Below are 136,742 nucleotides of genomic sequence, written 5' to 3' on the forward strand. Positions count from 1 at the left end.
ATCATTTTCATTTATTGTATTTAATATATATTCATGCTCTGTTTTATTTTGTTCGTATTTGTTGTGTGTGTGAACACGTTGAGACTCAATTGTATGAAATGTTCTGCATAAAAAAACTTGACTTGATCTGTTGAAGAGATTGAGATTGATTAATTTCAAATAATTTTGCTCCAAAAAATATCCCAACATTCCATTTTCCAGGTTGATGGCTCACTTTCAACCAATGATAATGTCCTGAAATAAAGTTAAAAGTTCACTTCAGTGAAGCTGAACAGCTTTACTTGCTTCAGGAACTTTCTAGAAGTTATGACTTAGTGTGTAGAAATGAGGTACTTACAATATCCATCCATCCATTATCTATACCGCTTATCCCTTTCGGGGTTGCGGGGGGCTGGAGCCTATCCCAGCTACAATGGGCGAGAGGCGGGGTACACCCTGAACCGGTCGCCAGCCGATTGCAGGGCCACATACAAGGACAAACAAACATTCACGCTCACACTCACACCTACGGACAATTTAGAGTCATCAATTAACCTAATGAGCATGTTTTTGGTCTGTGGGAGGAAGCCGGAGTACCCGGAGAGAACCCATGCATGCACGGGAAGAACATGCAAACTTCACACAGAAAGGCCCCCGCCTGACCCGGGGATCGAACCGGCAACCTTCTTGCTGTGAGGCACCCGCACTACCTGCTGCGCCACCGTGCAGCCCGTACTTACAATATACACATGTGAAATGATCTAATCCCTTACCATACTGTTTCAGTATTTTCAATACATCACAATTTGAAGAGTCATGACTTGACAAAATGTATGGTTACTGTTCACAGTGTGAGGAAACATGACTGCAAACATACAGTGCATCAGAAGTCAGCTTCACTCCTTTCTGCAGGCATTAATCTTACCCCATGAATTTGGCATTATGGGCATTAAAATTGCAGAAGAATGAGACGGCTGAAACAGAAGAGATGGATGTAGAGAAGAGCAGGAGAGACAACCCACGTGAGAAGTTCTCTAAAGATTTCTACCCTTTCCTGCTGACTGTCTCCAGCTTTGTTTGTTCCACTTTGAAGACTCTGGTGGACATGATACACACTGAGAGGTGTTTAATCAAGTATGGCGCTGGTTTGAAGTGGGACTGGAGATGTCAGGAGATCAGAGGGGGATAACAGAGAAATAGTTTCATTAAACTCCTCTGCAGGGGGTCTGAGGTTGCCAAGGAGGCTTGGCAGACGCCTCATCTCAAGGAAATATTAGTGTTTCCTGGAATTTACCTCACAGATCTACAAGGGAGGAGGTGAGGAGGTTTGGATCGGCTTGATGGAGTAACACATAGTGAGGAAGAGTTAACATGGAGCAGATATGAACTTGAATGCTAAAAGAACAAAAGATGAGTATAGTGCAGAAACTGGGAAGGAGATATCACACTTTTTTTTTTTGCTCAGATCCTTACTTCTTTACTGCTGCTCTGACTCCAAGAATGATTACCCGCTTCAATCACTGTCCAACTCATGCTCTCTAAAAGCTGCATTTCATTTGTTTGGCTGTCTTTCCCAGCCTGTTTGCCTCATCAGTCAAAGTTCTATTTCATGTGCCTGATGAGATCTTCTCACCTCCAAAAAGGACAGTCTTGCATTCACCATTTACATTACATTTCTGACATTATCCAGTTGCTTTTAAAGGTTTTCATGAGCGTAAGTGATCACCAAATGCTCTCAGCATATAGAGAAGTAAGGAATCTTAAACCGAATCATCATAATGTGGTTTGAACATGACAGTGTACTGCTCTCCTCTTCACATTAGTGCAACTAGCCTGTTTAGCATTTTGATTGTTGTAATAATTCTGTAGCCTAACAATCAGTTGTACATCACGGTACAAGACCCAGGAGGCTGTGCATTACAAACACCTGGCAAAGATGAGTAAAGTCTTGTAAGAAATCTATTCCAGGCCCAGCACTCAGAGATTAACCCTTGGCTTGGGATAATTACGTCAGATCCCTTTAATCCCAAACAATTTAGCAGCGGCAGTGACTCAACTACAAGTTGCCTTACTGATGAAATGCATGCTGGTCCAGGTATCAGGAGAGGTGTAATTCCATATTTGCTTTACATGTTGAAATGAGTGCTTGTAATTTTACTCATCGTAGTGTAACTAAAACATTTCATTTCTGTGAGTAATAATGATGATTATAAAGTTATAAAGGTTGAAAAGCTTACAAAGGCAGCACTGGTGGTGATAGTGGCTGTAACCTGGCGGTAGCACGTGTTCTAACAGTAGAAAAAAGAGAAGGCTGCCTCCTATTTTTATTGTTAGCTCTTTGACGACCTCTAGTGGTCATGGCAGGTACTCCCACTACTCTGCTGAAGGTCAGTATTTCAGCCAGCAGAGGGCTCCTGCACTCCCTGCACACTTGGTCCATTGTCTCTGTCGCTCTCTTTTTGAATGATAGTATGGAAAAACTGAACATGTGATGAGATAAGGCAACATTAATCTGCTGGTCTGGGTATTGTGGTTTTTCTTTATGAAGCAACGCTTAAATGCACAAGACCCAGAGACATTGAAGCGAGAGACTGCTGCAAAAATAAAGATTTAATTCCAGTGAATTTAAACAAACTTTCAGTTTTGATTAAAGTGAAAAGGCCTTATGGAGTGACATAATGAACAATTACAAATATCCATCCATCCATCATCTATACCGCCTATCCCTTTCGGGGTTGCGGGGGGCTGGAGCCTATCCCAGCTACAATGGGCGAGAGGCGGGGTACACCCTGAACCGGTTGCCAGCCGATTGCAGGGCCACATGTAAGGACAAACAAACATTCACACTCACACTCACACCTACGGACAATTTAGAGTCATCAATTAACCTAATGAGCATGTTTTTGGTCTGTGGGAGGAAGCCGGAGTACCCGGAGAGAACCCACGCATGCACGGGAAGAACATGCAAACTTCACACAGAAAGGCCCCGCCTGACCCGGGGATCGAACCGGCAACCTTCTTGCTGTGAGGCACGCGCACTACCTGCTGCGCCACCGTGCAGCCAGCAATTACAAATATCAATGAAATGAATTAATCAGCAACAAATAAACGGTTTAGGGCGGTCAGGGACGTTAGATGTCAGAGATATGCAGATTTCTGGAATCTGCAACTAAATCAGTAAAGGGCCACAATTTTACTAATGTTGTTTTTATTTTTTTTGTTTGTTTGTTTCTCTACAACAGGTTTTCTTGAAAATCATGGCCATTTACCAGGCCGGGGAAGTCTAACGAACAGTGCTTTTGGTTGCATTATGGGAAATGTAGGATCTACAGTTTGGGAGCTGCAAGTTGCTTTGTGCAACAGAGTAGAAAACTGACCAAAAGCTAACAAATGAAAGAAAAATCAACTCAACCGTATTTTATTTCCATTGGATGCAAAGTGCATAATAACAGCTGAACACATATAATAACAAGCTCAAGAGAACAGGGACAGTGTTACACCGGACACGCATCCGCTCCTTCTGTAACTTCCTGTTGCCTGATCCACCCCCAAACACTGGCTCCCAAGGAGGGGGAGGATACATGACACCAGGAAGCAGACAAGGAAGCATTCATGGGAAAAAATGCCACCAGAGCATTTGTTCCCATACTCCTGTCACACATCACATTTACTGTACTGAACTGACTGTACTGACTTTTTATGGATTAATTGAAGAAATATTCTATAATCTGAATATATCTGTAAAAGTTTCTGAACTAGGAAGTTTGTCTTTGGTGCTCCCTGTTTTGGAGAGCTTGAATCAAACTCACACAGGCGTACCAGGAAGTCTCAGGCAGAAAGCACATCAGTTTGCCTCTCTAGACTCTCTGATGTGTTCATGGGACTGGTTACAAAAATCATATCTCAGCAGATTTAGCAGTATAAATCTGGCAGTTATGAAAATAAGCAACTTTCATAACTGCCAAGTTCCCCACATTTCTGTACATGCTTAGTCTGGTCAAACCACCTCTGTGAGGCAGTCAGCCCTATTTGTTATGAAACTGAGGTATCAGACATGTAGCTTTAGGCTATGCTTTTATCAGATGGAGAACATCGTATCAAAGAACATCTTGTTGTCTCCTGCAGTTTACTGTACATTGTACTGGTAACAGGGCTGTGCAGCTAACATAATGTCACCTGATTATCCAACAGAGGTCTCTTTTTAAAGGGGTACTCCATCAATTTTACAAATAAAGGTTAGCTTACTCATTGGGGTGAGTGTTATTCATCCTTTGGAAACAGTCTCTGTGGCTCTGGAGGAGTTTCTAAAGTCAGAGAAAATAACCCTGATCCATCATTAGGGTCAAACTGAATGCCAAGCATTTTTCATGACCTAGACAGTTTGTTTTGTCTAGTAGATCAGATCAGATCAGATCAGATCAGATCAGATCAGATCAGATCAGATCAGATCAGATCAGATCAGATCAGAAGTGAAGCCATCATAAGTACAGGAATTTAGAAGCATGAATAGTGGTTTCTATATGAAGACACCACCATAGTCTGGCTATATGGCATGTAATTACTAAGAATTCATGTCCCAAAAAGAAATCATTAAAATAGTAATACTGTAGCTTTTTTCATTGGAAGGGCTGAGAAAATACTGATGTCTGTCTGAGATACTAAAGGGTGAACTATCATGTGTTTCTGTGCAACCATATAAGTGAGTAATGAGAAGTAACTTTATTAGGGTTTAATGTGTGGTAGGTATCCTGTTCCAACTGCTACAATTTCAGGCTTTAGGACCTGGAGGGGGAGGATTCTTCCCCCACTGCCCCTGGATACCATGGGCGGGACTGGCCTGGAAATAAGATTCCAGTGCAGAGATTTTCAAACTCTGTCAGCTAGGCATGTCAACTCCTGCCACAGGCCTCATAGAACTCTTTTTCCGAGCATTAAATACATTAACGTTACACAGAGCACATCAGTGCTGCGGAATATATATTCACGCAATTTGAGGACAACCTGCTGAACTACTGAAAGAGCCAAATAAGGTAAGATAAAAGTAGTGAGAGTAAGGGGGGGAGGGAGAATATCCAGGCAGTGTTCAATGGGTGGGAAATGCCCAGGCATGTGAAAAGAGGCCACAAAGTCAGATCTGTGACATGCAGTGGAAGATTCCATTGCAGATTTAATCAGTGTGTTTCAAGTTGCTGGGTAGGTTTTAAGAAACAAGAAAAAAGTAGAAGAAAATGTAAAAGCGTTGCACAAAATAAGAAATTGGTTGAAACTTTTGACCAGATTTCATCTGTGCTATGGAACATTTCTCTTTCCTTTGTCTACATATTAATCTGCTAATTAAACAATGCTTTCCAAAACACATTCATTTCATTGAGCATACATACCTTAACAGTGTCTCTTGTGCATTAAAACTGCAAAAGAGAATTTCTCTCCATTCATTCTCAGTCTCGAGTTAAATGAACCATTCGTAGGTGACAGAGTCAAGTGGACTCATTCATAGAGAATTCTGGGAGCCTCAGATCTTTTGTGTTGCCAAGACATGAATGATTCACATATAGCTGGCCAGTATTTTGGCTTAGGGATATCCTGCAGCTGCTTACGTGGCTGTTAAGTCTGGCCTTGAGATACTGGGGGAGATGTGATTTGAGTGCCATGGGCTCCCCCTGCTACTCTCCTTAAAACTGCAGAAACCCTGAACATTTGGAAAAGAAGGTGAACAAGCTATTTCAAGCTGAAACCAAGCAAACATTAATGCAGAGAAGATTTTGTCTCTCTTCTTAGGTCAGTAGATCACATTAATGGCTGATGTCTGTCTTCATGTCTGCTCACAGGTTTTCACTGATCAGCATTGCACCATGTGGGTAACAAACTTTCTAGCCCTGGTCCTCCTGGCCACTTCAGCTTCAGCTGCCACCTCGGCTTCAGCAGACAAGGTCCTGAGTAACCATGCCACCATCCTGGCTGACAATAGTGCAAAATTGGCTTTCAGTCTCTACCAAAACATGGCGAAGGAAAAAGATGCAGAAAACATTCTCATTTCCCCCGTGGTAGTGGCCTCCTCGCTGGGTCTGGTAGCTCTTGGAGGCAAAGCCACCACTGCCTCTCAGGTGAAAACCATTCTGAATGTGGCTAAAGTTAAAGACGAGCAGCTGCACTCGGGTCTAGCTGAGCTCTTGACAGAGGTGAGCGACCAAAAGACCCGTAATGTCACCTGGAAGATTAGCAACCGTCTGTACGGACCCAGCTCTGTCACCTTTGTTGATGATTTTGTCAAGAGCAGCAAAAAGCACTATAACTGTGACCACTCCAAGATAAACTTCAGAGACAAGAAGAGTGCTGTGAACTCAATCAACGAGTGGGCGGCCAAGTCTACTGATGGCAAACTGCCTGAGGTCACCAAGGATGTAGAAAAGACTGATGGGGCAATGATCATCAACGCTATGTTTTTCAAACGTGAGTGTGTGTAGAACCTGTATATGTGCAGTTTTATTCCTTTAAATAATGTCAAAAGTAATTGATTTTTTTCCTCACAGCTCACTGGAATGAGCAGTTCCATCATAAGATGGTGGACAACCGTGGATTTATGGTGTCCCGTAGCTACACCATTTCAGTACAGATGATGCACCGCACAGGTAGGTAGAGACAGTCCTGGTAGCATGTTAAGAGGCAAAATAGACAAACTAGTTCCCTGGAAGAGCTCCCTCATAACAGCTTTGCATTTGCACTTACTCACACTCTGTGTTTCATGTAGGTTTTTATGCAATGCTAAATATTACTATAACATAGCAATGCAATAAACCTACCTGCTGTATAGCAGAAGGAGAAACCCCGTGTTTGTTTTATTAAATGATTTATAACAGATAAAATGGTTCACAGCATAAAGCTGAAGACGTTCCTTGATGTGAGTTCATTTGTTTGCTCAGGTGTCTATGACTTCTATGATGACAAAACCAATGAGCTGATCATCTTGAGCATGCCTTTGGCTCATAAGAAGTCCACTGTGGTGTTCATCATGCCCCACCAAGTGGAAACTCTGGCAAGACTGGAGAAGATGCTGACCAAGAAGCAGCTGGATACATGGATGGGCAAGCTGCAGCAGACAGCAGTAGCCGTGTCTCTGCCCAAAGTCAGCATGGAAGTCAGTCACAACCTGCAGGTAACAGATGAAAGAGACTGAACACGTCTACACCCTCTTAACCTCTGCATCAACCCCTTCTTTTAACTGAATTCCACTATTTTCTGCTGCCTTTTAGAAAAACCTCGGGGAGTTGGGCCTGACAGAGGCTGTGGACAAATCCAAAGCTGACTTGTCCAACATCTCTGGGAAGAAGGACCTCTACCTGTCCAGTGTGTTCCATGCCTCTGCATTGGAATGGGACACTGATGGAAATGAAATTGACACCAGCATCTTTGGCACAGACAAGCTGAAAAACCCTAAACTGTTCTATGCTGACCACCCTTTCATCTTCCTGGTGAAGGACCAGAAGACAAACTCTATCCTGTTCATTGGCAGGATGGTCAGGCCAAAGGGTGAAAAGATGAGAGATGAATTGTAACAGTGTGTTGACCTGTGCACCTCAAGATAAATACCTGGCTGCGTGTGTGTATATTTTCTCTTGCAATATGCTGAGAGAAGTGGAAAACGAAATGCACATTTGATATTGCACATCACATGCAAACAGCATTCCACAATACACGACTGAAGAGATGTGTTTAAGCATTTGGTCCTGTGTTTTAGAGAGCAAACATTGTGCACACCCTTCTTTTTTGTCTCGAAGACTATGTGATATCACTGTGGCTTTTTCGTTATGTATTAGCACATTATATTATGGACTGAACACTTACATTAAGTATGATTTCCCATGACTGATTCTTAAAATGTAAATGCACATAGTTTAATGGAGGAGGGAGAATACCTGTGAAACATTATCATGTGCCATGATTTCTGTTGTCAAGTCTTAGCAATCTTTGTAAAAGGTGTTCAACAGTCTTACTTTTGGAAAGACTATATGGTGCTTGTTGTTTAAGTTAAGAATGCATTTTTTCTTCCACTTCACAGCCTATGGTGGCTAATTACAACAGATAATTAAATAAGATGACACTGGCCTGATGTGTTGGAAACAGAGAGCGGTTCAAATCAACTGATGTGTACCAGGAAAACCAAACAAATAAGAATAAAACCCACTGAAGCCCCTGTTTATATATCAATATATAGAAATAAATGCTATGTTACCCAATGCTTGTGTGTGTGTATTTATAATTCCTCACTTTTACAAGTACCAAGCAGACCTCAGTGATGATTCAAGTGTCAGCAAATCCAAAGCTTTTACAGTTAATGGAGTTTTATGTCCTCCTTCACAAGCCACAACACAGACGTCAAAAAATGTGTCTGTTTTAGCTGTTTTTATGAGTAAGTGATCTTCATAACATTGTCCTTAAATACTATTCTAAATATAAATGACTCCTATAGTTTAATAATGCTTGGACAATTATCGTTCTCGTCAGTGTTTTATCATCTGAAGCCTCTTCCTATACGGGGCTGTGGACTCCCCTGCAGGCCCTGTGAGGTGGCGTTTACTTTGTGTCTCTGTGATTGTGCTAAAGCTGGTCCTCATTTTGCTGATCATCTGGAGAAAACCACAAAGTGCAACCAATGCTGCTTTCATGGAATGCCTCATTTAAAAGAGGGAGTGGAGATTTTTTGAAGTGAGGTTGTATGAGGTACTTATTTATAGTCAGTTTATTACCTACGGCAGATGCGGTCAGCAGGCCCCCAGTTTGGAGAAGCAGCAGGAGTAGCAGCACGCTAGTGAATGTACTGCTGTGGACAAAAAAAATCAAAATAAGTTTTGGTGTTTGTTATATTTGGAATATTTTCTCTGCTTTACCTTGCTGTCAGATGACCCTTTCTGATGGGAAACTGAAGCCATTACATCCATCTATGCTGTCTTGAAAGCCACCACACTCCTTTGACAAAATCAGTCATTTTACCTTGCAGAGGACAGGAGTTGCTGTTCTGCTGCCTCGATCAGTTAGTTTATTTGTGTTATTGTGTGACTTTTAAAGGGTTATTTCACATTCACCAAATTTTACACAGTAACACAAACTAGGTGATCAAGGCAGCAGTAGAACAGCAACTCCATGTTCAACAAAGTGAAATTACAGTTTTTGTCAATGTGTGTGGTGTGATAACCCACCTCACTTCTGGTACACCATCCACACACATTTTAACCAGACAAGAGACAAACCTATCAAGCAACTGTGTTTCATGTCAGTTGATTTCATTTCACTTTAATGCTTCTGCTGGTAAAATGAATTCTCTTCTCCTAACTCAGCCCCGTGTTCAACAGTGCACTCATGATCTGGCCAAAGCTGCAGTTTTGTACCATACCATCCAGTGCAAGATTGGCCTGCTGATGAATAAAGGCATTTGGTGTTTGTGCCAGTTTCAGCAGCAGAGCTCAGTCTGTTCCTTCTACCTCCGGGTCCATGGCCTTCTGGAGGTGAACATATAGTTCAGCGCAAGTTTTTCCACTGTATAGAAAGAATGAACATCAGTCAAGACTGCAGCATGCGCATTCATGGACATGTCAGCAAATGAAAGTTAGGTCTTGGAATGGTGCTGTGCAGGAGCTTGCATGGTTTTCAAGCTCTCGACTTTTTTCAACCTGTATGTTTATATGACAAGAACGAATTAACTGCACTGTACAACACTTCAGGAACAGCAAAAACATCCCAAACTTCCCCACAGGTTAAACTACTACTGCAAATGTCAAATTACAAGTCGTCTGAGGACAGCAGCTTTAAGCTGAGAGACAGGCCCTTCACAGGCCTGGCCAATGGCTACAGCTCAGCCTTGTTAGGACTTGCAGTCTGGATGCTGCAGTCTCTCACTGTCCTCTTGCCTGGAAAACCACAAAATAATCTTTGGTCAGCTTTATTTCATTCAAAACATTCTTAGTATAGCCACTAACTCAACAAAAAACTATAAGAAACACATGAATGAAAGTCCACAGCTTCAGGGTGGCTATAGATGAACTTACCTGCTCCACTGACCGCCCCAGCTCGAGTTCCTCCTCTTTTTGTTGGAGGAACTGTCGGAGGTGTTGTGGCCAAAGGCGTCACCGCAGTGTGTCTCTTTGCAGCCACTGGGGGTTGAGGGACGAAGTCGAGCTGGAATCGCTGTAGCCTTTCAATAGCCTTTCACAGCCTCGACTTGATTTGCTATTTCTCCTCTGGAAAGGTGGTGGTTGAGGTGAAGGCAGGGCGACAGGCTGAACGGGGATCCTCAGTCTCCCCAGAACAGCATCCTCTCAGGCTTTCTTCGCAGCACACAGCCTTTCCTCCTGTTGAACCAACGCAGCCCTCTCAGCCCTCTGTTGGCTAGGGTCCTGGACTCACTGGTGAAGCCATCAGGGTTCTCCTGCTTACACTGGCTCCCAGTTTGCTATGGGAATAAAGCACAAAAAAGGTCACAGAGTAACTCATAATACCAAACATGTTTCTGACATGCCAGTTTTTAGAGCAATCTGTGCATCTAGTGCATCTGTGAAAGACCTTCAGGCATGAACAGAAACAAGGTCAGAGATGAGTAGAGTCGGTGACTTACATTGTCACACATCCTGTTGGTCCACCTCTAAAATTGTTGGAAGAAAGTTTTTCAACCATCCATGACTAAAGAGAGAAAAATGTAACTAAATTGCCCACAAATAGAAGCAAGTGTTGTTACTCACTTTCTCTCATCACTCTGAACTCTGACTGAGCGACAGGTTCTGAGGAGGGCTGCTGTTAGAACACAATGTTCTCCGGAATGTGACATAACAAGGCAACATTCTCCTCTATTCTGTGTATGTGTGTGTGTGTGTGTGTGTGTGTGCTACATGCACATAATGTATGCAACAAACATCAATATTATATTTTCATTATCTGTATTGGCAGCATGGTGGCGCAGCAGGTAGTGCGCGTGCCTCACAGCAAGAAGGTTGTCGATTCAATCCCTGGGCGGAGCCTTTCTGTGTGAAGTTTGCATGTTCTTCCCGTGCATGCGTGGGTTCTCTCTGGGTACTCCGGCTTCCTCCCACAGACCAAAAACATGCTCATTAGGCTAATTGGTGACTCTAAAATTGCCCCTAGGTGTGAGTGTGCGTGTGAATGGTGGTTTGTCTTGTGTGTTGCCCTGCGATCGACTGGCGACCGGTCCAGGGTGTACCCCGCCTCTCGCCCGCTGACAGCTGGGATAGGCTCCAGCCCCCCGCAACCCCGAAAGGGACAGGCGGTATAGAAAATGGATGGATGGATTATCTGTATTATATCGTATCTCTAAAAGTGGTTCAAATTGAGGAACAAGAACAAATCCTGATCCAGTCTCATGTGCACACCCACACTCATCTTAACATATATTCAGCTCATACATAACATAATTTCAACTCTCTCTTCAGCTGATCCATTTGTAAAACTTTGAATTTGTCATCCCTAGTCTTGATTTCAGTGACTCTTTACTGTAACCAAACTTCAGTAGTTTGAATTAGACATTTACTGGAAAACATTATTGTCTGTGAGAAAGCGAGAGAAGGTGTTCTTATATGTCACATGAACTCGTTCTCTGTAATGGGACCTTAAATCTGCCCAGTGGTTATGTAAGTGCTTCCTGGTTTGATTTAGGATGACCCCAATTTGCCGGGTTACACAATTATTCGGGCTGACAGAGACATTAAATCGTCACAGAAATCTATGGGCGGTGGTTTGTGCGTCTATGTGGATACACGCTGGGCTTCCCAGTACACCGTCCGGGAGCGTGCTTGCACACATGATTGTGAAATCCTGGTGATCTCAATTCGCCCCTTCTACCTCCTGAGAGAGCTTGGCCAGATCACAATCATATTGGCCTACGTACCCGGACCGGACTTTGCTGGAGCTGCAGCCAGGATTGCTGAAAGCTAAAACACCGCCCTGTCCCGTTCTGCTAATCAACCTGTCCTGCTGCTCGGGGACTTTTGTGACCTATAAATCCATCTGCAGGCCTGCTTTGGGGAAGTCTGACCATAATGTCGTACATCTACTCCATGCTACAGGGCAAAGCTGAGACGGGAAAAGACAGTGACAAAGGAAATAAAGACTTGGGCAGAGGACTGGACAGAGGAGATGAAATGCGAGTTGGAAACCACCAACTGGCTATTTCTTAATTCATGTGACTCTCCCCACGAACGAATTGACACTTTTACATCCTATTTGTTGTTTAATGAGAGTAAAATCATCCGAACTAAAACTGTCAGAATATTCCCTAATAATCATGTTTGGATGTCCAGTGATCTTAAAGAATTAATTAATGAGAAAAAACGTGCTTTTAAAAATGGCAACATTGAGTAACTTAAAGAAAAAAGATGTGAACTAAGATCTACACTAAGCAAAGCAAAAATGGAATACAAGGATAGAGTTGAACATCACTATTTCTCAGGAAATGCTAAGAAAGCATGGAAAGGTTTAAATGAGATGATGGTAGGGAAACTAAGAAAAAGCGTACCTCCCTGTCACATCCCTCTCCATCTTTTGCAAAAGACCTAAATGTCTTTTTTAGCCGCTTTGACAAGAATGATTTCAGTGCTGAACTTGATAGCGTGTGTAGAGCTGTTCCAGAATATGCCCCTATTTCACTTAGCGAACATGAGATTGTTGCCACCCTGTCCAAAATTAAGCCCAACTCGGCCCCTGGGCCTGATGGTCTCAGAGGTAGAATCTTTAAAGAAAATGTTCATGAACTTAAAGGTATTGTGTTGGAATTATTTCAGTTTCTGTTCAACTCTCTGACAATGGCCAAATCATGGAAAATGTCTCATATCGTGCCTCTCCCCAAAAAGTCTAGAGCTATCAAACTAAAAGATTTCAGGCCCATTGCTCTGGCCTCTATTTTGGGAAAATGCTTTGAGAGTGTCATAAGCAAACAAATCACAGCTTCAGTGTCGAATAGCTTAGATTTTCTCCAATTTGCTTATAAAAGTCAGAGGGGAACTGATGATGCAACTGTCAGCATGCTCCATACCCTGTCACTGCACCTTCAAGTCCCCTCGCACATTGCGAGGGCCCTGTTCATCGACTTTACCTCTGCCTTTAACAGCATGCAAAATCACATTCTGCTTCAGAGATTAATTGATATAGGAGTAAACGGCGGTATTATCCATCTTGTTAGGGACTTCCTCTCTGACCGCCCTCAACAGGTTCTTGTTAATAATACAAATTCAAATATTTGGGTACATATATCGATTGTAACCTAAATTTTTGTGAAAACACTGATTATATTTTTAAGACCTGTAATCAACGCATCCACCTACTGCAAAAGCTCAACTCATTTGAAGTGAGCAAGCACATTATGGAAACTTGATTGAGAGAATTTTAACTTTAAACATGGTGATGTGGTATGGTAACTTAAATATGAAAGGGAGAAGCAAACTACAGAGAATTGTGAATCTGGCCTCTAAAATCATAGGAAAGAAACAGAAACAGCTAAGCTGCATCTATAGGGACATGGTCAGGAAAAAAGCGTAAAAGACTGCGAATGATCAGTCTCATCCGCTCAACAGGGAGTTTGAACTTCTCCCCTCCGGAAATAGATTCAGGGTACCTATGGCAAAACGTAATATTTTTAAAAACTCTTTCATACCTAATGCCATTGCAAGCCTTAACTCCATGCCTTGTTGACTTTAAAAAATGTGATTGCTATTGCCTTGTTTCGCTTCAAAGATGTTTTGTGAGTGAGTGTTGTTGACGTTGTTGTTGTCTTGTTTTGTCTTGCATGTTTTAATGAGGCCGTAGGCTAATTTCCACACTGTGGACAATAAATTATCTATCTATCTATCTATCTATCTATCTATCTATCTATCTATCTATCTATCTATCTATCTATCTATCTATCTATCTATCTATCTATCTATCTATCTATCTATCTATCTATCTATCTGATCCATATAAAATGGTGCATAATGCAAGGACGAGTAGGCAGTGGGAGTAAGGAGGATTTCAGAAACTTCAGCCAACAGACTTCAGTTTGGTCCATGGGTTTGTGCTGCACACCTGCAGGGGTGGATTGTTATGGACAGTGTGATTCACAGATCCTCCAGTGGGGGTTCACAGTTTGTAAATGCAAAGTGTGCATGCTCTTCCAATGTCTTTGACACACAGGAAACAAAATCAACACACAGAAAGTTTTAAATGCTGCACCAGCTGGAGTTCATGCTGACTAACAACAGCCTTAGTTTGTTGGAATATATGGGTGATGACCAAATTTGATGAAGCAGATAACAAAATCAATAAGTTTAACTTGCAGAACACAGGAGTTGCTGGTCTTGTAGTTGACTTGGTAGTTTATTTGTGTTATTAACGCCAACACTGGTACTGCATTTGAGTGCACCGTCACTCTATACCAAGGGTTCTCAAACTTGTTAATCAAAAGTCTGCATCTGATTTTTATTCAAGGTCAGTGGTGCAGAACGATTAGCAATAACAAAATAATAATTAATCAATTAATTAACATCACATCTCTTCTGACTGGTCCAGCAAGTTAGTCTATATTTGACTGAAAATGGGTGCTATGCTACAACAATAAACCTGTATGACACAGTATACCTGTAAACATAAATGTCGACAAAACTGGGTTAAAGGTTTTCATCCTGCCAACCAACAACAACAAGATCTGCATTCTTCTGTTTGTTTGGTGACAGTGACCACAACATTTCCAAATTTTTCAAACAATGCACACAGCCACTCGTGCATGTTCAAACAGTCGCTTCCGTTAACATTATGGACGCATGCACTCAACTCACACTGAAACAGGTTTTGATTAATTTTCAGGTTTGCTGATAAGAAAGAGAATGAGCATTAACTGTCTTTCTGAAGTTAACTTAAGGTGTGAAACATCTTACACTAACGCTGAGTTTGCATGTGTTTCATGGAGCTGGATGTTTGCCTCAGCAACATGTCTAAAAGTTGCCATTGTTCAGAACATGTTTTAGCTCCTCATGGTTCAACCTTAATATTAAGTCCAAGGATCTTCACTATTTTCTGCCCATCCTTTGCACTGCCTTCCAACACAAGCACATTTGTTTTTAACCAAAGGGCTACTGCTGGTCTTTTTTTTCTCCTTTTGTTTTATGGTATTGATCTACTCTGAATCCACTGGTCTAGACTGGCAAGCAAACCAAATGATGGCTGATTTAAAAAGAGCTATTGTTATAACAATGCATGCACACATGGTTTGAAAATTGTGTCATCTTAATGTAAAATATTTGTTGCTGGCATGTTCCTTTGGCTACCACAAAACTCTGGCTTATTCAGTCAGCTTGGTTCTTGACTTGTCTGTTTAAAAGTCTGCAATAGCAGTTCAGCCTTGGGCATGTCTGTTGAAGTATTGCCTCCAGTGGCATTTTCCAGCTGAATAACATGAGAAAATTCCAGTGAGGGTGATTGTGTGACCTCCTGGACAGCTCTACTTCAGCAAGGTATGTGATAGTGTTGCGATGGTATACGCTATATGGTAAACATGGTCTCTCAATTATTTAGACCACAACAAAATATTTGGATATATCCAGATGTGTTCTGCAGCTGCTGCAGTGGGCAAAAGGATTGCTCAACAACATGTCATCCACCTCACAAGTCAACGTTTGCACTAGGTTCAATGAAACCTAGTGCAAACAAAGCAAATGAGCAAATGATTCAATATTTGATGAAAAGCATTTCAATCCTACAACAGAACAACAGAATTTACTCATTCAAAGAGAGGATTAGAATAGGAGATTTGCAAATAAGTTACCATGAGAGTGTTTTGTATTGTCATTGTTCCAGTGTATGCGTACCACCTAGCGGACATCTGATGTATGACAGGACAATGACTTTTTCATGTAGCAAACAAGCTGCATAATTTATACAATAATCTATTATAAGATTTGTGAGCCACTGTTGACATGAGTACGAAATGCAAAGATAAGCTTTTATTGTGTTTCAAAAATACCATTCAGGGCTCTAAAATCTTGACCCATAATTCATCAAAGAGCATACCTAACCTCCTTAAAATGAGGCCTATGGGGCTCCTGCACCTGCAGACACCTTTCAGAGACAGCAAAAGCCATCCTTTATTTTAGAATTTATCAAGCTGACTTTTTTTTTCTTGAATTATTACAGGATATACATCCTGTTCTGCTTGTGTAGTCATCTTGAATGTACTGTGGTGCTGTATGCTTGTTGCCCTGTGTTTCCTCCAAGCTGCATGCAAATATCTCTCAAGTGATTGTTGATGTGGCAAAAAAACAAAACAAAACAAAAAACAAACAAAAACAAAAACAAAAAAACAATACAAAGTACAAAACTGAAACTATTTCAGTCATTGGTTGCAATGATTTGCCAAATCACATACTGTAACGAATGCCAGCCCAGTACATTAATCAGTTCAGGACATTCTAGACATCTTCAAGTTCTAACCACTAAACATGTGATAAGTAAAACATATGTGTGTATGTGTGTTGTGTCCGACGTGAGGATAATATTGCAGACATCGTAAATAAGGAGTAGAGGTGCCATGGACATCTTGTTTGCCACTACTGATTGTCTCTGGGGATATGAAATTTATGACTCAGGGCTAAGAGTCAGGCCCTCTTATCACAGTGACAAGATGTTGTCGTATGCCAGAGTACAAAACAAGATGTTAGAGTGTTCAAACAAGATGTTATCCGCAACAGAAGTGTAAGTCAAATAAAACATGAAAGGGTGTTTGAAATGACATATGTTTAATTCGGTGTTCTTAAAAAAATCTATTATACACAGTCAGTGCACATGGTTTATTTGAAGAGGTAATCAATTGAAACCCTCGAAATTGATCCAGAGTTACACTCCACTCATATGGAGCAAATGCCTTTTGTTCACATGGCGCGCGCAGTCGTAGGTTCCTGTAGTTTACTGTGCTGAACTTTGTTCCGTGGCTCGCGCGATGAGGAGGGCTAGAGCCGAGCTCGTGCTGTGATGGGACTATAAACCCGTTAGCACCCACAGCCTCCTCCTCTTCCATCATGGCTCCCACGATAGACAAGCAGGGATACTGGGGGCGGCCGACCTCAACACTGGACTGGTGTGAAGAAAACTATGTCGTCTCTTCTTACATCGCGGAATTTTGTGAGTAAAATTTAACTGCATGGTTTATGCTAACGGTGAGTCTGTGGTTCGTTTTTGGACTCCTTAGGAGGACAGTCATTCTGTGTACGTACAGTCGTCCCTCAATAACGTAAACACGAAGTACGACTAGCTGCTGTAATAACAATTTAATTGGGTTTCTGTTATCGTGTTAGCTCAGCTTGAATTCTCGGTCGCGTAGTAGAAGCTAAATGTTAGCTCATACGGCATTAAAGTAGCTGGAGCTGTAATGAGGAAAAAGATACGCTGTCCGCCGACACGGCGAGTCAACCTGCTGTGAGTCGAGCTGTTTTTCATAGAGCTTCACTGTAGGCTCTTATTCTCAGCCTGCAGCAGCACACTGTTAGCTTACGTTATTACAACGATCACTCATTTGACGTCGTCACTGGAACTTGAACGTTTACCCGGGGTGCATTAGTCCGTCACAGCCAGCGTTTAAAACTTGATAAAACATTTCTTCCATACTATCGGGGCGCCTCATTGTTTTGTCTATCGATAAAAACTGGTTTCTCAGGAACCATTATCTCAGATATGAACGTTGTTGGTGGCAAACTGTGCAAAAAGCATCTCCACTACTGATACAGAAATGACAGAAGGCAGCGTTGATGCAGTGAGACATGCTTCCTTGAAATTGTTTTGTCAAACTACATTCGACAAACACTCCCATTGAAAATAATATTTTAAAGTTAGTCATTATTGTTATTCATTACTCATTATTAATTTAAGCTCTCAGATGTGGACTAGGCTATGTATACAAAAAACATCTGTCCTCGCAGTCCTGTTTAAGCTGCCATTCATACAGTATAACATACACATTCCTTTTAGATTCATCATAGAATTGAAGATAGACTCTTTACAAATTTCAGTGTTGGGACCCTCTGTCTGTTGTCAGTGGTGGTGTTGTCAGTGGTGCTCAGTATGAAGTTATGCAACAGTCAGTCCAAGGTATACTCAAGCCCAGCAGGTCAGAGTTTAGTTAGATTACTGCCTTAGTAGTGATATACTCTTCATTTTATAAGTCCTAGGCTACTCCAAGAATTAGTTGTGGAGTGCATGTTTTAGGCCTATCTGGATTCAGCATACTGTATCCATTCATTTCATTCAAATGTTTCTGAACACTGGCACTGGTGTGAATGCATCATATCAAGGGTACTGATGGTTGAAGCTCTTGTTGCACAAATGACACACGCTGGCCGAGCAAGATAGTTGTTTTCAGCTGCAGAAGAATTGTTTGGCATTGAAATGGTGATTCAGGTTACAATGGGTGGAATGTGTAACAACTCTGGAGAAACTGGGACTCAGATGCAGAGAAACAAAAAGAACTCTGGAGACAGTGGGGTTGAACAAAAATCACTGTCTTTATGTGAATCCAAAATAAGGCAAGAGGAAAACCAGGAATCCCCCAAAAAAGGCTAACAAAAACAGACAGGGAAAAAGCCAATCCTTGAAATAAGAAAATGAACAGGCAAGGTTAGATAACACTAGGAAGCGCACAGCTAATGCTAGATCTTAGGTCATAGAGAACAAAGACAATCTGGCAAAGCCATGAGGAGCTGGTGGACATATATACACAGGGAAGGTAATAATCAGGGGCAGGTGAGTGAGTGGCCGCAGGTGTGGATGATGAAAGGTGGGAAAACACAGGAAACTGAAATGACACAAGAGGTTAACATTACAAAATAAAACAGGAAACAACATGACACAAATCCAGAATGTTACAGTACCCCCCCCTTTAACGGACGACTCCAGACGTCCCAGACTGGTCTGTAAGACGCTGATAAAAATCCCTTATGAGGGATTTATCCAGGATGTCCCTTGAGGGAACCCAGGACCTCTCCTCAGGACCATATCCCTCCCAATCCATCAGGTATTGGCGTCCTCTACCTCTGCGTCGGACAGTCAGCAGGCGCTTCACAGTAAAGGCAGGCCCTCCATCGATGACCCGGGCGGGTGGAGGGGGCTTGGAGGCGGGAACCAATGGACTCATCTTCACCGGTTTGATCTTGGAGATGTGAAAGGTGGGATGAACCTTCATGGTCCTGGGAAGACGTAATTGCACAGCCACAGGATTAATGGATTTTGGAGATGGGGAAGGGTCCAACAAACCTGGGAGCCATCTTCCGACTCTCCACACGGAGAGGCAGATCCTGAGTAGAAAACCAAACCTTCTGTCCCACACGGTAACGAGGCGCTGGAGTGCGTCGCTCCCTCTTGCAGCGTCGGGAGGCCCAAAGAAGGGCTGCCCGAGCCCTTCTCCAGGTGACCTGACAACGACGAACCAGGGCCTGAGCAGATGGCACAGCAACCTCACCTTCTTGGTCAGGAAACAGTGGTGGCTGGTACCCATAAACACAATGAAAGGGAGACAGACCAGTGGCAGAGACGGGAAGTGAGTTGTGTACATATTCAATCCATACCAACTGTTCATTCCACCGGGATGGATTCTGGGCGACTAGGCATCTTAGACCTGTCTCCAGTTCCTGATTATAACGTTCTGTCCACTGGGGGTGGAAGCCAGAGGAGAGGCTGACAGAGGCACCAATCAATCGGCAGAACTCCTTCCAGAACCGGGAAACAAACTGAGGCCCCCTATCAGAAACGACATCCTGTGGCAGGCCATGCAGACGAAAAACATGAGACAACATGGCCTCTGCCATCTCCTTGGCAGAGGGAAGTTTGGCCAAAGGAACAAAGCGTGCCATCTTAGAAAAGCGGTCGATAATGGTGAGTATAACAGTGTTACCTTCAGAAGAGGGTAACCCCGTGACAAAGTCCACAGATATGTGGGACCAGGGTCGTCGTGGTACAGGGAGAGGATGAAGCAGGCCCTGCGGTCGTTGTCGAGATGTCTTATTCTGAGCACAAACAGGACAGGCAGACACAAATTCCCCCACATCTTCCGCTAAAGAAGGCCACCAAAACCGCTGCTTCAGCAAACTCACTGTCCGCCTTACTCCTGGATGGCAGCTCACCCTGGAGGTATGACCCCACTGCAGCACCCGTGGACGAAGCGGGATCGGGACGAAGAGAAGGTTCTGAGGACACCCATCGGGCATTTGATCCCCCCCCCAGTGCTTGTCTCACCTCACTCTCAATGTCCCAAGTCACAGCTCCAATCACACGAGCAGCAGGCAAGATTGTTGAGGGGGCTCTCAGAAAGTCATCGGGTTCAAACTGGCGGGAGAGTGCATCTGGTTTGGTGTTCCTGGAGCCAGGGCGATAAGACAGGGTGAAGTTGAAACGGTTAAAAAAAAGAGAGCCCACCTGGCTTGACGTGAGTTCAACCTCCTGGCTGTTCTGATGTATTCTAGATTTTTATGGTCCGTCCACACTAGGAATGGCAGTTCAGCCCCTTCCAGCCAGTGTCTCCACTCCTCCAAAGCCAGCTTAACAGCCAACAACTCCCGGTTACCCACATCATAGTTTCTCTCTGCTTTGGACAACTTTCTGGAAAAGAAAGCACATGGGTGAACCTTATTGTCTTTGAGAGAGCGTTGAGAAAGCACTGCCCCCACCCCCACATCTGAGGCATCAACCTCAATGATGAATTGAAGTTTGGGGTCTGGCATGGAGAGGATGGGTGAGGAGGTGAACCGGTGCTTCAGGGTACTGAAGGCCTCCTCTGCTTGAGTGTTCCACAGAAACTTAGAACCAGGAGAAGTGAGAGCATGTAAGGGGGCTGCTATGGAGCTATAGTTCCTGATAAAACTTCTGTAAAAGTTAGCGAACCCCAAAAATCTCTGCAACTGCTTGCGGTCAGAGGGTATTGGCCAGTCAATTCAATTCAATTCAATTTTATTTGTATAGCGCCAAATCACAACAGAAGTTGTCTCAGGACACTTTCCATATAGAGCTGGTACGGACCAAGCTCTTTTATCTACAAAGAAACCAACAATTCCCCCATGAGCAAGCACTTGGCGACAGTGGCGAGGAAAAACTTCCTTTTAACAGGCAGAAACCTCGAGCAGAACCAGACTCTGGGTGGGCGGCCATCTGCCTCGACCGGTTGGGTGAGAGAGGAAGAGCAAGAGAGGGAGAGTGAGACACAGACAGACAGACAGAAATGCAGTCAGAGAGAGAGAGAGAGAGAGAGAGAGAGACAGAGAGACAGACATGCAGTCACAGTAACAGTGACAGTGGATGTAATAACAGCAGTAGCAGTTGCAGTGGATGTCAGGCAGGGCCAAGGCAGGAGATGCAGCTGAAATCCACAATCCAGATTCAGCCACTGTCCATGGGAACCTGCAAGACGACAAAGCACAGAGACTCCGGGGAAGGAGCTAAGTTAGTAACACGTCGTGGTAGGACATGAGAGCGTGCGGATGGAGAGGGACAGAAGGACAGAGGAGCTCGGTGTATCTTTGGATGTCCCCCGACAGTCTAATCCTATAGCAGCATAACTAGGGGCTGGTCCAGGAAAAGCCTGAGCCAGCCCTAACTATAAGCTTTATCAAAAAGGAAAGTTTTAAGCCTACTCTTAAATGTAGAGACAGTGTCTGCCTCCCGGACAAAGACTGGAAGATGGTTCCACAGGAGAGGAGCTTGATAGCTAAATGCTCTGACTCCTGTTCTGCTTTTTGAGACTTTAGGAACCATAAGTAGACCTGCATTCTGGGAACGCAGTGTTCGAGTAGGGCAATAAGGTACTATGAGCTCTTTAAGATAAGAAGGTGCCTGGCCATTTATGGCTTTGTAAGTAAGGAGGAGAATTTTAAACTCTATTCTAAACTTTACAGGGAGCCAGTACAAAGTGGCGAGTATTGGAGAAATATGATCTCGCTTCCTGGTTTTTGTCAGAACATGTGCTGCAGCGTTCTGGAGCAACTGGAGAATATTCAGCAACGAATTTGGGCAGCCTGATAGTAAAGAATTGCAATAATCCAGCCTGGAAGTTACGAATGCATGGACTAGTTTTTCTGCATCATTTTGAGACAAAATATGCCTGATTTTTGTGATATTACGAAGGTGAAAAAAGGCAGTCCTTGAAATTTGTTTTACATGGGAGTGAAAGGACATGTCTTGGTCAAAGATGACTCCCAGATTCTTTACAGTGGTGCTGGAGGCCAGCACAATGCCATCCATAGCTGCTATGTCATCAGAAAGTGACTTTCTAAGATGTTTAGGGCCTACTACTATAACTTCAGTTTTGTCCGAGTTTAGCATCAGAAAATTGCAGGTCATCCAGGTCTTTATGTCATGAAGACTTGCTTGTAGTCTAGTTAACTGACTGGTTTCTTCCGGTTTCATTGATAAATATAGCTGGGTATCATCTGCATAGCAATGAAAATTTATTGAGTGCTTCCTGATAATCTTACCTAAAGGAAGCATATATAAGGTGAATAGAATTGGTCCAAGCACAGAACCCTGCGGAACTCCATAGCTGACTTTAGTGAGCACAGAGGAGTCGTCATTAACGCGTACAAACTGAGAGCGATCTGACAGGTAGGATTTAAACCAGCTTAGCGCAGTTCCCTTAATGCCAATGAAATGTTCCAGTGTCTGCAATAGGATGCCATGGTCAATGGTGTCAAATGCAGCACTAAGATCCAATAAGACTAGTACAGAGACAAATCCTTTATCAGATGCAATTAGAAGGTCATTTGTAACTTTAACCAGTGCTGTCTCTGTGCTATGATGCACTCTAAATCCTGACTGGAAATCCTCGAATAAACTATTATTGTTTAGAAAGTCGCACAGCTGATTGGCAACTGCTTTCTCAAGAGTTTTTGAGAGAAAGGGAAGGTTGGATATTGGTCTATAGTTGGCTAAAACCCCTGGATCAAGAGTAGGCTTTTTCAGTAGCGGTTTTATCACAGCTACTTTAAAGGACTGTGGTACGTAGCCTGTTGATAAAGAGAGATTGATCATGTCTAAAACTGAAGAGTCAATTAGAGGTAATACTTCTTTAAACAGCTTAGTCGGGATAGGATCTAAAATACAGGTAGATGATTTTGATGATGAAATTATTGAAATTAGTTGGTGAAGGTCAACAGGAGTAAAACAGTCTAAAACTGCGACAGACTGAGTAACAGTTTCTACGATTTCTGCATTTGAAGACAAAACAGTACCTGTTAACAGCAGGAGTCGATGAATTCTGTCTCTAATAGTTAGAATTTTATCATTAAAGAAGCTCATGAAGTCATTACTGTTCAGAGCTAAAGGAATACATGGTTCAATAGAATTATGGCTCTCTGTCAGCCTGGCTACAGTGCTGAAGAGAAACCTGGGATTGTTCTTATTTTCCTCTATTAGTGCAGAGTAATAGGCTGCCCTGGCACTGCGGAGGGCTTTCCTGTATATTTTAAGACTGTCTTGCCAGGCGGACCAAAATTCTTCCAAATTGGTAGAACACCATTTCCTTTCTATTTTCCGTGAAGTTTGCTTTAATTTGCGGGTTTGAGGAGTATACCATGGAGCTAACCTCCTCTGTTTAATTTTCTTCTTTTTTAGGGGAGCAACAGAGTCAAGTGTCATACGCAACGATCCTGTAGCACTATCAACCAGGAAGTCAATCTGGGAGGGACTAACGTTAGCATAAGACTCCTCTGTTGTATTGAGACATGGCATTGAATTAAATACTGATGGGATCATATCCTTAAATTTAGCTACAGCACTATCAGACAGGAGTCTGGTATAAGAATTTTTGCCTACTGGCTGGTAGTCTGGTAATATGAATTCGAAAGTTATTAAATGATGGTCTGATAAAAGAGGATTCTGTGAGGAGACTATTAAGTCTTCGATTTCAGTGCCATATGTCAGAACAAGGTCGAGGGTGTGGTTAAAACAGTGAGTCGGTTCATGTACATTCTGGCAGAAGCCAACTGAGTCTAATACTGAGATAAACGCAGTGCTAAGGCTGTCATTATCAGCGTCGACATGTACATTAAAGTCACCTACAATAATTACTTTATCTGCTTCAAGAACTAAACTTGATAGAAACTCCGAGAACTCAGCTATAAATTCGGAGTAAGGACCAGGAGAGCGGTATACTACAACAAATAAAAGTGGCTGTACTGTTTTCCATTTCTCATGAGAAAGAGTGAGAACAAGGCTTTCAAATGAGTTATAGTCGAGTTTAGGTTTAGGGTTGATCAAAAGGCTTGAGTCAAAAATGGCTGCAACTCCACCTCCTCTGCCGCTGCCTCGAGGAATGTGGGTATTAATATGGCTCGGAGGAGTAGCTTCATTTAGGCTCACATACTCTTCAGGACACAGCCAGGTTTCAGTCAGACAAAATAAATCAACATTATGGTCTGATATTAACTCATTTACTAGAACAGCTTTAGAGGACAGAGATCTGATGTTAAGGAGTCCACATTTAATTCTCCTATCTTGTTGTACTATTGCAGAGGTTGTTCTAATTTTGATTAGATTCTTATGTTTAACTCCTCTTCTCTGTACTTTTGGTTTACTTAGTTTACATGGTCGGGGGGCAGACACAGTCTCTATGGAGTGTTGGCTGGGTAACTGCTCTAATGGAGGCGCAGAGAAGCGTGTAGGACTGCAGCTCTGCCTCCTGGTCTCAACTCTGAGTTGTCAGGGGTTAGGTTCATAAATAAAATCGGTCAGATTTCTAGAGATGAGAGCTGCTCCCTCCAAAGTGGGATGGATGCCGTCTCTCCTAATCAGACCAGGTCTTCCCCAGAAAGTCTGCCAATTATCAATGAAGCCCACACCGTTTGCTGGACACCACCTCGACAGCCAGCGATTGAACGATGACATGCGGCTAAACATATCATCACTGGTCAGATTTGGCAGGGGTCCAGAGAAAACTACGGAGTCCGACATCGTTTTAGCATATGTACACACCGATTCCACATTAATTTTAGTGACCTCCGATTGGCGTAACCGGGTGTCATTACCGCCGACGTGAATAACAATCTTACGGTATTTACGCTTATCCTTAGCCAGCAGTTTCAAATTTGATTCGACGTCGCCCGCTCTGGCCCCCGGCAGGCATTTGACTATGGTCGCTGGTGTCGCTAACTTCACATTTCTCAAAATGGAGCTGCCAATAATCAGAGTTGGTTTCTCAGCGGGTGTGTCGCCGAGTGGGGAGAACCTGTTAGAAACATGAAGCGGTTGGTGGTGACCTGTGGGCTTCAGCTTGGGACTATGCTTCCTTCGAACAGTCACCCAGCCTCCCTGGTTTCCCGGCTGCTTGGGAGCTGTCGAGGGACGGCTAGCCGGAGCTGCACTTGGTCTGTCCGCACCGACTACGGGGACCTGGCTAACTATAGCTAATGGTTTTGTTTCCATGGTGCAGAGCCGAGCTTCCAATTCACTAAGCCTCGCCTCCAACTCACCAAATAAACTACATTTATTACACGTACCAGTATCACTAAAGGAGGCAGAGGAGTAGCTAAACATGTGACACACCAAGCAGGAGAGAGCTGGAGAGGGACAGAGAGAAGCCATCGCTAGCTGCTAGGCTAAGTTGGTATAGCTAGCAGAGCAGACAAGCGTGTAGACAAATAAAATCGATGGTCGCTAAATAAACAGACTTATGGGTGCTTGAGCAGAACTAATGTTACTCTAGAGCGTGGATAAAAGGCCGCTGTAACAAAACACAGAGCAAATTACACTCAGAGGAACAAGAGCGACAAACGCACACTACTCGTAAGGCAGCAACCAGAAACAGGAAGTGAGACGATACGCTTACCTCAGCACGTCAACAACAAAAACAGTTGTTTTTGTTGTTGCACTAACCTTGGCAGGATCCATTTGGATGCTTCCAGGTGACACAATGAACCCCAGGAAAGAGACTGACTGCTGGTGAAATTCACACTTCTCCGCCTTGACGAAAAGCTGGTTCTCCAACAGCCGCTGAAGTACCTGCCGGACATGCTGCACATGCTCATCTTCACTTTTAGAAAAAAATCTGAATATCGTCCAGGTAGACAAAGACAAAGTGGTTAAGCATATCACGAAGAACCTCATTGACCAGAGACTGAAAAACTGCTGGGGCATTACAAAGTCCAAAAGGCATCACCAGGTACTCATAATGGCCACTAGGGGTGTCGAAGGCCGTCTTCCACTCATCCCCCTCCCTAATACGAACAAGATGGTATGCATTTCTGAGATCCAGTTTAGTGAAAATGGTGGCTCCCTGCAACAGCTCAAAGGCAGATGACATAAGAGGGAGGGGGTACCTGTTCTTAATGGTGATGTTGTTCAGGCCCCTGTAGTCGATGCATGGTTGCAGAGTCTTGTCCTTCTTATCCACAAAAAAAAAATCCAGCACCAGCAGGAGATGAAGAGGGGCGGATAATTCCAGCAGCTAAGGAGCTCTGGATGTATTCATTCATGGCTTCCCTCTCAGGGGCTGACAAGGAGCAGAGGCAGCCTTTAGGGGGGAAAGTCCCAGGGAGGAGATCAATGGCACAGTCAAATGGTCTGTGAGGTGGCAGAGATGTAGCACGGGCCTTGTTGAAAACCTCCTTCAAATCCATGTAAGCAGAGGGAATGCCAGACAGATCAGGGAACTCTGAGGAGGAGTCAACAGGCTTGGGGGAATCAGCAGATAGGAGACAAGATGAACGACATTGTTTACTCCAGCCCAAGATAGTGCCAGTAGCCCAGTCTAAATATGGGTTATGCTTAGTTAGCCAGGGGAAACCAAGAATGAGAGGAAGTTCAGGAGAGTCAATAATGTAGAAGGAAATAGTCTCTGAATGGTTACCTGACATGAGGAGAGTGAGAGCAGGGGTCCGGAGAGACACATGGCAGAGGAGACGACCATCTAAGGCATGGGCCACCAGGGGAGAAGGGAGAGGCTCGAGTTGCAGCTGGAGCAGACGAGTGAGGCCTTGATCCATGAAGTCTTCATCAGCTCCAGAGTCCACAAAAGCAGCCAAGTCCAAGGAAGCCAAAGGAGAGGAAATGTGAGCCTGGGTGAGTGCATGGGAGGGTCTTGTAGAACAAGTTCTGCTCACCAGTAACCCTCCATTCACTGATGAGCACGGCCTTTTACTGGGCATGCTCCCAGGAAATGGCCTAGGAGACCACAGTAGATGCACCTTCCCTCCCTAAGGCGGCGCTGTCGCTCCTCTGGAGAGAGCTGAGTTCGGCCCACCTGCATAGGTTCCTCCTTCTCTCCAAGGGGTGCTGTAATCTCCCCATTGGAGCCCCCAGGACAGCTGGGATGACGTTTAGTTGGAGACCAGGAAGTAGACTGCCCCCAGTGGGCTGGAGTTCTCCTCTCAGCTCGACTCTTCTCCTTCCTTCTTTCAAAAAGGCGATTATCAACCTTGATAGCTAATGCAACCAGAGCATCAAAGTCAGAGGGTAAATCAAGGGGAGCAAGATGATCTTTAATATCATCAGAAAGGCTATGCAGGAATGTATCGGACAGGGACTGAGGGTTCCATTCACTGTCCGCAGCCAGAGTCCGAAAACGAATGGCATGGTCAGCCACACGGCTGTTTCCCTGTTTAAGCACCAACAAACCCCGGGCTGCCTCCCGACTAGGGGTACAACGTCCAAAAACTCTTCTTAAGGCATCAGAAAAAGCCTTCTCAGAATGGCATACTGGCGACTGTCTATCCCACTCAGCTGTAGCCCACTCTCGTGCCCTCCCAGTGAGGTTAGTGATGATAAAGGCAACACGGGAATGTTCTGTGAGAAATGAGGATGGCTGGAGGCCAAAGGTTAGGGTGCAGAGAGTCAGAAAAGAACAGCAAGTCTCAGGATCCCCATCATACCTCTCAATGGGCGAAGCACGCGGCTCGTGGCGGAGTGCAGGCTGGGTATCAGGTGTTGCTGCCTGCAAGAGGGGTTGAGGCAGCCACCACCGGAGCTTGGTTGTCAAGGAGCATCAAACACCGCTGAGTCTGGGCTGTAAGAGCATGTAGCTGCTCCTTCATGACATTCTGGAAGTAATCTTGGCGCTCATGGAGCTCTCGAACACCTCCGACCAACCTCTTCAACGTCTGATCATGGTCTTGCAGCCACTGCTCTTGAGAGTGTAGAGCAGAACGGAGGGCATCGTTCTCTGCTGAGTCTGACATGGCCAGATGGTACTGTAACAACTCTGGAGAAACTGGGACTCAGATGCAGAGAAACAAAAAGAACTCTGGAGACAGAGTGGGGTTGAACAAAAATCACTGTCTTTATGTGAATCCAAAATAAGGCAAAAGGAAAACCAGGAATCCAAAAAAAAGGCTAACAAAAACAGACAGGGAAAAAGCCAATCCTTGAAATAAGAAAATGAACAGGCAAGGTTAGATAACACTAGGAAGCGCACAGCTAATGCTAGATCTTAGGTCATAGAGAACAAAGACAATCTGGCAAAGCCATGAGGAGCTGGTGGACATATATACACAGGGAAGGTAATAATCAGGGGCAGGTGAGTGAGTGGCCGCAGGTGTGGATGATGAAAGGCGGGAAAACACAGGAAACTGAAATGACACAAGAGGTTAACATTACAAAATAAAACAGGAAACAACATGACACAAATCCAGAATGTTACAGAATATGGTGGTGTTCACATAGAAAAGAGACACCAGCGTGATTTTAATCCTGGTTTCATGTGTGCTTTTGTGCGTGACCTCTCTTTTAAAGATATCAGCACACAGTGAAGGTTGAAGGCGGATACAGTGGGAGGTCATGAAGAATCGGACAGTTGTTTCATCACATTCAGATGTTTGCACTTGCTGTATATTCTTGGCGTGTGCGCTTTTATTAACATCAACCAAAGTCCATGCATTTTTGAAATGATTACTCTAAGGACTTTGGAAACGCCTTGGCTTTTATCGGACAGGTAGATAAAGGGAAAATGGCATGCCATGCTGGTTATGAAAAGAGTAGTGCACAGTAAGGTCCTGGAAAATGTCCTGGAAAATGACAACAGTACAAACAAAATAGTGCACCAACACATTGTAAAATAATTAGGGCTGCAACTAATAATTATTATGATTTTGTATCATTTGATTATTTGCAGCCCTAACAACAACAAAAAAGTGGCACTGAAGTCCACCCATTGTTTACTATCAGCACATTTACCCATTACCTCTAACTGTAATTAAAACCCAAATACTACTGTATGTATTATGTAGTTTAAAGTGACTGATGTACAATAATTCAAGTATTTCAAGTATTAAACTCGAAAATGTGTGTATGGTGGCAGCAACCATAGCAGCAGAAGTATGTGCACGAACTCCTAGTGCAGAGATCAAGTTTCTGTAATAAGATATCATTCATGCTGTTGTTATAATGATCACAAGATGTAACCGAGGCTGTCCCTCTGAACTCTCACTGCTGTCATGTTATCCAATCTCAGAGGTGTTCAAATATCGCACAGATCATGCTGGCTCTAATTTGTCTCTGTTGTCTTTTTGAACAGGGAACACTATCAGCAACCTGATTATGATTCTTCCTCCCATTTGTGGGGCCATCCAGACGTTTCGTGATGGGCTCGAGTTTCGCTACGTCTGCTCTTTCCTCGGACTGGCAGGTTAGTCTGTTGTAACCACAAATTACCTGGCTCTACATTAGTGATGATACTAAAGCAAACTCTGTGCTTGTTTACATATCGTATATATGAACGACCTTTCCTGTTATACAGCATTTACTACTGATGCTATTAATCTTATTGCGTACATGTGAGAATGACCTGACTTTCAGATTAATGTTTTATGTGGTTATCTGTGTGCCACGCAGCTGTTGGTGTTGGTTCCTGGTGCTTCCACATGACGCTGCTATATGAGATGCAGGTGGGCTACAGTGTTATATTGAAATCTTTATATGTCAGCAAAAAGTATGTACAGAATCATTCTTGATGAAACTGCTTGAATCAGACTCATTCTTTCCAAGGAAAATATTTGTAATGGAAATGTGAGGTCAAACTTTTGCTGCCTAATTCAATGTTAAGTTATGCTGCAACAATGTAATCCTTTACTGATGACTGTGTTATGTGTTTTCTCTTTATTTTCATTTGCAGTTACTGGATGAGTTACCAATGATTTACAGTGCATGCATCTTTGTCTACTGTCTGTAAGTAGGTCAACCTTTTTGATTTATTGCTGTTGAAGCACTGAGGTCTCATGGTCACTGAGAGCATATTTAGTGTGATTATGGCTGGAAAATGAGTCACTTCAAAGTACAGTGTGTATCATCTTGTTGCTGTAGAGTGTACTGTATGTAATGAAAGTATTGATTCTAACCTGGACTAGAGTATCTCTTTCCTCTTTCTATATTCCATACCTTGTCATGTATATCAGCAGCAGCACTGTCTAACGCACATAGCTGTAGTCCCTCTTGGAATCTGATCTTGAAGGATGTGGGCAGATGGACCTTTGCTGTGGCTGTTTCTCAATTGGTGGTTGTTTGTGTGTACAAGTAACTGGCACACCTCCATGGTCCACTCTGGGCTTCCATGTGAGCATGCTGAATTTACGGCTGATAAATAGTGCCTCTAAATACATATTTCCCACATCTGTTTGATAAGCATTCACATTATTTTGTTATGCAGAGAAAATGGCCTTTGGAGCAGTCACCTCCCCTCCACCACTGATATATCAGTTTGGGTTCTCAAGCATTGGAAATTGAAATGCCAGCTGAGCAAGGTTGAGACCCCTCCGATGATGATGAAGAGATGGGCCAGTTCTGTCCTTTTTCTGTGCTTCCTGATCTCGAGAAACTGGTGCTTAAACAGTTTGTTAAATCTTCTGAGGACCATTCCTGGTCAGTCTTCAGTGAAGCTGAGCTGCCCAAGTAGGAATATTAAAGTGATGGATGCCATGCTTGCTAGGTCGCATGGAGCTGCGGCAATCCAGGTGGAAGTGGGCAAGTATCCCTCAGCTTTGAGGTGATGGCAGCTATAAATGCAACGTGTGTTGGGCCTCTGCAACTGACAGAGGGTTGTTGCAACATTATTCCCAGCTGTCCCTCTATGGGATTTGGAGATGGGGCTGTCAGCCTTGCAACATCAGCCATTTGAGTTCCTTAAAACAAGGAACGGAAAATGCTTTCTCTCAAGTCGGCATTGTTGTTGTCTGTCATTGCTGCTTCCTTTGGGTTGGTGCTGGGTTTATGCCAGAATCTTGCATTCCACCCTAAGGTATTGTCTGAGTTCCACGCCAGCCAAACTATTGAACTGCACCCTTTCTGTTTCTGACAGTGTTCTTTCATTGTATGTGTGCCTATAGAACCATCAGACCAGCTGTTTGTCTGTTGCCTATTAAGAATATGCTAGCTAATTGAGTTTGAATGCAGTCTAACAGGCATAATAAGAGAGCAGACAAGCCGGTATCAGCAGGGGTGCATGTGCATTCCATATGAGGCCTCGCAACCTCATGGGCCTTGTGGCGAAGCACTTCATTATCTGAGATTTGTGCTGCAGCCTTTTGGTCAACCCTAAAAAAGTGGACATGTAACTGAGTAGCACCAGCTGAGTAGCCTTCCACCCATTTAAACCTGGCCTTAGCATCTGGCAGGCCCAGCTGTTCTAGACCTGTTCTAAGTGTGTACATAGTGTATATGTGTAAACAGTTCCTGTTGTATGGGTGAGTGCTCTGGTGGTAATGTCTAATTCAAACTCTACTGCCATTTCATGGTCCTCCAGGCACAGCTGGGTCAGCTTGGTTGGTCATGTGTAATGTGTACACTTGATAGCGAGTGAAAGGTTACATATGTAACCCTGGTCCTCTGAGTGGAGAGACTGTTTCTGCAGCCCCAGGCTGCTCCAAAACATGTTCCAATGCAGGTTAACTGGAGAGGCCACGTACGCATGGTTCTGATATAACCATGTGTTGCCAATTGGTGGCCACCACAAGTGATGTGTCTAACAGTATCCGTGTCAGCTGGCCCCCGCAGGGGCATGCGGGGGTCTCTATACATATTTGGTGTATGTTGGATGGAGAGATCCTGAGAACCTGGATCAACATGTAACCCTTCATTATTTGCTCTCTTTTCCGTGTGGTTATTCAAATTAAACATGTAAGATACATTCATTCATTTGTTTTTCAGATATGAATGCTTCAAACAAGAGAACAGCATCAGCTTATTTCCTATTGCATTGTTATTACTCTTCAGTGTCTCCGTCACTGTGGTGAGTATCCACTTTCTCTATAAGGGTAGTCTTTTTCTTGAACCATGTTGTAAATGAAGCATAACATAGCATAATGTCTTCTTGAGTGGTATCTGTATGTATTTTTGCAGGTATACTTACAATGGAAGGAGCCAGTCTTTCACCAGGTAAGGGAGTGCTCTGCATTATGCTCACCTGGGTCATTGTTTGCCATTAGAGCTCAGTGTGCCTTAAATCATTTTCACCTTGTGCAAATATTGGGCTTCCCAACACAGCATGCAACACTCAGTTTGGGGCGTGCTGGTTGTAAAACTTAAAGTAGCATTTCATATCAAAGCAGATATGCGACATTTAATATTTTACTGTTTGTTGTTTTGCTGTTTATACAGATGTATTTCAAGAAAGTCAGATACTAAGCCCTACACTCAGAGCTGAATCCTTAACTATGGAATCAAAAAGTTAACATGTGTTGCCAAGCAGAAGAATCACTTCAACCCGAACCATATACAGTAACTCCATAAACCTTTTAAGATGTGTGTTGCTTTACAACAGTAAGGACAATGTGACAAAGACGCCTGTGTTTACTCTTTGGAGCTGACTTTGTTTACTGACCACACTGCTCTGTGGTGGTTCATAACAACACTGATAATGTTGTCCCAGTTGGAGCAAAGTGAACAAGTACATAGAGTTTGGTTCAAATGGTGACTTCTTTGTATGAATAGTTTTCCACTTCTTTCAAATAGACAATGTGCTGAATGTGTTTGTTCACCTCATTTATGAGGGTTAGTGGAGTCTAGCAAAGCAACAGGTAGACCCATTTTTGTTAACTGTAATCTAGCACAGTGGTTCCCAACCTTTTGGGCTTCCTTAAAAGCCCAACTATGTCTGCAGCTTAGGCTGCACAGAATTCAGCAATTGCAACACTTGATGAAGAATTGTAAATAGTTAAAGCCAGATTTTTTTATCTTGCCCTATAGTCCCTTGCTGTTTTTCAAAGCTAAACAAGTAAATGTGTCTCCTAGGTCATGTATGGTGCTCTGGTAGCTTGCCTAGTGATGCGGTCCATCTTCATAGTGAGATGGTATGTTTGAGGACCTTTAAAATTTAAAACATTAACATACCTAAAGAATGTCTGTTCATCAATATTCTTTTCTTTGTTGGTTTTGTTTCAATGTTAGGGTGTACCCATGGCTCAGACCGCTGAGTCATGCCTCCTTTGGAATCTTTATGTTAGGGTTCCTGCTGTGGAACATCGACAATATCTTCTGTGACACATTAAGGTGAGTATTTGTTCTGAAAAAATAATAAATGTCTATTAATCTTTGTATTATAGTTAAAGGCATACTATGCAGTGTTTTTCAGTTGCTCTCTGTAAACAAACCATTCAAAGTTGGCCCCTCTTCCCCATGAGTCTCAGTGAGACGGAGAAAGCAGCGATGGTCAAGCAAGCTAAAGAGTGAATGAAGAGAGGCAGCGGAAGACCAAAGCAGTGAATCAGAGAGATAAAATGGTATTTTCTGATTGATCTGGTGGTTACATTCTAAAGCACAGCTTAACAGCCACACCTCCGTACAACCCTGCAGTAAGGTGCCTCATTTCCGAAGTCAGCCAAAGTGCACGCTTCATCCTATTCATTGTTTGCCTCTCTACTCAGTGTGTGTGTGTGTGTGTGTGTGCGCGCGCGCACGCGCGTCAGTCCCACCCCTGGTCAAACAGACACACAGTCATGCAGCTCATGACACACAGCACTGGAAAGAGACAGAGACAGTAATGTAACCTGGTCGCTACTTTTTTTATAGAGCCTCGACCTCGTGCTGTTATTGGCTGGGAGCTAAACACCACTGCCCAAAGGTTGACACCCACATATGTCTGTCTATGTATAAAATAAAGTAAATAAAAAAATAAAGAAAACAAGGAAATGCAGGCAGAAACATCAAATGTTTGTGAAGTGATGATCTTTGAGGCTATTTGCTCTTTTCTTCCACTGTGGCATCCTCTTCTGGAGAATCTCATCCTATTGAAGAAACAGTTTTTGTTTTGTTATTAATTCAAGTTGCTGGGTCTACACTTTTTATGGTTTCTCAGAGCCAGTAGACGAACGCTTCCCCTCGGTGCTGGCGTAGCGACACAGTTCCATGCCTGGTGGCACATCTTCACAGGCCTTGGATCTTACCTGCACATACTTGCCAGGTAAGCTCCCTTAAGCAAGTAACAGGAGTCACCTGCATTGTGTTTTTTTGTGGTGAGATGTTCGTTTGCATTCATAGCTAATGTTCATCTTCTTTTAGCCTGCAGATCAGGTCAACCTACCTCAAGTACAGACCAAAAGTAAAGGTACGTCTAGCTTTTATCCTTTGTTTAAATCATAGATTTTATTTAATTCTATTCACTCATTCCTTCATTTGTTTGTCCTTTCTTATCCTCACTTTGTTCAGTTTATTTTTGGAGTTTGGCCCACCCTGCACATTGAACCACAGAAGACGAGCTGAAATCAAGGGATAGGGACCAACTTAAGGATGGTGACTGCCATATACAGACACCATCGGCACAGGGACCTGCCCATGCCCACTGCTGGGAACTCAGCCCACAGCTAGGGGGCAGATGGACCCAAGGCACCACCCAGGGACCCTTCGGTTCTGCACTGTGGAGATTTACTAAGTACAGTATAGCACTGAGAACTGTTTTAAGAAATGGAAGATTTATTTTTTTTTCATTAATCATAATTTATTAGAGTGGCATTTTCCAGCTGAATAACATGAGAAAATTCCAGTGAGGGTGATTGTGTGACCTCCTGGACAGCTCTACTTCAGCAAGGTATGTGATAGTGTTGCGATGGTATACGCTATATGGTAAACATGGTCTCTCAATTATTTAGACCACAACAAAATATTTGGATATATCCAGATGTGTTCTGCAGCTGCTGCAGTGGGCAAAAGGATTGCTCAACAACATGTCATCCACCTCACATGTCAACGTTTGCACTAGGTTCAATGAAACCTAGTGCAAACAAAGCAAATGAGCAAATGATTCAATATTTGATGAAAAGCATTTCAATCCTACAATAGAACAACAGAATTTACTCATTCAAAGAGAGGATTAGAATAGGAGATTTGCAAATAAGTTACCATGAGAGTGTTTTGTATTGTCATTGTTCCAGTGTATGCGTACCACCTAGCGGACATCTGATGTATGACAGGACAATGACTTTTTCATGTAGCAAACAAGCTGCATAATTTATACAATAATCTATTATAAGATTTGTGAGCCACTGTTGACATGAGTACGAAATGCAAAGATAAGCTTTTATTGTGTTTCAAAAATACCATTCAGGGCTCTAAAATCTTGACCCATAATTCATCAAAGAGCATACCTAACCTCCTTAAAATGAGGCCTATGGGGCTCCTGCACCTGCAGACACCTTTCAGAGACAACAAAAGCCATCCTTTATTTTAGAATTTATCAAGCTGACTTTTTTTTCTTTATTATTATTTTCTTAATTATTACAGGATATACATCCTGTTCTGCTTGTGTAGTCATCTTGAATGTACTGTGGTGCTGTATGCTTGTTGCCCTGTGTTTCCTCCAAGCTGCATGCAAATATCTCTCAAGTGATTGTTGATGTGGCAAAAAAAACAAAACAAAACAAACAAACAAAAAAACAAAAAAACCCAATACAAAGTACAAAACTGAAACTATTTCATTCATTGGTTGCAATGATTTGCCACATCACATACTGTAACGAACACCCCCCCCCGGCTTGCTTTTTGGGGCGTTGCTAATATGATGACGTACTACCACGATGAATCTCATCACATAACACCTTGTAATCGTTGGTATTCCTGGAATGAATGATTTTCTCATATTTGAAGTTTTTAGAGGCAAATGACGTTTGTGATTGTATAGCTTTGTGTAGCCAGGGCACTAATAATGACATATCATATTGAATGTCACCAGGCTTACAGGGTACAGATATATCGAAACATGGAAGTGTAAGTCAAATAAAACATGACAGGGTGTTCGACATGACATATGTTTAATTCGGTGTTCTTAAAAAATCTATTTAAACACAGTCAGTGCACGTGGTTTATTTGAAGAGGTAATCAACTGAAACCCTTGAAATTGATACAGTTACACTCCACCCATACGGAGCAAATGCCTTTTGTTCACATGGCGCGCGCAGTCGTAGGTTCCTGTAGTTTACTGTGCTGGACTTTGTTCCGTGGCTCGCGCGGGGAGGAGGGCTAGAGCCGAGCTCGTGCTGTGATGGGACTATAAACCCGTTAGCACCCACAGCCTCCTCCTCTTCCATCATGGCTCCCACGATAGACAAGCAGGGGTACTGGGGGCGGCCGACCTCAACACTGGACTGGTGTGAAGAAAACTATGTCGTCTCTTTTTACATCGCGGAATTTTGTGAGTAAAATTTAACTGCATGATTTATGCTAACGGTGAGTCTGTGGTTCGTTTTTGGACTCCTTAGGAGGACAGTCATTCTGTGTACGTACAGTCGTCCCTCAATAACGTAAACACGAAGTACGACTAGCTGCTGTAATAACAATTTAATTGGGTTTCTGTTATCGTGTTAGCTCAGCTTGAATTCTCGGTCGCGTAGTAGAAGCTAAATGTTAGCTCATACGGCATTAAAGTAGCTGGAGCTGTAATGAGGAAAAAGATACGCTGTCCGCCGACACGGCGAGTCAACCTGCTGTGAGTCGAGCTGTTTTTCATAGAGCTTCACTGTAGGCTCTTATTCTCAGCCTGCAGCAGCACACTGTTAGCTTACGTTATTACAACGATCACTCATTTGACGTCGTCACTGGAACTTGAACGTTTACCCGGGGTGCATTAGTCCGTCACAGCCAGCGTTTAAAACTTGATAAAACATTTCTTCCATACTATCGGGGCGCCTCATTGTTTTGTCTAACGATAAAAACTGGTTTCTCAGGAACCATTATCTCAGATATGAACGTTGTTGGTGTCAAACTGTACAAAAAGCATCTCCACTACTGATACAGAAATGACAGAAGGCGGCGTTGATGCAGTGAGACATGCTTCCTTGAAATTGTTTTGTCAAACTACATTCGACAAACACTCCCATTGAAAATAATATTTTAAAGTTAGTCATTATTGTTATTCATTACTCATTATTAATTTAAGCTCTCAGATGTGGACTAGGCTATGTATACAAAAAACATCTGTCCTCGCAGTCCTGTTTAAGCTGCCATTCATACAGTATAACATACACATTCCTTTTAGATTCATCATAGAATTGAAGATAGACTCTTTACAAATTTCAGTGTTGGGACCCTCTGTCTGTTGTCAGTGGTGGTGTTGTCAGTGGTGCTCAGTATGAAATTATGCAACAGTCAATCCAAGGTATACTCAAGCCTAGCAGGTCAGAGTTTAGTTAGATTACTGCCTTAGTAGTGATATACTCTTCATTTTATAAGTCCTAGGCTACTCCAAGAATTAGTTGTGGAGTGCATGTTTTAGGCCTATCTGGATTCAGCATACTGTATCCATTCATTTCATTCAAATGTTTCTGAACACTGGCACCGGTGTGAATGCATCATATCAAGGGTACTGATGGTTGAAGCTCTTGCTGCACAAATGACACACGCTGGCCGAGCAAGATAGTTGTTTTCAGCTGCAGAAGAATTGTTTGGCATTGAAATGGTGATTCAGGTTACAATGGGTGGAATGTGGTGGTGTTCACGTAGAAAAGAGACACCAGCGTGATTTTAATCCTGGTTTCATGTGTGCTTTTGTGCATGACCTCTCTTTTAAAGATATCAGCACACAGTGAAGGTTGAAGGCGGATACAGTGGGAGGTCATGAAGAATCGGACAGTTGTTTCATCACATTCAGATGTTTGTACTTGCTGTATATTCTTGGCGTGTGCGCTTTTATTAACATCAACCAAAGTCCATACATTTTTGAAATGATTACTCTAAGGACTTTGGAAACGCCTTGGCTTTTATCGGACAGGTAGATAAAGGGAAAATGGCATGCCATGCTGGTTATGAAAAGAGTAGTGCACAGTAAGGTCCTGGAAAATGTCCTGGAAAATGACAACAGTACAAACAAAATAGTGCACCAACACATTGTAAAATAATTAGGGCTGCAACTAATAATTATTATGATTTTGTATCATTTGATTATTTGCAGCCCTAACAACAACAAAAAAGTGGCACTGAAGTCCACCCATTGTTTATTATCAGCACATTTACCCATTACCTCTAACTGTAATTAAAACCCAAATACTACTGTATGTATTATGTAGTTTAAAGTGACTGATGTACAATAATTCAAGTATTTCAAGTATTAAACTCGAAAATGTGTGTATGGTGGTAGCAACCATAGCAGTAGAAGTATGTGCACGAACTCCTAGTGCAGAGATCAAGTTTCTGTAATAAGATATCATTCATGCTGTTGTTATAATGATCACAAGATGTAACCGAGGCTGTCCCTCTGAACTCTCACTGCTGTCATGTTATCCAATCTCAGAGGTGTTCAAATATCGCACAGATCATGCTGGCTCTAATTTGTCTCTGTTGTCTTTTTGAACAGGGAACACTGTCAGCAACCTGATTATGATTCTTCCTCCCATTTGTGGGGCCATCCAGACGTTTCGTGATGGGCTCGAGTTTCGCTACATCTGCTCTTTCCTCGGACTGGCAGGTTAGTCTGTTGTAACCACAAATTACTTGGCTCTACATTAGTGATAATACTAAAGCAAACTCTGTGCTTGTTTACATATCGTATATATGAACGACCTTTCCTGTTATACAGCATTTACTACTGATGCTATTAATCTTATTGCGTACATGTGAGAATGACCTGACTTTCAGATTAATGTTTTATGTGGTTATCTGTGTGCCACGCAGCTGTTGGTGTTGGTTCCTGGTGCTTCCACATGACGCTGCTATATGAGATGCAGGTGGGCTACAGTGTTATATTGAAATCTTTATATGTCAGCAAAAAGTATGTACAGAATCATTCTTGATGAAACTGCTTGAATCAGACTCATTCTTTCCAAGGAAAATATTTGTAATGGAAATGTGAGGTCAAACTTTTGCTGCCTAATTCAATGTTAAGTTATGCTGCAACAATGTAATCCTTTACTGATGACTGTGTTCTGTGTTTTCTCTTTATTTTCATTTGCAGTTACTGGATGAGTTACCAATGATTTACAGTACATGCATCTTTGTCTACTGTCTGTAAGTAGGTCAACCTTTTTGATTTATTGCTGTTGAAGCACTGAGGTCTCATGGTCACTGAGAGCATATTTAGTGTGATTATGGCTGGAAAATGAGTCACTTCAAAGTACAGTGTGTATCATCTTGTTGCTGTAGAGTGTACTGTATGTAATGAAAGTATTGATTCTAACCTGGACTAGAGTATCTCTTTCCTCTTTCTATATTCCATACCTTGTCATGTATATCAGCAGCAGCACTGTCTAACGCACATAGCTGTAGTCCCTCTTGGAATCTGATCTTGGAGGATGTGGGCAGATGGACCTTTGCTGCGGCTGTTTCTCAATTGGTGGTTGTTTGTGTGTACAAGTAACTGGCACACCTCCATGGTCCACTCTGGGCTTCCATGTGAGCATGCTGAATTTACAGCTGATAAATAGTGCCTCTAAATACATATTTCCCACATCTGTTTGATAAGCATTCACATTATTTTGTTATGCAGAGAAAATGGCCTTTGGAGCAGTCACCTCCCCTCCACCACTGATATATCAGTTTGGGTTCTCAAGCATTGGAAATTGAAATGCCAGCTGAGCAAGGTTGAAACCCCTCCGATGATGATGAAGAGATGGACCAGTCCTGTCCTTTTTCTGTGCTTCCTGATCTCGAGAAACTGGTGCTTAAACAGTTTGTTAAATCTTCTGAGGACCATTCCTGGTCAGTCTTCAGTGAAGCTGAGCTGCCCAAGTAGGAATATTAAAGTGATGGATGCCATGCTTGCTAGGTCGCATGGAGCTGCGGCAATCCAGGTGGAAGTGGGCAAGTATCCCTCAGCTTTGAGGTGATGGCAGCTATAAATGCAACGTGTGTTGGGCCTCTGCAACTGACAGAGGGTTGTTGCAACATTATTCCTGTTTGCCAAAGGCACTCCATACTGCAGAAGGTCAGCTGTCCCTCTATGGGATTTGGAGATGGGGCTGTCAGCCTTGCAACATCAGCCATTTGAGTTCCTTACAGTTTTTCACAGTTCTTAACACACATTTCTCGAAACACTAACGGATTCCTTCAAATTGTACACACAAACCTGAAAACCTCACACACAAAATGCTAAACCTGACACTCCCTTTTCAAGATGACTCTTTGCCATCAAATCTCTTAACTGTTCACAAAATGGAACTTGTGTTCTCATTTGGTACACACAGCCACATTCTCAAATGACACACACATACGAGTCAATTGATACACACAACTCAGCAATTGCTGCACACTACCAAGCATTCACAGCACACTGAAGTGCAAAATTGAAAACCCAATTATAGAAATGCAACACCCAGTGTGAATGGCAATGACTCATGAGAATTACCCATTTTTCCTTTTGGAAAATGTCTGTGTAGGCCCACTTCTTCAAACATAAAATATCACACAAGTATGCAGCAAATCATTGTTTTATTTATAGTATTTCAGTGCACTGCCCTGCGATCGGCTGGCGACCGGTCCAGGGTGTACCCCGCCTCTCGCCCGTTGACAGCCGAGATAGCCTCCGGCCCCCCGCGACCCCGAAAGGGATAAGTGGCACAGAAAATGGATGGATGGATGGATGGATGTTTCAGTGCACAAGAAAATGTACGTTAAAAAAAAAAAAAAAAAAAAAGTCAAAAGGTTACACTTTTGCCTCAAACATGCCCACCCCCCTCCTCCCCTTCCACAGGAGGAATTAGACAACATCAAGTCTCCTGTTTCTATCTGGCCAGAGGGCCTCATCCACGTCACAGATGGTCTCTCAAGGCACCTCTGGAAAAATCGTCTTGAGTGCCTCATGAAGCCTTGACAGGCCTCAGCAGAGACGTCACCACAGGCCTCCTTCATGGCCTACAGCATTGGGACCTGGCCCTGGGGGTTTCTTTCATAAACCTTCAACCTCCAAGCGGAAAAGAATTCCTCAATGGGGTTTAGGAAAGGGGAATAAGGGGGGAGGTAAAGTACAGAAAATCCTCTCTAATGCTCAGACCATGATTCAGAAACATGGTCAACAATAGTGGCCCGGATCTGATTGGAAATTATTGCTCTCCTCCTCCTTTCTCCTCCTCCTCCTTCTTCTTGTCCTCCTTGTCCCACTCTTCCCCCTCCTTGTCCTCCTCTTCCTCCTCCTTGTCCCACTCTTCCTCCTCCTTGTCCTCCTTTTCCTTGTCCCACTCTTCCTCCTCCTTGTCCTCCTTGTCCCACTCTTCCTCTTCCTTGTCCTCCTCTTCCTCCTCTCACTCTTACCCCTCTCCTTCTCTGGTTGTTGTTCTCCATTGTTCAATGCTCACCAAACAAAGCAGAGGCTCAAGGCCATTTTATGCTGCAGTTCTCCTGATTGCAAATTGCTCACCTGACCTGGGTGTTCAGAGATTTGCATAACTGTGTGTTGTGGGTTGATGCTTTGAGATTTCAATTGGGGTGTGTGTGCAACAACTGACCATTGTGCGTACAGCTTTGACAACAAGGTGATGTGTAATTGACATTAGAGTGTAACGAAGGAAAGTCAGAGTCTAATGCAGATAAGGGAGTGTTTAGATGTGGCAAATTGGGCCGAGCAATTGGTACTTGAAGTGAGGATTTTGCAAACTGTGCCAAATTATCGATTGTTGTGTGTTAAGAACCGTGAAAAACTAACTATATGTATTGCTGCACACATGGTTATGTTCCCACCACGCTGGCCGGGGACCCCAACAATGGCCCGCTGGCCTATGATATTTCTTCCCCTGCGCCTTCTCTTGACCAGATTAAACCCAGCCTCATCTATGAAAATATATTCATATAGTTCATTCGCTGTATCAAGCTCCTGGATTCGCTGAAACAAAAACAGAGAATGCAAGTTAAAAAAAATATATTGCTGTACATCACAGGTAGGCTACATTACCTGTATGTCAGTGCTTACTGTAATGTATGGGACTTACAAGCACAAAGTTGCGCCATAGCTCCTTCACATGGTCTGTGTTTCTTTCGAACGGGACCCTGTAGATCTGTTTCATAGCTAATGAATTCCTCTTGAGGACACGGTCCAGTGTAGACAGGCTGACATTCTGGATCGTATTAAAAGCTGCATTATCTGCTAGGATCTTCTGTTTAATTTGTCTTTGGGTAATTGCATTGTTTTCACGAACCATGTTCACAATTAGGGTCTCCTGCTCTGGTGTGAGAGCCAGAACACATCTTTTTTCCCCCGCTGTGAGGTTGTCTTTCGGTCCTGCAAAATATAACTACTGTGAGCACACTGTATTATATTGAAATGCAGTATTGTATTACAGTACACAGTATATACAGTACACAATGTATACAGTACACAAATACATAGTACACAAATGCTATATTGTTTTACAGTACACAAGACAAATAGATTTATAATAAAGTATAAACTAGTACCTGTTCTCCATCCTGAATGTTCTTATGATGGCACCAACTGTGAATCGGCTGAGATTGGGCTGGACCCTCAAGCCAGCCTCCCTCATGCTCAAACCATGGTTCAGCACATGGTCACAGTGGCCCGAATCTCATTAGATATAATGGTTCTCCTTCTTCTTACTCCTCCTCTCTGTCCTCCTCCTCCTGCTCCTCTCTGTCCTCCTGCTCCTCCTGCTCCAATCTGTCCTCCTCCTCCTGCTCCTCTCTGTCCTCCTGCTCCTCTCTGTCCCCCTGCTCCTCCTGCTCCAATCTGTCCTCCTCCTCCTGCACCTCTTTGTCTTCCTGCTCCTCTCTGTCCTCCTCCTGCTCCTCTCTGTTCTCCTGCTCCTTCTGCTCCTCTCTGTCTTCCTCCTCCTCTTCTCTGTCTCCTCCATGTCCTCCTTCTCTCTCTCCTCCTCCATGCCCTCCTTCTCCTCTCTCCTCCCCTCCTTGTCCTCTTTCTCCTTCTCCTTGTTCTCCTCCTCCTCCTCTCACTCTTAGACTTCTCCTTCTCTGGTTGCTCTCTTCAAGGTTCTCCATTGTTCACCAAACGCAGAGGAGGACGCTCAAGGCACTTATATGCTGCAGTCCTGATTACTAATTGCTCACCAGACCTGAATTGAGTTTTGAACACTTGTGTGTTGTAGGTTGATACCACTGAGTTGTCACATGAGAAGTGTGCAGAGTGACTGCAGAGTGTATTGTAGGTTGAAGCTTTGAGCTTTTACATGAGAGGTGTGTGCAACAACTGCACATTGTGTGTAGTGTTTAGACAACAAGGTGATGTGCAATTGGCGTCAGAGTGTAAAGAAGGAAAGTCAGAGTCTAGGGGAGCCATAAGGGAGTGTGAAGTAGTGACAATTCGGGTCGAGCGAATGGTACGTGCAGTTAAAGTTGTGCAAATTGTGCCAAAGTTTAGATTTTTGTGTGTTAACAATCGTGAAAAACTGTAAGAATATGCTAGTTAATTGAGTTTGAATGCAGTCCAACAGGCATAATAAGAGAGCAGACAGGCCGGTATCAGCAGGGGTGCGTGTGCATTCCATATGAGGCCTCGCAACCTCATGGGCCTTGTGGCGAAGCACTTCATTATCTGAGATTTGTGCTGCAGCCTTTTGGTCAACCCTAAAAAAGTGGACATGTAACTGAGTAGCACCAGCTGAGTAGCCTTCCACCCATTTAAACCTGGCCTTAGCATCTGGCAGGCCCAGCTGTTCTAGACCTGTTCTAAGTGTGTACATAGTGTATATGTGTAAACAGTTCCTGTTGTATGGGTGAGTGCTCTGGTGGTGGTAATGTCTAATTCAAACTCTACTGCCATTTCATGGTCCTCCAGGCACAGCTGGGTCAGCTTAGTTGGTCATGTGTAATGTGTACACTTGAGAGAGTGAAAGGTTACATATGTAACCCTGGTCCTCTGAGTGGAGAGACTGTTTCTGCAGCCCCAGGCTGCTCCAAAACATGTTCCAATGCAGGTTAACTGGAGAGGCCACGTACGCATGGTTCTGATATAACCATGTGTTGCCAATTGGTGGCCACCACAAGTGATGTGTCTAACAGTATCCGTGTCAGCTGGCCCCCGCAGGGGCATGCGGGGGTCTCTATACATATTTGGTGTATGTTGGATGGAGAGATCCTGAGAACCTGGATCAACATGTAACCCTTCATTATTTGCTCTCTTTTCCGTGTGGTTATTCAAATTAAACATGTAAGATACATTCATTCATTTGTTTTTCAGATATGAATGCTTCAAACAAGAGAACAGCATCAGCTTATTTCCTATTGCATTGTTATTACTCTTCAGTGTCTCCGTCACTGTGGTGAGTATCCACTTTCTCTATAAGGGTAGTCTTTTTCTTGAACCATGTTGTAAATGAAGCATAACATAGCATAATGTCTTCTTGAGTGGTATCTGTATGTATTTTTGCAGGTATACTTACAATGGAAGGAGCCAGTCTTTCACCAGGTAAGGGAGTGCTCTGCATTATGCTCACCTGGGTCATTGTTTGCCATTAGAGCTCAGTGTGCCTTAAGTCATTTTCACCTTGTGCAAATATTGGGCTTCCCAACACAGCATGCAACACTCAGTTTGGGGCGTGCTGGTTGTAAAACTTAAAGTAGCATTTCATATCAAAGCAGATATGCGACATTTAATATTTTACTGTTTGTTGTTTTGCTGTTTATACAGATGTATTTCAAGAAAGTCAGATACTAAGCCCTACACTCAGAGCTGAATCCTTAACTATGGAATCAAAAAGTTAACGTGTTGCTAAGCAGAAGAATCACTTCAACCCGAACCATATACAGTAACTCCATAAACCTTTTAAGATGTGTGTTGCTTTACAACAGTAAGGACAATGTGACAAAGACGCCTGTGTTTACTCTTTGGAGCTGACTTTGTTTACTGACCACACTGCTCTGTGGTGGTTCATAACAACACTGATAATGTTGTCCCAGTTGGAGCAAAGTGAACAAGTACATAGAGTTTGGTTCAAATGGTGACTTCTTTGTATGAATAGTTTTCCACTTCTTTCAAATAGACAATGTGCTGAATGTGTTTGTTCACCTCATTTATGAAGGTTAGTGGAGTCTAGCAAAGCAACAGGTAGACCCATTTTTGTTAACTGTAATCTAGCACAGTGGTTCCCAACCTTTTGGGCTTCCTTAAAAGCCCAACTATGTCTGCAGCTTAGGCTGCACAGAATTCAGCAATTGCAACACTTGATGAAGAATTGTAAATAGTTAAAGCCAGATTTTTTTATCTTGCCCTACAGTCCCTTGCTGTTTTTCAAAGCTAAACAAGTAAATGTGTCTCCTAGGTCATGTATGGTGCTCTGGTAGCTTGCCTAGTGATGCGGTCCATCTTCATAGTGACATGGTATGTTTGAGGACCTTTAAAATTAAAAACATTAACATACCTAAAGAATGTCTGTTCATCAATATTCTTTTCTTTGTTGGTTTTGTTTCAATGTTAGGGTGTACCCATGGCTCAGACCGCTGAGTCATGCCTCCTTAGGAATCTTTATGTTAGGGTTCCTGCTGTGGAACATCGACAATATCTTCTGTGACACATTAAGGTGAGTATTTGTTCTGAAAAAATAATAAATGTCCATTAATCTTTGTATTATAGTTAAAGGCATACTATGCAGTGTTTTTCAGTTGCTCTCTGTAAACAAACCATTCAAAGTTGGCCCCTCTTCCCCAATGAGTCTCAGTGAGACGGAGAAAGTAGCGATGGTCAAGCAAGCTAAAGAGTGAATGAATAGAGGCAGCGGAAGACCAAAGCAGTGAATCAGAGAGATAAAATGGTATTTTCTGATTGATCTGGTGGTTACATTCTAAAGCACAGCTTAACAGCCACACCTCCGTACAACCCTGCAGTAAGGTGCCTCATTTCCGAAGTCAGCCAAAGTGCACGCTTCATCCTATTCATTGTTTGCCTCTCTACTCAGTGTGTGTGTGTGTGTGTGTGTGTGTGTGTGTGTGTGTGTGTGTGTGTGTGTGTGTGCGCGCGCGCACGCGCGTCAGTCCCACCTCTGGTCAAACAGACACACAGTCATGCAGCTCATGACACACAGCACTGGAAAGAGACAGAGACAGTAATGTAACCTGGTCGCTACTTTTTTTATAGAGCCTCGACCTCGTGCTGTTATTGGCTGGGAGCTAAACACCACTGCCCAAAGGTTGACACCCACATATGTCTGTCTATGTATAAAATAAAGTAAATAAAAAAATAAAGAAAACAAGGAAATGCAGGCAGAAACATCAAATGTTTGTGAAGTGATGATCTTTGAGGCTATTTGCTCTTTTCTTCCACTGTGGCATCCTCTTCTGGAGAATCTCATCCTATTGAAGAAACAGTTTTTGTTTTGTTATTAATTCAAGTTGCTGGGTCTACACTTTTTATGGTTTCTCAGAGCCAGTAGACGAACGCTTCCCCTCGGTGCTGGCGTAGCGACACAGTTCCATGCCTGGTGGCACATCTTCACAGGCCTTGGATCTTACCTGCACATACTTGTCAGGTAAGTTCCCTTAAGCAAGTAACAGGAGTCACCTGCATTGTGTTTTTTTGTGGTGAGATGTTCGTTTGCATTCATAGCTAATGTTCATCTTCTTTTAGCCTGCAGATCAGGTCAACCTACCTCAAGTACAGACCAAAAGTAAAGGTACGTCTAGCTTTTATCTTTTGTTTAAATCATAGATTTTATTTAATTCTATTCACTCATTCCTTCATTTGTTTGTCCTTTCTTATCCTCACTTTGTTCAGTTTATTTTTGGAGTTTGGCCCACCCTGCACATTGAACCACAGAAGACGAGCTGAAATCAAGGGATAGGGACCAACTTAAGGATGGTGACTGCCATACACAGACACCATCGGCACAGGGACCTGCCCATGCCCACTGCTGGGAACTCAGCCCACAGCTAGGGGGCAGATGGACCCAAGGCACCACCCAGGGACCCTTCGGTTCTGCACTGTGGAGATTTACTAAGTACAGTATAGCACTGAGAACTGTTTTAAGAAATGGAAGATTTTGTTTTTCATTAATCATAATTTATTAGACTAGCTTTTCTGTAATTTTATTGAAGTGTAATAATTTTATTTGTTCATTCCTTTTCAATGCAAAAATGACGTGTAGACCGCTGCAGTGGTAAATGTTGAAGGTGTAATGGACGTTATCTTAATTAGGATTTGGGAAAAAGGATAACAGTGTTACAGATTCAGAAAAAGCATATTTATTACTGTGTGTTTGCCTAAATTTATTTGAATATGTCCCCAAATGAAAGTCGAGCAGTTTAACAAGCAGCTGAGGGAGCTCTGCCTACAACAGTGTTGTCATATCCCTTTTCAAGGAGCCTTTGTATTGTTGTTGGATGTGCTCACTGAACATGGGATAGTAACTGCCGGCTAGGAAGTGATCCTATGTCAGTCCTGTTCAGCAGCCGTAACTGGAAGATCCCTCTTCATTCGCTTGGCCACAGGCTAGAATTTTATCAGAAATTGTCCTATGAAAACACGCCAAGACTGGAACTATTCATTTCTCTTCATCGCCAAAGTTGTTGTGTAATATGTGAAACATGTTAATCTTGTACCTCTTTATAATCAAGCAAGAGATGCAATGCCTGTAGGTTTGTTAACACAGCCTAATTATGTTAAATTTGAATTTTGCTTAGGACAGGGTTTAACATTTTCCCAGGAAGGCAAAGCAAGTTGAACTACTTTCTACATCTCAAGTTTCTGTGGACAGAGAAACGTCTTTGCTGTTTTTAAAGTGATACTGCGCATAGATTTGTGAAGGACTGGAATTTTACAGCCACCCCTCAGGCCCACAGGGTGTGTCATATTAAGAAACCTCTTTGTTGGGATTTGACCAGCATCTGGTGGATCTGATCAGCCATCTCAAGCCATTATCTGTGACAAGACCATTGTGTAGAGTACAGCCAGCTTTCAGGGGACTTTGAGTTAAAACGCTGATAGTCGAAACCCAGCTAACAAATTCAACCTGCTTCAGAGGAACTTTTGCTATTTATAATTATTTATATTCAGTCAAAGGACCAAGAGAATGACTGAAACATGTCTGAATCATTACACCTTCATAAACTGCAGGGAATAGGGTTTTACACATGGACAGCTCTGAGAAGGATTTTGGTCTCCTTCATTACACTAAATCTCCATAATACCTGTACTCAAGAACATTAATGATGGTTGAGTGTCCTCCATTCTTATTAGAAAAATACTTGATTTAGGTAAATTGTAGACTTCCCTTTATCTACAGGTACTTAAGACTTAAGTATATCCCACAATACTAGTACCTTTTATTTATTATGCTTGTATTTATTAGTTCTGTTTCTTTCACTTATTTATGCCATGACATCAAAGTGAAGAGTCAAATGGCACATAAACATCTTGTAAGGGAATGCTATTGTGAAGCAGTTTATGAAACTACCACTAGGTGGCATAACTTTCCAGCTTATTTCAGACATTGCCAAGCATGCCATAGTGCACTGAAGAACTACCTACCTACCTACTGTAGGACATTTGCCTCAGTTTTCTTGTACTGGATCTGTGGTGTGAAATGAAGGGCTTTTCATTTACAATGTTTGTTTTGCTACTGTGAAATCGTGAATATGTAATGGTAACAATAGAACCTGGAGCTTGAAGTAGTTGCGGTCAATTAGACAACGCACAACATTAGTGTTGTATGGAGATATTTGTGTATGATCTCCAAAACTGCTGTGTGCTGGATCATCTCCTGAGATGCATTCATATTTCATTATGCCCACGTGCTGTGTCTCTAACTCTCATATGCTTGGGTATAACAATTGTGTGATCCCAGTGTTACAAACAGTAATAAGCACATAAGCACAATGTATGAGAGATAAGTATTAACATTGTTCCAATGTCTGTGTGCAATCTTCAGTGTGTTATTATCTTGAAATCCCTGCTCATCAGCGGAGGTGAGCAGCTGTCAAAGAGGGTGCCTTATTGTTATCCTTGCAGTGTAATCCAAGTTGCCTTGATGTTCATGATAAACAAACCATTCAAATTGTTCCATGTGTTGTGCAGTGTGCCCTGACCTTCATTATTAGCAGCTAGAGCATCAGAAGGACAAACAACAGCTTCTAATGCAAAGTGTGTGCCTGATTCTTTGGCCTTTCATTCATATCATGTGTCCAACATCTTACTGTCAGGTTGTTCTAATGACATTAACTGTAGCTGTAAATGATAACACGTGTGTCGAGGCCAGAAGAGCAAATGCTGCCAACATGTTTGTTGAACTTTGGTCACATGCCAGTCTTTACTGATGTCCTGTCTTGTCAAATAAAAGGAAATGTGTTAGACAGCTTGTCTACAGAAGAACTTTCTTTTGTGTTTGTCCTCTCTGAGGCCATACTCTTCAGAGCTCAGAGCAGCCACTTACAACAAATATATAGTTTGAAGATGACACAAGTGCTGCAGTATGAATAACCACTGGAACACAGCATGACTCATGAATTCCCTGTCTGACCATCATATCAGATAAAATGATGTTGACAGTGGTTTGAATGGAATTACGTAGCTGGAAGGTGTGGTAGTTTGGTAAAGCCTGTGGCACAAACACACTGCACTACAGGCGCTGGCATACTTCCATAACACGGCTCTAACTTTAAAGAAAAGCATCAAGAAATGCATCCATTATGTGGCAATAGAAAGTAACTAAGTACATTAAGTCAGGTACTGTTCTTAAATTCAATTTTGACACATAACTTGAGTATTTACCTTTTGATCTACTTTATGCTTCTACTCTACGACACCTCACAAGTAAATGTTGTACTTTTCACTCCACATTTGTCTGACAGCTTTAGTTACTAGTTACTTTGAGATTAAAATGTTAACACATCGGAGCTACAGTGAGCTTTTAAAATGATATATTGTTAGAGGTTGAACTACCAAATTGGAATGTATATGAAGAATGGTAGTTTCATTTAGGTTCAACCAACCTTAAAAACCACTGCACACAACAGCTTGTTCTGGACTAAAACTGCTCATTGGACCCAGCTCGGAGTGTGCGTCACCTGGACTTTGCATTATTGGACTGATTAACTGACTTGGTTCTTTTGTCAGTGAGTTCTTCATTAGTCACAGGAGTTCGTCACAAGGAACTGCTCACTGCTTACAGAAAAGATGAAGATATGCTGTATGTGTTGCTGCATGTGCAGAAGAGCATGTTGGGACAAAGACAGATCACAAACATATCACAAAGACCGATCATAATGAAACTATTGTGAATCAAAAACTGTATGCTTTAAAAGTTTTCTGACTTCTCTCTAACCCTTTTACTTTGTTTGAAGCAGACTTTAAATGGGACGGGACATTGCTAACAGGTTTCTGTATTGAGCAGCAGCAGCAGCAGCAGCAGCAGCAGCAGCAGCAGCAGCAGCAGCAGCAGCAGCAGCAGCAGCAGCAGCAGCAGCAGCAGCAGCAGCAGCAGCAGGTACCCTAAACAATCAGGCACCTGACTATTTACAGGTGTTTGAATAAGTATTATACCATAGTCAGACATGGTCCAAATACAGTCAATAATACACACACACACACACACACACACACACACACACACACACACACACACACACACACACACACACACACACAGGTGTAAAAGCCTTTCATCCAGTGAAATGGAAAAGGGGCGATAGGTGAATGTACTTAGTATTTTAGTAAAAATGTACAATTTGTCACTACATTAACCAAAGTCTGTGTGCAGCAGGGGCTGAGCAGTCACCGCTGATGGGGAGGTGGTGGTATGGGAGGTTATTTTCACTTTGTATCCTGTGACCTAATTCAAGTGTGCTGTGTGTAGGTGGTTTTAGAATGCCATGTTTTCTGTGATGTGGTCTTTGGGTCATTGTTACTGCTGGTTTGTCAAATGAAAACCTGTGAGCTCACTGCAAAGAGGAAATTTACAGCAGTTTTAAAAAGATCTTCATCTGGTATTCAAATTATCAGAATATCTCAAACTATACATTTACCAAAGAAGTGCGTTGTACAATTAGAGTTACACATTAGTCACCTTCTTTGTCTTTTGATCTTGCAGTGCTAGTTCTCCAACAGCCAGAGGAATCCAACCATGACGTGTAATGTACAGCAAGTACATGAACACACAGTATGTAGTGTATATTATTTGGCTGTAATTGTCTTTGGCAGTCAGGATCTTGTGACATCTTTCATTGTGCTGTTAGAAGGGCAAGTTTAGACAGAGTAATTGCTGTAGGCTACACCACATTCCTCTCTGGGTATTGTAGGTAAACATTGTTGTCAAGGCAGTTGATGCTGATGTTCCATGAGAGGTGCTGTGTTTTTGCAAGTTGTTGCATACTGTCATTTCCTCCGGGTACTGGTAGCCCGTATGCTACAGAACCAGAGCTGTCATCCACTGTGCAGTACACACATCAATCATGCATTGCATAAATAGTACAATACACACACACAGTCGATCAGTATATATATAGTGTATGTATACCAGTATAAGTATACCATAGGGAGGTGTCATTACTCAAAACACAGAGTTCTGGCTTAAGCCCGTCAGAGTCTCCACACCTGGCATATCTTTATTGACTTGTTTGACACAGCTTAATTGCTTTATTGAGAAATGGAGGAAACACCTCTTCAGTGTGGTGACCAATCTGTAAAAACCCCCTACCTCCTTCAGCCTGGCATATGAACAACTCCCGACTCTTCTGTCCCATTTAAAACAGTAATAAAGAACTTTGGACTCTGATATTTGGTGCCATAAACTTTACAGTTTAAAGTAATTTTTCATTTCCTCCTTATGTTGACAAAAGGTGGAAATGACAAATGGTTAACATTTGTTAAATCTTTTTCAAAAGGATTTTGTTAGAGCAGTATGCAATGTAATTTATACCATGTGCATGCCGAAAAAACACAATATCTGGGAGAGAGACCTACAGCTTTAAATCATTATCCAGGTATTGCAAAATAGCCTTTCATTCATTTGATGTTTTATTTGGGAACATCAGTCTTCGCCTGAAGCTACAGAAGATATGAGTCAATGTCAAGCTGTGTGTAATAGAGTCTTAATGAGTATCATTTGCAGGTTATTTTCCAGTATTCCTAATTCCTTTGACTCAGTCCTAGCTGCATCTAATGACGCTTAGATTGATGATTAGACTGTGTTCAGGTGTGCGGTTTTGGTCCTGGTTCATGTGCATTTCCAGGTTGTAAAACAGAGTCAGTCTGTGTGACGCCTTGTCAACACTGAGCTGACTCATGTTGGGAATGCCAGAGTTGCCGAAGAGGCTGGTCAACTGAGTAAAAGCAGACACAGAAAGGCTGCTTGAAACGCTTGACATACTCTGATGTAGATATACATGTTGTTCAGTGTATTTCAAGCTTAATGTGTCGTACATAAATACTTCTTTATTTCCCCTTTTCTAACTGCACTCTGTCTTCCAGCTTTAGTTGTTCGCAATTTTTACTGTAAACATGAAACTGAGGCTGATGGAAATGTCATTAGTTTTGCAGGTATTTAAAATTAAAAGATCACCAACATTATTATAATTCATCCTGAGCATGAATGTCCATATTGAAATTTTATACCAAACTGTAAACAGATGTTGACATATGTTGCAGGATAGGTGAAAACTTTGATGCCAGTTGTGCTGGAGGAAAAGCCACCAATGTCCTCTGGGTACCATCAATGTCTGTACAAAATTTCACAGCAGTCCATCCAGTAGTTGTTGAGATATTTCAGTCTGGACATCCACGCAGTCAAGCTACAGTGTGACAGTGAGATGGTCTAATTTGGGCATGAAATGTGCTTTTGAATGTCTTTCACTAATTCTGAATATTTCAAATACAAAATTGATGATCAAATTTCAAATGTGTCAACTGATTGATCAGTCCTGATTTCTGCGCTCATCATGTCTCACGGCAGCTGTGAGACAACATATAGCCAAGAGTTACATTAGGCTCACAGTACTGAAATTCTGTTGTGCAACTACCTGTCTATAGTGTGCATCCTCAATCAGCGTGTCACTCAGACAGTTCTGCTTCAGCTTGCAACATTCTGGCCTTGGGGGAAGCAGCTTCTGCTATTTTTTGTCATTACACTGTTGAACATGAAGAAGGAGCAGGCTGGGTTTGGGAACCAATGACAGAGCATTGGACACGTGTTTGAAATGAAAGACCCTTTTATATATAGAGAGAGAGTCGAACCTGCAGCCACTGCAGAGGACTAACGGCCTCGATGCATGGGGCGCACACCCTACCAGCTGAGCTACAGGGGCGCCCCGAGACCCCTTTTTAAAAGTTATTTAGTTATTTAGTTTGTTAATATTTAACATCACATGAGGACATTCAGTCCCATCTTTCGCCTCAGAGGTCTTTCATCATGATGAATTGCTCCGACAATTGTACTCGCCTCTACACTTCAAAACACATCAGTCGCTGATTTATTGTCTTCATCCCAAATTATTTTTTATTTGAGACTTTTCTCATTTTGCAGGATCAAATGAGGACTTGAGCAACAAAGAAAGGATGCAGCACAATAAATTAATCATATTCTTTCATCATGCAGACGTTTTTTAATTATCTGCCATCATAAAATGACTCTGTAATTTGCAGAACCATTTCAAATATAGAAATCCATTGCATCATGAATCCATAGCCATATATTACTTAAGCAAAAAAAGATGTATGAAATAGCTTTTAGACCAACAATAAATGTCTTGGAGATGCTGTCATTGGCACTGTTGTACTGCTCCCATGGTCCAAGTACATAGTGGGCATTTGGGCTTTTGGCCACAACATTAAGGCTCATGAATACATAACTAATTTGTTTTGATTTCTTCTAGAATTTTGAATAGCTGTGGGGAAATTGTTGAACATGTGGTTTTGGAGCCCTGCGTCACAGCAAAGACTCACAGCAGTTCCATCTTAAATCAGCAGGCTTTCCTCGCGGTGTGTTTTCATATTTGCGTGAAATGAAAGGAGTTTTTTTCTGCAGAATAGATGTAGTTATGTGGCTTCCTGCACGGCATGGGGGCAGATTCCTCGGTAAGCAATGCTGATAAAATGTTTTCACTCAAAAAATATTTCGTAGAATTTTGGGCCAGTTAGGACTGATTTCCCACTCTGAGAAGCTTTATAAGTCAGGGGTCTGGTGTTTCTCTGGAGACATTAAAGAAGACCCTGTTATGCGCGGAGCCACCTTGCTGTTCTTGTTGGGACAGGAGCACTCACACATAATTAGCAGGTGGTCCCCTCTGCAGCTTTGCATACAGCCCTGTGTATCAGAGGCTGCGCTTCTCAAAGAAAGCCTGACTTGCTGGGACTCCTACCTGTCAAAGATGAGGATGCTCTGGCTGAGTCTTCTGACTCTTATGGTGCCTGTCAAGACTCCTGTCACAGCCTTACCTCTTCGAACCCCAGACCTGCCTATACGACCCCATGCTGGACTATCGGAGGCTGATCAGGAGTTTGCAGAGGTATTTACTGATTTATACTTGGGATATGACCCCTGTAAGAAAAGATGAAAACTGCCTGCTAGGTTTACAAACTAGGTTTTTAAATGGTGTTATTGTTGACCCACTGATAGGATGTGTATCTGTTTCCAGAAAAATACTGTCTATGGCTCCAGATATCCTTGACCACAGGTCCAGACATTTATTTAGCTTGCATGGCAAGTTATGCGCTTGTGCCCAAACTTATGTGGTTCAGACCAATCAGTGTCCCATGAGGAACAGCTGGCAGCTTCCAGCATGGTTTAGGTGTGAGAGAGAGAAGCAACCTTTAATTCAAATGGTTGCCCCGAAAGAGGTTTGCCTAGATGCTGCTACAGCATCAGCATCATATAGAATTATATCAGAACTGAAGAGAATTTCTTTATTCAAAGAGGAGTGAAGAATGGCACTGAGGGCTTTTCTCAAACGAAAAGATGCTTTCACTCTTCTCCTGACTGGCCTTTACAGTCCCTCTACATCATATGGTTCATTGATCTGATTGATTGAAGCTAGCCTGTGATTGATAGACATGACCCTGCCAAGAATTTTTTGAAAGGGCATGCCATTTTAAAAACACGTTGCATGGATGACTTCCCAGATGTTCTATGTAACAAACATCTGGCACATCAGGTCACATCAGACCATATGAAATAGTTTGTAGAATTATTCATACAGGGATTATACTTAAATATGTATGACTATAGACAGCAATCATTTAATGTGGACTGTGTTTGTAACTTGTTACACAGACAAACATTCTCTGGAGGTAAAATGGACTTTCCTTTTCCTTTTCACTGATGGCAGTCATAGCTTTCCCTCTATTTTTCACCACTTCATACTACTACATCCCAAACTTCTCTTCTATTAGATGAAAGTAACCATCTAAAGTATCAAAACGTATGCAGCCATACAAAAATTAATGTTGATTAATGACTTGGAGGAGAGAGTACCCACAGTGTTTAGTCACAGCTAGCTGTGTTTTTATTGTGGAGCAAGATCAGGTTCAATTCAGCCACTGGAACAAGAAGAGCAGATCACTAATTGAAATGCATCTTGATGAAGAAATCTCTTTGCCTTGCACATGTCTACACCTCTGTACTGTATTTCACCCTCTAAACTCTCCAATAATCAGCTTGCTCTGCTGGAAGCTGAGAGCTGCTGTGGTCATTTCATTGTTCACTCTTGTTTTATAAGGTACAACTTTGATTTCTTATAATGATGAGATAACAAGAAAAGCTTTGATAATTTCCTAATTAGATAACTTATTAATTTCTGCAACTTCTGCTGGTGTGAAACTTAAGCTGAAGTACAACGTGATGCATGATTCTTTATGAGCTCTGCTTCTGAATGTCTGTCCTTTGAGCTTCACTGTAAGGCTGTCTAGACTCACTTCTCAAGAAGACAGTAGGAGATGTGATGCCATTGTAGTAACAGATAGTCAGATAGCAGCAGTAAAAATATGAGGAACAGCAGCCACACACGGAGTGACAGGTAGTCATAACATTTGCCAAGTGAAACATATTTATGACTCCCAGTCCTGTGTTTGAATGCCAGCTTGCTGATGGAATGATCTTGATCTTCTGTTTTCCAAATTTAACTAACATTTTCTGAGGAATAGTGACAATGGACTTATTTGCTGAATTTTTTTTTAAAAAATGTTAAATTATATTTCCAGTATTTTTTCCTCAAGCCTTCTCCACACTGTAAGGAATTCAATTCAGTGTATTCTGAAAACTGACTGAATTGTGTCTGTAATCTATCAAAGGCTGTCAAGTGTTCACAGTTGGTTTTGAATCATGCCTGACAGGAACAAAGATCAGATATGTTTACATTTCCCAAAAGAAGGCATTAAATAGGCACTAATGTCTATAACCAAGGCTAGTTCTTCAAAAATGCTATCATTATTGCTATCATTATTATTTACATTGTAGAATATTTTGTCTGAACATATTTATATGAATCCAAAACTGAAGGATTTATTAGTATGTGGACAGCCACTGAGGTCCTTTGATGGACTTTTAATAATACTTTTAATAATATAATTATAAAATCATAATATTTGTTAACTTTTTCCTCCCTTGTTGCTGGACTTCTGTATGACTTTTTTATTTTTATTTTATTTTTTTTAAATTTGAGTTTATATGCAAACAATCAGCACTCAGATTAAATAGGTTTCGAGTAAATGGAGCGTTTGGCCATAAAGATTAATGTACAAGCTTTAGTAATCCTGTAAGTCAGAAGCTACAGCATCTTTATAGCTTGTGTGGTTATTGTTGACACCTACAATTACATGAGCAAAGTTTCTGTACCCTGCTGTTATCAAAGGCTTGAGAAAATGGTTGGAATGTTTACTGTAAAGTCGGGAAGGCAAGGCAAGGCAAGTCCATTTGTGTAGCACATATCAACAACAAGGCAATTAAGTGCATAAGACACAGAAGGCATTAATACAAGATGTAAAATAAAGACAAGGCAATATAAAAAGTATCTCAAGACAACCAAACAAGTAAAATTGCATTGCAGTGCAAGATATGAATAAATAGTCCCAAGTTTAACTTCATAAAATGCAGTAGCAAACAGCAAAGTATAAGGCCTGATTACAAATAACAATTTATTTCAGATATATGGAGTATAAAAACTGAATGCTGCTTCTCCGTGTTTAGTTTGGACAGTAAGACGACCTGTCCCAGACCATCTGAGAGGTCTGGACACTTCATAACAGAAAGCAGATCAGAACTGTGTTTTGACTCTAAACCATTCAGTGCTTTTTAAACCAGCAGCACTTTTTTAAGTCTCTTCTTTGACACAGGAAGCCAGTGAGAGCTCTGAGAAGATCAGTGATGAGATCCACACAGCAGCATTCTGAATCAGCAGCTGTCAGATTAACTTGCTAGCGTGACATTGTGAGAAAACACACGAAGGAATTTAGATTCCTACAACTTGTTTTCAAGCTTCTTATATCAGCATGTGATTTCGTTTCTGCATGACAGATATATCGTGAAACCCTTTAGGCACAGAGAGAAGAAAACATTAAGAACACTGTCTCTTGTTTAAATGGTGTGGCTCACCTTGACATACATTCATTACCTTATGGCTGATTGTGGTAGTGCATTACATGTACTGACTGAGTTATCCTCCTCAGGCATATCTACGACATTTCTATGGCTACAAGCCCAAGTCTGAGAGACGGAGGAGGAATGCAGACACAGATGTAGATGCTGAATGGAGGACTGGACTCTGTGATAAGGTCCAGAAGATGCAGCGCTTCTTTGGTTTGCCTCCAAGTGGAGAGTTGACTAAGGAGACTCTGGCAGTCATGAAGAGGCCACGCTGCGGACTGTCAGATGTGGAACGATTTGGAAAGACAATTCGCTGGAAGAAGAGCACCCTCAGCTATAGGTTAGAAATGATCACTAAGCAGTGCAGCTAAACTGATTTTTACTAAAGTGCCAGTACATCCCACCGGGCTGAATCACAGACTGCAACAATAAAGATCATCCCTGTACCACTGTGAGGCTGTAACAGGCACAGTAGTCCATTGAGCTAAATGCTAACACAGGCATGGCAACAAGAACACAATAACAATGCTAACAGGCTAATGTTTAGCAAATGTAATACTACCATGATCTCCAGCTTAGCTGTTAACATTTGCAAATTAGCACTAATACAGCCAAGGCAGGAGGGAATGTCTGTAGTTTTGCATATACTTTAATCATAAAAAGGATCATCAAAGTGACTATATTTCATTCTGAGGAGGACATGAATGTCTACACCAAATTTCACAGCAATGCATGTGATAGTTGTTAACATTTTACTCAAAACCACAAGGGTGAACCTGACGGTGGTTCACAAATGTTTGTGCTTCAGATATTTCTTTGGATAAGTGAAAACTTGCTGATGCTGATACAGGAAAAGTTAGGGGATCACCAAAGTCAGTAGGATTCATCTTCTAGGTACCGTGAATGTTTATGCAAACCTTTAGTTTTACCACTGTTTGTGAAGATATTTAAGTCTGCATCCAAGTGGTGGACTAACAGGATAGACATTGCTAAAAATGTCTCATCAAAATTTTATTCTACTGTTATTATCACTGCAAGAGCAGAGAAAAGTGAGACAGAAAGCATTAAATGTAACAATAAGCAAAGATTATCATATCAATGAGTAACATTCTATCCTCGTTCCTTAGGATCGCTCGCGACAATCCATCCATCCCAGCCTCAAAGGTTCACAAAGTCTTCAGAGCAGCATGGAAGCTCTGGTCCAATGTTACACCGATGAAATTTCGCAAGCGGAGCAGGAAAGAGGCTGACATTGTCATCTCCTTCTACAACAGCGGTGAGCTCTAAAGAGACCAGCACTGGGTTGCACCAGCTATGTGTAAGTTCAAACATAGCCTAGTTTGAACCTCATTTCTCACAGGTTAGTTTATGTACTACTAACATTTCAAGGGTTGCACCAGCGGAAATAGTTACTGTAGGTTTCCACACAATGGAGCCTGGTCTGACGCTCTCGTCAATCCCCTCGTTATCATCCACACCGACGAAATAAAATCCACAGGACCGCTCGTAAAAGTTTAAACAATTTACTTTTGCAAAACAAAGAAAGGGTGATACAGAAAAATATAAAAACCGTGCGTTAAGCATCCATCACATCCAAAAACATTGACAACGAGGTAAAGTGATGAAGAGTTAAGGGACTTAGAGAGGTCAAAAAACCGTATGGCTCCACTCTCACCTCGCCCGATTCAATGACTGACTGACCTCACGGGAGCCTCAATCAAAGTAATTAAAGGTGTACAGCACCTCAAAAAAACAAATTCTTATATGCTCCCATCCAATACAAATATTACATAAATGACATTTTCATCCATTTTAAACCATCAAAATGCATTTTTAATCATAAACTAATTACATTATCATACAACTGAACTGAAACTACCTGTAAATAGGCCTTTTAATCCCTTCTAAACCAATTAACTTATATTACCATGTATTTTAGTTGTTCTTAACTTAACTTCAATTATTTATTAACCCTTTTTTTAACCAAAAATCAAAGACGTGCATTTAGGCTCCTACAGTTACAATGAAGAGATAAGTTACAACTCCAGTCTTGCACATATTCCTAAGTAGGTGTTAAATCCTCTGTAAAAAAAAAATGGTTGGCATGGAGCATCATTTTGAAAGGTGGAGTGAATTATTACTGGCTGCATCTGCAACACGTTCTCCGTGATGCTCCTGTAACAGTACACAAACTAACATCAGCACAGCATTGTACTGTGTTCCATGGCTAACAAAGCTGGTAACTACCGTCATAGTGTTGACAGGAAAATATATACAGTTGGATAACTTTCTAATTAACTACTAAGCTATCATTGCATGTTTGTTAAAGTGTTAGAATTCATCTGCCCAATAATGATGTACCGTTATATCAACCTGTTACAGTTGATGGTTTCACCACTGGATGTCATTGTCATTTTGCATAAGCTGTGGATTAAGACTGTATAGTTATCAGCTAATACTTTCTCTAGCTTAGGTACCTTTTTGTTGTTGCTTGATTAACAAAAGCTATTGTTGGCAGTCTGCCTCTTTACTACTGTGACAGAGACATAAAGGGGTAATGAACACTGCATTAAGAAATGTGCGCTTCACCAATTGGCCAAAGGAAGTGAAAATGTCATTTTCTGCAACAATATTTTGGTTAGTTTGGATTTTATGCCACAGTAGTTAAGATGAACCTCACATTTCTGTGGTACAACCAAACATTGACACAGCTTTAGTTTCTAACTAACTAGTTTCAAAATATCATTTAGTGTGGACTTTGCACCCTAACTTAAGAGTGAACTTCTGTATAGCTGGTGCACCGGGACACTGCTCTCCTCAGTCCTGCAGTGACACATAGCGTAAAGGATATACTGAATATAATGATTAACTGTGTGTTGCAGACCATAAGGATGGCTCACCTTTTGATGGCAAAGGAGGAATCCTGGCTCATGCCTTTCTGCCTGGGTATGGTATTGGTGGAGACGTGCACTTTGATGCCGATGAAGATTGGAGCTTTAATTCTACAGGTACTGAAGCTGGAAACTCTTACATCTGTCTGGTAAAAATTAAGCTATAGCCAGTATCTGATTAGTTTAGCATAAAGACTTGAAGCAGGGCAAAGCTAGCCTGACTCTGTCTAGAATAAAGAAAATATGCCAGGACATCCGGTCTAAAAACCAATCAGCTGCTGGCTGTAGTTTCATCTGACATTTAGCAAGTGAATAGGCATATTTTGTAAAATGTCATGCTACTCCTTCAATTTCATCAGAATACTGAAATAAAGTAAAATGCAAAGATTTTGCATATGCTATTTATTGCATTTCAAAACATATTGACACAGATCATAGATGACATGTCTGAATTTGAAAGAAACTTTTTGTCCCTTCCTGTCTGTGCCATAAAGCCCTCATAAGGCTTGTGTTCCTACTCCAGGTTTCAGCCTATTTGCTGTGACAGTCCATGAATTTGGCCATGCGCTTGGCCTGCCCCACTCACGTGACCCCGGAGCTGTTATGTACCCAGCGTACAACTTTGCCCCCAGTTATGAGCTTCAGCTCTCCTTTCGCGATGTCAAAGATATCCAACACCTGTATGGTGAGTTCAGTTGGATTCAAAAGATGAAGCAACATTTCACTCGTGGATCACACACCACACACTGTGACTGCATTGTGAGATACACTGTTTAACCTGCTAGCTTCAAAATAAGCTTATCTGTACCTTTACTTTGCTCTCAACATCAAAGTTTATTCCTGTTTTCAAGTTATTACACACATGTGTATTCCTCAGCATTAGCCTATGAAATATTTCTATGTCAGTTTATACATGATGACAGTCATTTGGTGTAGAAATCACTGTGCTTTTCTTCCCACAGCAGTCATGTGATAATCCAGCACCAATGCTAAAAACCACAGTATCCTCTTTCTAAAGGTTTCTCATCTGTCAGTGAAGTCACTGGATAATGATCAGCGTCACACTTTTTTTCTATGTAAAACCTCAAATTCTCAGCGTGATACATCATATTTTCATCATGACATCCTGTAGATCTGAAAGGAATACATAAGAGAGTCAGGTGAATTAGAAAACAAATGCATTATGGTTAAATCACATTAACGATACAGCTTATGACATTAAACATTCATATGTGAATATAAGACATGTATAGGCTGATAATGTAAATCTGTGTCTTAACTGACAAAAGCAGCTCATTCAGAAAAATGAAATCTGGGATGAATAACACACAAATGTCCAGTAATGATGCATTTTTTATGTTGATCATGACTGTGGTCAGAACACTTAGAGACATCTTCCACACATGTGACTTTGTCTTGGAATTGATGAGATTATTTGCAGATGATATATCCTTTTGAATCACGGTGTCTTTGCACTTCACTCAGCTTTTATTTTACTTTATTTGTAAAGAAAATTCTGAGCTGGGTACATCTCAAAGGTTGCTGTCTTATAGCTTTTATTCAAGAGCCACTTGAACTGTTCACTTGTGCTGCCTGCAGGTGTCAGTCCCAATTTCGCTTCACTATTCTCAAAAAAACCGCCTCCAAGAACACCTGACAAATGTGATCCACATTTGTCGTTTGATGCTGTGACAGAATTACAACAGGAGGTCCTGTTTTTCAAAGACAGGTGAGTAAAGCGTCCCTTACCTGTATGTGTACATCCTGAAGGGTGACAGGCAGACTTGATTCTCACCTGGACAAAAACATTACTGAGATGGTGTATGAAATCATTTTCTGTCTTTTCAGATTTATGTGGCGCAAACATCCTCAGTTTGATGAAACTGCAATCACTCTGATTAGCAGCCTGTGGCCAGACACTGTGCCTCCCTATTTAGATGCTGTCTATGAGAATGTGGAGAAGAATGTTATTATGTTTTTCAAAGGTAAAGTAAAATAATATACTAAAAGAGCATTATGAGTTATGCAATGCAACTGTCTTTTCTAATGAAAAAGAATAACTGAATGGGTAGTGGATATGAAATACAGTGTATCTGTAAATGTAAAACAGTGGTGTCTTTGTCTCAGGTCATCAGTACTGGATGCTCAGGCAGTTATCGCTTGAGGAGGGCTTTCCAAGAAACATCTCTGACTTCGGCTTCCCCTCCAGAATAAAATCTGTAGATGCTGCTCTTCACTTCAGAAATGAGCACTGCACTGTGTTCTTCACTGGCCATGAGTGTTGGAGGTATTTAAAGTCCTACAGTTTGCCTCAGATGTCTGTGCCGTGTCCAGTCTTTGCACTAAGCTAAGCTGAGAAGAGAAATCCTTCCTCTGCTCTTACTGACATTTCCTCCATTTTTTTTCCATTTCCAGTTTTTTCTTATCTGGATTGAGTGTCTTAGGACAGAGGGAGTCACATGATGTAGAGACTGTAAAGTGATTTGCAATATTGGGCTACATGAGATAGACTTGACTTGACTTGGGTTTTGATGTAATGACAACTTGCACATTTCCTGTGTGTGTAAAGCAGAGTGTTGTCACCGGCTTTGCTGTTTCTCATCCAATGTGGGTTTTCACCTATTTGTCAGGATTACTTCATTGGTAGGCACTGTGGTTTGTCATGTAACCTATGAGCAGGAAAACAGAGCCAAAGTTCCACCATGTTTTCTCACGACATCTAGGTACAATGAGCAGCAGAAGATGATGGAAGGGTCACCAACACTTATCGAGCAGGAGTGGCCGGGGCTTCCATCTCCAATCGATGCAGCTGTCTTCTATGATGGTAGTTACACCTTCCAGTTGTACCTTCAGATTCATAAAAGGTGCTGCAAAGTATTTTAACAAAATGCTTTCATTGAACTCTGAAGTATTTCATATCGACACCAAATGGGTTTCTTCATCTCCACCACTAAGTAATGGGCCAACCCAAATAAAGCAGGACAAATGACTTGCAAGTACAGCGACGAAAAGCCCTGCAGGCTGTAGAAATACATGCAGATACGATGGCAAATGCAGATGCACCAATCTCACACTTCTTTCCTTGCAAGTACTGGTTCTGATACCTAAACTTAGGGTCTTATCCAAAGTTAATTCTGTTTCTCTTTGTACAGAAATTGTTACGAAGAGCTTCACAGAAGCAAATAAAAAACTCTGCAGGATATACTGCAGGACTGCACAATGAAGCAGCTGTGGTCTCCTCCATCTACATACACAGAAAATACATCAACAGATATTCAAATATTTAAATTAAAATATGATATAAACAGTAAAATAGGCTATGAAAAATAACAAACTCAAAACTAAAAGTCGGACTAAAAGAAGAGCTAAAACAGAAAAAGGAGTTTTGCCTTCTTGTAGAAATACAGTCCTTTCGGAGCTTTCTTTAGCAGGGTGATTTCTTTAGCAGGGTGATTTCTTTAGCAGGGTGATTTCTTGCAATGACACATGGTGAAAGGGGTTACAGATCACTTCTTGTTCAATAAAGGGAATGATAAAACATACATGAAAATTCCCCACAGGAGGAGCAGGAGCTCCAGTGGCCTGCATCAGTTAGCATCATGACTGTGAACAAGGATAATCTGATGTTTTAAAAGATGTTTCACATACTGTCGCACCTTCAGTGATCCCTGCAGTATCACCCTCATAATGTACATTTGCAATAATGAATCTTCCCCATCCCCAACAGGATTTGTGCATTTCTTCAGGGGGAACATCCACTACAAATTTGACTCCAATTCCAAACACATGGTCTCCACCAGCCCCGCTAATGACCTGCTGGAATGCACGGAGATGAACGGCAATGAAATACTGTGAGAATGGAGATGACTAAAGGAAAGCACTCGATGGAGTTTCGTGTTGCTGTTGTGTGTGTAGACACAAAGTTTTACAAAACTGTATGTTCAGCAATAACCACAATGTCTTCACTGTAATACCAAATTGGGAACTGATGAATAATTCAGGAAACTTGTCAGAAGTGTTACCTCAGTGTGTAATACAGTGTTGTAATAATGGCATTTGTACCTTGTATAAATATAAATGTGGTTTATTGTGTGTGTGTGTGTGTGTGTGTGTGTGTGTGTGTGTGTGTGTGTGTGTGTGTGTGTGTGTGTGTGTGTGTGTGCGTGTGTTTGAAATACCTTCATATGTAATGCATCACTGTGACACTGGGATCTACTGGTCACCAATTTTGAGGCTTGTTTGCTGCCGTTGATCAATTCACCTGAGACAGTACATTGCAGCAGACATTACTGTTCCTGTGTCCACTATTAGCTAACAATGACCAAAATGTAGCTTTCCACTTACACTGATGTACAGAGTCGTTACAGATTCTTAGGGACCTATCTGGATGGAAAATAACCACCTGTAGTTGAGTCACGCAGCTCCTCTTTGAAGTCGAAAATCCTTTATGTTTTCTATGCAGGCCAGCACATATTAATATGTTATAGAATAAACTGATTTTAATGTTTTCATAAACTCAGTTGTAGCTACAGTAGCAAAGATAATGAAGCCAGAGCGAATATGATTTTTCCAGATTTACTCACATTAATTAACATAATTGTGAGGGCCGTTTTAGTTTTGGGAAGTGGTTTCTGAAAACACTTGCACAGCATAATGAATGACTGTCAACTATAAGCACATCCTCACCTGTCAGAGCTGCTCATCTGACCTGGATGGTAACATTTCATGACGATGTGACACAGAAGAAACAATGTGAGGACTGGAGAGCAGAGGTCAGGACTCAGTGTCACAGTATTGGTAACAGACTGGCTTAGAAAAACCTGAGGCTCAAGTGGGACAAACGTACATGAAATAAAGCACAGATAAAGAGTACAGCACTGACCCATTCATCATTCATTTTACATTCTGTTCCACTATTTCAGTACCTAACAGTATTGAACATAATCTAAGACATGTGCATTGTCAACCTGTGACCCAAGACGGTTCTGTTTTTGGTGCTGTTTACAGCATTTGTTTTTTCTATTTCTTTGTTATTTTAATAACTACTTTACTGATTTTAATTACGTTTGGTGGAAAACTAGGAAAATTCTACCTCATTTTAATCAATTTTCATATTCAGACATTTTAATATGAACTATTGTAATTACCTGACTTCAAAGAATCTACCACATGCATGTCTACCACTGCTTTCAACACTTTGAAATGTTTATGTCTTACATTGTTACACATGTATTTTTTCCTTTTATTTGATTTTGTTAGCAAGAGAGTACATTTCTCATTTTTCATGAGAAATACAACTGAGAACTGATTCTGCTAAAAAAAAAAAAAGAAAAGCTTAAACTAAATGTGCAAGTGAATCTAAAAATCATATATAAGTAGTACATTGGAAGATTCATGAGATAGTTTCAATCTTTATTTCATGAAAATCTTCCAGTTCACAGTCTGTTACATGTAACAGTCCTAAATGTGTCATGTCATAATTACAGTTCCTTGTTATGGGAAACTTTTTGCATGATGAGCAATCCAAGTCCAACTTCCTCTCTTATCCATAAAAGGAATATTGAGTCACTGGGTGAAGCAGGTAACACTCCCTGTCCTCAGCCTTTATAAGGGCTGCCTCCAGCATAACTTGCATTCAACCAAACATGAAGACTTTTAATCTGTGCATTCTACTAAGCCTGGCAGTGACAGCTTACTGTGTGCCAATACCACAGGTTACTGAGGAAGATGAACGTCTTGCAGAGGTATGTACGTTTACTCTGTCTTTCAATACATGTATTCTCACTATGTTGCATTAAAGTACATGAGGAAACTTAAATGTCAGAGAAAATCTGTTAAGCTGTTACAAATGCAGAAAATTAGTAGCTTCATCTCTGGGGGACACATCCCTTTTTCCTAGATTACATTATGTTGGTTCTACAGCTGACGCATATTTAAGAATCCAACTTTTGCTGTCTTTTGCAGAGCTACCTGAAGAATTTCTTCAACCTAACAGAGGAGACTGGCCCAGCTGTCAGACGTGCGATGAACCCGATGAGCAGGAAGCTGAGTGAGATGCAGAAATTCTTTGGTCTCGAGATCACCGGGACACTGGATGCTGACACCTTGGCGATGATGAAGAAGCCTCGCTGTGGGGTTCCAGATGGCAACATTGCCCATTTCTCCACGTTTGGAAAAAATCTCAAGTGGGCCAAAAACAGCCTGACCTACAGGTGAATGATCTGAAGAGAAAGTGTTTCAAACTTACTGTAGGTGTTCCATGTACAGTAGTTGACTATTTTTATTATTTTTCTGTGCAGGATCGAGAACTACACACCTGACATGTCTGAAGCAGAGATAGATGACTCCATAGAGAAAGCCCTGCAGGTTTGGGCCAAAGTTACTCCTCTGAGATTCACAAGAATCAACAGTGGCACTGCTGACATCATGATCTCCTTTGGCCGCCAATGTGAGCACAAAACAACTTTTCCTGTGTCTTTCCCAGTTATACACACTCCCTATGCTCAGTTCATTGGATTTTACATCTCATTAGGGTCTTGTTTTTTACACTAACTCACACTAACTTAATAGCTTGTGGCTGTATTTGGTTTACAAAACCTGACATGAATATGTTCTTGCTACAGCACATGGTGATTATTACCCCTTTGATGGCCCTGACGGCACCCTTGCCCATGCCTTCGCCCCAGCCCCTGGCATTGGAGGAGATGCTCATTTTGACGATGATGAGACCTTCACTTTCCGCTCAAATACCGGTCAGTTTGCTGCTTATTCTTTGCATAGTGTCTCTTTTTCTGTCAGTGTGTGTTTTGACGTGATGTATGCCCATCATGGAGCGGAGCTGTAACTGACCTGTGATTCTGTGTTACCTGCTGTAGGCTACGTCCTCTTCATGGTGGCTGCCCATGAGTTTGGCCACTCCCTCGGCTTGTCTCACTCTGATGATCCCGGTGCTCTCATGTACCCTGTGTACACATACAGAAACCCAGACACCTTTGTTCTGCCCCGGGATGATGTCAACGGCATCCAGTCTCTCTATGGTTAGTACTAACTGGCTGGATCATTGATGTCTGAGTACACAAACAGGGCTTGACCAAAATCCCTGAAAAACAAACAAACAAAAAAACAAAAACAAACCACACACAATCTACACAACTTTGATGTGATGACATGCTGATTTTATTTAATCTCCAGGTCCAAACCCCAGCACGGATCCTGTTCAGCCTGAACCTGAGCCCCCCACCACCCCTAATGCCTGTGATTCAACCATGGTCTTGGACGCTGTCGCAACCCTACGAGGAGAAATGCTCTTCTTCAAGGACAGGTATCAGACATGCAGTACGACGCTCAAACAGCTGAATGCTGAAGTCCATAAAGTGTTTTCTCTTCATATAAGACCTGATTTCTAAACTAATTTCTGTTCTTGTGTGTTCTCAGCTTCTTCTGGCGTAGTTACCCTCAGAGCAATACACCTCAGCAAAGTCTCATCACAAACTTCTGGCCCAATGCTCCGATCAACATCGACGCTGCTTATGAAAGCCAACAATTAGACAACATATTGCTGTTTAAAGGTACTGTATTTCCTCTCCGAATTCACCCAAAGCTCCTAATCTGGCACTGTTTCCAAGACTGCGCTATTTATTGGTAGATGCATAGACTAAAAAGTGTTTTCTTTTCATCTCTTTCCAGGTCGCAGTGTGTGGGCTTTCAGTGGCTATGATCTAGTACGTGGCTATCCTAAATCACTTTCCAGTTTTGGTCTGCCAAAAAGCATAAAGAAAATCGATGCGGCCCTCTATGATGTCAGATCTCGCAAGACTCTGTTCTTTGTGGGCAACAAGTACTACAGGTGCGTACAAATACTGTGAAGTGAAATGAATTCAGACGACTGATTCAGGTAAGGTGATGATGAAGAGTCTCAATCAGTCTAATTACTGTCTGTGTTTCTTCAGCTATGATGAGGCCAAAAAGACTATGGACCAGGGATTCCCCAAGAGGTTGGATGAGACCTTCTCTGGCCTGACCGGCAGGGTGACTGCAGCTTTCCAGTACAGAGGTGAGTAACACTCAAAGCTTATCAGATTTTTCTAAGTCAAGATTGCTGAAAGGAGAAGAGGTTTGGTACAGAGACTGACAGTGACCCTCTGCTCTGCAGGTTTTACTTACATCTACAGTGGACCCTACATGTTTGAGTACAGCCTGAGCACCAAGAGGTTGTACCGTGTGCTGAGGAACAGCTACTTCCTGCGCTGCACTAACTTCTAGACCAGTTTACCTGCTAAGCTGTTTTTGCAGCCACTCAAAGTGACAATGAAGGCACCAGAACTAAAGTTCGCAGAATATTTAACAATATATTTAATAATATATACTGAATTGTTATATACTCGGGGGTATATACTGGATGTATGCCTTTCCTGAGAGCAGCACCTTATGTTTCTTATTTTTTTATTTTTGTGATATCAGCCATCGCTATGTTAAGTTAATTTAAGTCTTCCGTCTTATTTTATTTATATTTGTTGTTTAATTATTGCTTTTGCAATGTTTATATGGTATTTAAGGAAGTTTAACTGTGGAACATGCTGAATAAATTCATTTTAACATTGTTACAATAGCATATACGTGCATATGCACACCACTGTGACAAAACACAAGTATATGTATGCAAAGTATAAAAAAATAAAGTTGTTTAATCAAATTTTGAAGTTTGTTTTGCTTTATTTGTCAGTCAAAAGTTAAGGTCTATGAAAATGGTCAATAAATGACAAGCTGATCATCTGAATGACATGTGTTGGAAGACATGCAGGGAGCCAAACCTTAAAGAAATTCCCAAATTGGGATCAATAAAGAAAAAGTCTAAGTCTAAACCAAACTCAAAAGTTTGACCAGATGATGGTGCTAGACACACACATGTGAGGGGAAGTGCAGAGGCAGGAGAAAATTCTCTGGATTTGTCTATTTGCAACCAGTTTCACATTGTCATTTGATTCATTGATCCATGTCAACTTTCATCTGTTATAGCACAAACACAAAGACAGCTGAGGCTGATGGGAGTGTCATTAATCTGTTTTGCAGGTGTTTGGACAGATTAAAGTTTTAAAGTTTTTGATGGCGCTAGATGAAAAATTAAAAGATCAGCAAAGTTATTATAATGCATCATATATATCATATATATATATATATCAACTTAAATCGTAAATCAATTCTTGTTGCTGTCTGGACCAAAGTGGTGAACCGACCGACAGACCAACATACAGACATTGCCACCAGAGCCACTTTTACAAATAACAGCTAAATGTTACGTCTCACATTACATTAATGCTGACTTAAACTCTTGTATTGTAAATAGTATTGTAATTTCTTTCAGACACAAGTGGGCAGAGAATGTGTGTATTTGTGTATGTGGATGTGTATACCTCATGTTGTGGGGACATAACTTTTTTCGCACAGTTATATTGTGAAGACTAACCTTCTTTATGGGGACAAATCAAAAATAGACTGGTCACTGATGAATAATGCAGGGGAGTGGTAACATCAGCATGTATAATGCAATGTTATTTTTTCTAATACAGCATATTATTAATGCCCCTTATTTGTATTGTTCTGGAAGCAGAAAATATTATTTTTTGTGTATTAATCAGAACTTTGTGTCTTTTCTGTAGATTCAGTGTAGCAAACTGTGGGATCAGTAGATATTTTTTAAACATTGTTTTTTTTCCACATGGGTCAAAATACTTTAATATGGAGATTTTACAAAATGTAAGTGTGTTTTCTCATATGCAGGTCAGATGTCATGCTCAATTGGAAATATTTCAAAGGTAAAATGCCAAGATTTCTTATTTGGAATACTTTTGAAGTTTGTGGGACATTGATGGACAAATTTGGGTTTAGCAGAGGTCAAGAGAATGCCACCCACTGGACTGCACAGTGCCCGGTGTGAAGGTTGTTGGAGGAGGCACAGGGTCAGGGGCTGTTTTTCAGGGTTTGGCTTCAAGCCCTTAGTTCTAGTGAAGGGTGCTACAGGATGTGATCATTATTAGTGCTGTCAAAAATATCGCATTATTAACGCGTTAACGCAAATCAATTTTAACAGCGTCATTTTTTTTATCGCGAGATTAGCACTCTTTGTGACCTAGTGAACTTGTAGTTTTTTATAAGCTTATATAAGCTAGTGAGCTTATTAAGCTTGATACTTATATAAGCTTTATAAGCATATATAGCTTATAATAAAAGCTTATATAGCTTATAATAAAATATAAGTTCACTAGGTCACAAAGAGCGTTAATCTAGCCATAAAAAAATGCCGCTATTAAAATTGATTTGCATTAATGCCTTAATAACGCAATATTTTTGACAGCACTAATTATTATATATAACTTTAGCCAATCGGGAACTTCTGAATCTGTGGCAACAGTTTGAGATGTTTGGTGTTCCAGCATGACTTGCCTCTGTCCACAAGCGAGGTCCATAATGACATGGTTAGATGAGTTTAGTATGGAGGAAGTCAGGTGGCCTTCACAGAACCCTGACCTCAATCCCACTGAACATCTAGAGGAGGAATTAGAAGTTCATCTACGAGCCTGGTCTTCTTGCCCAACATCAGTGCCTGACCTCTCAAATGCTGTTTTGACTGAAGACAGAACACTCCAAAGCCTCTTGGAAAGCCTTTCTAGAAGAGTGGCAGCCATCCAACAAACTCATACAGGTGAGATGGTCAGTTGTCCACTGCTTTTTCCATATAATGTATATATTTAAAATGACTTAGATGCTGCTTTTCTATTGCAACACTTACATCCTTACTGTTTGAGCTAAGAAGCATTGGTAAATTTACCTGAGACATTCCTTAAGTTTCACAACGAAGACAGCGCTACTCCTCCCACTGTCCAGTGTAATGACACAGTGGTTGTTATTTTTCACAAACAGTACATCTATACTGTAGATACATCAATACATACTGACATTGATTTTTACAGGTATGTGAGGATGGAAAATAACCTGATGCAAGGAGACATGTACAACTTCTCTGTCGACTGAAAAACAATGAGGTCCTTTATAGACTGTACATGAGCCAAAAATATGTTCAGAATAAATTTGCTGTAATGTTAACATCTCTTTACCTTTAAGGTGATGATGCTAAAATGATCAATTTTTACTCACAACCATAAACCTTTATGGTGACAGCTGCTGTGACATGGTTGGTGAGTAAAGTGGTACAGCAGGATGAGTGATGGGTGGTATCTACAAATACTCCTTAACATGTCAGAGGGACTGTTGTTCACAACATGACACAGCTTGTCTCTGCTTGCTCACAAGGCACATCACTGTCTTATCAGTGGCAACAGTAGCCTGAGGGTTAGAGACGACGGTTTGTCGGTGAAGACCTTTGAATGCAGGCTTTCTTAAAATGTGGGCATGTAGAAATCGCAAAATATAATGACAAATATTTGGTCAAGGTACCTTGGACCTGTTGAGCTGCTCAGGGACAATACTGTATGGATACATATGAAGCACAGACTGATAAAGGAAAAAAAATCTGCCCTCTGAATCTGAATTTAAATGCAGCATTAGATACGACTTTGGCTCCTATGTATACACTTCATTTTGCAGGTGGCACCCAAAATGGTGATATCTACTTTTAGAATATGTTGTTTCTGAATGGACATGTCATGTGTTCCATCATCATTATTGCATAAAACGCATTGTTTGGTGCATTTTTCTTGTTGTTGTTGGCTGAGTAATCAAAGACAATCTTCTCCTGTCATCCATATATGGAATACTGCACTGACACAAGAAGGTAGTTGCTCAACACGCCCACCCCCCAACGCATGTACTCCTCAGCCTATATAACAGTACATACTCCAGCACAGAGACACAAAATCACCATTCATTGAGGAAGCATGAGGTGTTGCAGTCTGTGCATTATACTATGCTTGGCAGTTACAGTTTGCTGTGTGCCAGTATCACAAGTTACGGTGCAAGATGAAGGTTTTGCAGAGGTATGTGTGTTTTCTCCACCTTGTCATGCATGTGTTTTTGCATTTTAGATGTGTCCAAATGTGGATTTTGGAAACGTTCATTGCTCCACAAATAATGAAGATCATTGCTGAGTATTAGGTATTAAATTCTCATCTTGCAGAGCTACCTGAAGAATTTCTTCAACCTAACAGAGGAGACAGGCCCAAGTTCGAGACGCGGGATCAGCCAGGTGAGCAGAAAGTTGAGTGACATGCAGAGATTCTTTGGTCTCCATATCACCGGGACACTGGATGCTGACACCTTGGCGATGATGAAGAAGCCTCGCTGTGGTGTTCCAGATGGTAACAAGGCCCGTTTCTCCACATTTGGAAGTAATCTCAAGTGGGACAAAAACAGCCTGACCTACAGGTGAATGATCTGAAGAGAGAAAATTGTGTGACAGAGTAATTGTACTATGTATGTATATGTATCTAATAATAATTTGTCTGCCCTACAGGATAGAGAACTACACACCTGACATGTCTGTGTCAGAGATAGATTACGCTATAGAGAAAGCCCTGCAGGTTTGGGCCAAAGTTACTCCTCTGAGATTCACAAGAATCTATGGTGGCACTGCTGACATCATGATCTCCTTTGGCCGCCAAGGTGAGCACGAAATATTAAAAAATGTCAGTGGTGCAAGAAGTACTCACGTACTTACTGAAGTAAGTAATCAAATCAATGTCATGGAATACAATGTGTCCCTCTGGATAGATGTGCTCTCCTTTCACCACTGATAGCATTTTTGGTACTGCATGCTTTTTATTCAAGTGTAACTGCTGGTAACTTTGTTAATGTCAACAAATGTGAAGGCTTTTAGTAATTTTTTACTTTGTAAAAAAAACCAAAACAAAACAAAAAAAAACTGCCAGAAAACCAAAGCATTTATCTTGCAGGCTTATATTGTCGTAAGAAGTATCTATTTTCCAGCATGTGTTCGGTTTAGAATGACAGGAGAAAATGTCTTGTTGACACATCTTTTATAGTATATACCGTAGTGTGAGTGACATTTATCCCTTAATGACAGTGGCAGTCAACCATTTGTGCGGTTACATAATGTTTATCACTCAACAGAACGAAGAGACAACAGTCATTCCAATGGTGGCATGTCAGAGCTTGCAGCCACCCTTGAGCTTATTTTTTCCTTTTTCTTTTCCTTCTCATTTTGAAGGGTTAAGAGGGTGTTGAAAAGCTGTGTTTACCATAGCTCTGGTTAAAGTATCTACACAAGACAGATTTTTTTTGTGTTGTGAAGTGGCAAATGGCAACACAGTGAGTATTTGGGAAGATCAATTCAATTCAATTCAATATACCTTTATTAGTCCCACAAGGGGAAATTCCAAAAGGACTAATTTGTTGTTTTACAAAAATATAGAAGAGCAGGAGAAAACAACATTAAAATGTATATTTAATAATGCAAGTATTTTTTTTTCTTCCAGCACATGGTGATTATTACCCCTTTGATGGCCCTGACGGCACCCTTGCCCATGCCTTCGCCCCAGCCCCTGGCATTGGAGGAGATGCTCATTTTGACGATGATGAGACCTTCACTCTCAGCTCAAACAGAGGTCAGATCACTACTTATGTTCTGCACTGGATGGTGTTAGTAACTAAGAACATTTATTAAGTGCTGTTGAGGTACTTTAGTTCAGTTTGTGCTAGTTTATATTTCAATTTCACTACAGATTGTACATTTTACTCCACTGCATTTATTTAACAGCTGCTGTTAGTAGTTACTCTGCAGATTTATAAGAAAAAATATAATATAAAAATATGATAAGGTATTAAAATACAGTTGTTCTGAACCTTTTTGGCTTGTCAGCCTTTACATAAGGCACTCTTTCTTTTTTTCATCTTTTATCTCTCAATAAATCATCAGACTTATCTGGTGACTCTATATAGGGGACCTGACCACCCTTTGGACTGATAACGACTGGCCTAAACCACCTGAATGTATATAATTAGTTAGCATTAAAACCAGATAGAACTTGTTAACATTAGCTCCACCTCAAGGAGGAGGATATTTGAAGGAATAACTTCATGTGTGTATTTTGACATGAGAAATTGACCATCATCTTGAAGAGCTGTGTCTGTATCTGTACCTGCTGTAGGCTACGTCCTCTTCATGGTGGCTGCCCATGAGTTTGGCCACTCCCTCGGCTTGTCTCACTCTGATGATCCCGGTGCTCTCATGTACCCTGTGTACACATACAGAAACCCAGACACCTTTGTTCTGCCCCGGGATGATGTCAACGGCATCCAGTCTCTCTATGGTTAGTACTAACTGGCTGGATCATTGATGCCTGTTCGCACAAACAGGGCTTGACCAAAATCTCTTAAAAACTGAGGTACTGATTTTACCTAACCTCCAGGTCCAAATCCCGACATGGATCCTCTTCAACCTGGACCTGAGCCCCCCACCACCCCTGATGCCTGTGATTCAACCATGGTCTTGGATGCAGTCACCACCCTGCGAGGAGAAATGCTCTTCTTCAAGGACAGGTATCAGACTATACATGCAAACATACAGTAGAATACAAATACATCTGAATCAAAAGTCACCAAACAGTAAGTGGCTTATTGACAAAATGCCTTTATTCTTATGTGTTCTCAGCTTCTTCTGGCGTAGCCACCCTCAGAGCAATACACCTCAGCAAAGTCTCATTGCAAACTTCTGGCCCAATGCTCCCAGTAAAGTACACGCTGCTTATGAAAGCCGCCAGTCAGACAGAATCTTCCTCTTTAAAGGTGTGTGTTTTTATCTTCCCAAGGCACCAATCTGACACCATTTCAAAGTTTACTGAAGTCAACTTGATTTTTATTTTTTTTTTAATTTCCTTCTTGCAGGTCGCAGAGTGTGGGCCTTCACTGGCTATGAGCCTGTACGTGGCTATCCTCAAAAACTTACATCTCTTGGTTTGCCGAGAGGCGTGAGAAAAATCGATGCGGCCCTCTATGATGTGGAATCTGGCAAGACTCTGTTCTTTGTAGGCAACTATTACTTCAGGTGAGTTCAGGCAATATTCATTTCTGATCTCAGTTTGAGCTATTGTCTACCATTTCCTTTTCTGAATCAGTCTAATTACTGTCTGTGTTTCTTCAGTTATGATGAGGCCAAAAAGACTATGGACCAGGGATTCCCCAAGAGGTTGGATGAGACCTTCTCTGGCCTGACCGGCAGGGTGACTGCAGCTTTCCAGTACAGAGGTGAGTAACATTCAAACTTTTGAAAGGAGATGTTCACACAAAATTAGTCTTCCTTCAGTCTTTTCAGCCTTTAAAAGAAAAGTTTAAGCAAATGCAAATATTAGTTTTCTTGCCGAGAGTTCCATGAAACAATCAAAACTGCTCTTATATTGTATCTGTCCATTAAACATGAAGTGACAGCCAGGAGACGGTTATCTTAGCTTAGCATAACAACAAGAGTGATATAAATCTTCTTATCTAACTCTCAGCAAAAAATGTTGAATAATTTGTGAGTTGCACAGAGATTGACAGTGACCCTCTGCTCTGCAGGTTTTACTTACATCTACAGTGGACCCTACATGTTTGAGTACGACCTGAGGACCAAGAGGTTGTACCGTGTGCTGAGGAACGGCTACTTCCTGCGCTGCACTAACTTCTAGACCAGTTTACCTGCTAAGCTGTTTCTGTAGCCACTCTGAATGGTAATGGTTGTACACTATCAAATGTATTTGCAGCTTTAAACATACAGTATTCAAAGAGCATATTAATAAAATTGTATTTATATTTTTCTTCTACATGTTTTGTCATATGCATGTATGAGTAGAGTGATGTTGTGTATGAGACTTTTCAGGAATCCTAGAAATTCCATTTTTAGAAAAAAGTTAAATGTGAGTGGCTTCTACTGTCAGGAACTTCCTGATGAGGCCTCTGATTAGTGATGTCAGGACTTCATCAACATAATTGGAGAGCAAAAGCAGGACAGACAAAGGTCTTATGAAGGTCTTATAAATAAATGGAATTATACAACAGCAATAGAAAAATTTAGTTGTTGTGATGGCTCTCAGTGTTCTCCATATTTGGAACCATCAATTTACACACACACACACACACACACACACACACACACACACACACACACACACACACACACACACACACACACACACACACATATATATATTGTAAGTGAAAATCTAAATGTGTAGTGGATGGAGTACTTGGAGTACAGTATGCAGTATTAAAAGGGCAAATAAACAATAGAGGTGGTACCAGCCATTCAAACATTTGTCTTTTTGTCCTCTGATCAATGCAGAGTGCATTTATAGTGAATGAATAGTCACACCTTGTTGACACACACGCAGTATCTGTTACATACATACATACATACACACACATGTGAAAGTACAAACATGTAGAGAAGCTGTTCCATGTCCATGGATTCTGCAAATACCAACACATAAAAAAACAGTGAAAATACACACATTTATGAAAATCTACTCAACTCTACTCAAATCAAGACAGCCATCAAATTTTCAGGGCAATCATTCAATAGTGGATGTTTAGATGACTGTAGATGGCTAAAAAGGGATTCATCACCAAATGTCGGTTTTCACCTATACCCAGCCTTATTTGGAGTCTTTATGCTGTGAAGAGCATAAAGGCATGCACAATGGTGACCTAATAATTCCAACATGGAAGCATAGAGCGCATAACAGCTTGTAGTTTCAAATGTTTTATTGGACATTGAATTGCTATGATAATTGCTTGCAAATGTAAAATTGAATTGCATGTGACTGCATAAACTGAAACCACCACTTACGCTGTTATTCCATTGGGCCATGATCTGTCTGCCAGATGCAGGAATCCAGAAGGTTCTGAATGATCACTGTGAGTTTTGATGTCAAAGTTAAAGACGAAAAAGAAGAAACATAAGATACACCACAGAGCACAGTATGTCAGCCAGTTTCAGCTGAACTTTGTGCTCCTGTGGCTCCCTCTCTTGTTTTCTTTGCTTACTGCATCCACTGATGAATTATCCTCCGCAACAAGTGTTTACTGTGCAATACAGCACGATGGTCTGAAAGCTTGCTTTAGGTATCCCTGACAGATAGAGTCTGCACAATGACCACAAATGGTTTCTCAATGCTGCTCTAAATTTCTCATATTTGTATATAAAACTTCAGAGAAAGCGTGCCAGCACACTGAATTTTGCTCTTCAAAACTGCATCTGTATAAAAGTATCATGATCATTTAATTAAAAACAAGTTATATGCAAGTAACAGGAATCACTAAATGAAAGGGTAAGCACCCCCCACTGTACACTCTGAATGATAACAACATGTTTGGTTCATGTGGTTCATATTGTACTATTTGTGATCTTCCTCATGTTCATGCAGGCCCAAGATATTCCAGCTGCTCACCTCTTTTTACCTCTTCCACCATTCGACTCCCCCTCTGATCACTAAACTTATCTGTCTCTCGTTGATCTGAATGGGCCTGTTCAGACACTTGCAGGAATGTTTTCTTGCCCAAACATACAACTTCCTCTGCTCTTTACCTCACAACCAAATTAGTGAAATGGACTTTTTCAGGACACAACTGACTAGTGCATTACAACTGTATGTCTGAGCGGAGCCTGGGAGGAAGAAGAAAGTATCTGGAGTTTCCCTTTTCTCTGCAGCAGAAGAATCATGGAAGGTGCACTGGCTGTTAAAACAGTAATTATAGTTGTAATGGTGGCCCACTGTGGAGCTGTGCCCACTGCTTCACCCACTCAAGAAGAGCTCACTAAAGCCCAGGTAAACGTGAGGTGTTCTCTGTGGTAAATATTGTTTGTTGCTGTGATTTAAATTGGCAATATCAGGGAAAAGAAGAGCAATTTTCTAAAAGCAAAAATGTACCTCCCATTGTTAGAAATATGAATTTCCACACTTTGCACTGTTAAAAATCAGTTTGAAGAATTCAGGGATGAGGATTAAAGATAATATGTACAGAAAGGAAAAATATCTCAACCTGCATGTTTTGAAAAGTGCCTACTGCCTCTAACACAGGAGAAGCTAAGTCTGAAGGTATGCATGGTTTTTTGCACATCATACCAAAACATTTCTTTCCATTTTGTGATGAAGAGAATTTTAAATGACTAATGTAGGTTTGTTTAAAGAAGACGAACAGAAATGTTTCCCATGATGGTGATATCGATGAGATTTCATCACAGGACATTTCCACGTGGCATTTTCACTCAATCAGGCGTTTTTCTATAACACAGAGTCAGTGTATATTTTCAGCCTCTATGCTGGACAGACATTAGAGAGAGGGATTACTCAGTATATCTACGTTGGCATCTTATGGTTTAAGATAGTGAATACCACCAATTGAAAAAAGAAGTTTGAAAAATGATATTATGAAAGAGAACTTCAGTTGCAGTGCCAGCCTTAGATTCCAGCTTTTGATTCTGTGACACCCATGGTCACCCGTGGTGAGAGCAAGAGCAGTTTAAAACTACAGGTCCCCGGATTTGTGTGAGCAGCAAACATTCCTTGAGCAGAAAACAACAGAGGAGCTATTACATTATTGATATTGATGATGATGATGATGATGCTATGAGCAGCCTCCGTCTGATTTCATGCTGAGCACAGTATCTGCAGGGTTATCGCCCGCAGTTCACTGTGGCTGCTATTGACTATTGACTCTATCATTACTCCCTGCAATATTTAAAATTGATCCCCTGACAGAAAATACCCAAAACGACTGCTGTTTTTTAAGAGGGTTTTTTAGTAGGGCTAACCCTGGTGACATGATGATAATAGCCGCCCTGTATGTAATAGCTGTAGCTGTAGGAGAACGAACAGTAAACAGTGGCGCTGATATCCATGAAGTAAAAGTACAACATGTTGGATTACATACATGCAACATTCTGCATCCAGTGCAGGAATGGCAGACTGCCACTAACAATCAAAATGATGAACATAGAGAGGAAATTACAGAATGTAAATATATTGAATAGTTACTGTAGAAACAAATACTCACCCTGAAAAGAATAAAAAACTGGGTTTGATTTCAAGAAAATCTCAAGGACTATAGCTTTGAATTCAATTACAATTTAAAAATAATCTTTTCCACTGTTTTTTTTTTTCTAAAAATTCTGCATTGAAATTTATTCCTGTGTTCTTTGTCCAGGACTATCTGTCTCAGTTTTTCTCTGATGTGGGTGTCAGTGCCCCAAACAGCGTCTTGCGCTCCTCTCTGGATTCCTTTGAAGACACTCTGAGAAAAATGCAGGAGTTTTTTGGCCTGGAGGTGACAGGGAAGTTGGACTCCAACACCGTGGAGGTGATGGCTCGACCCCGCTGTGGTTTCACAGATGTGACCAGATATGCACATTTTGACGGTCGACCAAAGTGGGAGAAGACTGTGGTCACATACAGGTACCACACAACATCTCCAATGTCAAAAAACAAACAACAAAACTCTCTCCAGCAGCTCAGCCAAACATAGAGCACAAGAAAGCTCCCGTTGAGAGTTTTTGAAAAACACTTTCACTCTCACACCGCAGGATAACTGACTACACACCAGACCTGAGTCAGAGTGATGTGGATGCCAACATAGCCAAGGCTCTGCAACTCTACAGTGACGTCATTCCTCTGGATTTCAAGCAGATCAACAGCGGCACTGCTGACATTATGATCATGTTCAAGAGTAGAGGTAATGCAGTGTCTTCAGTACTTTTAAGACAATGTTTGATCTAGTGTTAACATTACTCCTCTCCTCTCAAAACCAGACCATGGAGATTTTGCTCCATTCGATGGGGAGGGTGGTGTCTTGGCTCATGCATTCTCCCCTGGAGAAGGCAACGGAGGTGACACCCATTTCGATGAAGATGAAAACTGGACTCAAACCTCAGCAGGTGCTGACATTAAGGAAACATTATGAGTGAGGTGATATCAGACTGCGGCTGATTACGTCCCCAAAGTAACTTTATCAGTGTGTATCTGCAGGAGCCAACCTGTTCTTGGTGGCAGCTCATGAGTTTGGCCACGCACTGGGATTAGCCCACTCTCAGGTCCAGACAGCCCTGATGTATCCCACCTACCAATATGTGACCACAGAGGACTACAAGCTACCAGATGATGACAGAGAGGGAATACAGGCTATTTACGGTAAGAGCTCAACTAATTCACAGACAGCACTTTACAAGGAAGCACTGACCAACTCTTTCCCAGTGTCATGTCTTTGTCTTTTGTCTGTCAAAGGAGCCAGAGCAACATCAGATCAACCCACAGCTAAACCTGACCCAGATGCACAGCCTGGACCTGAACCTGAACCCACATCAGAACCTCCTCCAGACAGGTGTAGCAGGGACCTGATTTTTGATGCTGCAACCTCCATTCAGGGCAATCTTTACTTCTTCAAAGCTGGGTGAGACATTTTTGCACTATTTTTTGTTTTAGTCATGTAGGTTTCACAAACCCATGACACTCCATTAGAAAGAGGAGTTATTTTTAAAGATTTTCTTCTCAGTACTGTCGGCTTATCATGGAATTTTGTCCTCTTTTCTCAGACATTTCTGGAGGAGGAGCAGCTCCTGGGATGGCATCAGTACAAAGAAAATTCAGTCTGTCTGGCCTGGAATTAGCAAAGTTGATGCTGCTTATGAGTATAAGAGAGGCAATGTGATTTTCTTTGAAGGTACACAATTCATTCAGTTAATAATAATTTTTTACTCATTAAGAATGATAATAAGATATAAATAAATGCAGGAACCCATTAGAAACATAACTTGGCCTTTTCACATCACAGGAGATCATTACTGGGGGATCAGAGGAAAAACTGTCCAACCTGGTTATCCCAAACCTCTCAGAGACTTCGGCTTCCCTTCATCTGTCACCAAGGTAGATGCTGCTGTCCATGTTTCATTTGTAGGCAGAACACTCCTCTTTGTGGGGAACAAATACTGGAGGTGAGTAATGTTAATAGCCATACACATCTAGCTTGTATCCAGATATAGACCAATAGCACATGCTGATGAACACCTCCTCATTACTCATACAGCTACAATGAAAGGAGGGGCAGAATGGATGGTGGGTACCCAAAATTCATTCACAGAGCACTCCCTGGGATTGGCCACAGAGTGGATGCTGTTTTTGAGAATAGGGGTAGGTAACAGTCAAAGGTAGGTCCCTCTGCAGTAGCATTATGAGTTCTTGTTTGGGGCTATACCAATGGTGCATTCCCTTTGCCAGGGAACCTGTACTTTTCCTATGGATCCAGACAGACAGAGTACAACTACCAACGAAGAAGAGCACTGCGTACCCTGTTAAACTACAGATGGATGGATTGCAACTAAAGAAACAAGCACCCAAATACACATACACACACATGCATACATCTGTGATCATAAACCGCTTTGGTCTACTCCACTAACTAATCCTGAGTATCTTAAGGGGCCTTTTCTATAGAAATCTGCATAGAAATACATTAGCTGAAAAAGAAATACATATTATTCCTGTGGGCAACACCTATTCGCAATGTTTTGTCTTGCATGCATTAATTAAATGTGATTTAATTCATCTTTCAAAGAGAAAATAAAAACAAGAGTGAGTTTGAATGTTTCTTCATCATGCTTGAGTTCACTAATTGCAGTAAAAGAGATCTGGAAGCATTTGGTATGTTTGACGATATGAGGGGACAATGTTCCACTTTCCACCATGACCTCAGGGAAGTTGTTACAAAAGGAAAAACAGTAACACATATTCATAATTATCCCCCACAGCTGTCAGCTTTAGTGTCTTCAATGGACTGCCTGCACTGCAGTGTAGGAGCTATTGACAGAAAGGGGATGCCTTGTTCTTCATGCAGTGGGTTTACCAGCTAGTGACATGCTTACACCCATAGCCATACGACTACTTTTAAAACACTGAAGAAAAGGCTCTGATGGCAACTGAGCCCCTCAGAGTTCACACCATAGACAAATGTGAAATGTAGTAAACAATGTGCATAGTCTACTACTTCGTGCCTGCAGATGTTTTCTAATCTTCAGGAGCTGTCATTGATGGTCACACCATACCTGGTCCAGCCTAACTAATCCACTGGCAGACCAGCAGCAGTGAAAGAACTTCAGTTCTGGACCTGCAATGCCAGTCTAGTCCAGTTCCACTTCCACGTGTCCTGTAGAATTTCTCTTCTGTTATAAAATGTTGTTTATTTTCATATGTGTTGACGCTAAACGTTATCTAATATTTACAAGGGCTTACATTTTGAAGATAAACGCGCGGGACAGTTCACGTAATCAATTGTAGGACACGTACTGGGATCTCGTGCATAAAACTACAATAACCATAATGCCCCACTGATGTGACGTTAGAGGGACTACACCTCTCACTGTGATTGGCTGATATAGTTATCCTCCGCTTTATGGCTGAAGGTGAAGTGTGTGGTGTGTGAGTGTCAGTCCTGTGTCTTGCCTGTTCAAAATGTCATCCAGTGGACTCTTCAGTGTGCGCGCTCATGTCTGCAAACGCCTGGTAAGTGAAGCTGTGCAGAATAATCACTGTGGCTTCGCCTCTTTTCCTGTTAGACTGCACAGGAAGGCTAGCTTTAGCAGCCGTTTGTAAACACAAGGCCTGGTTCACTTAGAGCAGCTTTGCTAGCCTGTTCGTGTCCTTGTGTTACAGTCAAACTCAGCTGAAGTACGACCATTTTTAAATCGAAAAGATGCTGAAAAATATATCTTTATTTCAAGCCGACTCGATTACTGTAGCACACTCTTCATTGACCTCTATAAACCACTGCGAGACTTGAGCTCATTCAAAACTCTGCAGCTCGACTGTTAACCAGAACCAAGAGGAGCTGCTGTGCACTGGCTTCCTGTGTCAGTCAAGATTGATTTAAATTGTGTACAAAGCCCTTGATGGAGTTGGACCAAGGTACATTGTTAGCTCCCTTGTTCGCTATCTGCTTCCAACAATGCGGCGATCATCAGCTGCTGGTTCACAGCATCAGTCTGCTCTGGAACACACTACCTGTAAAAATCAGAGAAGACAGCCCGCTGCTTGTCTTTAAAAGACAGCCGTATCCCTTCACTTAAGCCCAGTCTATACACTCATCTTAAACTTTATTTTATTCTGTTATTCAGTGGTTATTATGTGTTACGCATTGTGTTTATTTTCATTCTCATTCTACCTTTTTTTTACTATAGTTATAAAGAGAGTTTTATTCATCTTATTTGACATGAAAACCTGATCCCTGTTTTTATGTTTATTCTATGTCTTTTCCATGAAGCACTTGGTGCATGTGATTTCCTCCTTGGAACGCACTTTATCCTGTTTTGAAATTGTTTTATTACTACTATTCAGTGGATTTTATTTTCTCGTCATTCATTCACCTTGTAAAAGACTGTGGTCTGTGTGTTTTTTAACCCCCACAGCACCACGACAGGTGAGGTTTTTCTCCAGGGCAGCCCAGGCTGTGCCTGACATGGAAAATGCCCACAGTGAGGTTAAACCTGTGGGAAGGCGTTCTGGGGGAGAAGGGAATAGGCTTATTTTGGTAAATTAAGACTGATGGTGAATCTGTGCCCATCTGGAATTTGTATATTTCCATCCTTAGTTTTATCTCTTTTTTATTGTTCTTATAGAGTGGATTTTATTCTCCATCTTATCTTACATTCATTTTATATTCTTTGTCTTTTTTACATGAAGTGCTTTATGTATGCAATGTCATTGTTGTAAAGCACTGACCTGTAATTCTTGGATGAAAGGTGCTATACAAATAAAGTTTATGATTAGAATCATTATATGACAGTGTGAAAATGCCTGATAACTGTTCCAGATAGCTCCTTTGTGGCTAGTGAAGCTTTCTCATATCACAGATTTTTCCCAATGGCGCAACAGCAAGGTCTGCTTTTCAACAAATGAACCGAGGAGAAAGCATTACAGCAACAACCGTAACAAGCTTAAGTGAATTGAAATATTAGAAGCTAGAAAAGGGTCATGTTAACGGGTTTCACTGCTAGCATAAATGGTTTGCCTGCCTGTGTCTGCACTTACTGTCAGCATAGCTAACAGTCTGTTATGTATGGTGTAAGATAGCTGTCAAAAAGATGTGTCCATATTTTAATGTTCGTATTTGTAAAGTTAACAATTTGTGTGTCACAAAAGTTGTTACAAAATGTTACAAAATTCTGCTGTCACGTACGTGAGTCTGTGAAATTGGGTTCGGGTTACGAGTGTTTTTATATGAGTATGAGTCTAAAAGCTGTGAGTGCAAAGTCTTATGAATACTACTCATTTTTCTATGACTACAAAGTCTTCACTGTGAACACGAATTCAAGTTTACGGTTACGACTCTAAAAGTGCTGAAATGACGTCACTGAGGTCACAGTCAAGTCGCAGGGGAAAGTAGTCGATCGGCGATTCCTCCAGCTGCGCATGCGCATGCCCCAGACGCAAACGTGCAGGGCAATGCTGCCAGCCCTGCAGAGACTTCACTGGCAAAGCTCTAAAGTCTCACCCATTGGGCAAGAGACACACATTTCAACCCATTATAATATAAATATATATAAAAACAATAAAATGAAATTAAAACAATAAAAACAATCGTAACCCGAACCCAATTTCACAGAGTCACGTATGTGACAGCAGAATTTTGTGTAAAACAACTTTTATGACACACAAATTGTTAACTTTACAAATACGAACATTAAAATATGGACACATCTTTTTGACAGCTATCTTACACCATAGTTATGCTCCTTAAAGTTCATTAACCCCGTTTGACTGAAACTTGTATGATGGAGCTTCAGGTCGAACCGCAGACTTGATTGGAAAGATGGGATTAGAAATAGGAGCTCTCTTGTGTGGAAGATGAATAATCCATATCATTATCCTGCCATTGCAGGCTCACAAGTACCTCTCAAGAAGCTACACATCTCGCCCTTCACTCAATGTAAGTTACAGGAATTGAATCTCAAATTATCATCACAAGTAAATGTTTAGGCTGCTCGCTGTAATGCAGGTTTTTGATGCATGTTTTCAGGAGGTCGTCATTGTCAGCGCAGTCCGCACTCCAATAGGCTCCTTCAAAAGCAGCCTGGCAGCAGTACCAGCCACCAAACTAGGCTCCATTGCCATCAGGGGAGCCATAGACAAAGCAGGTATGTTCAGATGGGTCACTTTTTTTATTTAGAGAAAAATATTTTCCTCCATTTAGGGCTTGATGGAGCATCAGCTGATCATCACCAGATGTGTGGATGCATGGTTAAGAAATGGCCTGAGGTTTCCTCTTCTTTCACTTTCACATGAGACAGAGGACGCATCAAACAGACGATAGATGTGTCGATTTAATGAGTTGACCTCATGTTTCTTGCATTTAGGCATCACTCCTGAAGAGGTAAAGGAAGTCTACATGGGCAATGTGCTTCAGGCAGGAGAAGGACAGGCCCCCACAAGACAAGCCTTGATTGGAGCAGGTATGACCACACTGCTATAGTTTCACCCTTATTCCAGTTGGCAGCGCGCCAAAACATTGATTTCCACAAACTAGTTGCACACATGCCATTTGGACAAGTCAGAAATAGTTGACACGGGTACAAAAAGCATCTCTTTAATTCTTTAAGGCTGACTGTGAGCAGCTAATGATTGTGTATACCTTATGATCTGAAAACAACACTTTATCCACACATGACAAGGCTCCAAAATATGAAAAGAGAAAGTGGGCAGCTGCAGGGTGACAATTGCAAGTTACAGGAAGGTTGGAAACTAATGTGGAAACATATTAGAAACATAGTAACTGTAATTGACAGTTTTGTTTTGATCACGTACTGTACAATAGATCACTGTGAAATAATGTGTCAGTGGTCAAATATACAGACAGTATACAGTATATACACACAAAAGCGTAACCGAGGGCTGGTCAGGAGATTGGTATTTTATTATTTATTTTTATTGATTGTATCTTCAGGCTTGACCCTCAACACTCCCGCAACAACCATCAACAAAGTCTGTGCCTCCGGGACGAAGTCCATCATGATGGCCGCTCAGAGTCTCATGTGTGGACACCAGGTAGCTTAAGCATGAAAAGCACTTTCGCTTGCTCGATGCTGCATGCAGGTACAGTGATACTGTACACATGAAAACACAAATCTGATCTCTGACAGGATCATGGAAAACTGTGTTGTGACCAAAAACAAGCTTTGTTTACCATGAGAACTTTGACAACTGCATCGACTTGCCCTCAGGACTGAAACTAGACATCATTCAGTTCTTTGGCAGAATGGCTGTAACTAAAAATCCTGTGAAAGCCGTTCATGCACATACAACCAGGAGCTGAGATGCCAGGCCAACAATGAATAGACTATATTTGTCACTGCAGATCAATGTATGGCTGTCTGTGTGGCTTTAGGATGTGATGGTGGCAGGAGGCATGGAGAGCATGTCCAATGTACCTTATGTGATGTCCAGAGAGACCCCAGCCTATGGAGGAGTGAGGATGGAAGACCTCATTGTGAAGGACGGACTCACTGATGTCTACAACAAATTCCACATGGTAACTATCAACCACCTGTTAGTTATTAGATTGTGGAAAAGACAATATATAAGTTCATCATCAGTTTCATGTTTGATCTCATGTCTGTTGCTTTTACCTTTACAGGGCAACTGTGCAGAGAACACTGCCAAGAGCTGCAGCATCAGCAGAGAGGAGCAGGACGCCTTCGCCATTGGCTCATACAGCCGCAGCAAAGCAGCATTTGAGTCTGGAATTCTGGCCAAGGAGATCGTTCCGGTTAGCATTCCCCAGAGAGGTACGGGAAGTTGCTCTCAGGCCGGTGACCTTTGTCATTTACTCACATCGTACAGCTTATCTGATGTTGACGTGGTTTTGTAGGCAAACCTGATGTAGTCGTGTCTGAGGATGAGGAGTGGAGGAGGGTCGACTTCAGCAAAGTTCCCAAACTGAAGGCAGTGTTCCAGAAAGAGAACGGTAATGATGAGTGGCTGTTATTTTCATTCATTCATCCATCACTTGGACATTAATTCTGTTTGAACAGAATGTCGTCAGAATGCTTGCTCACAGAGCCTTTGTGTTTTAATGTGCACGTTGTTGTGATTGGTCACTTGTCTTTTAGGCACAGTGACAGCAGCCAATGCCAGCACACTGAACGATGGAGCAGCTGCTCTCGTTTTAATGACAGCAGATGCTGCAAAGAGACTCAACGTCACTCCGCTGGCCAGGATTGTCTGTAAGCTTTACACACACACACACACACACACACACACACACACACACGCACACACGCACACACGCACACACGCACACACACACACACACACACACACACTAAACTGCAGAGCTTAACCAAAATTGAGGTTTTATCACACAGCAGGCCTACTTATAAAATGTTAAACTGTTGGGTTGCATTCATTCTACGGGTTAATAGAGAGGTTGGCATGGCAGCTGAAAACAGTAATGAGTTTGTGGGCTCCGCTGGATTTATATTTCGGAACAGGTGCAACGTAAAAGCCACCATCAGGTTAAAAAGGAGAAAATAGAGATGGATTCCATCACGTTCTACGCTCACAGCCAGAATATTGAATAATCAGACAGATGTTTTAAAAGCTTGTTTGTCATAATTGTCATAGTTTTTGTTAAATTGCAGGATTGATGTTGATGTGTATATATGTATACATTTTTCCATAGCTTTCGCTGATGCTGCGGTTGCACCCATCGATTTCCCCATTGCTCCTGCATTTGCTGTACCCAAGGTGAGTCTCCATGAGGCCTCTCAAAATTGGCCAAAAATGACATTTGGATATTCCCTCAGAGAACCACAGAGGTTCGAACCATTATCTATACCAATATCTATTTTTTTGCATTACTAAGAGGGAAAACCAAAACAAAGAGAGACAGACTAATTGTACATTATTTCAATATGAAAGTCTTTGAAAAGATCTACATAGCTACACATAGAAAAAAAATAAACAAATGAAGTAATTCATATACTGTGTTTCATTATGCTCGCTTCAGCCTAACCCACATTATATTTTCGATCAGTGAAAGTGAAGTTGTGTGCAGAGTTTCTGGTTGGTGCTGGTCCTCGTGTTTTGGAAGGCTTCACTGTTCGGACAAACAGGAGGATTTCTACTCATTTATGATGTGATTGTGGACCCAGTATTGATCGATAGCACTGCAGCCGACAGCCATGAAACAGACTGTAATTTAATCCCTCCACACCATCATCCACTGAAAGTGTTTTGCCACTGACAGCTCAGATTGTTATTCTCTGACCACCTTGCGGGAGGTTCCCCACAGACATACCTTTTTATTAAAGAGTAAGATCCTTCCTGTGTGACCACAAACAGCTGTTATATCGCTCTTTCCAAAGCCACCAGACTCCATTCATAAGAACAGTCATTTTATCATCGTAAAACACACTTCATTCAAACACGCTGAAAACAAAATGAAACTCAACAAACAATCTTAATTCATCTTTTCCAATGTACCAACAATCACCAGCAACTCTGGATTGGTTGAAATAAACGGGAGAGAAGCGAGTGAGAGAGGGTGGACATTAGAGAAGCGGTGGGAGAAACTGCATGAGGAGCTGGAATATTTTAACATCAACATTTTAAAACATCTCCAAAGACTTAAATATGTCAGACTTTAGCAGACTCTCCTGGTTAAAAAAAAACAAACAAAAAAACAGTCATTACTAGATGCTAGAAATTGTTTTTGTGTTTTGTTTTGTTTTTTACCCACATTCAAATATTAGTCTTCCCATTAGAATGTATGGATTTTTTTACAGTCAAATGTGAATTTGAGTTTTGAATATTCATTGACATTCCTGGCCCAAATCAAGATTTCTGGCCTTCATCCGAGTCCTTAAGTATTGGAGATCCGCTGATACTGAGTCCTATGCAGTACTTATATTTACTTAAATGTCGATAAAATATGTATCGAACACATTCAACACCTAAACACCAAAAATTTCACAAGCTTCTTCATCATAATACTGAAGGTCCTGATTCCAAACTAAGCAACCTCTGATACTGATGTGGTGTGATTTGCTAGAGAGAAGATGCATCACTCCATTAGAGTTACCGGAAGATCTGACAGTACACACAGCAGCTGATGAGAACCCTGAAAGCCAACAACGGGCCAGTTTAATGTTGGCCTCATGGAATTAATGTTAAGTAGCATCAGCTGATACAATCTGCTGAATGTTTTGTTCAAGGCTCTTTGCTGATATGAGAGAGGAGCAATAAGAGAAAAATTTTTGGATTTGTGCATTTTGCCAACCGTGTGGTGTGTGTGTCAGGCTCTGGATGCAGCAGGGCTGAAGAAGGATGATATCGCCATGTGGGAGATCAACGAGGCCTTCAGTGTGGTTGTGCTGGCCAACATCAAGATGTTGGACATTGACCCTGCAAAAGTCAACATCAACGGGGGAGCTGTGTCACTGGGACACCCCATTGGGTAAGCAGCTGAGAGGGACTCATACAGACTCTTTTGGATCTGAGACAAAGGAATCAGCTGTAACTATTCCAGTGTCATCCAGTAAGTGTATTTACATTTCAGGCCCGCATCCAAATTAATCATGTCTGTTCTTCTGTCAGGATGTCCGGAGCAAGAATTGTGGGTCACATGGTGCACAACCTCAAGCCGGGCCAGTATGGGCTGGCAGGCATCTGCAATGGAGGTGGCGGAGCTTCATCTATTGTGATCCAGAAATTGTAGGAAACCTGACGGGAAATTTCGCTCTCGCTGATACTTGGTTAATCTGTGTGTTGCCATCCTGTTGGCTCCAAATGATTGAGACGTCTGTGAACATCCTTCAACTGTGAAGAATGCATCTGTTAAAACTTACATGCCAGTGGCCTTATTCAGACAGCAAAGATGGACTCTCCTCACATGACGTCATGACTCCAATATACAAAACACTCCTTTGTTTGATGAAACCCATCGTCAAAAAATTCATATTTAAGTGAAATGGTTTAATAAATAGTTTTCACGGAACCACTTGTGGTTTTGATTGCTTTTTAACTGTGGAGGTGATGTCTCTGAAGGTTATAGCGTTGATGATTTTGAAATTGGCCACTAGATGGTGCTGTGTTCTTTGTAATGTTAATGCGCTCATTGATGTTGCAGTAGAAAACATGTCTTCACACAGCACAGTTTGTACATAGATAGATAGATAGATAGATAGATAGATAGATAGATAGATAGATAGATAGATAGATAGATAGATAGATAGATAGATAGATAGATACCAGTGGCTAGAAAAGGCTGGACTGAAAGACAGCACAGAGGCACTGATCATGGCCGCACAAGAGCAAGCTTTGAACACAAGGTCAATAGAGGCTAGGATCTACCACAGCAGACAAAACCCCAGGTGCAGGCTGTGCAAAGATGCCCCTGAGACAATCCAGCACATAACAGCGGGGTGTAAGATGCTGGCAGGGAAGGCATACATGGAGCGTCATAACCAGGTGGCTAGCATCATACACAGGAACATCTGTACCGAGTATGTGCTGTAGGTCCCAGTATCAAGGTGGAAGACACCTCCAAAGGTGATCCAGAACGACTGAGCCAAGATCCTGTGGGACTTCCAGTTCCAGACAGACAAACTGGTGATGGCGAACCAACCAGACATAATGGTGGTAGACAAAGAACAAAAGACAGTCACAGTGGTGGATGTAGTGATCCCAAGTGACAGTAATATCAAGAAGAAAGAGCACGAGAAGCTGGAGAAATACCAGGGTCTCAAGGCCTTTTGCCTTTATGCGGGGCATAAAGGCAAAAGTGGTCCCAGTAGTGATCAGGGCACTTGGACCCCCCAAGCTGGGAGAATGGCTCCAGCAGATACCAGGAAGAACATCTGAGATCTCTGTCCAGAAGAGCGCACTTTTGGGAACAACCAAGATCCTGCGCAGAACCCTCAAGCTCCCAGGCCTCTGGCAGAGGACCCGAGCTTGAAGGAGGCCCAATACCGCCCCAGGCAGGGCGAGAAGGGGATTATATAAAAATTTGCAATATATGTTTTTAACACGAGTCACAGGTAGTTAATGAGGTTAGACTTCACCAGCTGAGGTTTGAAATGGCTTTAAAATATCTGCCACTACCTCAGTACAGTGGAGGTGAATCATATTTTGCTTGTGGCATCCAAAACAACATCTATCATGTGCAATATATCCTCCCAGACAGAAAACAGTTTCAGAAATGAATGTATTAAAAGTTCTACAGACACCACAGGGTAAGGAAAAATGTTTGTGTTTTTTGGAGGAACTGAGCCTTTAAGGTAATGAACATGCAACATTTTCTACCTCTGGAGGTAAATCTGTTTTTTAGTTTTTTCCTCAACTGGTCCATTTCTTGTCAGGACATGTCTTTTGTCTTTCCGACAACTGATTTTACAACAATTTAATGATGCAAAGGTGATGTCACTCAGTCACACATTATACTCCTCATAGTCTCTTACAGGATGACTGTGGTCTTTCATTCCTTCCTTCCTTTTCCTGCCGGTTAACACCGTCAAACACTGAGTAAAACATTGACAGAGTCTTTGGTTGCCAGTATTTTTAAGCTTACTTGCCCATTTGTTTGGACGTTACTGATTAAACACTGCAGACGCTTTTCTTCAGAAGGACAAACAAAAGGACAAAAGTAAGAACCCAGTCTTTTATGCCTTTTCACTTGACTTAAATCTTTTTAATCCCTTAAGGCCTTGCTTGAATGACGGCTTTTGGTGTGTCAAACAAGCAGTGACACCTGTTGACTCCCATCGTTCACTCTCAGCCACACTGACTGTAACAGGAGTGGCAGCATTGCCTAACAACAAGAAATTCCCACTTTATTTATGGCACATTTTTATTTCTGGTTATTGTACAGAAGATTTGTTATTGGATGTCTATAATTTGAAGGGGAAGTCTGCAAGTTTTCATGCAACTAAATGAGATATTACAACATCACACCTTTACAGATGTTTGCTGCTCAGACACATGGCCAACAGAGATTTCCAGCTGTGTGAAATCAGAGTATGAGGCAGACTGGTTTGGAGCACAATTACTGGTGCACAAAATTACCATAAAACTGTTCAATAAGATACACAATATATTACTCTACTGAATTGAATTCAGAGAGATTATTTCCTATCACAGATAGTGGATGAACAGAGTCCTGTGCTCGTTGTTTACCTTATCTGAAAGCCTGGCTATGAACTGAAGATAATGAGTATCAAGTGCTGGCTTTCGTCAATACCTGCTGTTTGTCCATGTCAAGTGTTGCATAAAGCAAGCAGCACACAGCAGGCTGGCTTGTGCACTCAGTGAAAAAGGTGTGGTCATAGCTGATGATTACATGGAGGAATGGTGTGAGACAGAAAGACACGAGGAGTAGAGAGACAGACGGAACCGGAGCGCTGAAGGAATTTGTGGGAATTTCAAGGTAGGTGGAAATCTAGTGAAAAATGTGGATAAATGTTTTTGTAGACTCGAAGTAAGTCATGTAACTCAGGTGATTTTTGATAACGTACTTCTGAAGTGTGGAGCAGTTCAATCGGCTTGTGGCTTGTTTGCTTAAAAAACTACAAATTCTCAAGTGCTTGTGGGGGAAATGAGTATTTCTGATGTTTTTAATGTGTATCAGTTGTTTTTATTTAACTTGCTCAATCAAAATGTTCTGTTTGTACCATTTTAATGAAAGCTGCAGTCTGGTGATACAGTGTGTCATGTACTACGCTTATGACCAATACCTGATTCATTTTTATTGAAAAATATTGTGTAATATTTTCCAGTTTGACAGCCTCCCTCCCCAGTGGCTCCTTCACTATGAATTCTAATCAGGTAAGTTCAGTTTCATAGTAAAAGGCAACATTTCTAATTGTCTGGATGTTGTTTTCATTAACAGGTCACTCTCTATGTGATATGGCTGCTCACTGATAACGTGTAATTAATGATTAAAAGACTATTTCCTGTAACTCCAGACAAATAGCCCCATCTATGACAACATTGGGTATCAGCATGAGGACGGAAGAATCCCTCCGTATACTCAACAACAGGGAATATACCCTTCCCTCCCACAGCAGACTCCCAGTTATGTTGCCGTCACTGCCAGAACCATCAACACTCACCACACTGTAACAGCGGGAACACCACATAGATCAGGAAGAAAACAAGGTACGGTAATATTTGATTTATGGTTTGTCACGAGTCTTGGGCGAAGTGATAGTGTGGAATAAAAAGGCAGGTAAACAGTGACTCCAGGAAGTCATGAGGGAAAGATCATTCACGTGAATGAAAACACGTAGTGAAGTTTCACCGAATCACACGTCTTTTTATCATCACTGTAAGAACAAAAGTGTGTCTTACGTTAAGAAAAACGTTTGAAATAAGAAATGACAGATTCTTCCTCTTACAAATGAAAAGTTGAATTCATGAGCAATAAAACACACCTTTGCTTAATTGAACACACTCAGAGGTTTTGGTGCTGCAGTTGTACATGACCTAGTTTGACCAGTCGATTATGGTGGTTAGATAGAGATGATAGATACTGCTCTGTTCTCATATGAGTGAGTGCTTTCCGGCCTCTCTCTATTTGTGCTACTGTTTTATCATTTACTATATAGTATTATTATCTCTTAACTGTCACCTGTGACCACAGTGGCCATCACAACCTTACTTGCTGAGATATACAGTTAATGAAGTGTAAAATTGGATGTCGCTCGTTTGATCCTAAAAACAAAATGAAACGAAAAAGAATTCAAAATAGCAAGCACTGAATAGTAATAGGTCGAGAATAAAATGTCAGTGTGGGGTGAGAACAATTTAAAAGACCACTGAGATCTGAGTCTCCATAAACATGATGCTCGGAGTGGTTTAACTCTGTTAGCTGCATGTATAACACTTTTAATCTGGATTTTAGATCTACAGCATGTTTCGTTCTTGTCATCTCTGCAGTAAAGTGTCTGCTGAGCCTGATATTTGCATGTGTGATACGTACTATGTAAATCCTGAAAGAGCGTGCAGTTTGCATTTTCTTTTTTTGCATAGCCGATAGTGATTCTTACATTTGTCTTACCTTGCAGGAATAAAGAAATGTCACTGGAAATACACACTGTGTGTATCTCTGTGTGTGCTTGTTGTCCTGGCGGTGGTCGGCCTCCTGCTCTGGTACTTCTGTAAGTGAATATGAAGATCGCTGTAGCCTCAGTGGCTTTGTGTCATCACATGAATTCATGTGATGAACATCTCATCAGATTCCTGTCTGTTTTTGTCTGTGTGTTGTATCATGTATATGTGTGTGTTTGCAGTGTACTACCAGTGTTTACTGGGGAAGTCGTGCAGAAGTGGTGGGAAGTGTCTCAGCCTCTCCCAGTGGTGTGATGGTGTTCAGGATTGCGCTGATGGAGAGGATGAATCTCAGTGCTGTAAGACGTTCAAATCATCACCCCAGTCTTCCTCAAACACACACTGTAGCTGCCTTTGTGCGTCACATCAGTGAGCGGCATGGTGGCTGAACACTGCTGTTCTGTCTGCTTCACAGTTCGCCTCCACGGCACCAACTTCATCCTGGAAAGTTACTCATCTGACAGGCAGATGTGGATGCCAGTGTGTGCTGATAACTGGAACGACAACTATGGGAAAGCTGTGTGTGAGCACATAGGGTACAAGAGGTGCTGATTGTCTTCTTCACTACTGTTCGTGCCCCCCCATTTTTTTTTTAAAGGTCCATCCCATCTGATTACATGTTTTCCCTCGTGTCCACCCACAGACAGGATTATGTGTCTTACACAGAAATCAGTGCAGGTGCTATAGCTGTGAGGGGATACATGACGCTGAAGCCTGGAAGCAGTCAAGGAACCCGCATACAGTCACAGCTGGCTTACAGGTATGACAGCCCACCTGCTGTATCACTAGATAATACTGTTATATAAAGTACAGAAGTGATTCAGTTCCCACTGGGAGATGAATCAGTCTTATTTCATGCTGTGCAGTTTAGAACTCCTTGATAAATGATGACTATCTTCTTTTGGATTGGCTGTCTTGAATAACAGTCTTTGTCATCCTTTCCTTTCCAGCCAAACTTGCTCAGCCCAGGCTGTCAAACTTCAGTGTATTGGTAAGCTACTGGTTTAACTGGAACACAGCTACACCACTAAAGTATGTGTGAATCTAGATTTATGCAAAGAAAATTCAGATTCAGCCAGCCAGACAGTGGCGAGTTATTCGGACTTCCTCTGAACGATGGAACCAAATATCTAAGAGGACAGAACTTTAACTTCCTGAATTCAAGTTTTTCTCCCCCCCGCCTTAGAATGTGGACAGAGTTCAGCAGCACCCAGCACTCGTATTGTGGGTGGTACGCAGGCAGTAAATGGGGCCTGGCCATGGCAGGTCAGTCTCCAGATCTATGGTCAACACATTTGTGGAGGCTCCATCATCAGCCCTTACTGGATCCTGTCTGCTGCACACTGCTTCCAGAAGTGAGCATCACTGTAGAGGGTCTTTCATGCTACTTACCTAGTTTGTTCAGAATTTTTCTTTTACTGTCTGTTGATAGACATTCAGGAAAGAATCTGAGTTTTGTCTTCCCTCTGTCTGACTGTTTTACCTTATAGCATGAATGCCGATCCTAGAATATGGATGGTATACTCCGGCGACGTGAGCTTGTCCAAAATGCGCTCTGGGGCTTTCAAAACAGTTGACAAAATCATTACTCATGAAGGATTTAACAGAAAAACTAATAACAATGACATTGCTCTTCTAAAGCTTGATACACCTCTGATATTTTCAGGTAAGTAGTTGTCATACAGTTGTTAACATTAACATTTCATTCACTGAATGATGTGAACTGTTGGCAGTTGATGATGATAGCAAATTATGTCTCAGGAACAGTGAAGCCAGTGTGTCTCCCCAACATTGATGTGGATCTCTCTGCTGGACGTCAAGCCTGGATTACAGGATGGGGAGCCACACGCTCATCTGGTAAGCCAAACGCAAAGTGTACACCTCTAAGAATATATGCAATGTTGATTGAGAGCTCAGGAATTAAAACCGTTCTTGAATACATCCTGTTCATCCCTCCCCGTAGATTGTTTGTCGAAATGTTTCAGCGGTCACCTGCTTGTTACGGTTTAAAGTACAAGTAAGGGAGCAGTGCCCTTTAATGGTTAACTGAGCTAACTGTGGGTGTCCAATCATTGATTCTTTTCAGGACCGAGTCCTGACAGACTAAATCAGGCACAAGTGACCATTTACAGCAGAGAGATCTGCAACAGACCTTACGTGTTAGATGGAGAAGTCACTGAGACCATGATCTGTGCTGGCAAGATGCAGGGAGGAATCGACTCCTGTCAGGTCCTCTGAGTTTCTTCTCCCTGTCTCTCTCTCTCTCACACACACACACACACACACACACACACACACACACACACACACACACACACACACAGAAAGTCACACCAACCTCATATATTTGGAATTTGCCCTCACCGGACTAATAAAGGACTATTGAATTTATTCCCATATGCAGGGTGACAGTGGAGGGCCTCTGGTGGTCAAAGAGGGAAATGCATGGTGGCTGGCAGGGGACACTAGCTGGGGAATTAAATGTGCTCTTAGGAACAAGCCAGGAGTCTATGGCAATGTAACATACTTTATCAACTGGATACATGAACAAATGCAGGTACAGTATGTTAATGCAGCAGAGATTCAACTCAGTTATTCTACTGTACAGATTCACACATTTAATTACATGTTTTTTTTCCACCTCTACAGAATGAGTGACAGAGTTCCCGGTGAACCTGAAGACACAGCTCTTTCATTAATCAACATTATAAAATAACACACACTGTGCACTTTAAATCTGAAGCTCTGGGAGAATTTATTAATCAGGAAACTTTACTTGAAAAACAAAACAAAAAGATGGTTGTGTCATTTCATTATTTTTATATTTTAGTTATTAGTGTAGATTGAATGTTTGTATCTGTATCTGTTGAACAAAATCAAGCTATTTATTTGTTGTAATAAAACAAATTTTGCACAATGAAACAAGTTTCAATTTGACCTTTTGTGCCAGATGTGACAGTCAGAGAACACACAAACTGCCTGCCACTGTCTGCTTTAGTCCAATGGAGCAAACCCAGCCAGCCAGTGCAGGCAGACATGGCACGCTCTGCTCAACATTACTGTAACACATATCCAAAACTCCCTTTGCAAAAGCCCACTTTAGTTCCGGCATCCACATGTTCACATGATGACAACTGAGTGAACTGAGGAAGACTGTGCCTGCTTGTGATTGTGACGGATACTGGAAAGCAGGACTCAAGTGCAGAGGATAAGATTTCTCAGTTTATTAGAAAAGTAACAACAAAAGAATAATCAACTCAGGGGGTCAAATAACTCTGCTGGAGGACACTCACAGCTTCTAATGAAAAAACACAAAACTCAGGTAAGGCAACAAAAAACTCCATTGGGAGAAAAAGCACACAGGCATACAAAAAAAGGAACAAGCGCTGGTGAACAACTCGACAGACACTTAAATAACATAAATCTCCGTAATGGGTAGAGCTCACAGGCAGGAAAACAAACTCACACAAACAACAGCGCTGCTCGAGGGCAAGACGGCTGGAGAACACAAGGCAGGGACCAGGAGATCGAAACTGGGGCGAGACACGCAGCATGAGCAAGAGGATCATCTGGCACCAGAGCAGGGGCGATTCTAGGGTCAGAGCTTTAGGGGTGCTGAGCACCCAATGAGCCCCACCACAACCCACAACCCCACTCTTTTTTCACACAAAACCAAAAAACGTTTATTGAAAAATAATTTTGGATAATCATTATGACATAAATCTAGGAATAAATAAAAACTGCCTGTGTGCAGCAGCCACACTTAATGTTTTCACACAGACTGGTGGTATACAGTGATATGTCATTTCATTTTTCAGCTCGTACACACGTTTGTTTTCACTCTGGTCCAAACACCGCAGCACTGGCAAAGCTTCGTGTCTCCATGACGACTGACCGGAAGTTCAGTTATTTGGCTATTTGTAGCGGCTCTTTTTGTTTCGGATCGCTGCAGTTCGACTGTAGCCGTGCTAACAGCACCAACAGAGCTAATGCAACTGGTAACTGGTAAACGGTGCCTGAACTCTAGTAATGTTACTCGCCGATTTGGTATTGGAATCTGAACAACTCTAAAAGGAAACAAAAGTGAGACAGCTTTGGAACAACTTACTTCATTCACAACAACAACTAAGCGGATTCTCAGAGTGTCTGTATCGTGCTGGATGACGGGCTGTGGTCCTGCAGAGCGGTAACTGCAGGTAACTTTAGTGAAAAGAGGATGATACTGTAATGAACCTTATTAACCAGTAACCAGTTTTAGTCAGAGGAGTTGAACAAACCCACACAAGACAGACAGCCAAGCGTATAAAATGTATACTTTATTGATATTCCTAAAATTACAATAAATTAGGGCGCAGGGTTATGGTGGCTATATAAGACACAGAATGGGTAAGAAACAGCCAGAGGGGAAAATTACAAATCAGGCTACAGAGCTCATCCCACACCTTAAAGAGCTAGATAGAAACTGGACTAGCATTAAACACACAGCACTCCGGTTTAAATCACAGCACGCCACTGCACGCTTCAGTTACACAGCACGCAATACACGCTGGAGCTACTGCCCGTATTAATCCCCTCAAACCATCCACCCATTCCCCCACTCAGCCTACCGGCCCCCCCGCGCAATTTAAAATGAATCAACAACACAAATAAACTGACATAAGACACAATTACAATAATCAGACACGGACACAAAACACAAGTAAACACTTAACTCGGCCGCTGGCGAGGACCCCCCCCCCCCCCCCCGGGTCTTCGCTTGATGCGCCGTCCGACCCCCCGGGGGAACAGCACTTCGTCGGGCGGCGCAGACAGACCGGACCCCGCTCTGGAGCCAACAGCCGCAGCACCAATGTGGATGTGTCACCGGCAACCAGCTGGTGAGAGGCGGCAACCAGCAACCCCACTATAACCCCAGCCCTGGCTATCTAAAGGAGGCAACCAACCTCCCCTCCTCACCAGAACGGCTCCCCTGCCTTACTTTCTTCGCGTCGGCAGCCATAACCAGCTGCGAACGCCCCTCCCGAGCCCCCAGGAGTGCCAGCCACCAGACTGCTCAAATGTGTGCCTCCAGCCCGCTATCACAGAGTCACTGTCTCTTTTTAACACCTCTCCTCCCTACCTGGCGTTCACCAGGTGTATGTTATTGACTTTAATTAGTCTCTATCTTGCAGAGAGACCGCTCCACCTGCTGCCTCACTACACTCGTCCCTCTCTTGGCGGAGAGGACTTGTCCTCAAGTCAGCTTAATGATCCAGGTAGTCACGAGACCATACTGGTGGTCTCCGCTGGCGCTGCGGCCTTCTTACTTCCGGTCATGGCTCCTCCTGAGTCCTCAGTCCTTCTCTGGGGGTCTGTGCTGCAATACTTAGCTGCCGATACAGAGGATAGGCAGCATTTCCCTCCGCCCCAACTTGCAGCTGATGTCCTTCCCCCTCTGGTACGCTGGTTTCCCTGGTCTCTGGACGTTGCCCCTGTGCAGGTGCTAACCGACTCTGGTACCGCTCCTGGCCCACGGGTCTCCCTGTAGAAGCCGTACTGCTTCCCTCTTTGGATGTTCCTGCACGATCCTGCTGCCTCCGGTAAACCCAGCTCGATCCCCACTGGACATCACGCTGGTTTGGTGGCACACTAGCTGGCTGCCTCGGCAGATGAGCCCATCCTGGTTTGCTGGTGGTTCTGGGCAAGGAGCGAGATAGGGTTTAAGCCGATTGAAATGCAAGACACTCTCTGTCCCTCCCTGCACTGGGCTAACTTGATACAGAACTTCAGTAATCCTCTGTAGGATCCTATATGGGCCCTTAAAGCGTCTCTGCAGTTTAGGGCAAAGCCCCCTTTTCTTTGTTTTATTGTGGACCCATACCAATTCCCCCTCTGAGTAATACTGAAAGTTTATCTTCACATCAAAAGCATTCTTCTGCTGACCTGATGCCCTTGTTTGGTGTCTTTGCACAGCCCCCACTACTGTAGACAGGATTCTTGCTAAATTTGTGACATACTGATTAACTGATGAAAACCTCTCTCCCTCCCCTAGGTTTAGCATAACATCAACTGGAAGCACTATCTCGTGACTAAAAAGCACCTTGTATGGAGTAAACCCTGTGCTGGCATGTACACTACTGCGATACGCCATCATAACATAGGGCAGCAGTGCATCCCAATTTTTCTGGTTATCCTCCACAAACATGGACAACATGGACAGAAATGTGCGATTAAAGCGTTCAATTAACCCATCTGACTGGGGATGATAGGCCGAGGTTCGAGTCTTATGAATATTTAATAGCATACACAACTCCTGAAACAATCTGGATTCAAAGTTGCGACCCTGATCACTATGAATGCTGCGCGGTGTACCAAAACGACAAACCCATTGCTCAACCACCACCTTAGCAATGGTGTGGGCCTCTTGGTTAGGTATAGGAAATGCCTCCGTCCATCTAGAAAAATAGTCCCCCACCACTAAGATGTATCTATTTTTATCAACAGTTTCAGGCAAAGGTCCCAAAATATCTAAGGCCACCCACTCATGGGGCCTTGATGTAACAACTGATGATGTAACAACGGGGCACGAGGAGGGGGGCCGTGCGCTTTACGTGAGGCACATTCCACACATTCCCTACACCATTGCTTTACATCTTTAAACCACCCAGGCCAATAAAACCAGTCTTTGACTTTCGCCTGCAGTTTCTGCACTCCAAGGTGCCCTCCCGTTACAGAGTCGTGTAGCTGAGCCAATACTTTAGGTACCAACGTGTGAGGCAAGACCACTTGCACTTGTGAGGCAGCATCAGAGTTAGCAGGGGGCACCCTCACCAACCAGGAACCCTGAATTTCCAGCTGTGACCATACAGGGGCATACTTTTGCAGACCTGGCTCATCAGGCAGTGCCATACTTTGCCCATTACCTCGCGCCTTCAATTCAACCAGCTGCTGTATCTCATGATCCTCTGCCTGAGCTGCGGCTATTTCATCGCTCTCTCCACTCTGGGCAGAGCTGCCTGCTTGACCCACCTCACGAGCCGCATATATTCCTGGATTGGAAACAGGCTGTATGTCAGTTTGCCCCCCCAAATTTCCAACCGCCTGAGCCCCCTCCCTAAACCCGGGGAGCCTGGACATAGCGTCAGCATTGGCATGTAACTTCCCAGACCTATGAACTATTCTATACTGGAAATTTGCCAGCTGCTCTATCCACCGCGCTATCTGACCTTCCACATCCTGAAAATTATGTAGCCACCGCAAAGAATTATGGTTGGTACGCAAGAGGAATTCTTTACCCAACAGGTAATGTTTAAACTGCTTGGTAAAAGTTACCATACTTAGCAGCTCCTTTTTTGTTGTTGCATACTTGCGTTCCGACCTAGTCAATGCCCGACTAGCATATGCTACCACCCGTTCTAAGCCGCCTTCCTCTTGTGACAACACTGCCCCAATGCCTGTATCACTTGCATCAGTGTCAAGTATAAAGGGTTTACTAGGGTCAGGATAGGCTAACACCGGTGCAGACATCAACCCACGCTTCAGCCGTTCAAATGCACACTGACATGCCTCTGTCCACTTGAAGCACCTCCCCTTTTCTGTCAACTGGTGCAGAGGCCGTGCTATTTCAGCAAAGCCCTGTACAAATCGCCGATAGTAAGATGCTAGGCCCACAAAACTCCTCACTTTGGTCTGGTTCTTGGGGCCTCCACCTTAGCTGGATCTGCCTTAACCCCCTCTGCTGAAATGATGTGACCAAGATATTGTACCTGGGCAGAAAACAAATCACATTTTGAGGGTTTAAGCTTTAAATTAGCCTGACGCAATTTTGACAACACCTCATCCAAGCGCAGCAGATGTTCTTCAAAGGAACGGCCGAAGACAATAATATCGTCTAGATATACTAGACAAGTGTTCCACTGCAAGTCAGCCAACACAACGTCCATGAGCCTCTGAAATGTACTGGGTGCATTACATAGCCCGAAGCTCAGAACATTAAACTCAAAGAGGCCCTGGCGCGTAATGAAGGCTGTCTTGTGTCTATCCTCAGGGTCAATCTCAACCTGCCAATAACCGCTGGCCAGATCAAGGGTCGAAAACCAGCAGGCATTACACAGGCTATCTAGTGCATCGTCTATTCGTGGCAAAGGGTAAGCATCCTTCTTAGTCAGGTCATTCAGCTTGCGGTAGTCTACACAGAAACGCAGACTGCCGTCACGCTTCCGAACCAAAACAACCAGAGCGGCCCATGGACTACATGAAGGGCGAATGATGCCATTGTCCTGCATCTGTTTTACGTGTTCAGCCACCTCCTGTTGTAGGTGGAGAGGGACACGGCGAGGGCGCAATTTTACCGGATTAGCGTCACCGGTGTCAATGCAATGTAATGCTTGATGGGTTCTACCAAGGTCTGACTCGTTAGCGCTAAAAACAGATTTATGGCGCGATAGCAATTTCGAAACAGCCCCAACCTCCACCGGACCCAGTCCTTTCTGTTGGATGCTAAACTGTGACAAAAGTGAGTCAGTGGACCAGGACTGATGGGATTCTGCCTGTCCACTAGGTCCAACCTCCCCACAATTCTCAATCTCAATACCAGTATGAAAAGTGCCTACTTTCATGCCAGTTTTCAATATAAGCTCGTCACCTGTGACATTGATCACCCGAACGGGGAGAGCCCCTTGTTTAACCTGGCAAACTACACGGGCTACCATAACATCACAGTGGTTGGACAAGGAAGCAGATGGTTCCAACATACCCTCCACCTCATCTCCAAAACCACTGGCAACTGTCCCAGATATGATGACTTCACTCCGAGGTGGAATCACAGTGTCAGACTGGACAACTACAACTTGGGGTTGACCCTCCTCCTGAGGGACCAGCAAAGGTAGTGTCTTGCCCATTAAATGGCAAGTTCGCTCTTTAAAATCAAGCACGGCACCATATTTAGAGAGGATGTCAAAACCCAAGAGTATCTCTTGGGAAGAAATATCGGCGACTAAGAATTCTGCCACCAGAGCTGAAGAGTCAAACTGGCACACTGTCTGCCACTGCCCCCTTATTCTCATGTTTCCCCCATTAGCAGCCGACACCTCTCTATCGTACTCTGTCAACTCCGAACCCCCCTTTGTTATGGTTGACCAAATTTGTTGAGGGATAATGGACCGATTAGCCCCACTATCTACTAACACCATACATTCCAACCCACCTACTTTGGCCGCCAAATAGGCAGATCCGCCAACATCACTTGTAGAGACCACACTTTGAGAAGGTAGGGGGGCGGGCATTTGGCCCTCTGTGCTCGCCCCCTCTAGTTTCCCTGTAAGTAAGGGCAGTTGCGGCGTATGTGGCGGTCACATCCACATTCCCAACAACCACCCCCACGTCCACGTCCATGACTGGCCCTAACAGGAGGGCCCACCACCTCTGGATTAGCCAAAGTAGCAGATCCAGAGCTAACAGGGGCCATTTGTAATGTCTGAAAGGAGTGCTGCAAAGATTTGACTTCTTGACGTAGTCCCTCTACCACCCCCAGCAGAGCATCAATCCGGTCATCACTTTTCATTTTCTGTTCTGAAACCTCACGCACTCTAACATCAGAGGAGAGAGCTTGAGTTTGTTCTAAACTTCTTAAAAGTTCCATTTCAGCAGCTAAATTGATGGCAAACTCGAGCGTATCAGGTTTAGCACTACGCAGGCTGATTCGGAAGTCCCCTGCAGCAAAGTGGGTGATAAAGTGGTCTCTGGCCAACAGATCACGGGTGTTGTCATCTGCTGTCGGGTAGGCTCTAGCCGCCAAGCGACGCAGTGCATTACCAAATTCACGGGCAGTTTCACTTGGGAGCCTCCTTCTGCCTGAAAAGGCCGCTCTACTCCAATCATCACTGTCAGAAGGCTCCAAACACCTCGTCATGGCCGCTTTTAATAAGGCATAATTACTTTTAGCTTCTGCAGGTATGCCACTATAAATGTCACGTGCACGACCCGACAGCAACAAGGACATGAACTTAAGTTTGAGGGAATCATCCCAATTATTCACATCAGCGGCCAAATCAAATTGTTCAGCCCAATCAGACCACTGACGTCCCACCCCAGTAAATGTTTCTGGCATAAATACCAGACGGGGGGGTTGGACAGAGGTCAGACGTGAGACTAGCGACCCCATTTGGTCTCGATGGGCCCTCTAGTGGGTTATTCTCCTCCACTGACATTCTGGTAAAGGTCAATCCCACCACTGCCACCAGTGTAATGTACCTTATTAACCAGTAACCAGTTTTAGTCAGAGGAGTTGAACAAACCCACACAAGACAGACAGCCAAGCATATAAAATGTATACTTTATAAATATTCCTAAAATTACAATAAATTAGGGCGCAGGGTTATGGTGGCTATATAAGACACAGAATGGGTAAGAAACAGCCAGAGGGGAAAATTACAAATCAGGCTACAGAGCTCATCCCACACTTTAAAGAGCTAGATAGAAACTGGACTAGCATTAAACACACAGCCCCCCCGCGCAATTTAAAATGAATCAACAACACAAATAAACTGACATAAGACACAATTACAATAATAAGACACGGACACAAAACACAAGTAAACACTTAACTTGCCCGCTGGCGAGGACCCCCCCGGGGGAACAGCACTTTGTCGGGCGGCGCAGACGGACAGGACCCCGCTCTGGAGCCAACAGCCGCAGCACCAATGTGGATGTGCCACCGGCAACCAGCTGGTGAGAGGCGGCGACCAGCAACCCCACTATGACCCCAGCCCTGGCTATCTAAAGGAGGCAACCAACCTCCCCTCCTCACCAGAACGGCTCCCCTGCCTTACTTTCTTCGCATCGGCAGCCATAACCAGCTGCGAACGCCCCTCCCGAGCCCCCAGGAGTGCCAGCCACCAGACTGCTCAAATGTGTGTCTCCAGCCCGCTATCACAGAGTCACTGTCTCTTTTTAACACCTCTCCTCCCTACCTGGCGTTCACCAGGTGTATGTCATTGACTTTAATTAGTCTCTATCTTGCAGAGAGACCGCTCCACCTGCTGCCTCACTACAATACCATTAGGTGGGGGTGTTTTCATTTTCATTCTTAAAATATAGATTTAAACCACAAACTATGGATTGAGTTTTGGACATTATCTAAGCCGGTCAAATGTGAACTAAATTTTTAGAATAACAACATTTCTTACTCCAGGTTTTTGGGCTGCTGAATTTCAATTTAGGGGTGCTGAAGCACCCCTAAAAAAGGGCTAGCCTTGCCCATGCACCAGAGTATGGGAGAAGCGTGCTGAAGAAGGAGAGTCCTAATTAGCAGAAATCAGACAGGTGTGCCAGGTAGCTGCTCAACCCCAGCGAGGATCAGCCCCGCCCCTGCCACGCTCCAGCCCTGGAAAACACACAGAAACACACAGAAGTCGGAGCAGATCACCAACACCACGGCCACAACAGAAATGTGGTTCAAAGCTCAGAAAAGAAGAGAGTGAGACTTCCTATCTAACTACTCCTTCCAGGTGAACAAACGTACACACTGGGCTCTATTTTTGACTCTGCCGCCGGCGCGGCGCAGGCAGTCGAAAACAGAGCCCAGTGAGTGAATCAGTACAGAGAATATTTCCTATTATCCACATGAGTTTCTTGATGCACAAAAGAAGTGCTGCGGTAGCATTGTCTGAAATCTTGTAGCTTGCTTGCCATGACAAAATCATCATGGCCAGAACTTTCATTAGCAAATTGTCTGCTTGTTCAGAAGACTGACTGCCCTCATGTCTTTCTCCATCATGCCAGTAAGGATGGCCTTCAGTTTGTTCTTCGGCAAGGACTTATCCCTCTTCATCCTCCTCAGCCACATAATCACCCTGTGCCAGTGTAAAACAAAAACACATTATTTTAAAATAAATATCAAAATAGTTAAAAGGAGAATAATATACAATAAAGCTATACAGAGAAGAGAGTTAAAGATACAGTGCATAACTGCCTATGGTAGTATCTATTTTTTTCTGTTTGATTCAAGTCAAACGTGTTTAACAAAACATATAAGTGGACTTGACAATGAGCCAACAACATTTTGCTGGTTTACACCCAAATCACTGTCCTTAGTCCCTATGTGATTCCCATTTGAAAATGAATAGCTTACTGTATGGTGCAGGGTCACCCCAAATCACTGTCCTTAGCCCCTGTGTGATGTCCATTTGAAAATGAATAACTAACTCAGCTAACTTAGTCTATTCATTCATTAAAAAAAGTTTTGGGGGTAAAACGTTCTTTGTGATTCTTCTACATTTAAGGTACTGGAAAACAAAGCATTTATGTAGTAGGCTACTCACCACAAAACAAGAGATGCTTCCTCATCCTCATCAGATTCTGAATCTAGAATCTAGATGATTACATTCTAATCATGTCACCATGTGAAGCATTACATGTACACATATTAATGTAATTTGACATTAAATTACCGCAGTGGCGAACTGTGAGCACTGCAGCTGGGCCTTCACCTCAGCCCTCACTGCCAAGAAAAGAAATCATCGCGGAAAAAAAGAAACAGTACGATGAATTGAAAGCGTTCAACAACTGCAATCCTTTAATTAACGATGACAAGAATGTAAACAAATAGACCATAACATCAATAATATTCTCCGCAACAAGAAACATTCTCAACAGTACCTTCATAAAACTGGAGGCTACATTAAATAAACATAAGCCAAAATCTGGAAATATAAAATGCTGACACCGACACCGAGGCTTCATCACCATGGACAGCGCTATAAATCACGGCGCACAGCAAGCCATACACACACTGACAAATAAATTTACGAGCATCGTCAAACTATACAATTTCAAATGCACAATATAGAAAAAGTTACACAAAGCTGGTAGCTGGAGTTTTTTTTTAAAGTTGAATTGAAGTGCAAATACCTCTCCATGCGCAATTACGCACGGCGCAATGAATACTTATGTCAAAAGTCACAATTTTCATAGGTTCCACTACACCTCCTTAATTCTCGGAAAGGGACAGAAAGGGGGGAGCCATGGGGGGGAATAAAAACCCTCTAAAAAACAAAAGTCCAACCACACACTTCTGATAAGTTTGATAAGTTTACATATTGAATTAAAGGCAAAGGAATTAAAGGCGCAAATTGCGCTGGATTTTTTTTTACAGACAACCTCCGCAATAAATACAAATTACTGAATGTCCACTTGGCCCGAATTAATCACTTGAAATAATAATCAAGGTGGCTTGCAACATAGGCCTACCTTACATGAAAACGAAGTCCATTCGTCGGTCTTTCTTTGTGAAGTGGGTGATGGCAGCGTCATAAAGTTTGTCCTTTGACTTGAGCTCCAAAAGAAGTCCTTTTTCTATGGACATCAGTGCCAAAGCTCCCAGGCGATCCTGTCCAGTACTGTTTCTGGCGTGCGTCTTGATGCGCTTCAGAGCCGAGAAAGAGCGCTCCACAGAGGAAAAGCCGCCTTGAAAAAGGCGATGCTAACAAGCTAGCCACAACTTCGTTCTCATCTTCCGCCATTTAAGTGTCCCTCACCGCTCTCACCACTCTGCCCGCCTTTCGGACTTCACGAAGGCCTATGATCTTTTGTTTTTGTCCCGCCCACTTAAAATCAAACCGTGATTGGTCAATTTTCCCATCACTCTCCAAACCAAAACACATAGCTTGGCCTTCCCCTGGATTCATGAAGTCCTAACCAATTAATGAGCCAGCTAACCGGGCTTTGATAGAGACGGAAGATTCTGATTGGATAATATGTTTCAGGACAGTAACCCTTTCATTGCTGATGTGAACTTGACAGTAAACTTCACTTTAGAACATAGATTAGAGAAAATGTATCAATGTATTGTATTAAATTAAATTAGATAGATTATATATAATAATTTAATACTTATATTTTTTGGTCCAGATTTTTTTAAGGCCTTCTCTGAAGGCCTAGAAGGCCCTGAAGGTTCCCCCCTGAATTACCGTTATCTGAGTTTTCAGTGTGTGAATGTAGCTCTTTAGTTGCATTGAAATCTCCCAAAGGTTGAGTGATCTGGTTATCTACGGTTCCGTCTGGCATACCAGTTCATATTAGCTTATAATGCGTTACATGAATGATGCATTAAATTTAGATTTTGTTTACTCTCTTCTCTGCCAAGGGAATACAGATGCAAAATAGTTTGTAGCTATAATTTGGTATAGTCCATCAATTGGTTGTTTGAGCTGTACATTGTTTCTAACAGCTGCAGGTCTTATGAAGTTCCTCCAACTTTTCTGATCCAAACTCTATTGATAAAATTGTGTTTTCTAAGCTCATAAGAATGCGTCTTAGAGAGTTCCTGGTCTCAATGTTCACAGACGCGCCAATGTCGTTTTCTCTTTGGTTTAGGGATATCCATTTTGGATGTAGCTGAGCAGAAATTTGACTGTTGGCAGCATCCAAATGTTTGCTTAAGTCCTTATTTATTTATTTATTGTTTGAACAACTTAAACTTAAACAACAACTTGAAAAGTTTCAATTTACATTTAGAAACAAAGTCTGGCATCTCATATTACAATAAAGATAATCAGGATAATAAGTACATATGTCACTACAAGTATGGAGTTTAACATAATAGGATTAAGAAAGAGAAAAAAGAAGAAGAAAAATAAATAAATAAATAAATAAGAACAGGCAAGGTAAATTACATTTCTCTAAATAGTTCTTGAAATACATCAATAGTATGTAAACATTTCATATTGTCAACTCTTTTTGTACATTCAATGTAGTTCTTAAATTCAGTTTCAAACACGGGAAGGAAAGGTCGACTTTTGGAGAATTTAGCTTTATGGATATGAAACTTAGCTATTAGATTAGTTAGATGTTGAATTTTTCGTTCCTTATTTTTATAGTATAATAGTACATCCTTAGCTTCCAAATTAATTGGAAGGTTGGATTGAAGGGAGATATAATTTTCGATTTTTTTTCCATAAAGTTTGGGAAAATTGACATTCAAAGAAAAGGTGCTTCAGTGTTTCTTCTTCAGCATTGCAAAAAAACATATTTGATGTGGATGTTTATAAATCTTGATATGTATAAGTTAAATAAATGTTATGGATAATTTTATATTGAACTTTATTGGAGATAGCAAATTTATGTGGAAGGAGCCACGTTGTTTTCCAATTAATATCAGAAAAATAAGAGGTCCAAACGAATTTTCCTCTAGGTGTGAATGTTTGCTTACGTCCTAGAAATACCTCGCCGACATCCTTGCATTAGAGGACGCGTCCAATCACATGCGAGGTCGCGCTCTTGGAATTTCTCGCGAGACAGGAACATATAAGTTCAGCGGGGTTTACAAACAGTTTCATTTTCAGCCGTGGATTCTTTCCTGGTAGGTGTTAATTCTGTTCATACAATGGCCGGACGTCGTCTTCAGTTCACCCCAGAAGGCACTCCTCTGCGACGAGTGGACGACCTGGCTGCAGAGCGACCATGTCCACAAAGTCCAAACCGTGACTTAGAGAAGAAACTGCTGAAGGCCTTCAGTGGATTGTCTCGGCAGATCACGCAATTTGCGGCCGATTTTGAAAAAGAAATGGCCGAGATAAAATCCAGACTGCTCGCTCTGGAGGAGCAGCCCCGACCGAACTGCAGCTGTGGAGAAGACCAGAGGAGGAAGAGACGGGTGCATAACCCAAAAGTTGCAGTAAGTAACGTTAACATTTAATACTACATTGTGCAGTTTTTAGGCCGCCAAACCTTTGTTATTCTTATTGCACTACGTTGCGAACGTTTGGTTATTTTCACAACAATGTAAAAATGGGCTGGATTTATTAGCTGCATTGTTTTTGACAAACGTGGTCACATATGTTATCATGTCTTATTGTTTCTTAGCAGTACTGATATTATATTAATACCTGTATTTACAGCTGCTGGAAGCAAGAAGGAGTGTCCTCGCCACCCAGCAGGCAATTGATTTTTGGCAGGGGGTCACTGCTGACATGATGTCCAATGAGGAGGATGACACCGCGGAAGGAGAAGCTGGGTGGATCGTAAAGCCTCCATCTTTCCGCAGTCAGACGCTCTCCCAACTCTGCCAGACACTTCAAGAGCGGCTGGAGAGTGACCCAAAGTATGTGGCGACACACCACAAGAGGCTGCGCATCGAGTCCCCTTCAAAGCCACCAGCGCCAACTCAGTATGGCCCAGAGGCAGCAAAAAAACCTTTCCAGAGGCCTTAGACTCTTTTTTTTTTTTTTCATGCGCCATGGACCAGCAGCATGGCCCAACCCAGAGACTATACCAGGTCCCCTCTCCACATTTCCTTTCTTTTTTCAGGGACCAGCCGTGTGGCCCAGTCCCCACTGGGCACTGGTTTTATTTGGTTGTTTGCTGTTCCTTGTTGATGTGTTGTATTATTTGCCACAATTTCATTAAAGACTTCATTAAAAGACCTGGGGCCTCTTGTATAAAGGGTGGTGTTAGAAAGCCCACACTGTTCCTATGTTGTAAACTTGTTTGTTGAATTAAGTTTCCATTCATTAATAGTTGTTTTTCAGTGAATTGTCGTTTGTCCTATACTCTTGAACGCGCCATTGTTGTTCCGACACTTTTGAATGCACCACACCTGTGTGTGAATGCCGTGCCGAAAGTTAGTTTCTCTTTCATCTTCATTAATATGACGGTGTTTTTCTCTCTCGTCATTACTGTAATTCACCTCTACCCAGTTCTGGCTGTGAGTAAATGCCAGAAGGTGAGTTTAGCACATTTACGTTGTAGCAGTTAGATACTAACTGTGTTGAAGTGTATTCAATTTGCTGTTCATATAAGCTATAGCTAATGCTAATTAATGCTGGTGCGTGCTTAAGGCTAGTGGGTTTTGTGCTATCTATGTGTCTCGTGAGGTGTTTGTTTATGTTGTATGATTTATATGATGCTAGAATGATGAATACAGTCCTTTGTTCTGTTATTATGTTGCATATTATGTTTGCCGTGCTGATTATTATTTTGTATCACTATTGCAGACCACAGCCAAATAAATCATCAATAAGCAGGACATCCGTATCCGTGTTCTCTAATAGGAACGCCACTCTCCTTACACCTTGCCACTCTAAACCAGCTAAATTCCTGGAGACGCCCAATCTCCCTTTTATGGTCCTTCGAGCCGGATTAGAGTATCAACCAAGGTATGGAACCCACAGATGTCCAGCCTGAACCTGGAGCCCAACGTGCTTCGCAGAGAGAGCGACACCGCCCAGCCTACCTGAGTGACTATGTGGTTGCAACTCTCCCTTCTGAGGGACAAACCCACACCACACAACGGGCTCCTTCATCCCAGCACTCACACAGTGGGAAGACATGCTCATCTCAGAGGAGCTCCAACTCCAGGTCCATGCGGTCATCTTGTGCATCCAAGAACAGGTTCTGCTCTAATGTTTTCTCTGAGCTGGAAACAGCTCAGCTAGAAGAGAGAGTGAAGGAGATGGAGCTTGAGGAGTTACAACAGCAAATGAAGGAGGACCAACAAGTAGAGTATGAACTTCAGCGACTTCAAACTCAAGCCAAAGAGGCCCAACAGGTACAAGAGGAAGCCATTAGAACACAAGAGTCACTAACCAGACAGCTTGAGAAGCGACGACAGCTAAAGAAGAGAGAGAATGAGCTGGCGATAGCTAAGATGGTTACTTCTCTCCTTAAAGAGAAATCACAGGAACCCGATGACACCAGATCTTCACCATGTCCATCAGATCATGATGAGGCAAGCTACCCTGTACCCCCGCCTCCAGTGAATCCAGCTCCGCTTCCACCAGCTGCGGCCCCATCTTCAGCATTCTGTGCAGCTATGCCTCCAGCTCATGTAGCTCAATCTCCGACGCTTAGTGTGGTTCCACCTCCAGTGACTGTGGCACTGTCTCCAACACTCTGTGCGGCTTCGCCTCCAGCACTACATGTGACTCTGCCTTCTGTGCAGTATCCATCACCTCCTCTGCTACATTCTGCTGCTCCTCCTGCACCCCTGTCTTCTAGTTCAGCACCTGTGAACTACCACCCAGTCTCTACCTCATATCCAGATCATCCATTTCAGCATCACCCATCCAGTTCCGCCCTCACCTACCCGGTCCAGGCAGCGTCATGCCCGGCTCCAGCTTTGCCTCAATCCGGTCCACATCAATCACAATCAGCAGACGCATTCCCACTCATTGCCTCAACTTATGGCATTCCCAAACCTATGATTCCCTTCTTCGAGAATGGTAAAGAAAGTGACTTTGCTTTATTGAAGATGGCGCTCGACAACCTGCTGAACAGCCATCTGCATCTGAACGAGCAGTACAAATATCAAGTGCTCCTTGGACACCTGAAGCTACAGAGTGCGCTCCAGCTAGCCAAGGCCTACATGCACGATCCAAGGCCTTGCACAATGGCCATGCAGGCTCTGCAGGAAAAGTATGGCCAACCCCGTCAGCTCGTCCAAAGTGAACTTGGTGCCATCCTGAATGCCCCAGCCCTCAAGTTTGGAGACTCTGAAGCATTTGATGCATTTGCCTTGTCCATTCGGTCACTAGTGGGCATGCTTAGGACCCTGGAGGGACAGAACGGCTACGAACTAAGATGCAGATCTCATGTTGATCGATTACTGAGCAAGATGCCGCCAAGCTATCGTGATGGCTTTGTGGAATACTGCCTGACCCAAGGTATCCTTCGGACAGGTACAGATCAAACTTATACTTTACCTGATCTGAGTTCCTGGCTACAGATGAAATCCCAAGCCAAGCGCATAGCAGGTAGGGCAGCTTCACTTTATAACTTCGAAGCACCCAAGCCACCAAAAGGGGACCACCGTCCTTTCAATAAACCAAAGGAGAAGCCGACAGCATTACTCCTTACTGCCAGTGGCAACCACGGCTTCAAAGGACGCTCTGCACAACAGAAGTCCTCATCCAAACCCAAGCCATACTGTCCTCACTGCAACGATAAAGAGCATTTTCTGAATGCCTGCACAGAGTTCAAGAAACTGAACACAAACCAGATTGTGACGTGGCTAATGGACGGACAGCGGTGTTGGAAGTGCGGACGATTTCACAAGCCCGAGGTTTGCACCCTTAAGAGGCCTTGCAATACCTGCAAAGAGCAACATCTGACAGTACTGCATGATGCAGTCCAGCAAACCCAGAAAAGTGTGCTCATGGTGACTGCTCCTACTGAGAAGGTGTACTTGGATAGACCAAACAGATTTCCCAAGGTGATGCTGAAGGTTGTGAAAGTTTTACTTCATAATCAAGATAGAGTACTGGAGACCTATGCAGTATTAGACGACGGTTCGGAGCGAAGCATCATCCTGCCATACGCTGTGCAATGCCTGAACCTCACCGCTCAGCCTGAAACACTTACCCTTCGAACTGTTCACCAAGATGTCGTGCAGCTTCACGGTGCTTCAGTTGCCTTTTACGTGTCTTCTCTGCCCAAACCTGAAGAGAAGTATCACATACGTCAGGCATTCACTGCTGACAACCTGGGACTTTCAGAACATTCCTATCCTTTAAGAACGCTCCAACGGAGATATCAGCACCTCCGCAACCTACCTTTGCCCGCTGTAGACCACGCTCAACCCCTGCTGCTCATTGGATCTGACATGCCTCATCTCCTGACACCCATAGAGCCAGTGCAGCAGGGCCCACCAGGGGGACCCATCGCAGTCCACACCAAGCTCGGCTGGTCACTCCAAGGCCCCACCAGTATCGACCAAGTTCCTGTATCCGAGCAACAGTGCCTGTTCACAGCTACAGTCTCACCTACCTGTGAACTCTTCAAGAATGTTGAACGCCTTTGGCAGATTGATACACTGCCTTACACAAGCGAGAGGCAGGTGACCCGATCGAAGCAAGATCAGCTAGCCTTAAGCCTGCTCCAGACATCCACTGTCAGGGTCACAGTTGACGGGGTCCAAAGATACGCTACACCGCTGCTTTGCCAATCTAACTCCACCACTCTTCAAGCTTCTATGGAAGCAGCGTTGCCAAGTCTTCGTAGCACTGAGAGGAGACTTGCCAAAGACCCACAACGCTCTGAGGCATATTGCCAGGAGATCCAGAAATTAGAGAAGATGGGTTACATAGCAGTGGTGCCACCTGAGGTAGCTACATCAACCCCAGAATCCTGGTTTATACCTCACCATATGGTGCGGCACAATGACAAGGACAGGATTGTCTTTAACTGCTCCTTCCAGCATGAAGGGAAGTCCCTCAACAACCTTCTCCTCCCTGGACCTGCCTTAGGTCCGTCGTTGCTCGGAGTCCTCATTCGGTTTCGGCAGTACCCAGTCGCGGTGAGCGGTGACATCAAAAGTATGTTCCACCAGATACGCCTTCTGCCAATTGACAAACCCATTCTGCGCTTCATCTGGCGAGATATGAAGAGGACCGAAGTGCCAAAGATCTATGAATGGCAAGTCCTGCCATTTGGCACTACGTGCAGCCCTTGCTGCGCCATCTATGCCCTGCAGCGGCATGTCCAGGACACAAGCGAATCCAACAGTGATCTCGTTGATTGTGTTGAGAGTCATTCTATGTAGATAACTGCCTTCATAGCACTCATTCAAAAGAGGAAGCGAAGGACCTTGTCAAGGGTCTACGACAGCTGCTCCACACTGGAGGCTTCGAGATACGTCAGTGGGCCAGCAACGTTCCAGCTGCCATAGAAGATCTTCCACCCGACGCGAGATCTGAGAGCAGTGAGCTATGGCTTTCTCAATCCAGTATGGACCTTCAGGAGCCAACTCTTGGGTTACGTTGGGACTGCCTCCACGACTCCCTGAAGTACAAACATAGACCAGTGGGGAGAACTGAACCCACATTGAGGAACGTCTATAAAGTACTCGCCTGTCAATATGATCCACTAGGCTATATTGTGCCATTTACCACGAGAGCCAAGATTCTTGTCCAAGATCTTTGGAAGGAGCAAATTGGTTGGGATGACCCGATCCAGCCACAGAGCCTACGAAACAGATGGTTCGCCTGGGAACAGGAGATTCCCCACCTGATTCAGATGGAAATCCCCAGATGTTATGCACCAGCGTCTGCAGACTCACCAACATCAAGTAGAGATCTTCACATCTTCTGCGATGCCTCTGAGAGAGCGTACAGGTCTGTTGCTTATTTACGGACAGAAGATGCCCAGAAAGAAGTCCATATCTCCTTTGTTCTGGCCAGATCTCGTGTGGCGCCAAAGAAGCAGCTCTCCATGCCTCGGTTGGAGCTGAGTGCCGCTCTCACCGGTGCTCAACTGGCCGGTGTCCTTCAAGTCGAGCTCACCTTACCCATCAGAAAGGTCATCCTCTGGTCAGACTCTACTACCGTTCTTCACTGGATAAGGTCAGAATCTTGCCACTACAAAGTTTTCGTCGGTACACGTGTGGCTGAGATTCAGAGCCTTACTGATGTGAACAACTGGAGGTATGTGGATAGTGTGAACAACCCTGCTGATGATATCACGCGGGGCAAGACCTTGAAGGAGCTGTCCCGACCTCACCGTTGGCACCAAGGCCCCAACTTCCTGCGTCACACCGAGGACTATTGGCCAACCAGCCCATCAGCTTATCCAGAGCCAGAAGATAGCGAACTGAGGAAATCCTTTTGTGGACAGGTGACGGTCGATTCCTGTCTTCAACTCCCTGATGTCAGCATGTTCTCCACATGGAAAGACCTCATGCAGGCGACAGCGCGGTCCCTACACGGGGCGGCCGATCCAAACCCTAACTCGCCCATCACAGCAGCGGATTACATCAAAGCTGAGAATCTCCTCTTAAAACAGGCGCAGTTGGAGTCATTCCCAGAAGAGGTCAAAGCGCTCATCTCTGACCGACCCTTACCAACCTCCAGTCGTTTGGGCTCCCTATCTCCAGAGTACGATAGGGACACAGGACTCCTCAGAGTTGGGGGGAGGTTACGAAGAGCGGAGCAGCTAGAGCCAGACACCATCCATCCGGTCTTGCTAGATCCAAAGCATCTGCTAACGAACCTTATCATCCAGGACTCTGATGAGACCCTTCTGCATCCTGGACCTGAAAGAGTTCTGGCAGAGCTGCGTCGTCGTTTTTGGATCCTGAGGGGGAGGGAAGCAGTCAAGAAGTATCAGAGTCACTGCATGCAGTGCCAGACATGGTGCGCCAATCCTTCTGTTCCTAAGATGGCGGATTTGCCACCTTGTCGTCTACGCCTCTGTAAGCCACCCTTTTATTCGACTGGAGTCGATTGTTTTGGCCCCTTTACAGTGAAGATTGGACGTTGAACGGAGAAACGTTGGGGTATTGTCTTCAAGTGCATGACAACCCGTTGTATACATCTAGACCTCCTGGAGAGCCTCAACACTGATGCCTTTCTGATGTCTTTACGGTGTTTCATCGCCAGAAGAGGCAAACCCTTCGAGCTCTTGTCCGATAATGGAACAAATTTCGTCGGCGGGGCCCGAGAGCTACGTGAGGCCTTTGAGGCCATGGCTCCTCACTTGAAGGAACAGTTGGCAGAACAGCAGATTGACTTCTGTTTTAATCCCCCCAGCGCACCTCACTTCGGTGGAGCGTGGGAGAGAGAAGTGAGGTCTGTGAAGACTGCTCTCAAGGTCGTACTTAAGGAGCAGTCCGTGCCTGAGACAGTGCTCCACACAGTTCTTGTGGAAGTGGAGGGCATCCTGAATGCTAAGCCCCTCGGCTACGTCTCATCAGACATCGCTGATCCGGATCCCATCACACCTAGCATCTTACTGATGGGACGCTATGACGCATCACTTCCTCAGGCTGTTTATGATTCTAGTAACACCCTTGGGAGTCGCAGATGGCGGCACAGCCAAGTTCTCGTTGACCACTTCTGGTCCAGATTCATTGGTCACTACCTGCCTAGCTTACAGGAGAGACAGAAGTGGCAGAAGGATGGGAAACACCTCGAACGGAACCGAGTGGTGCTCCTTGTGGATCCTCAGCTCCCACGTGCTCTATGGCCAGTTGGGAAAGTGACAGCTACTTACCCTGGAGCTGATGGACGCATCCGGACTGCTGCCATTAAGGTTAAGGATCGGACTTGCATTCGACCAGTAGCCCGTCTGGTCAAGCTCCCTAAGCTCGAAGACGCCGATGAAGATCCACCTACTTGAGTGGACTTTCTACTTGGATTCAACTGTCTATGTAGACAGTCGGGGGCGGCTGTGTTAGAAAGCCCACACTGTTCCTATGTTGTAAACTTGTTTGTTGAATTAAGTTTCCATTCATTAATAGTTGTTTTTCAGTGAATTGTCGTTTGTCCTATACTCTTGAACGCGCCATTGTTGTTCCGACACTTTTGAATGCACCACACCTGTGTGTGAATGCCGTGCCGAAAGTTAGTTTCTCTTTCATCTTCATTAATATGACGGTGTTTTTCTCTCTCGTCATTACTGTAATTCACCTCTACCCAGTTCTGGCTGTGAGTAAATGCCAGAAGGTGAGTTTAGCACATTTACGTTGTAGCAGTTAGATACTAACTGTGTTGAAGTGTATTCAATTTGCTGTTCATATAAGCTATAGCTAATGCTAATTAATGCTGGTGCGTGCTTAAGGCTAGTGGGTTTTGTGCTATCTATGTGTCTCCTGAGGTGTTTGTTTATGTTGTATGATTTATATGATGCTAGAATGATGAATACAGTCCTTTGTTCTGTTATTATGTTGCATATTATGTTTGCCGTTCTGATTATTATTTTGTATCACTATTGCAGACCACAGCCAAATAAATCATCAATAAGCAGGACATCTGTATCCGTGTTCTCTAATAGGAACGCCACTCTCCTTACACCTTGCCACTCTAAACCAGCTAAATTCCTGGAGACGCCCACTCTCCCTTTTAGGTGGCTTAACGTGGCGTAAAGTTCGGCAAAGTATCAAGTATCAAGAGTGAAATGACCGTGGAAATATGCGGTGCCTCACGCCAACTTCATGGCTGGCGTATGCACGTTTCTACAGCTGTGGATCATTTGGCGACACTTTACTGGCACATGATGACAACTGGCTCATCAGCCGCTTTAGGTTCCCGAGGCCAGTCCTCCTAGAACTGTGCGCAGAGCTGCGGCAGGCCTTGGAGCGCAACACAGCGGGGAGCCCATACAGGTGCTGACCACACTGGGCTTCCTAGCAACCGGGGCAGGGAGCTGGCAGACTGAAAATTTCAGTCACAAGCGGTAAGAGGTGCACTTACATCTGAAATGTATCTTGTAACATAACGTTAAACTCACTTCCCTCCACTGATTAGGCCTGATATAACAGCTGCGGCCGACCGAACTGCGGATTCTGTGGCCAGAGCCGGTTACCTTGGCAACGCGTCACAACGAGAGATATTAAATAGTCCGCTCAGCCGCTTCTTGTGAAAAACGATTTTAACGGTAAAAAACAACATTAACGTATTAATGATTGATTTAATATTTATTTCTTACTTTTTATTTATTTATTTCTTAATTTTTATTTTTAAATTTTTTATTTTATTTCATGTCTGTAAGTGACCACGCATCGGACAGTTCACGCCTCCGCGTCGTCCATTCATTTCTAATAATGGACACCTCGTCGGGCATTATCCCTTACGTCAGCCAGGTATATCAAATTCCCATACAATGCAGCTGAACAGGTCAACATTAAAGTACAATTTGCAGCGAGAGCCGGTTTTGCAAATGTCGGAGCTATGGACTGCACATACATTGCTATAAAAGCGCCATCACATGATGAATTTGTATGTCAACAGGAAACATTTTCATTCGATCGATGTACAGATCATGTGTGATGCACAAATGCAATTAACCAACATAGGGAGGTGGCCTGGTTCAACGCACGGTACATTCTGAGTAACAGCGTGGTTGGGAACAGACTCCAAGCTGGCTCTGTGCGCCATGGGTGGCCTCTTGGTGAGTAAATTTATTCGTGTAATTGTCCTAATATTAATCCCGTGATGCGCATTCAGCATGTGCGCCCCCAGATTCTATCCCGTCTTCACAGCATCATTACTAGTCAGTGGTTAAAGTTAATGACTTGCTGTTTCTTGCTGGTAAAAATATAGCTTAAGATCTTTCTAACAAGCCCCTGATTGTCTCTGTGTGCAAAGTACAGCAGAGTTGCTACCCAATGGTATGATCAATCGCTCATGTGATTGGAGTTGCTATCCAATCCTTTTAAAATGCCTGTGGAATCATCCAATGGTTGTGAAGCCAGCAGGCCAGCCTGACTAGAAGTAGTAGTATTCATTTGCTAATTAGTTATTCGCGCCTTCGTGAATAACCTCGCCCCCCGCCGACAGATGGTCCGTTCCCGACGATATTCCGAGCGGGCGAACTTCCCCATGGCCGTTAATGGCCAATAATCAAAGAACGTTGCGGGGGTTTACTGGTCGTTAATGTGGTTTTTCATGCAGTGAAAGTCTGGTGGAGATGTGCTGTGAGTTACTCAGGTCCCCAGTGTAACTTGCCAGTAGACCCTTTTCACGGCAGACATTTAGAAAGATCATAGTAGCAAAAAAAAAACAAAAAAAACAAAAAAAAACACTTGTAAGTAATAGCATTAATTATAGCTCTGTTCCATTTAGTTATAACAATAACAAATTGAAATTTGTAGCCTACACCTAGATGGAACAGAGCTGTAGTCACACCTGTGCTTTACGTGTCCATAGGGTTGATAAAAGTGCTAAAACGTTATCCCACGACCTTGCATGTAACTACAGAGTGAGAGAGATGTCAAGCACATTTTGGTACATGTCTCCATTGTCCTGAGAAGATATTTAATCAGGTAAAAACGTGAAAACACCTGTGTGGGTGCAGCGTGGGTGTGAAGGGCAATCAAACTAAAACGTGGTTTTCACATTTTGCAGAAAAACAACCACAAAGTTTAGCCTGTGTGACGTTTCTCTGTGAATTATTTCATATTTTGACCAGCCAGCCCAGAGGAGGATCCAGGAAGTGGTCCACCTAGCAGATACAAACCTGCAACAGCATCACTGACAGAAAGGAATCTTGGAACAGTTACAAGATGAAGTAAAGAGTGAGCCAGGTACCTGTGTTTTCTGTATAATCATATCAGATAAGCTTTTTTGTCTGGCCACTAGTACTAAGCAAATACTGATAACCAGTATCTGTAATCTGAAAAGCTCATAAGAAAGAAACCAACAGTCTGAAGCCAGTGTTTAATGTCCAAGTATGTGCAAAGCGTGTGCTCACTTTTTTGTGTGTGAAGCCAGTTTGAGAGCACATACAGGCTACTCAGAACAGTCTGTAGCAGGGGAATGGCAACAGTTGGGTAGTCCACTTCAACTTCAACTCAGAAGAACAACAATGACAAATAAAGGAGCACAATGCAAACAAACATGGTGAGAGTTCAGATAACCTGCCAATTCAATGTACACGAGAATTCGACTTTGTGATACAGCAGAGTGTTCAGGTATCTGTTGTCCTGGTGCTGATGAGCGGAGCCCGCTGCCAGATGGAAGCTTTCTGAAGAGGCAGTGAGCCATGTGTGATGTGTCTGCCAGTATCCTACTGGCCCACTGTCCAGCTCTGTCTTCCTGCAGAACACTCACATGCAGTTGCTCCTGTCTTGTGAGACCCCGGACTGCTCACATGATGAGCTGGAGTACCACACAGTGATGGAGGAAGTGAGGACACTCTCTGTGGTTGCTTTGTAGATCTGTAGAACTTCATCTTTTGGAGCAGTCTGAAGACAAACATCCTTCCTTGATGACATGGGATGAGTGTGTCTCCCATTTCAGGTTGTTGGTGATTGCGGAACCCACAAACTTAACAGACTCCACCACCTTTATAGCTGCATTGTTCATGAGTAATGAATGATGTAAAGGTGGGTGTTTTCAGAAGTCCATGACTATTTCTACTGCCTTGCCTGCATTGAACTCCAGTGCATTACCTGTACACCATACTGCCTACTGTGACAGTGTTCTGGTACGCCAGCTCATCACTGGGTGTCATCAACAAAATTGACAAGCTTGGATTGAAGGGTTGCTGGAAGTACAGTCATTGGTGTACAGGGCTCTTCGTGGTGATGGGGGTAGACAGATAGCTGCCAAGATGCACATGTTGCTTCACATTGGTTAGAAAGTCTGTAATTCACTTGCAAATTGGGCGGGATACCTGCAGCCATAGCAACTTTGTGTGCAGACAGTCGGGGAGGATAGTATTAAAGGCTGAAGTCCACAAACAGCTCTGACAAAGGCGCAGAGTGTTTCCAGATGCTGAAGTTATGTGGTGGAGACTGAGGTTGACTGCATCGTCCACAGAGTGGAGTGGTTTCTGTCGGTGAACTGTGGGGTCCAGAAGGGGAACCTGTGATTGGTTTGAGGATGGACAGGATGAGTCTTTCAAAGCACTTTGTGACAACAGATGTCAGAGCAACCAGTCTGCAGTTATTCAGTCACATAATTCTGTCTTTGGAACTTGGACGATGGTGGATGTGTTGAAACGGGGTGGCGCACAGCATCCAGAGATGGACTGACTGAAAATGAATGTGAACACTGGTGAGAGATGAGTGGCATAGTGCCCCAGTGTAGCTGGGGAACATCATCAGGACCTGGGGCTTTCCTTGGATTCAGCCGTGTGAAGGGGGTCGGGGGGGCATCAGTGTGAGTGGCACGGGTGCTCTCAAAACTAGTGTGAAAAGTATTGAGTTCATCAGCTGGTCCAGAGGTGAGGTGACAGCAGAGCTTTTCTTATTGCAATTTCTTGGCCCCTAAGTTCTCCAAGCTGTTTGGTGAATCAGGACTTGTGATTATGATAAAGCAGAGTTCCTTTTAAAGTCTTTATCGGTCTGTAAAAGTAGATGGACCTCATCCATTTTGTTGCAGAGTGAGCGCATGTTTGACATGCAGATGGCTGGGAGCGGTGTGCAGTGTCCTCTGCTCCTCCACTTGCAGAAAGCACTTGCTCGCTGACCCCTATAATGCCACACACTGTGCATTAGTGCCAGGTAGCCTTTTCCAGTTTACTACAGGGAGTACGCAGTAGTGGATTTCATTCAATGAACTCAAAAAAGTTGGAGATGAAGCAGCTGGCATTAATTCCCTAATGTTTCAGAGTGTATTTTGTAGATGTAGAGCATGGAGAAAAGGAGTGCACAAAATTATCTATCTATCTACACACACACACACACACACACACACACACACACACACACACACACACACACACACACACACACACACACACACATAAAAAAAAAGAACTGGGAGCCTTTTTACATGTTCATAGAAAGAGCAAGTTCATATGATTGGAGCATTATTTATTGTGAACGTCGTCAGTAGGTAGTACCTGCCAGCAGGTGTCAGTGTTGCAGTGTGCACAGTATTTACATATAAAGACAGTCTTGCATGATCTGATCACAAAGTCATTATCTCTGCATACCCGACACAGAGGGATCCACTTTTGTGCTACAACCAGTGTGAGCAAAACTCAGACAGTTTAGTATTTATCTGATCCTGAAGTTTGTCTTTTCTGTCTGTCTGGTAATTCTGTGCCTTCACAAAGGTGGAAGGAAAAAAGCGCAGAGAGAGTAATTGATATTTTCTGTCACATCAAGGGTACACTAAACGCTTGGAGGAAATTGCAGCAATTACAGAATAATGATTGTGTGACATCATTCCCTAAACTGCTGTGTCTGGACCACCAAAATATTGTCTGTCATGAATTAGCAGCAGCAGGATTATCAGGGAGAGATTTCAGGTTATGTAGCCTACCTTGTGCACCCATATTGCACATTTTCATATAGTGTTTTCATGAGTGTCATCATTGTGCACATGTGAATGTACAAATACAAATTATTGAATGCATCTGTTTGGTCAAATTAAAAAAACAAACAAACAAAAAAAACCCTTTGGAATAATAAAACAGAGGTAATCAGAATCAATTTTAATAATGTGTACACGGAAAATTCGGACAAATAAGAATTATTTCATTCATGAGGTTTTTCTCAATAAATGTTTCACTATTAATAGATATTTCTTTATGTACTGATAATTATCTGATTCTCAGAAGCATTTTTGCCTTGAGATGACTCGCTGACATTTGTGAGGTCCTGAGCAATATCCATGTCTCAAATGTCAATGTTAGCATTTCCCTAGTAAATACTACCTGGTACTAAAAAAAGTCAAAGTTTAGATTAAGTTTAGGACTGAACAATTAATCGAAATAGTATCAAAATTGCAATATCCAAAACACAGGACCTGTAGATTTCTGATAAAATGTGCCACAACATGCTGTTATAAAAGAAACTCTGTGGTGCTAACGAGATGTACCAGTGTTCTCTTACATCCACGTAAGAGAACATTGGTACAGACCCCAACAAAAATCAAGTCATCATCATTTCATTTCAATTTTTTGCAGTGAAAATAAAATGCAAAAATGACCATGGCCACTAAAATCATGATATCACTGTCAAAATATCTGTCAACATAATCGCAATGCCATTTTTAAAAATGTCTTTGTATTGTATTTTTCTAGGAAACTTTGAAGTGATATTGCTTGTTTGAATCCAATTCTAGGATTGCTTAACCAATGAATCAATAAAGGCACAAAAAATATAAATGGAAATGACAAGGAAATGTAATAAATAATAATAGACGAAAAATAATAAGAAATGACAAATAACCTGGAAACTTCTTTCATGAGCAAAATGCACTGATCTTAATGGATGATTCATTCAGTGGTTTGGCTTTTGCTTTCTCTTATTCAAATATTCCCTCCTTTCTCCTCTCCTCTCCTCTCCTCTCCTCTCCTCTCCTCTCCTCTCCTCTCCTCCTATTTGATCTCCCTCCATCAGCTTGGCTGTCTAATCACTGCTCATGGAGGTTGGCTTGCTAAATGGCAGATGCTCAATCTCAGAGCCTACATCTGCTACCTGTTTGTACCAATTAACAGACCCATGATACTGCTCTGACACCTCTTCAGTGGGTTAACAGATGCCACCATTAGCCACTCATTTGAATAGCTGCCTGCTTAGTGAGAGGACCCTTGGTGCGTCATCTCCAACTGTGGGAACCGCCTTTCATCTATTTGCCTTTTTTCTTGTTGCCTCTCAAATGAGGCGTGGGAAGGCCAGGGAACCCCGGTGTGTTGAGCAAACAGTCCTCTCATCAGATCCCTAAATTAGCTCTCTAGACTCATTGTTACAGCTGTGGAGTTACAGGGCAAAATGGACTGCATACATGAAAGGGTGGTGTTCAGTGGGTCTTGCGTGTGATCATATTTGGCCCACTTCCGACATGCTGCGTTTCTGTTGTTGAGAATGGGGTCTGCATATTGTTCTGAGTACCTGTGTTCCAGGAACCTTCAGACAGAGGTTCCCGGTAATCGGTGTGCGACAGCCAATGCCTAGTCTGGTTGTGTGTATGTGTTGTCAGTCACTGGATTACCTATGTTGTCTTTAGCGTGTCAGAGGAGCACCACTGTATGCCTTATGCTATATTCTGAGCATCATTACATCTATAACATGAGCCGTGCTCATTACCATAGTTTATTTTTTACAGTTGAAGACTGGGTGATTGGTTGGTTGCAGTGAGAAGTGTGTTACTAGACCCAGGTTCCCCTTTATTGAACCATCATTGTGGAAATGGGGAAACTAAAACACGAGGCCTGATTTTTCCTCCTCTACAAATAATAACAAGGCTGTTGACAGTGTGGGCCAAGCCTGGATGCTGTCTTTATCCATATTGAATGTAATTTTTAAAGAACAACAGTAATTGAGATACACTTTGTCTGAACAGAATTAAATGTATGTAATTTTGTGATTTCTAAATTGTTTATAGATCTACATCCGCACAATTTATCAACAAAAACATTTTAATAGTTAAGAATTCTGCAAATCACATGTGCTCTTTCTCCTTTGTCCAGAATCTATGAATATGCAAATATTGTTCATTTCAAACCTTAGATGTTTCGTACCTCACAGTAAAGTCCTGTTCAGTGTTTATGTGCTTCAAGTTTCCACCTCTCATTTATATAAGTTGCACACTGGGCCATGATTTCCTTGCAAGGCTGTTGGATTTATATGGTCACACAAGACTGCATGATAATCCATTTTACCAGGCTTCGTGTTATGTGTTTGTAGTCAAACCACAGCGTCATACGAGGAGCTGCTGGCAGCTACAGGCGGACATAACAATTCCTTCTCTGAAAGACGTTAGCGTAGAGGCTACTACAGCATCAGTTGTATCAGAACTGCATAGTATTTCTTTATTGAAGGATTAGCAACAAATGGTACTGAAGGCTTTTCTCCATGGAAAAAGATGTTTTCAGTCTTCTCCTGACTGGCTTTGACAAGAGTCCTACCAAGCCTTACTGTGGTTCAGTGATCTGATTGGTTGATTACCAAGTTTGTTTTTTTTTTTGTTTGTTTTTTTTAAGTGCCTGCCCTTTTCCAAACAGTTTCCAAGGACGGCTTCCCTGTTGGTTCTGTGTAAAAAACCATGATTGGCTGCCAGGCTGTTTGTGATGTCACAAAATTATGCTCATATTTAGAAGTTACATTGAGATTTAGTGAGCATGGAGAGACTTTTCTGTTCAAGCAGATGAATGTGAAAACAGTCTTCTCATGTCAAACTCTGCACATCCATCATTCTGCAGAGTGAAGTTCAAACATCACTGTCAAGTCACTGTAACTAAACAAGTTTTGAGTGCAGGGGGACTTTAATAAAGGTTCAAAGTAATGTAAATGTATACATTTTGCTGGCTTGGCTTGGCTTGTCCTTCCCTTGCAGGGATTGGATGAGCATGGTCATATTTTCTCTCCTGCTGTCTTTGCTGGTCGTTTAAAGTGGAGATCAGCTTGAAGCATACCAAGTCTAATCTTTAGGCTTGGTGTCCTGTACCTGAGTGAGCCGAGATGGCCAAGGCAACTGCCAAGCTGTTGGTTTTTGTCAGAGTAGCCTTCTCTTAGATGGACTGCCTTACAGTGCTGCCCCACTTTTTGTCCATAGCTGGGGGCTGGTTTGTGGGCACCAGAAGGACTGTATGCCACAAGTCTTGGTGCCAAACCTCCTCCGAATCCTCAAATATCTAGCCTTGGACCGCACAGTGCACAGTTGCCATCAGTCACCACAGGGAGGCTGTACATGGGTCTAGCTGTGGAGATGTTATGTCCTGGCTGGAGACACTGACACACTTGGCTATCCTGTCATGGTGCTGAGAACAGCGGTGAAACCAAGTGAAACCACCAGCACAGTCTCATCACACAGCCATTTGACAGACATTGTGATATTAGCAAAGTATATTTACCATTATAAGTATTAAAGTGGCATATATAAAATAATTTCTACTTTTTTATTTTATTGGATCAGTGATCAGTGTCAACATATTTTGCCTCTAGAAATTTGATATGCTATCACCATAAGACAAAAACATGCTGAGGGTGCGTGTTTTTGTCCACTCAAGACATGCTGTAACAGCAAGCTCTTTATGTGTTTAATCTTAATGAATCTTTAATCTTGTGCAACGAAGACCAAATCTTACAGTTCCTATTGAGCAGAGACGAAGACTGTGGTATACTCATTGCAACTTCAGTGAGGACTGTATATGCGGTATAGCCACATTCTGTAATACCACTGATCAGCCCCTACACGCTGCAGCACACACTGTAGCCACTGAGGCCAAATGCATTTCTTAGGGGGTTTTTAACTGTCAGATATCAATATATGTGTAAAAGTATGTATATATTTTGGATGGATCAGGCTTCATATGTCTGCAGTGTCCCACACATATTCTATGTAATATACTGTGGGTAATGTTTCAGTTCTTAAACTAACAAAGCTGATATACATTCTTTCATTAATCATTAATCAATCAGTCAGGTGACAGGAAAATAATCAGCAACGACTTTGAAAAATGATAAATTTCAAAAGTCAAAAGTAGTGAAAAACTGGCAAACTTTCTCTCATTCCAGCCTCACAGATGAGAGGATTCAGTGCTTGACTGAATATCTTTGGGTTTTGGACTGTTGTTCAAACAAATTAAGACATTTTAAGATACCACCTTGAGCTCTGGGACATTGAGATTGCCGAACATAATCATTAGATGCAGGCCTTTTTTTGGTACCTGATGATGTGATGTGATGATTGGTGTTTTTTTTTTTTTTCCTTTTTTTAATTGAAAACCTATTGTGTCCCACTTTTCAAGACTGTGAGTTGCTGTCCAATCATGGTCAACATCATTCAAAATGTTTTAGTTAAAAGGTGCAATTGACTGGGAAATGTCCATATTTTGGAAATTTCAGCCCAAATAGATGTTCTTAGTTAAAAGCATAAACTAGAAGTTATTCGAAAAAGCAGCCAATTATAGAAGAAATAGTGTTTATATAAAGTATGAGGCACGGTGGGTGTCATGTAACAACAAAATGACAGCACTGTTACTAGGGGCTAAGTGCTAATCTTGGGTGGAGAAAAAACTGAATTCTCAGAGGATGGTTAAGTAAAAAAGAGGCTTACTGGTGTGGTTCTGCCCTAGTTCTCACCAATACTTTGTGAGTGTGAGATGTGTGTATGTGTAATTGCGTGTTAGAGAGTGTGCGTGTGATTGTGCACGTCTAAGCCTCAGACCGTGCATGCACATTCACAAGCTGCTGTGTGTTGTGTGAGCATTTTACTGTAATCCTGCCTGTGTGTATGTGGATCAAAACCACATGTGTCATTTTTGCACAAAGAGTATGATCAATGCAACATTCTTCCGCAGCCAATGAGGAGAGAGCCCTTGTTACTGGGCAGTTATGTGTTTATTTTCCCCTCCCTGTTCTTTCGCGAGGTCGATGTCACGCGTCAAGCCTCATAGACTCTCAGATCAGCATGAGTCTTTACGACACACCAGGGTCCTGCGGTTGTGATGAACATCAGCACTCTCACTGGTTTTGTAGGTCAACCAGTATTGAGCTACGGGTGCAGCCCAGCTCACAACACATGTACTTGTGTGCACAGCTTTTATACACAGATCAAAGGTCATATAGAAAATTCTATTCACAAAAGTCCAGGTTATTGGCTGGAGCTGGTGAAGGAAAGTCTCCATTGATTTTTGTATTTTTTTTTTTTAATTTTTAAATTTTTTTACAATCATCTGCAAGTCTGATTTCTGTAATTTCATTTTAAAGAACTAAATTCATGTCTATCAAGTAAAGAATAAGTTGGCGCTCCCTTCCTCAAGGCATTATGTTTTGGTTAATATTTATGTATCAGTGTCACTGACAAGAGATCACAGTTTATCCACATTTGTATTCACCATATTCACATTTCTTTCTCATTGTGAATTTTATCATAAATTGCCCTCAACACACATGGCCAGTAGAGGAAGAGATATGAAATCTTTTACTTAAGTGAAAGTCAGTATTAGCACAAACTGTTCTTCTGCTACTGATGCAAAGCTCTTTGAACCAAAGTGTGTTTGAACTACTTTACATACTGCTGGATGATTTAATCTAATGCAGTGCAGCATGAAGTGATTATATATTTTGTTGAGCTGAAACAATAAGTTGATGAAACGATTAGTTGATAAACAGAAAATAATTTGCCAGCTATTTTAATAATTGATTAAATATCAAGTACAAATGCCAACACGTAGCTTGGACGTAGCTTCTCAAATGTGAGAATTTCCCGATTTTCTCTGTTTTATGTCATTGTAAATTAAGTGTTTTTGTCAAATAGATATCACAAAAATTCATATTTTTTTTATCGATTTAACAGGTGGCAGGTATAATTCTGATGCAGGACCCCAAAACCCCAACGTGTATTATATGTGCAGTTGGCGAATATAACTTTTTCGTGTTGTTTAAAGTAAAAAGTAAAAAGAGACTTGTTTCGCTCTGAAGTGTCAAGGCATAAAATTACATATTTGTGGAATATTTTGAATTACAAGTACTTCAAAATTGCACTGAGGTGCAGTACTCGAGTAGATTTACTTTTTAAATAACAATTTTATGTAGTGATTAAGTTTTTTGTATTCAAGAATACATTTTTAGTTTTGTCTATTCCTGCAGAGGATTTTGGCAATTAACAGACAATATTGCAGTAAAATCTAATAATATTGCAAACAAGGCCTTCAAAAATAAAATAATATGAGGACACTTTTGACAATAATATTGTCAAGAGTGTGACATAAATGACATACAGCTTTATATTATACCACAGTGCTGATGGAGCAGGATATATTTTGTGCTCCACCAGCAGCACCAGCCCTGGCCACATGGTGGCATCAGTCTTCACCGACTCGTCCATGAATCCAGCGCCACTGATGAGCTGAATGGAGAGAAATCCTCTTTACTGGAAGGGTTCAACTTTAATCTTACCGATCTCTTTTCAGCAGTCATGTAAAAACCATACATCAACAATAAGGCAAAAACATCTGTCTGAGCCCCTCAGACAAGTAAACAAGAAGAACAGCAAAGGGATTTACAAAGAAGCCAGCTACTTACTAATAACCCAGTCTCCTTGTCCATTACTAGCATGTCCGTCTTATTTACTGAAGATAAATAAATGTATTTTGTATTCACAAATCATTGACCCTGTTTTGTAGGTATTGTTGTAGTTCTCCAACATGGCAGTGAATTTGTACTATAAAACATTAAAATAGCCTTTGGAGATATGGATTCCCTCTTGAGGTATTTTAACTGATGCCATCTTTGCAGGGTTAAATGTTTGTATCTCCAGTGTCCTCTTTTGGTTGGTCAGTGTAGGATTGCTGTTGACAATTTTGTATTTAGGTCAGTGTGGCCCCCTCAGGGTCTGACAAACCACTTTCTCCCTGAGTCCCCGTGATTGACACATTTTCTTATAGCAAATGAAGTCCTGCTCCTCCAGTTTTAAATTCTTGATGAGTAACATGTTATAAAATACAACACTAAATGCCCCTGTTGGTGCATTCTCATTTAGATATCCCTGAATACCATTTAGTTATCCCCTCAACATCACTGATAATTGCTAATAATAATAACAGATTATCTATCTATCTATCTATCTATCTATCTATCTATCTATCTATCTATCTATCTATCTATCTATCTATCTATCTATCTATCTATCTATCTATCTATCTATCTGTGGATTGTATCTATTTATTCCATGAATGTTAATCCCATCACTCCATCATATACTACAAATAGACATATGTCCCCTCTGGGTCTTGAAGATCTTGTTTTGCATGGACTGCAGCATCACGTGATGCAGCCAGCAGAGATGGCTACCTGTTGTCCTCTGTGCTGCCTCTCATCCTCACCACATCCTCTAGACAGTGTGGTAATAATCAGCAGCCTGGCAAAAACCAGAATTACCAGGACATCCTCTAAGAACATAATGCCTGTCTTAGACACTGGGCATCTGTTGACATTTCCTTACAATTTGCTGGATACAGGGAAGGGTGGTGAGGTGAGGAGGAGGAGGGACGAAGGCAGGGGGAGGGAGGGAGCTTCAGGCTGGGATTACGGGGGAGCTGTGAAGGGGGTGAAGAGAAGGAGAAGGGATGGCCTGACCACATGCTCCATCCGTAAAGCGCTTTTCTTCTGTGCTGGCCCGATGCCCTGGACAGCCAGTCCAGGTCAAACCCAGAGCCCCCACTGGGCGATGCCCCATGCTGCAGTCAACAGCCATTGTGATCTGCAGGTCTGTCCAGTCGGCCTCTCCAGGCTGATGATACGTTTTGGGGAGGATCTTGGGGAGGTCTGCAGCTTATTCTTTTTTCAGCCCTACAACAGCGTCTTGATTTGGAAAGCATGATGACAGAAGATTAACCTAAAAGCAGAAATACAGACTTTACATTACAGAACCATGGCTACTAATAATACTAACACAAGAACCTTAAACTGTGTCACATTGAACTCTTAACACCAGCTTGCATTTCTCCCTTATTTGAACAAGTTCAGAGAAGTTGCTCATATCATTGTCTTTCTATTGAGGTTGTATGTTAGGGTACTGAAGTATTTTTTTATTCCTCTTTTTATTTATTTATTGGGCAATTTTATCTTCTTGTTTGAGCACAGACACTTGTGGGAATTGTTTATAAAGATGATATTGAGCTGATGACATGTTTCCGGGGTCAGCTGCAGGAAATCGCACATTAATTCTTTTTGGACCCTCAGCAACTGTAAGACACTGATTGGTGGTAATTTAGACACCATACATTTCTTTGTCTGTAGATAAGCTTTTGGCAAACAAAATGGACACAAACAGTGTTTACTCACACAGAGCCTATAAAACATGAGATGTTTCCTTATTTAGTGTAATTATGGTGCTTTTTGCTAATTTATGTATTTCATCGTCTTCATCAAATGTGCAAACTCAGTACTTTTCTACATACTGGATTTTAATTAGGTGAGAAGGAGAGAAATTTTTTTTTTAAACCAAATCATTTGTCATTAATAATTGGCTGATTAATCTGCCAATAATTTTCTTAATTAATTGTATTGTTTCAGAAAATGGTAAAAACTACCTATTAAAATTTCCCAGAGTGGAAGATGATGTATTCAAACAGCTTTCATTTGACCAACAGTCAAACGCAGAGATCAGTTACTGTCGTAAGGTGGAGAGAAAAGCACACCTCACACTTGAGAAGGTGGGATCAGGGACTGTTTGGCATTTTTACTTCAAAAATGACGAGATGAAATTTTTACTTGAAATAGAAAAAAAGATGAATCGATTCTATATAGCTGTCATTTGATTGATTAAACACATAGGCAAACAAGTCAGAAGTCAAGTCACAGTCAGTCACAGTGGGTGTCATCGCGTCTGACATTGTCTGGTCATTGTCTCACAGCTCAGCTATACAGTTATATTAAAACTTCATACTAATGCATTTTTTAAATAAAGACGAAGTACAAAGCTAACAACTAGTTTTACATATCATCTCCTAATACAAATAAATTACAGTAATATATCTGGTAATGCATTGTGTCATTGTCTTTTTGCAATAGCCAATCACACCGTTGTCTGGAAGGCTGAGCACTGTTTTATTGAACAAAGCTTTGAGCGTTTTCATTATTCTGGCAGTTTCCTTGAGATTTGGTGATAACAGGCTGTCCACATATTTGTCTCTGAGTTGTCCCTTAGCATTATGTTTTGGGAAAATCCTACAACCAATCATAATCATTCTGCCTTTGAATATTGGCAAAGTCAGCTACCCCTAACATCACACACACACACACACACACACACACACACACACACACACACACACACACACACACACACACACACACACACACACACACACACACACACACACACACACACACATTTCCAACTTCTTTACCCTGTGCTTGAGTATAATATGGCAAAACACAGCTAATTTGATGAAACCATCCATGATTGATGTTGCTCTAACATATATCCTGAAAAGAATCAGACTAAAACTTGAGCAAGCTTTTGCTTTAGGATCAATTAGTTAGTTGCCATTCCATACACTGTGTGGTAAAATTAGCTCAGACTGCTGCCCCCCCACCCCCACCCCGCCACCCCCCGTGAAACCGTCCAGAGAGTACAACGTTTTGCGCAAGGTGACTTCCAACTCCTGACAGGCTTTCTGTCTAGTAAACGTTGAAGATGCCCCGGGGCAGAGTGCCAGCACCAAGGCCAGATGGGAGCCCCGGTCTCTACCTGCCACCCCCCTCCACCCAGTGCCAGTCCCCTGACACCCCCTCCTGCCATCTGTGCCGACCTGCCCCTAGCTGTCAACAGTTCAAGAGCGGGTTGTGGTGTTCCTGCCTGTGTGTGGCAGCCGACAACACAGCTGTGCAGATGTTGTCAGGGCAAAAAGATGGCGACGGCGGCGACAGCAAGGCTAACATCTGTGCTCCCTCTGGGAAGAGCAGAGCAGCACTTTGCAAGAAAGCCAGTCGCTGTGATACTGTGTCAATGAGCTGACAGACGTGGTACTTAACGTCCTGCTCCTGGCTCCCCACCCCAGCCCCCCTCATCCCGCTCTACACAGTGCCACCACTGCATAATACTTTGTCAGTTCCATAAATATGTTCTGGGGATTAAACTCAGATTAAGACACTGTAAACTAGATTTACATCAACTAAGTAGATCACAGTGATGCGATACTGAAAACATCCCAGATCATTGGCTACACAACACGTAATCCAAATATCATGTTTCTTAAATGTGCATCCCTTCCATGTTTTTCTCTTTCGTGGCATGATAAAACGTGTCAGTGAAATCCTCTGCAGTTTTCCTCTGCGACTTGTAACTGCTGATTTTCCTGTCACTGGATGCTCTCCCCCACCTCATGCTCCTCATGCTGCTTGATGCAATCTGTGGCATGTGTCAGGTATAGCCCTTCATTACCACCCTGCTGCTCTCTCTCGCTCTCTCTCTTGCTCTCCCTCACACACACATGAATAAGAACAATGCATAGGATGTGGATGTGTTCATCTAAATTGTGTCTGTATGTGTGTGCGTGTGTGAGAGAGAGAGAGAGAGAGAAGGGGGGGGAAGCGAGAGCACAGGAGAGAAGAGAAAATGAATAAAAGGACTTCATACATTTTTATGACCGCACCGATAAGGTCAGTCATGTGCTGTGGTTACTAAGCAACACTGCCACCCCATGTTGGACAGTTACGGACCAGAAGAGTCAAACTCAAATATGTTTACTATTGCTCTGTGAATGACAGTCGACCAGCCTCTTGCAGATATCTCCGGTCAGTGTCACATCACAGACACACTAAAATGAACACAAACAGCACAAACATACATAACCCATCCCAGTGCTGTATTGCACCAAATTCTGGAAAACCTTTGCAGCTAAATGTCTCCAGACAATTCAGTGAATTCACAGAGAAATTAAAAAAAGCATCAGCTAAAAGGCCTCATTCTAAGTCCTGATCTATGTGGCTCACTTAAATCAAATATTATATGACATGAGGTTACAACACATTATTGGTTGTTCAATATGTTGGGAAAATATGCGACTTCTAATAATAATCTAAAAAAAATCTACTATGATGGAAAAGATGACATTTCTATCCATATTTGTATGTTAATGATAATAACTTATTGACCCGTGTTCATTGTTCCTTCCGTGAAATCTAACATACTTTTTGATGTTCAGCCATCCTGACTCACATAACCTCCAACTTCTGATTATTCCAAGCAGCATGTTTTTGATGAAGAAAAAAACACAACTATACAATCTACAATGTAGCAAATTGAAGAAGTCCAGCTTGCGCTAGGCCTGAGCCAGGTCTAAATGATCAGAGCTCAAAAGGTGTCAGATGACACTTGAGCTAGCTCTGAGCCATGAAGTGGACCTCGGTATCTTAATGTAATTATCTTTTTATTGCACTAGTCAACTTTGCAATTTACAGACTGAATGTAAATTTCCCTGGAAACGTCATGAAGTCATTGCTATATGTAGCAGATGAAAATGTTAAATTTTCATTGTGACAGTGTTTGTGGATTCACTTTCCAGAGATAGAAACTGCATAGGAGTACCCTGAGCGTACAAAATGGGATGAAATGTTATGATTCACTGCCTCAATAATCAACTCAGAATACACAGGTTGTGGATTCTGCTACTTAAAATCAAATGGCCCTAAAATCTTGGAATTACCTCTGGATGACCCTGCTGTCCACTCAATCAGGGCTGGACAGGAGTGCATTGAGCCGTGAGATGCAAAGTAGTCAATGAGGGGAATCAATACATAGATCCACTAAGGTGAGCCATCAAGGAGCTTTGCGCTGTCCACTCAGTTGGTCGCTGCCTTATGAGGCAGGGTGATTATGGAAACCAGTAAGGGAAAATCTGTGTTTTTCAGCATTGTTAAACTAGTCCTCCATTCCTAAAAATAACTATTATGCATATTAGGACAACAGCAGCAAACAGATCAGGAAATATAGTAATCATATCACAAAGTCCTTGCATCTGGATCTGGAGCAGAGAGGAGTCGTTTGTGAATACCTCTCTGGAGTTGATGGCACTACAGTAATCCACCTACATGAATAAACTGAAAACAATACTTCTTATTTTGTAGTTTAACACGGTGGATAACTAACAGGTTTTTTTGTTTGTTAGTTTTTTGTTTTTAGCAATGTTAATGGGTATTCAGTAATCTCAGTAGAGTATAATGCAGCACATAATCCAAAAATGCAGATGTGACTCTCCTGGTTGGAGGAACATCAACCGTTTCAGAGCATCCAAGGCTGAATTTGTCCTTTAAATTCTTTGTTGCTTGGCTTTTAGAGCAGACCGTGGAAATCTTATGGCACATAGCTTATTTTCAAGCAGACGCAGCACTTTCCACCCTCTAATGGTAAAGAATTACTCTCAAAGGGAACACGATTTCTCCATTTCTTTATTCTGGAGACATGTCGACTCATTAAACATGAATTGTGACTTTGTCTCACGTTCCGTTTAGAATTTATGAGCAGAGAGAAGGATTCAAAGATGATCTAATAAAATGAGGGTCTCAGGATGTACGTTAGACTACTGTTCCTCCATTTCTACCTCATAACGTGCTGTGAATTATTCAGCAGTCTGACCCAAGCAGCAAAGCTTCCTTATTCCTTATGAGTCTCAGATTGAAATGGGCCTGCTGTCACTGGTCATCTTTAAGACATTATCAGATATATATTTTATTATTTGAATATAATCAAAGTACTTTAGAGTATTTTGCTAATAAGAGCCATAAAAGGTTCCCTTGGGGAATCTGGTACTTTGTCGGTACGATTAATGGATATTATTATTCCCCACTGTACCCTGGTTTTTATATGAATACATCTGTGTACATTATATTGTAAATGAGCAGCTACTCACCTGAACCAAACAGAGGAATGGGTGTACATACAAACAGCTTAATTGAGCCTAATTTTGAACATCTAAAATGTTAAGGTGTATATTAAGAATATAAATCCTCTTTCTTCTCTTCTCATTATACCTGTAGTGTAGTTAGCGGTGGAAATAGGCTGTTGTCAGTGTTTGAATTTGCGCTGTTTGCAGTA

The 136,742-nt window shown here is 42.4% G+C and overlaps 8 protein-coding genes across 9 annotated transcripts; all 8 read left to right on the top strand.

Moving 5' to 3' along the window:
* Positions 1-4,835: 4,835 nt before the first annotated feature.
* serpinh1a (serpin peptidase inhibitor, clade H (heat shock protein 47), member 1a) lies at positions 4,836-8,211 on the top strand. The gene is made up of 5 exons (XM_070983869.1): positions 4,836-5,009; positions 5,808-6,429; positions 6,510-6,608; positions 6,900-7,132; positions 7,230-8,211. Exons 2-5 carry the CDS (start codon positions 5,832-5,834, stop codon positions 7,530-7,532), a joined length of 1,233 nt encoding a protein of 410 aa, XP_070839970.1. The 5' UTR covers positions 4,836-5,009; positions 5,808-5,831; the 3' UTR covers positions 7,533-8,211.
* Positions 8,212-16,933: 8,722 nt separating this feature from the next.
* LOC139344739 (alkaline ceramidase 3-like) lies at positions 16,934-36,241 on the top strand. The gene is made up of 11 exons (XM_070983103.1): positions 16,934-17,127; positions 29,489-29,599; positions 29,806-29,858; positions 30,086-30,138; positions 32,113-32,194; positions 32,305-32,340; positions 33,196-33,254; positions 33,352-33,453; positions 34,259-34,363; positions 34,462-34,507; positions 34,609-36,241. Exons 1-11 carry the CDS (start codon positions 17,025-17,027, stop codon positions 34,660-34,662), a joined length of 804 nt encoding a protein of 267 aa, XP_070839204.1. The 5' UTR covers positions 16,934-17,024; the 3' UTR covers positions 34,663-36,241.
* Positions 36,242-36,271: 30 nt separating this feature from the next.
* Positions 36,272-49,643, top strand: acer3 (alkaline ceramidase 3). The gene is made up of 11 exons (XM_070983568.1): positions 36,272-36,586; positions 38,744-38,854; positions 39,061-39,113; positions 39,341-39,393; positions 44,528-44,609; positions 44,720-44,755; positions 45,609-45,667; positions 45,765-45,866; positions 46,707-46,811; positions 46,910-46,955; positions 47,057-49,643. The coding sequence occupies exons 1-11, from the start codon at positions 36,484-36,486 to the stop codon at positions 47,108-47,110; spliced, it is 804 nt and encodes a 267-aa protein (XP_070839669.1). The 5' UTR covers positions 36,272-36,483; the 3' UTR covers positions 47,111-49,643.
* Positions 49,644-54,569: 4,926 nt separating this feature from the next.
* LOC139344480 (collagenase 3) lies at positions 54,570-64,594 on the top strand. Its single transcript, XM_070982710.1, has 10 exons — positions 54,570-54,777; positions 57,932-58,188; positions 58,976-59,124; positions 60,731-60,856; positions 61,263-61,424; positions 62,339-62,468; positions 62,588-62,724; positions 62,867-63,026; positions 63,463-63,563; positions 64,467-64,594. Exons 1-10 carry the CDS (start codon positions 54,640-54,642, stop codon positions 64,592-64,594), a joined length of 1,488 nt encoding a protein of 495 aa, XP_070838811.1. The 5' UTR covers positions 54,570-54,639.
* A 1,764-nt stretch (positions 64,595-66,358) lies between these two features.
* Positions 66,359-76,374, top strand: mmp13a (matrix metallopeptidase 13a). Of its 2 annotated transcripts, none has more exons than XM_070982713.1 (10): positions 66,359-66,483; positions 72,870-73,117; positions 73,206-73,354; positions 74,188-74,316; positions 74,860-75,021; positions 75,121-75,250; positions 75,363-75,496; positions 75,596-75,755; positions 75,852-75,955; positions 76,265-76,374. In XM_070982713.1, the coding sequence occupies exons 1-10, from the start codon at positions 66,385-66,387 to the stop codon at positions 76,372-76,374; spliced, it is 1,425 nt and encodes a 474-aa protein (XP_070838814.1). In that variant the 5' UTR covers positions 66,359-66,384. The 2 variants fall into 2 exon arrangements, with proteins under 2 accessions (XP_070838814.1, XP_070838813.1); XM_070982712.1 differs by lacking the exons at positions 72,870-73,117; positions 73,206-73,354; positions 74,188-74,316; ... (4 more) ...; positions 75,852-75,955; positions 76,265-76,374 and adding exons at positions 66,704-66,951; positions 67,039-67,187; positions 67,363-67,491; ... (4 more) ...; positions 68,689-68,792; positions 68,892-69,192 and having other exon boundaries at positions 66,363-66,483.
* Positions 76,375-78,240: 1,866 nt separating this feature from the next.
* On the top strand, positions 78,241-82,249 carry mmp30 (matrix metallopeptidase 30). The gene is made up of 10 exons (XM_070982711.1): positions 78,241-78,513; positions 79,892-80,139; positions 80,268-80,416; positions 80,493-80,618; positions 80,710-80,871; positions 80,965-81,130; positions 81,273-81,400; positions 81,512-81,671; positions 81,764-81,867; positions 81,955-82,249. The coding sequence occupies exons 1-10, from the start codon at positions 78,406-78,408 to the stop codon at positions 82,056-82,058; spliced, it is 1,455 nt and encodes a 484-aa protein (XP_070838812.1). The 5' UTR covers positions 78,241-78,405; the 3' UTR covers positions 82,059-82,249.
* An 824-nt stretch (positions 82,250-83,073) lies between these two features.
* Positions 83,074-90,726, top strand: acat1 (acetyl-CoA acetyltransferase 1). The gene is made up of 12 exons (XM_070982785.1): positions 83,074-83,235; positions 85,610-85,657; positions 85,748-85,865; positions 86,085-86,180; positions 86,672-86,772; positions 87,113-87,256; positions 87,362-87,512; positions 87,596-87,691; positions 87,837-87,950; positions 88,409-88,473; positions 90,027-90,184; positions 90,325-90,726. Exons 1-12 carry the CDS (start codon positions 83,185-83,187, stop codon positions 90,443-90,445), a joined length of 1,263 nt encoding a protein of 420 aa, XP_070838886.1. The 5' UTR covers positions 83,074-83,184; the 3' UTR covers positions 90,446-90,726.
* Positions 90,727-93,534: 2,808 nt separating this feature from the next.
* Positions 93,535-100,360, top strand: LOC139345050 (transmembrane protease serine 2-like). The gene is made up of 14 exons (XM_070983505.1): positions 93,535-93,549; positions 93,690-93,882; positions 94,791-94,883; positions 95,016-95,132; positions 95,249-95,378; positions 95,477-95,593; positions 95,784-95,824; positions 96,020-96,188; positions 96,324-96,499; positions 96,595-96,690; positions 96,920-97,062; positions 97,238-97,435; positions 99,622-99,710; positions 99,829-100,360. The coding sequence occupies exons 1-14, from the start codon at positions 93,535-93,537 to the stop codon at positions 100,358-100,360; spliced, it is 2,109 nt and encodes a 702-aa protein (XP_070839606.1).
* Positions 100,361-136,742: the final 36,382 nt, after the last annotated feature.

Source organism: Chaetodon trifascialis, chromosome 16 (assembly GCF_039877785.1).
Source record: "Chaetodon trifascialis isolate fChaTrf1 chromosome 16, fChaTrf1.hap1, whole genome shotgun sequence".
NCBI lineage: Eukaryota > Metazoa > Chordata > Actinopteri > Chaetodontiformes > Chaetodontidae > Chaetodon > Chaetodon trifascialis.

Bases quoted from the DNA above. Each gene is read 5' to 3' on its own strand.
- serpinh1a (XM_070983869.1), top strand. From the start codon at position 5,832: ATGTGGGTAACAAACTTTCTAGCCCTGGTCCTCCTGGCCACTTCAGCT. The intron at 6,430-6,509 runs GTGAGTGTGTGT...TTTTCCTCACAG, and splicing joins CAACGCTATGTTTTTCAAAC to CTCACTGGAATGAGCAGTTC. The intron at 7,133-7,229 runs GTAACAGATGAA...GCTGCCTTTTAG, and splicing joins AAGTCAGTCACAACCTGCAG to AAAAACCTCGGGGAGTTGGG.
- LOC139344739 (XM_070983103.1), top strand. From the start codon at position 17,025: ATGGCTCCCACGATAGACAAGCAGGGATACTGGGGGCGGCCGACCTCA. The intron at 30,139-32,112 runs GTAAGTAGGTCA...TTTGTTTTTCAG, and splicing joins TGCATCTTTGTCTACTGTCT to ATATGAATGCTTCAAACAAG. The intron at 32,195-32,304 runs GTGAGTATCCAC...GTATTTTTGCAG, and splicing joins TCAGTGTCTCCGTCACTGTG to GTATACTTACAATGGAAGGA.
- acer3 (XM_070983568.1), top strand. From the start codon at position 36,484: ATGGCTCCCACGATAGACAAGCAGGGGTACTGGGGGCGGCCGACCTCA. The intron at 36,587-38,743 runs GTGAGTAAAATT...CTTTTTGAACAG, and splicing joins TTTTTACATCGCGGAATTTT to GGAACACTGTCAGCAACCTG. The intron at 46,956-47,056 runs GTACGTCTAGCT...CACTTTGTTCAG, and splicing joins AGTACAGACCAAAAGTAAAG to TTTATTTTTGGAGTTTGGCC.
- LOC139344480 (XM_070982710.1), top strand. From the start codon at position 54,640: ATGAGGATGCTCTGGCTGAGTCTTCTGACTCTTATGGTGCCTGTCAAG. The intron at 58,189-58,975 runs GTTAGAAATGAT...CTCGTTCCTTAG, and splicing joins AAGAGCACCCTCAGCTATAG to GATCGCTCGCGACAATCCAT. The intron at 62,725-62,866 runs GTAAAGTAAAAT...TCTTTGTCTCAG, and splicing joins TGTTATTATGTTTTTCAAAG to GTCATCAGTACTGGATGCTC.
- mmp13a (XM_070982713.1), top strand. From the start codon at position 66,385: ATGAAGACTTTTAATCTGTGCATTCTACTAAGCCTGGCAGTGACAGCT. The intron at 74,317-74,859 runs GTCAGATCACTA...TACCTGCTGTAG, and splicing joins CACTCTCAGCTCAAACAGAG to GCTACGTCCTCTTCATGGTG. The intron at 75,956-76,264 runs GTGAGTAACATT...TCTGCTCTGCAG, and splicing joins TGCAGCTTTCCAGTACAGAG to GTTTTACTTACATCTACAGT.
- mmp30 (XM_070982711.1), top strand. From the start codon at position 78,406: ATGGAAGGTGCACTGGCTGTTAAAACAGTAATTATAGTTGTAATGGTG. The intron at 80,619-80,709 runs GTGCTGACATTA...GTGTATCTGCAG, and splicing joins CTGGACTCAAACCTCAGCAG to GAGCCAACCTGTTCTTGGTG. The intron at 80,872-80,964 runs GTAAGAGCTCAA...TGTCTGTCAAAG, and splicing joins GGGAATACAGGCTATTTACG to GAGCCAGAGCAACATCAGAT.
- acat1 (XM_070982785.1), top strand. From the start codon at position 83,185: ATGTCATCCAGTGGACTCTTCAGTGTGCGCGCTCATGTCTGCAAACGC. The intron at 85,866-86,084 runs GTATGTTCAGAT...TCTTGCATTTAG, and splicing joins GGGAGCCATAGACAAAGCAG to GCATCACTCCTGAAGAGGTA. The intron at 86,181-86,671 runs GTATGACCACAC...TTGTATCTTCAG, and splicing joins ACAAGCCTTGATTGGAGCAG to GCTTGACCCTCAACACTCCC.
- LOC139345050 (XM_070983505.1), top strand. The intron at 93,883-94,790 runs GTACGGTAATAT...CTTACCTTGCAG, and splicing joins TAGATCAGGAAGAAAACAAG to GAATAAAGAAATGTCACTGG. The intron at 97,063-97,237 runs GTCCTCTGAGTT...TCCCATATGCAG, and splicing joins GAGGAATCGACTCCTGTCAG to GGTGACAGTGGAGGGCCTCT.